Consider the following 144,179-nt stretch of genomic DNA (forward strand, 5'->3'; position numbering starts at 1 on the left):
TGCACTCCTTATTATCTCTTCTTTTTACCATAACTTATATTTACTAAGTTGAATCCCCATTATTTTGTATGAACATCTGTTAAATCTTCATTGATGCACTGGCACAAACAGAAATGTATTTACTAGCGTCTCTTGCAGTAAGCCAGTAACTAAATTTCTAACTTAATTGACTGGAGCTGTGACTTTGTGTCACATCTCTGGTTCACGTGTTGGTTGGTATCTTTGATTTGTGTGCACATCGTTGACAAAGTTTTGGATTTTCCCCGTTCCTTTGATTATTGCTGTTCAAGCTATCAAGGGAAGTGTAAAATTGGGTAGTAGCATACTCCAATGTGTTGGTTGTAATTTTGATTGGGCAATTCTTTAACTTCCGTCGCCGCAAAACTGTCACTTATTTAACATGAGCGAGTCACACGCGATGTTAAGATTTGAAATGATTAGCTTAATAGTCAGACTGACACTATTTGGGGCTGTTACTTACTATAGCGTAAGGTGGATGATCAATCAGATGGATCCAACCAATAATCAGAAGAAGAACGCCAAAAAGCGGGCAAGTACCAAAGCTAGCGTAATTTCTTTTGTAAATATACACGCACGAATTTGGATTGATTGTAATTTCAGAACGAGTTTGTGTGATAAGAGCAGTTTTAATAATTAATGTAGTGTATGTGTGTGTTCGGAAAATAGAGAGGGACAGTATGCATTTTCAGGAGAAAGTAATTTGTTTGGTTGTTACTGTACCACAGCCATTAGCTACTCACATCATGGTAACCAGCATCTGTTTGCTTATAGAATGTAACGAAATTGAAAGATCCTCATGTTTCTGTTGAAGAGACATTAAAATTCGAAAAGCTGCCATATTAAGGTTACTGACAGAAATTTTCTCAGATTTTTCTGCACTTTTTTTTCCCCCCTCAAAAAAAAAAAATACAATTTTGGCTAATTCGCTACTTATTACATATTGATTTAAAGACGAGTGCTGTATAAATTTTTGACACTATTTTATGGTTTATAAAGGTTGACTCTGTGTGGAATGGTTTCAATGGTTGGGAGTAACTACTTCTATTAAACATTGTACGTGGTTTTATATTTCAGTTTATTAAAAGCAGGAACTTCACAATGTTGATTTGATACAAATAATAGTATTGTGTAATTGTGTACAAAAATTTAGCTGAGCATTGATTATGAATTCCTTTTTATCTTCTTGCTGTGAATGGTATGTGATTGCTTCTTTTTGTTACTTCAGTAAATTTACTCCTGACTCATAGTTTGATTTTTTTTTATTTTTTTTAGGCTTTGGAACATCTTCGACGACTTGGAATAACTGGGAATGAGGTGGGTAGAACCTGCAAGTTTGCTGCTATTTCTGGAATAGAATGAAGTGATTGGCAGCTGATCGTGGTAGAGAGAACATTTTCTGTTCAGTTACCTGCAGGTATTGTGCTCTGTTAGCAGCACCCATGCAGTTCCACATTGTATTTATGTCTTCCCAGTTAACGTGAAGTATTGTGGTCACATCACAGTAGTGTCCTCTCACCTTTCTAAGCAATTTTGTGGTTAGGTTCATAGATTCGGTGCAAGGAAAACAAAAAAGGCACATACATTCCTAGAAGAAATCACAGCTGTTAGACTGCAGTAATTGCTGCCTGTAGTGGACTGGTAATTAAAGATGAGGTAGTGAAGTGGGGTGACAATTGTGGACAGAGCAGAAGTTGTGACCAAACTTGTGCTCTGGTTGTTACAGTAGCTGTTCTGTAAACAAGTAGCCGCCACTCACTTGATTCTGATATAGCTGTTGTCACAAACTATTCTGCAGTAATAGTATATCTATAATGTGGTCTCTTTTTAAATGTTTGTTTTGCTTTTTTGTTGTCATAGCTTACAGCAACAGTTTGTTTTTATTGGTATCTGTTGTTTTGGTGGTCTTATTTAGCTCTGTATTTAAGTGCTGCTGAATGTATTAAGTGTGTTGTTCCTATTTGAATTCAGACATTTTTGTACTTGTAAATTGATTTTATCCACACCCTTATTTAAAATTTTGTATTTGTGAGAATCCACAGCCTCCAGATGCTTATTAAATGCAAACATGGTCCGTAGTAGGCTGTAATGTTATATTTAATCATGCAATTAGCTAATTTCAGCTACTTGTCATTGTCAAGAACGTGTAAAACCCACTTTGAAAAGCACTACATTCTATGCATGAATCACATGTATAACACTTTACGTGATTTGTGTGAAGTGTTAAAAGTGTGATGCATGCAGACAATGTAGTGCTTTTCCAAGTTGGTTTTAGAAGTGCTTGACAGTGACAAGCAGTCGAAATTAGTTAATTGCACACTTAAACAAAAATCATGTTACAGCCTACTACAGACCATGTTTACATTTAGTAATTGATGACCCTGCAGTTTCTTGACCTAAAACCATAATCCTGTCAGCTAAACATCGTAAGTCACATGTAATCACATACTGCTCCCAGTTTTATTTGCAATATTTTTTCCCCAGGAGTCACGTATAATGAAACACCCAACAGTACCCTTCTGATCTTTATGAAAGTTGTTGATTGAAATTAATACTGAAGAACGAACTAATTTCAAATTTCTATAGTTTGTGGAATGTAGTAACAGCTTCAACTAGTCTGTAAATTTGTTCCCGAACCCTATTGGAAAGGTGAACAGAGAGAAGAGAGAAAGGGTTCACTGTGGCTAAGGGGATCAGCAGTGTTGTGGAGGTTATTGGCCTCCATCACACTTTAAAATTACTATACTGCTGCTTATATCTCATACAAAGTACTTACCTTTAACTGTGAATAGTGTTTGTTTGAAAGAGTTGTAGATAATGCCGTGATGACCAGGAACTGCGTGATTAGTTATTTTAACCCAAACACAGTGCAGCAATATGACGCATCAATTATGCTGCTGCACACAGTATTGTTTTGTCATTATTGTCTGTGGTAAATTTGGAATGACAATGGTCAACTCCTTCAGTTTCAATCCTAAACTGGGTAATAGTGCTTAAGAAAGTTTCTGAATACCAGAGAAGCTAATATTGTTTAATTCAAATAAGTTGGCCTTTAATAACGACCCCAAAGTATTTGACAGTTGAGTAAGGGAGAGACAGTGATGTCTGTTTTTCTGCTGCTCTGCATCTCAAGAGTCTTGGGTCCTTCAACTATCTCCTTCCATTTATTCTGGTCCCTTGCTAGAATTTTCCAATTCCTTTAACCCATCTTCTAAAGGTGTTCTATGACTCTGTCCTCCAGTCTAGTTTTTGGGTGATCATGTTCTCTCTGTCCACCTGGATTCACTGGAAAAATCTTGTTTGATATTTCCATATCAGTCATGTGTCCAGCCCATTTCAGTCTAGATGACTTCACATTTCTTCTAACGGGCTGATCTTCGTAGATGGCATACAACTTGTGGTTGTATCTTGTCCTCCAACTTTCCCTTTTGCAAATTGGGCTGATGACTCTCCTGAGTATCCCCTCTTGAATGCATCAAGTTATTCAACATCCTTTGCTTGTCAGAGCCTAGGTTTTAGAGGTGTCTGTAACCACTGTGCTGATTAGAGTTTTATAGGTGGTTAGTTTTGTGATTCTAGTCAGGAGAGAGAAGCTTCGTTAAGGTGAAATAAGCTTTATTGGCTGCAATTAGTCCCTGCTTTATTTTATAGGAGATATGACTGGTTACTGTCAAACCCACGTACTCGGAATGACTTTCAAATGGATAACTAACCATTGTCTTTTTTGCATCCGTGTTCTTCCTGTGTGCTTTCCCAGCAGCTATATATTTTCTGCTTGTTTAAATATTTAGTCCTACATTCCTGCTGGCTTGTTAGGGTGAATGTCCCTTTGATTGCCTTCAGAGTTCTTGCTATTACGTCACTGTCGGCTGCATAGGCCAGTATCGGCACAGATGTAAGAAAAATCTTCTCCTATTAAAGATATTTTCTTTTCTTGTCTTTTCCAAGATGGCATTGAATAGTGGGCATGCCAGTGCATCATCTTGCTTTTAATTTCCATGGTACTGACAACATTCATTAATTTTAATGCTACATTGCATTTGTCTTTGTCATTCTTACTATCCTTAGCAGTTTTTTGTACTGCCCAATCGGGTCGACAGAAGCGTCCGATCCCACGCGTCGTCTTTGACCCGTGACGTAAGGGTGTTGTCGTGTGTGACGTCATGACGGCACAGAGTTTGGTTTGAGTGTGGCTGTCTCCAGTTCTGTTTTATCTTATTTTATTTACTTTTCTGATCTGTTCGTTCTATCTCGTGAGATTTTTTAAATTTAAAAACACTTATTACTTATTTTAATTATCTGTTTCCTCGAATTTCTGTTTTAGTTGATTATATTTATCGTTCTGTTCTGTTCGTTCTATCCTGTGAGTTTTTTTTTAAAAGACAAACACTAATCAGCTACTGAAGCATCTTCATCTTCTATGGGTTGCAGGGGTTACGACCCCTGGGGAGGTGGGTGGGTATTCATGCATGGCTGTCTTCACTTACATATTGTAGCTATGCAAGGCGTCTAAATTTGTTTATATTTAGTTTGCCCCCCACCCAAAACACCCCATTTCCTACGCTTGTCCCGTTAGTGTCATTAGGCTTCTTGTGGAAAGTGTGTGTGTGTGTGTGTGTGTGTGTGTGTGTGTGTGTGTGTGTGTGTGTGTGTGTTGTTTCCGCCATATTTGTGACGTCATGGGTCAAAGCAGACGGGTGGGATCGGACGCTTCCGTATTTCCGCCCAATCCACTTAAAGCTTGACAGCTGCCCTCGGTCTTTGCTGTTATATGCTGCTTTAAAATCAATAAAAAGATATGTTGTGATCCCATATTCCTTTTTTCTAGACTTTGCTTTGAAGTAAATATCTGGTTGATGGCAGACTCGACAGGGTTACATCCACATTCGTAAGACTATTCCCCTCTGTACTGTTGGAAGAGGTCAGTTGTGGAATATGTTAGAGAGGATTTTATCTCCCAGATTAAACAGTGTGATCAGTCTGTAATTACTGCATTCCATTGGGTCGTCTTTTGTATATATAGTGCATCTAATTCCCTCTTTCCATGTTTGAGGCATTTCTTCTTCTTCCCATGTTGGATTAACCAGTTTCGTGCTACTCCTTTCCAGTTCAGAGCCAGCCTGCTAGAAATTTCTGCTGAAATGCTACCTGTTGCTGCTGCTATGTTGTTCTTTAATTTCCTAATTGCAGTCTTCTAAGTTAGGTGTGTCCACACTGTTATCTGGGTTCTCTTCCTCCTGCACTTATCAGTGCACACAGTATGAATAGGGTGGAAACAGATGGGAGTTTGCTCTGGATACATTCATATGCTATCTGTTAGCATGCAGTGTTGGGTTGGAAAGTTTGCACACTCCTATGTGCACTTTTGCAACTAGTTTGACAGTCACAAAGTACTATACGGAGAAACAGTGAAATCAAATAGTTGTTAAATTACCAGCTGTAAGTGTTGTCTCCACCTGGCACTTGAAATAGCAGAGCATGCTGACTGCGAAGAGAAGTGACAGCTCATTCTGATGGGTTAAGTAGCTATCAATCAGTTTATTCCCGTTATCTGATCTCCAGGTGTATATATCATTCCTAAGCTGTCATCCAACATTAACATAGTGTCGACAATTGGTTGCTGATGCATTCAGGAAACTGGCAGATGTCCTGTAGAAACAGCAAAATACGCAAAGAGCGCAAAATACAGTACAGTTCATCAGCACAGAGCCACAGTCATAGTCATAGTCAAATCTTCATATCTACCAGTGCCACTTCAGTGCCTTTTTACCTCTTCCAGCTCAATGGAAAACATCTTTATAATCATAAAGACAAATAATTGGTACAGACAGTTCATGTGGCCAGGTTGCAGTGTTGCTGAATGTGGCTTTTGGTACACCATGCCCAGGTGCTACTACTCGCATACTCTAGTGACAAACTGTGACACCATTCAGATTGTAATTGTATGCCTAAATTTACGGTTATTGTTATGTATTACTAGAAAAATTGAAGAGTGTTACAGTGCCTGAGGTGTCAGATCAGAGAGGTGTTCTGAACACAATTTTGACACAAAGCAGCTCAATAGGCTGTGGAGTGGAAGGGGTAGGCTAGCAATAGAACAGTGCATCACCATTGACTAGACACTCATTTATTGAACACACAAGTCAGGTAGTACCCAAAAGGAACAATCAGTACAAATTACAAAATAATATTCTTTTCCTTTAAGTCACTCAAACATTTAAACAGGCAAATAGCAATCATTTAACTGAAAGCCTTTTAAGAAAGCAAGACCAGGAAATTTGAGTGATGAGTTAAAATCATATTTAAATAGGCTCTGACCGAGCACATATTTTAAAACGAAATACTTCCTTTAAGGAACCATAAATTAATTACATAATCCTCAACAACCATATTACACCCAAGACATTTAAGATTAAGCAGTAATATATAACATCAGAGAGCTGCAGTCCCAAGTTTTAAGCAGCACGTTTCAGATGGACTGCACTGCAACATTAGATTAGATTAGATTAATACTAGTTCCATGGATCATGAGTACGATATTTCGTAATGATGTGGAACGAGTCGAATTTTCCAATACATGACATAATTAGGTTAATTTAACAACATACTTAATATAACAACTTTATTATTTTGTATTTTTTGTTTTTCTTTATTTTTTATTTTTATTTTTTTTAATATTTTTGTTTTGGTTTTTTCTTTTTTTCTTAATTTATATCTAAAAATTCCTCTATGGAGTAGAAGGAGTTGTCATTCAGAAATTCCTTTAATTTCTTCTTAAATACTTGTTGGTTATCTGTCAGACTTTTGATACTATTTGGTAAGTGACCAAAGACTTTAGTGCCAGTATAATTCACCCCTTTCTGTGCCAAAGTTAGATTTAATCTTGAATAGTGAAGATCGTCCTTTCTCCTAGTATTGTAGTTATGCACACTGCTATTACTTTTGAATTGGGTTTGGTTGTTAATAACAAATTTCATAAGAGAGTATATATACTGAGAAGCTACTGTGAATATCCCTAGATCCTTAAATAAATGTCTGCAGGATGATCTTGGGTGGACTCCAGCTATTATTCTGATTACACGCTTTTGTGCAATAAATACTTTATTCCTCAGTGATGAATTACCCCAAAATATGATGCCATATGAAAGCAATGAGTGAAAATAGGCGTAGTAAGCTAATTTACTAAGATGTTTATCACCAAAATTTGCAATGACCCTTATTTCATAAGTAGCTGAACTCAAACGTTTCAGCAGATCATCAATGTGTTTCTTCCAATTTAATCTCTCATCAATGGACATACCTAAAAATTTGGAATATTCTACCTTAGCTATATGCTTCTGATTAAGGTCTATATTTATTAATGGCGTCATACCATTCACTGTACGGAACTGTATGTACTGTGTCTTATCAAAATTCAGTGAGAGTCCGTTTACAAGGAACCACTTAGTAATTTTCTGAAAGACAGTATTGACAAATTCATCAGTTAATTCTTGTTTCTCAGGTGTGATTACTATACTTGTATCATCAGCAAAGAGAACTAACTTTGCCTCTTCAAGAATATAGAATGGCAAGTCATTAATATATAATAACAAAGGACCCGAGACTGACCCTTGTGGAACCCCATTCTTGATAGTTCCCCAGTTTGAGGAATGTGCTGATCTTTGCATGTTAAGAGAACTACTTATTTCAACTTTCTGCACTCTTCCAGTTAGGTACGAATTAGACCATTTGTGCACTGTCCCACTCATGCCACAATACTTGAGCTTGTCTAGCAGAATTTCATGATTTACATAATCAAAAGCCTTTGAGAGATCACAAAAAATCCCAATGGGTGGTGTTCGGTTATTCAGATCATTCAAAATTTGACTGGTGAAAGCATATATGGCAGTACAGTACAAGTCCCTCAGAGGATCTCCCCACACAGGAAGTTATTGCCGCAATCGACAAAATATCATCATTCCATGTGCAGACCTAAAACAAACTAAAAGCTGTCCTAAGTTTGGTACAGTTAATTCCCTTTCAACATACCATACATCACAAGTCTAGCCCTAGGACGGCACTGACACCCCGCAATTTAGCACGCGAAAAACTACAGTGATGCACTCATCACGTATCCTTACAAAATCCAAGAACAGAGAGCCAGCTCCCCAATAGCGGAACATTTAACCACACACAGTGTGCGGGTTTGCGGGATGCTGATCTCGCCCTTAACCTCAACACCAGTTCAAATACTAGTCAACCTACAATCTTGAGCCACAATACACATTCCTTCAGTTACTGCATAGAAAGCCAGTGTGGTAGGCAAACAGACCAGCATATGATAAAAGCTTAAGCTATTTCCTTACTAGACAATCCTTATAAATAGTAGCTGTAATTTATTTTTTAAACGTGAGCACACCCACAGTGAAAAGACAATGAATGCCCATCATAAGAACAGTAGCACATAAACAAGTAGCAATGGTAACTTATGCTTAGATTGGCTACAAATCAGAGCGTGATTTAACACACCAGAGAAGTCTTTACAACATAACCATCAATACAATAGCAAATTACTCAACGTCTACTCCCTCACGATTTCAGTTCGCAAAGCCATAGGTCTAGACAAAATGTGGAGAACGTATCACTTAGAACAACATAATGGTGCTCTCTCAGTTACCCCAAACAACTGACTCTCTTAGTTGCACAGCAAAGAACCAGACCTAATTAAACCACCACAGTTTTTGCCTCTAAATTGTCACAGTACAAGTGAGACTCAATCACAAATGTAATTTTACATCACCAGTTCCCATATAATCAATACAAGTGCCTGATTTTCACCCGTTTATAACGTCAGGCAGCAACATCGTATGGAAAAGAGTGTAGACACAAACTCTTACCAATTCTCTTCTCTGAAAGCAGCCACCGCAACTCTCGGGAACCACTGGGACATCAAATGCAAAAATCGTTACTCCTTCACACAAATTACAGGACGCCCGCTGCTTGCTACGGCGTCTTCCGTTCAGAGCCAACTTGTATATCTCCATGCGATAGGTCAGATCCCACACTCGCTGCGTCAACCCGACAACCGTCTTCCACCACGTCCCGGAGCACACCCCCCACTGGACCTCGCCTCGTTACTCCTCGCGTAGGCCCCAGAGGGAACTGCTTACCGCCCTGACCGTGGCAGGAAAGATAAACCACCAGAGTGGCACTATCGATATGAGCCGCCACGGCTCAGTATCTATAGTTGGCCATTTGTAAGAAGATCCCTGATAGTTGCTGTGGACTGAGCATGACAGCTTTCCATGTGTGCTGCAACCAGTCAAGTAATGTGATTTTGGAACTGTGTATGGGAGTTCACCCTAGTGTTTCAGGAGTTCTATTTAGGTGGCTTTTCTGGATGTCAGTATTTCGGTGTGTGCCAATACTATTTACAAGGACTCCCCTTAATAGGTCAGGGGTGCACTACACAAAGAAAGCAGCCACTCAGGTAGCAGAGTACTTGTGGAATGCACATGAGGGTTTTCTAGGCTATGCATTAGTTTGGGATGCTCTGATGAGCACTTTCCAGTCGATAAACATCAAGGGTAGTCAGTGTTCAAATTAAGACACATCAACTGTCAAAATTTGTCAGTAAAGTGTTGGGAATATTTGTAATAAAGTTTCCGAATTTACTGCCCTCCAGGAAAGTTTGTGCATTGAAATTATTCTTGGGACTGAGAGCTGGCTGAAACCCGAAGTATAATGTTCAGTTATTCAGCAAGCCATAGAACATTACATTGGAAGGACGGATTAGAGGACAAAGGAGGGGAGTGTTCATTGCAGTTGACAAAAATATTGAAGTTGAATGTGACAAAGTTCTTTTACCAGCCACCCGATTCCCCTGTGACAATTTTAGTCATTCGTCTAATCAGTAGTGTGTAAATACTTCGATCATTCAGTAGTAATCGGAGGTGGCTTTAACCTACCGAGTATTGACTGGTATGCCTATGGATTCATTGTGGGGGTACAGTCAGTGATGTGAAATATACTGTTGAGCACTTTTTCTCTCAACTGTTGTGAGCAACTAGCTTGGCAGCCCACATGCAGTGTAGGTACAGATAAGCTGGACCTTATCAACAATGTCCGTATATAAATGGGGATTAGTGATCATGTTACTATAGCAACAACAATTATGAAAGCTTATAAATCAGTCAAGAAGGCTGGGAGAGTGTTTCTGCTAGATAGAGCAGATACACAGTTGTTAGCATCTCACCGAGACAGTGAACTGACATCACTTGGTTCCAGTAACATGGATCTACAGGAATTATGTGCAAAGTTTAAATTGTGATCTAGAGAATTATGTGCCTAGTAAGTGGATTAAGGATGGGAAAGACCCACTAAGGTTTAATAACGAGACTTGGAAAATGCTAAGGAAGCAGAGGCTGTTGCATTCTTGGTACAAAAGTGAATGTGCAAATAACACGCAAAAGTCTGTGAAAAGATCTATGCACAAAGCACACAACTACTACCATTGTTGCCCCTTAACAAAAGATCTATCAGAGAGCTCAAGAAAAATCTGGTTATATGTAAAAGTGGGCCCAAGGCTTCCATTAAGTATTATTTTGACTAGTCTGTTATGGCAGTTAAGCTAGCAAAACAAAAGCTGAAGTTTTAAATTTCACATTCAAGAAAACATTCACACAGGGCGATTGCACAAATACCCCATCATCAGATAGACTCCCATATGGACAACATAGTAATAAGCATCTCTTGCTTAGAGTAACAACTGAAAGATTTGAAAGCAAATAACCAGGTCCAGAAGAAATCCCAGTTCGGTTTTACAAAGTGTACTCTACTGCATTGACCCCTAACCTAGCTTATATTTATCATGAATCTCTTGCCCAGCACAAAGTCCCAAGTGACTGGAAAAGGTGCAAGTGACTCCAGTATATAAGAAGGGTTAAAGAGTAGACCTGCAAAATTAGACCAACATCCCTAACTTTGGTTTACTGTAGAATACTTGAAAATATTCTCATTTCAAATATAATAAACGTTCTTGAGACTGCGAAGGTTATGTCCATGAATCAGTGTGGCTTTAGAAGTCATCACAAGTGTGAAACTCAGGTTGCCCTTTCTTCATTTGATATAACACGAACCGTGGGTGAAGGGGACATTTGTCGTTCATATACCTAGATTTACAGAAAGCATCTGCAAATGTTTAGTTACTACTACAAATACACATCTGGAACATGTTTTATTAGATTCATCAGACCAATAACAACAAAATAAATGGAAATTGTGCTTTTTTAAACCTTGTGCAGTTTTATGATGGCTTCATATTAGCGAAGTTAATAAATTTCAGGCAAAATCTTTTATTAGCCATAACTCCGTAACTGAACATTTGTGGACCTATGTTTATATGAACATTTTTCTTCAGATTTACTAGTAGAATAACATATTAACATATTTGCATATCTACATGAGTCACTCTGTATATAAATAAATGATATGGTGGGCAGCAATCTGCGAATGTGTTGCTAAAGGTGCTGTGGTGTAAAGTAAGGTGTAAAGAGTTGTTACTGTAGGAAGATAAAAGATGGTGTGATGAATGGCTCTAAACGCAGGAAAAATGTAAGCTATGCTGATGAGTAGGAAGAACAAACTTGTAATGTATGAATACAGTATTACCAGTGTCCTGCTTGTCAGTCAAGTTGCTTAAATTTCTGTGCATAATGTTGCAAAGCAGTGTGAAATGGAATGAGCATGTGAGAACTGTGGTAGGGAAGGTGAATGGTAAACTTAAGTTTATTGGGAGAATTTTCGGAAAGAGTGGTTCACGTGTAAAGGAGACAACACGTGGCATATATTAAGCATATTACTGTAGAAAACAATACCTTAAATGTAAACACTTATTTGACTGTTGGAAAGTGGTTTATTTACTGGCAGTGCAACAGATCTTTCCATTGCGTTAAGAAAAATTGGCTTAAATTGGAAGACTTTCTCGGGTAGAAAAGTAATGGTGGATCGTGGGGAAATTGTGACAGATGTCATTCCTCTCTGGAAGTGCTACCAGTGAATAGGGAGCATTGATCACGCAAGCAGTGCACATTACCAACATGTTCCAAAAACCTGCACACACAAATGAGATTTTTGGGATCTTATCAAATTATATTGATGACAGATAAGGGATAAAGTATTTTGGATAGCCTGTGGCCTAGCAGCATTTGGATGTATTTCAGAAGAAAGGGCATACTGTAGCTGCCTACAGTACAGGGTCAACATTTAAACATTACACAGTTCCTCCAGCCTAGGAAAATTGAGCAAAGTGATTGGTTCTTCTACATTAAGTGTGGTCTAGGGTAGTCCTTAGACTGCATTCACACTGGCGGCTGGTCCAGCATGACCTGTACTGCCCAGCCTGTGCCTAGCTGCCTCAAGCCACCATCCAGGGTGTTCACACTGCACACCAGGCTGGGCTGGTGAAAAAGGGGAAATCCATTCTCCAATTTTCACATCATAAAAACTCGTGGCAGTATATGTGGCTATACAACATGGTCATTGTGTGAATTTCTTTTCCATAAAAGCTTTAATTTTCATTTGAAAAAGGAAAACGCCTTTTTTCTTTTCCGCGTGGCTCTTTTCTTTTCCGCGTGGCTCTTTTCTTTTCCGCGTGGCTCTTTTCTTTTCCGCGTGGCTCTTTTCTTTTCCGCGTGGCTCTTTTCTTTTCCGCGTGGCTCTTTTCTTTTCCCCCCCAGGAGGTCCACAACTCTTTTGTGGATACGTGCGTGGCGAGCATGGGGCCCCGAGCCATTGCAGCCTTCTTTCTCTCCCGGGCTGCATTTCCTTTCCCTTCCCCTCCTTTCCCCTCCATGCCCCTTTCCCCTCGCCCTCTCCTCTCCCTCTATTGGTGTCCTTGCTTATGTTGGCCCCCACTATCCTCATGGTTCTGTTGGTTTTACACTCCGGCTTTGTTGCGTTATAATCTCCTCCTTTTGGCATTCCTTGGTCCCCCTCTGGGGTTTGACCTCCATTCCAAAATTTCTCTTCCGTAGTGTGAGCCATTTGGGGAAGAGCACCTTACCTAGTGTCTCCGACGTGCGCCCTCCTAGTACATTCCGCCTTTTCTTTTACGTCGTTGTCTGATGCTAGGGTGCATAGCCAGCATGGTAGCCAGCCCGTGTGGTGGGGTCGCTATGTACCCTTTTGGTTGAGCCCCCTGAACACACAGGGATCACACTTCTGATACCTGAGCTGTGACCTCCTCATGCATGCCTTGGAGTGGTTGCTTGTCATCCTGGAGCATCGGAACTCCCGGCAATGGCCGCCGTGCCAGACGGCCCTTGCTGTGGCTGGGTGGCGCCTGTGAGGAGAGCCCCTAATCGGAGTGGGTGGTATCAGGGCGGACGCTATGCAGATGAAACGCATACGGGTCCAAAACTCTGGCCGCTCTTCTGCGGCCGTCTCTCTGCGTGGTACTGATTCCTCAAGTGCTGCTTCTCTTGCCCCTTCGGCCTTCCCTTCCATGGCTACCCCCTGGGAGGGGGGTCAGGCCTGTCGTCTAGGGGCAAAACCTTTCCCCCGTTATCTAGTTTGCACCAGGACTGATGGAGATACTTTCACCAGTGTCAAACCTTTATTCTTTGTGGAACACATTGAAGACAAGTTCGGCGAAGTGGACTCCCTGAGCAAGATGCGGTCGGGTTCGTTGCTGATAAAAACTGCTTCGGCTGCCCAATCTGCGGCCCTTCGTGCCTGTACCCATCTTGGCACAATTCCCGTGTCCATTACCCCTCACCAGTCTCTAAATATGGTACAAGGTGTGATTTTTCACAGGGACCTCATCCTTCAGACTGATGAGGAACTTCGGGACAATCTCGGACGGCGGGGTGTTCACTTTGTTCGGTGTGTTCAGAAGGGTCCTAAAGATAATCGTATTGATACTGGTGCCTTTATCCTGGCCTTTGAAGGGGATACCCTTCCTGAGAAAGTTAAGATTATGGTCTATCGCTGTGATGTGAAGCCGTACATCCCACCTCCTATGCGGTGTTTTAAGTGCTTGCGTTTTGGCCACATGTCTTCTCGCTGTTCCCAGGACCCTCTCTGTGGTGACTGTGGACGTCCACTCCATGAGGGGAGTCCCTGTGTTCCCCCTCCTGTATGTGTAAATTGTCATGGTAGTCATTCTCCACGTTCAGCAGATTGCCCAGTCTATAAGAAAGAAAAAAAGATACAAGAGTCCCTTGATCGTTTAAGCTACAGAGGCCCGTAAGAAATATGCACGATTGCACCCTGTGTCCATGACATCTAGTTACGCCTTGGTTACATCTTCATCCCTTCCTCCCCCTTCCGTACCCCCATCCCGGACCCCTCTCCTTCCCCCCTCCCCTGCGGCTCCCACACCTTCTCCTCTGGGCGCTGCTCCCCCTCCCCAGCCGGAGAAGTGTCCCACTCCTTCTGCGTCTGCCGGTCAAGGGCGCCTCTCCCGGGATGCCCCTTCTCGGCACCTTCCAGGTCAAAGGTCTGCTGCAGCGCAGCGACCGCGAGAGCCGCGGTCTCTCGGCCCCCAGGTCGCCCGGTCTCTTTCTGTTCCTGATCTTGCTGCAGCTGGCTCCTTTATGCCACACAGCCCTCCTCGATCTCAGCCTGAAAAGAAGAAGAAACATAAGTACCGGGACAAAGAGCCTCTGGTGTCACCGGAGGTCTCTTCCCCGACTTCACAACCGGATTCTGACCTGTCGTTTATGGATGTCGCCCCCTCCTTGTCGGTGACGGGTGGGGACCCGGCGGTTTGACTGGATTTAGCGTGTTCAGCCCTCATTTAAACCATCGTTCTGTGGTTCTCCAATGGAATTGTAATGGCTACTATCGTCACCTTACGGAATTGAAATCCCTTCTTTCGTCCTACTCAGCAGCTTGTGTGGTTCTCCAGGAATCTCATTTTACTGATGCTCACTCACCGACCCTCCGTGGGTTACGTGTTTTCTGTCGAAATCGGGTTGGACCCTTGCGGGCTTCTGGTGGCGTTTGTATGTTGGTCCGTACAGACATTGCTAGCACGTGGATTCCTCTCCAAACTACATTGGAAGCGGTTGCTGTTAGGGTCCACTTAGACTCTGCAGTCACAGTTTGCAATCTTTATCTCCCTCCTGACAGGACTCTTATACCTGCCGCCTTAACCACCCTTCTTCAGCAACTTCCTCCTCCCTTCCTCCTCCTTGGGGATTTTAATGCTCATCATCCTTTGTGAGGCAGTGCCTTTCCATCTAGACGAGGTCTTCTTATAGACCAATTTATTGCAGACCACGACCTGTGCCTTCTTAATGATGGCTCCCCTACTCATTTCAGTGCTGGTCATGGTACCTTTTCTGCCATTGATCTTTCTCTTTCTTCTCCCTCTCTCCTCCCTTCATTACACTGGTCGCCACACGACGACCTTTGTGATAGTGACCATTTCCCGTTGATTATCACGCTCCCTTCCCGCTCCCCGATGGACAGGTTACCTCGTTGGTCTTTCCACCACGCCGATTGGCCTCTATACACTGCACAAGTCGCGTTATCTCCCTCTTTGTCGGGTTGTATTGATGACGTTCTACGTGACGTGTCTGACGCGATTGTTCGCGCTGCTAACCTTGCTGTCCCGTGCTTATCTGGACAATTTAGTCGTCAGCAAGTCCCGTGGTGGATTACGGCCATTGCCATTGCCATCCGTGATCGCCGTCGAGCTTTGCAACACTTTAAGAGGCACCCATCCGTAGCCAGCCTTTCTACCTTTAAGCACCTTCGCGCTAAAGCCCGTTATTTAATCAAACAGAGCAAGCGGATATGTTGGGAACGATTCGTTTCTTCCCTTGGTTCCACTGTCCCTCTGTCACGGGTATGGGCTACACTTCGCTCTCTCGAAGGTTGCCATCGGCAGTCCACCCTCCCAGGCCTTCACCTCTCAGATGGCATTTGTACGGACCCATTAGTTCTCGCAGAACATCTTGTGACCCATTTTGCAGTGGCATCAGCGTCGGCCTCCTATCCAGCTGCTTTCCTTCATCAAAAACAGCAGGCTGAAGCTGTCACCTTATGTTTCACCACTTGTGAGTCAGAATCTTACAACGAACCTTTCACTGAATGGGAATTTCTTTCTGCTCTATCTTCTTCTCATGATACGGCCTCTGGCCCAGATTCCATTCATAACCAGCTGCTTCAACATCTCAGTGCTCCACAACGGCACCATCTTCTTCGGGTGTTTAACCGTATCTGGCTCCAGGGTGACTTCCCTCCTCAGTGGAGGGATAGCATTGTGGTTCCTGTCCTTAAGCCTGGTAAGAACCCCCTATCTGTTGACAGCTATCGGCCAATTAGTTTGACCAATGTTGTTTGTAAGTTACTTGAACGGCTGGTAGCCAGTCGGCTCACTTGGGTCCTCGAATCTCGGGATCTATTGTCCCCTTACCAGTGTGGCTTTCGAGAGGGACGATCTCCAATCGATCATTTACTTCGCTTGGAATCCGCAGTTCGGCAGGCTTTTTCCCAGCGCCGCCATTTGGTTGCAGTGTTTTTTGACCTTCGCAAGGCCTATGACACGGCCTGGCGCCATCACATCTTACTAACCCTTCATCAGTGGGGTCTTCGGGGGCCCACTCCCGATTTTTATCTGCCAGTTCCTGATCCATCGGTCATTCAGAGTTCGAGTTGGTACTGCTTTTAGTTCTCCACGGACCCAGGAGACGGGCATCCCACAGGGTTCTGTCTTGTGTCCTTCTTTTCCTCATTGCTATCGATGGACTTGTGGCCTCTGTCGGTCCCTTGGTCGCCCCTGCCCTGTATGTGGATGATTTCTGCATTTGGGTTAGTTCCTCCTCGATGCCATCTGCAGAACGGCAGCTCCAGGTGGCTATACGGCGTGCCTCTGCATGGACCCTCTCACACGGGTTTCAATTCTCTCCTTTAAAATCGCGGGTGGTCCACTTCTGTCGCCGTACTACGGTCCACCCTGATCCAGAGCTCTATCTCGCTGCACAAAGATTGCCTGTGGTTCCACAGTTTCGTTTACTGGGTCTTCTTTTCGACAACAAGCTCACTTGGCTGCCCCATATCAGACTCCTGAAGGTAGGACGTTTCCGTAAACTCAATGTCCTTCGCTTCCTTGCCCACTCCTCTTGGGGTGCGGACCGTTCCCTCCTCCTCCGTCTTTATCGTGCTCTAGTTCTGTCACGTTTGGACTATGGTTGTCAAGTTTATGGTTCAGCTGCTCCTTCCACACTGCACGTGCTGGATCCAGTCCACCATCGTGGTATCCGTTTGGCCACTGGTGCCTTCCCTACTAGCCCTGTTGATAGTCTCCTGGTTGAAGCTGGGATCCCCCCCTTTCTGTTCGGCGGTCCCAGCTTCTGGTGTCTTATGCCCTTACTATCAGTTCTTCTCCCACTCATCCTTCCTATTCTATCCTATTCCCAGACCATGGACGTCGCCCGCCCGACTCCCGCCCTCGGGCGGGTTTACTGGTTGGGCTGCGCCTTGCGTCTCTTAACCGTGATTTTCAGCTTCCTTCTTTGTCCTGTCTTCCTCGCTCCCTCCCCTCCACCCCTCCTTGGTTAGTTCCTCGGCCTCGAATTCGGATGGATCTCCGCCGTGGTCCGAAAGATTCCATCCCCCCGGTGGTGGTCCGTTCCTTTTTCCGCCAAATTTTATGGGAGTTTCGGGATGCTGTTGTTTTTTACACTGATGTCTCTAAATCTGCTGATCATGTTGGGTATGCCTTCACGTCCTTTGTTGGAACAGAAAATCTGCTGCCACCCTCATGTGGGGTGTTTACTGCGGAATTGATGGCAATTTCCCGGGCCCTTACCTTTATTAAACAATCCCAACACAACCGCGTTTTGTTATGTACGGACTCAATGAGTGGCCTTCTTGCTATTGACCGGTGTTTTTCGCGCCATCCCTTGGTCTCTGCCATCCATGACCATCTCGCTGATCTTCACCGTGCTGCTTGTTCCATTGACTTCCTATGGGTCCCGGGCCATGTGGGTGTCCCGGGTAATGAGCTCGCTGATCGTTTGGCTGGGGGAGCAGTTACTTACCCCCCCCCCGTTATCTGTAACCCCTCCTGCAGCGGATTTACGGCTTCACATCAAATCCCACTTTGCACAGTCATGGGCCAATTCTTGGGAGGCTACTCCACTGTCTAATAAACTTCGTGCAATTAAGGTGAATCCAGGCCCATGGCGTTCTTCCTTTCGCCTCTCCCGCAAGGACTCGACCACACTGTCGTCTCCGCATTGGCCATACCAGGCTGACCCATGGTTTCCTTTTGCGTGATGAGCCATCCCCGCTATGTGGTTGTGGAGCCTTCCAGTCAGAGGCCCACATTTTGGTTGAATGCCCCCTTCTTTTGGCTCTGCGTGCTAAGTACAGACTCCCCCACACTTTACCTTTGATGTTGGCTGACGATTCCCGGATGGTCTCCCTGGTTCTAGGTTTCCTCCGGGAGAGTGGTTTTTATTCTAAGTTTTAAAGTTAAAGGGCAGTGAGTGTTTGGGTGTCTCCCACTGTAGGCAGTGTTCAGAGATTCCCGATTCACCTCCCTGACCGGAATCCTCTTTTCTTCCCCTTTTACTCTGTTTTTACTCCTTCTTTTTAAGGCTTGGTTAGTTTTTCTATTCCCATACGTACTTTCTGCATTATAGCAGTTGTACCTTTTAAGACACAGGTGGTCTTGCCTATGCTGCTTCAGCATAGTGTTGGGTTCGTTCTCTTGCCAACTTCCCTCATTTGTTTTTACTAATGACAACGTGACTGCCCTTTTAAGTTTCCCCTTTTTCCGTTTTATTGTTCTGACTTTTCTGAGATGTCTCGTTAGCAGAATGGAGTCTATTTGAAACAAGGGACTGATGACCTTGCTGTTTGGTCCCTTTAAACCTCAAACAACCAACCAACCAATCTCTTCTTTACCGCGTGGCTCTCTTCTTTACCGCGTGGCTCTCTTCTTTACCGCGTGGCTCTCTTCTTTACCGCGTGGCTCTCTTCTTTACCGCGTGGCTCTCTTCTTTACCGCGTGGCTCTCTTCTTTACCGCGTGGCTCTCTTCTTTACCGCGTGGCTCTCTTCTTTACCGCGTGGCTCTCTTCTTTACCGCTAATGTTGGATGTCTTTTGACCAATCATTATTGTAAATGAAATATTGCTAAAAGCACCAAAAGGTTTTTGAAATGGCATAGTGACATCTCCATTCCTAAGTAAATGAGAGTTACTGAGTGGTGCCAGTGCTGCAATTGCAAACCTCCAGAGTTTACGCAGGTTCAGCTTGGTGTGAAACACTGCAGGGTAGAAAAAACAATAACTAGCTGTCACTGCAGTCCTAGTGTCAGTCCGTTGTGTTATTTTAATGATCCACAAGTAGAAAAATACAAATACGTACTAATTTTCTCCCCGACATCAGACTGTACTCTCCTCCAGGGTGAGTTCGTGCTTGGCTACCATGGGGCCCCAGCCTTTGCAGCATGTTTTCTGTGCTGCATGTCTATCCTCCTGCTGTTCTTTTTCACCTCCCTTGAGAACATGTCTGGGATATTTTTTGAATGTGTTCTAAAGTTCCAGTAGCCTGACGTCAGAAAGGTACTTCACTGTTTCTTTGCTCTGTCCTATATCTATTCATCCTCTGCTTGGTGTTCTCTTTTCCTCATCCTCCCTGTTTTCTACTGAAGGCTGGTACACGAGTTTGACGTGTAACAGGTGGTTGGGTAATGTGTTATTTCATGATAATGTGTGATTTTCATTTTTTTCACACGAGCCCAATGGGCCACTTCCACTGAGCTGTGACAGTCTCAAATTGACATTTGATCCCTCTGTCAGAAGTTTGGGAGGTTTGACCTGAGGCATGAACAATCACCTAAGGTATGTGACACTGGCAGTTGTGTGTGGCCCCCAGGGGGTCCACAACTCTTTTGTGGATACGTGCGTAGCGAGCGCGGGACCCCGAGCTAATGTGGCCCTCCTTCCTTTCCGGGCTGCATACCTTCCTTTTCCGCATCCTTCCCTATCCCCCATCTTCGCCCCCCCTCCCCTCACCTCTGGCTCTTTCCTTCCCTTTCTCCCCCTCTGGGAGTATGGTTTGTGCCTACGTCCGGAGACAGACGCTCATAAAATGTCACACATTCTTCGCCTTCTCTGCTTGTATGTCTTCATCCTTCCTTTGTCCTTCTCTTTTCCTTACCTCTTCTCTTTCCCCTTTTCTCCGCTGCGGCGTTTGAGACCTCTCTTCTTTCCTTTCCCTTTCTTTGTTTTTCCCTTTCTCTTTCTTCCTCCTTGTGTGTGTCTGAAGGCCGACCCACACATTTTTGTGCGTAGCCGGTGACAAGGTAACGCGTAATTCCCCGCCCCGGGTAGACAGGTAGGACACGTACGTACCCCCTGGTAACGGCCAGGCCCAGGGAAGAGCGATTACCCGAGCTGATACCTTCCGAAAGTGCTGATTTGTCCCTCTGTCCGTTTGTCAGTAGGTGTGACCTGAGGTGTGAACAATCACCTAAGGCGGGAGTGCCCTCAGAGAGGGCCCCCACAAGGGAGGAGCGCGCCATCGGAGACGCCAGTAATCATGGGGGATTCTTCCGCAATGGTTTCCTCACCTTCCACTGTGTCTGCTCACAAGCATAAGTTCACTGAGTCTCAGCCACTCAGTTCTTCCATCGTTGCCACAGTTCTTGTTGTTTCTCGGTCTGACGAAGGTCAAGACTTCTCCACGGTCAACCCTTTCATTGTTCAGAAAGGTGTCGACACAATTGCAGGTCCTGTAAAGTCTTGTTCCAGATTACGGAATGGCACCTTGTTGTTAGAAACAGTCAGTGCCCTCCAGGCACAAAAATTGCTGCGTACTTCACTGCTCCACACCTTCCCTGTCCGGCTTGAAGCGCACCGCACTTTAAATTCCTCGCGTGGAGTCATTGATACACGCTCCCTCGATGGATTGTCTGACGAAGAAATTCAGCACTACCTGTCTGACCAGGGCGTAATGGCTGTTCATAGAGTTATGAAAAGGGTTGACACGAACATCATTCCAACCCGCACGGTCTTCTTGACATTTGACAAAGTTCAACTCCCATCGAAAATCAAAGCAGGCTATGAGATAATTTCCATTCGCCCTTACGTCCCAAACCCTACGCGTTGCTATCGGTGTCAGCGGTTGAATCACACCAGCCAGTCCTTTTCCAATCCGGCCAAATGTGTTACATGTGGCAAGGATGCCCATGAGGGTGCTTGTCCACCTCCGTCCCCTCGCTGCATCAACTGTATGGGTGACCACGCTGCTTCCTCTCGAGATTGCCCCATTTTTAAAGACGAAAAGTTCATCCAGGAAATCAGAGTGAAGGAAAAGGTGTCGACCTTTGCTGTTCAAAAATTATTCGCCAGTCGACAGCCCACCGTGCCTCAGACAGGAAAATACAGCGCTGTCCTTGCTTCTCCTCGGCCAACAAAGGAGGCGACCACGCAGACTTGCGACCTCACCTTTAGTGCCACGGTCATCAGATTGGCTAGTGCAAAGATCGCCCGTTCAACCTCACCACTTTCGCCTGCCCACGCTATGGCTCACCCTTCATCGGGTTCTGCTAAATCTCGAGCCCAAAAATCAGACACCAAGACTTCGAAAAAAGAGCGTACTCGTGAAGATTTTTTACGTACCCCAACTTCACAACCATCGGTTCCTCCTCCATCTAAACATCATATTTCCAAGAAGGCTACTAAGAAACCCAGTTCATCTCCTTCTCCGCCAAGGCGTGTCCCATCTACAGCACCACCTGGCGGAAATCACAATCGGCCATCTTCTGTGTCGCCGAGGCGCACTGCTGGCGGCTGATCAACCGGCCGATCGCTGGTGGCAGGAGCTGCTTCTGAACAACCTATGGATCAGGATCTTCTGCCTTCGACTGAATGCCATTCCATGCTGTTGGTCGCAAGCTCTGAGCAGTCGTTGAGTTGACGGCAACCTTGGTCACATTCCTCCATTTTCTGTTCACCCTATGTCCATTATCCACTGGAATATCCGCGGCATTCGAGCCAATCTGGATGAATTGTCGATCCTCTTACGATCCTACTCGCCGGTCATCTTCTGTCTTCAGGAAACAAAGCTGCGTCCTCATGACCGCTTTGTTCTCTCCCATTTTCAGTCCGTCTGATTTGATCTTCCCTCTGTTGAAGGCACTCCAGCCCATGGAGGACTCATGATTCTTCTCCATGATACTCTCCATTATCACCCAGTCCACTTAAACACTTCCTTCCAAGCTGTCGCTGTCTGTCTTTCCCTTTCTGGATATACCTTTTCTCTTTGTACTGTATACATTCCATCGTCCACACCAATGGTACGAGCTGATCTCCTTCATCTTCTTGGTCAGCTTCCTCCCCCCTATTTGCTGGTTGGGGACTTCAATGCCCACCACCCGCTTTGGGGATCTCCACATCCTTGTCCACATGGCTCACTATTGCTAGACGTCTACCACCAAGCGGATCTAATTCGCCTCAACACTGGGGTCCCTACATTTTTGTCTGCCTCCACGACAAATTTCTCTCATTTGGACCTTTCGGTTGGTACTATTCCGCTAGCTCAGCGCTTCGAATGGTTCGCCCTTGATGATACACACTTGAGTGACCACTTTCCATGTGTCCTTAGACTGCATCCTCAACTGCCATATATGCGCCCGTGACGCTGGAAGTTTGCCCAAGCTGATTAGACACTTTTTTCGTCTCTAGCGACATTCGATGACCATCACTTTCCCAGCGTCGACGATGAGGTCACACATATTACTGACGTTATTCTTACAGCTGCGGAATGTTCGATACCACACTCCTCCGGATTGCCCCGGCGCCCCCAGTTCCTTGGTGGAACGAGGCGTGCCGTGACGCAATACGTGAGCGGCGACGTGCTCTTCACGTTTTCTGCCACCATCCTACTTTGGCCAACTGTATCCGCTATAAGCAGTTCCGTGCGCGATGCCGTCGCGTCATCCATGATAGCAAGAAGGCATATGGAAATTCTTTATTAGCTCATTTAACACCTTCACTCCCTCCTCGGAAGTTTGGAGTCGGCTTCGACAGTTCTCAGGCGCGTCTAGTTTCTCCCCGGTCTCTGGGCTCACTGTCGTGTATGGTACATTAGTGGACCCCGTCACAATTTCTAACTCATTGGGTCAGCACTTTGCTGAGAGTTTGAGCTCTTCAAATTACCCGCCAGCATTTCTCCCGAAGAAACGTGCAGCGGAAGTGCGACCTCTTGCTTTCTCCTCTCAAAATCGCAAAAGCTACAATACTGTTTTCCCCATGCGGGAACTCCAACATGCCCTGCCCTCTCTTCTTCTCGCTCCTCCGCCCCAGGACCGGATGGTATCCACGTCCAAATGTTGCTGCATTTATCAACCCATAGTCTGCATTACCTCCTTCGCCTTTATAATCGAATTTAGACAGACAGTACTTTTCCCAGATGATGGTGGGAAGCTATCGTTGTTCCTGTTCTGAAACCTGGAAAGGACAAACATCTCCCCTCTAGCTATTGCCCCATTTCTCTCACGAGTAGTGTATGTAAGGTTTTGGAGTGTATGGTGAATTGCCGTTTAGCTTGGTGGCTGGAGTCCCGCAGTCTTTTGACACCTGCCCAATGCGGATTCTGAAAGCATCGTTCTGCAGTTGACCATCTTGTTGCTCTCTCCACTTATATCATGAACAATTTTCTCCGGAGACTCCAAACAGTAGCAATATTTTTTGATCTGGAGAGAGCATACGATACCTGTTGGAGGACAGGCATCCTCCGCACACTGTTCTCTTGGGGCTTTCGAGGTCGGCTGCCCCTTTTTCTTCGCGAATTTATGGCAGAGTGCACATTTAGGGTGCGGGTGAACACTACTCTCTCCCGTACTTTCTCCCAAGAAAACGGGGTACCCCAGGGCTCCGTGCTGAGTGTTGTACTGTTTGCCATTGCCATAAATCCAATTATGGATTGTCTCCTTCCTGATGTCTCGGGCTCCCTCTTTGTGGACGATTTTGCAATCTACTACAGCTTTCAACGGACCAGCCTTCTTGAACGTCTTCAGGGATGTCTCAATCGCCTCCACTCTTGGAGCATCGAAACCGGCTTCTGTTTTTCTCCCAGTAAGACCGTTTGTGTTAATTTTTGGCGACGTGAGGAGTTTCTTCCACCCTCCTTACGTCTAGGACCTGTCAACCTTCCGTTTTCGGACGTCGCTAAATTCTTGGGTCTTATGTTTGACAGAAAACTGTGCTGGTCCTCCCACGTTCCCTATCTTTCGGCTCGCTGTCTGCGATCCCTCAACACCCTCTGTGTCCTGAATGGTACCTCCTGGGGAGCGGACAGAGTGGTCCTTCTCCGCCTCTATTGCGCCTTAGTGCGCTCGAAATTGGACTATGGAAGCATAGTCTACTCCTCTGGTCGGCCGTCTATTCTTCGGCGTCTTGACTCTATCCACCACCATGGATTACGTTTAGTGTCTGGAGCTTTTTAGACCAGCCCTGTGGAAAGCCTTTATGCTGAGACTGCTGAACCTCCGCTGTCCAATCGGCGAGCAGTCCTGAGTCGTTATGCTAGCCATCTGTCTTCCATGCCTGCTAATCCAGCCCATGACATAATTTTCAACGCCTCCTTTGATGTAGGGTATGCAGGCCGCCCCTCCTCCCTACTACCACCGGGAGTCCGCTTCCGTCAACTGCTCCATTCTCTTTCCTTCCGCTTTCCTAAAACCTTCTTGACAACATGGGGTACAGCACCGCCTTGGCTCCGTCCCCGGATCTGCCTGCTCCGTGACCTTTGTCTGTTTCTCAAGGATGGTACCCCTTCACTTGTTTATCGTCGGGCATTTTCTGCTCTATGTGCACAAATGAAGGAAGCCACATTTATTTACACTGATGGCTCAAAAACATCGTTAGGTGTAGGGAGTGCCTATATTGTTGGCGACACCCCAAATCAATTTCGGCTTCCCGACCAGTGTTTGGTTTATACTGCGGAGCTTTACGCTGTTCTCCAGGCTGTCCACTACATCTGCCGCCATCAACGGATACAGTATGTTATCTGCTCAGATTCTCTCAGCTCTCTCCTCAGTCTCCAAGCTCTTTACCCTGTCCACCATCTGGTCCACCGGATTCAGGACTGTCTGTGCTTGCTCCACCTGGGGGGCGTCTCGGTGGCATTCCCCTGGCTCCCGGGACACGTTGGTATCTGTGGAAATGAGGCAGCCAATATAGCGGCCAAGGCTGCACTCTCTCTTCTTCGGGCAGCTATTCAATCAATTCCCTTCGCCGATCTACGGAGCGTTTTATGTCGTCGTGTTGTTCTTTTATGGCACGCACATTGGTCGACACTTCCCCATAATAAATTGCGGGACGTGAAAGCTCTTCCTTGTGCTTGGACCTCTTCCTCCCGAACGCGTCGTCGGGAGGAGGTAATTTTAACTAGACTCCAGATAGGGCACTGTCTTTTTAGCCATCGACATCTTTTAAGCGGTGATCCTACCCCACTCTGTCCCCACTGCTCTCAGCTGTGGACAGTAAGACACCTTTTAATTGAGTGCCCCTATTTTACTCCATTACGCGCCCATCTACAGCTGTCGCCTGATATATCGTCAATTTTAGCAGATGACACGCGCTTGGCTGATCGCGTTCCCGAGTTTATTAGTGCCAGTGAAATGACGTCAGTCATTTGAAGCTTTTTTTTTTTTTTTGGGACAACCAACCCCTTTCTGTAGTGGATTTTTAAGCCTTCCTTCTGCTTTTAGTTTCTCCAATTTTTTGAGTTTCGTTCCCATTGCTGCTGGTTTCCATTTTCTGTTTTTACTGTTTGCTAAGTCACAGACCGGGCGCTAATGACCATAGCAGTTTTGCGCCCTAAAACCAAAACAAAACAAACAAAAAAACTGGCAGTTGTGGATTTTTTGCAGTAAGCCTATCACAACCTCAGGCTGAATGTAACTGGAATTAGGATAAAGATTCCAAGAATCTCAGAACTGCACCTCAGTTCCTTGTGGTACCATGTACTGAAGGCAGTCAGTTCTTGCTGTGGTTAATCCATTTATTATTCAGAAGAGTGTTCATGCAATTGCAGGCCATGTAAAATCCTGCTCTCATTTATGTAATGACACGTTGCTTTTGGAGACCAATTGCGATATTCAAACCCACCAACTGCTTGTAGCTTTACTCCTCTATGGCTATTTTGTTCGTGTCGAGGCCCATCAAATGCTGAATTCTTTGTGGAGTTATTTACAGTAGGCTGCTTGATCTGACTGAGGGAGAAACCCAAACTTACGTCCCTGATCAGGGCATCGCTGCAGTCCATCGGATGACGAAAAAAGTTGATGCAACTTGTGCCCACACACTTTTTTCCTCATGTTTGAGAGTAGTGCTTCCGTCAAAGATAAAAGCAGGCTATGAACATCACAGTCCACCCGTACATTCCGTACCTGATGTGCTATTACCAGAGTCAACTTCATAACCACACTCGAATGTCCTTTCGAAACACAGCCAAGTGTGTTACTTCTGGTAGGGGTGCTCAAGAGGGCAATTGCCCGCCTCCTCCTCTCCACTGTATCATTTGCAATGGCAACCATGCAGCCTCATCCTGAGAATGTCCCCCATTTCCTGATGAGCGAACCATCCAAGAGATCAGGGTGGAAGAAAAAGTTCCTTACCCTGCCACTCAAGTTATTGGCTAGTCGAAAGCCCTGCTTCTTACCATCTGGCACTTACAGTACTGTTTTTTGCTATGCCACGCTCCACGAAGGACATGACCACGAAGGCTTGTGTCCTCAAATTCAACACTGCAATTGTCAAATCGCCCAGTGTTGCAGTAGCATCCCCTCCTCCTCCTCCAGCTGTGAAGCAAGGCACTTAAACTTCATTTCTGACAGTGAAACTGTTTTTATTCTGTGGAATCTGCAGGCTTCCCCCAGTGGGACAACTCACACCTCTGTAGATCATGGAACCTGATCCTCCAGTCTCTGTGCCTTGTAGCAGTGTGTCTTTGAAGGCAGGCAATCAGCAGCTGCTGAGGTGACAATCTTTCATATTTTTCCCTCCTCCCCTTTGGCCAACATCATGACTCGCCTCCAATGGAATGTACACAGCATTCAATCCAACAAGGCAGCATTACAGCTGTTCTAAGAATTGCAGTGGCCCCTTGTTTTCTGCCCCCAGAAAAAACATTGCATCCTCGCAACCACTTTGATATCTCGCATTTCTTTCTGGTCTGCTTTGACCCCCTACCATGAGGATGGCTTCCCATATCATGCTGCTCATCTTGGATGACGTTTAGAGTCAAACCATCCCACTGAACACCAGCTACGAGTGGTTTAATTTCACATTTTCCTTCCTTTCTTCAACTTTTCTCTTTGCAAATTTGGTGTCACTGGGGCAGACTTCCTCCAACTCAGTGGTCAACTCCCTCACCCCTTTTTACTGCTTGGTGACTTTAATGCATGCAATCACCTTTCAGGACTCTTCCATAGCCTGCCTGAAAGGTTCCCTCTTGGCTGACCTTAATCAGCTCAACCTCATCTGCCTTAACACTGGAGCACCTACTTTTCTTTCAGACTCCAGACACCTATTCCCATTCAGACCTCTGTTCACCCCAGGGGACTCACCACTCCTTGGCGAGTTCGTGCTTGGCTATGGCCCCAGCCTTTGCAGCACTTTTTCCCTTCTGTGCTGTATGTCTATCCTCTTGCTATCTTTTTCCCCTCCATTGGGAACATGTCTGAGGTATTACTGGGAATGTTCTGTCACTGATCTGCGAACAGTCTTAACTTTCTTTTTGGCTCCCTTTTCCTTTCTTTGTTTCCCTTCTCCTCTCATCCCTCCACTTCGGTGTTTGAGGATCCTCTTTTTTTCCTTCTTCCTCCCTTGTGTGCTCATGTGCTCGTGAAGGCCGGCTCATGCATCTGATGAATAAAAGGTAGCTGGGTTACATAATTTCCAGCCCTTGTGTAGACAGGTAGGGTTCGCACATATCCCCTGGTACAGGCCAGGTCCAGGGAGGGATGATTGCCTGAGCTGTGATCTTCTGACGTTGCTGATTGGTCCCTCTGTCAGTGGTTCGGGAGATGTGACCTGAGAAGCTGGCAATCATGGGGATTTCCTTGCGATGTATCAATCATCCTCTCCATCGACGCCGACGAAACGTAAATGTAATGAGGCTACTGATTCAAAGACCCTTCCCACTGCGCTGCGGTTTCTTGTGGTATCACGTCAATCCATTTATTATTCAGAAAGGTGTTGCCCTGTGAAATCCTGCTCTCGTTTACGGAATGGCACTTTGCTTTTGGAGACGGCTTCTGATTCTCAAGCACAACTACTTGCTGTCTCACTTCTCCATGGCTACTCTGTTTGTGTAGAGGCACATAGAACTTTGAATTCCTTCCGTGATGTAATTTACACCAGGCTGCTTGACGGTCTAACCGAGGCTGAAATACTACGCTACTGGGCATTAAAATTGCTACACCAAGAAGAAATGCAGATGATAAATGGGTATTCATTGGACAAATATATTATACTAGAACTGACATGTGATTACATTTTCACGCAATTTGGGTGCATAGATCCTGAGAAATCAGTATCCAGAACAACCACCTCTGGCCGTAATAACGGCCTTGATACGCCTGGGCATTGAGTGAAACAGAGCTTGGATGGCGTGTACTGTTGACCATGCAGCTTCAACATAATACCACAGTTCATCAATAGTAGTAACTGGCGTATTGTGACGAGCCAGTTGCTCATGCAACTGTATCCAGAATGGCCCATACAGGACCTGCAACATTCAGTCATGCATTATCCTCCTGAAATGTAGGGTTTCGCAGGGATCGAATGAAGGGTAGAGCCACGTGTCGTAGCAATCTGAAATGCAACATCCACGTCAATGCAAACAAGAGGTGACTGAGACGTGTAACCAGTGGCACCCCATACCATCACACTGAGTGATACGGCAGTAGGGCGATGATGAATACACACTTCCAATGTGCGTGCATTGCAATGCCTCCAAACATGGATGCGACCATCACGATCCTGTAAACAGAACCTGGATTCATCTGAAAAAAGTGACGTTTTGCCATTCATGCACCCAGGTTCGTCGTTGACTACACCATCGCAGGCGCTCCTGTATGTGATGCAGCATCAAGGGTAACCACAGCCATGGTCTCAGAGCTGATTGTCCATGCTGCTGCAAACTTGGTCGAACTGTTCATGCAGATGTTGTTGTCTTGCAGACGTCCCCATCTGTTGACTCAGGGATCGAGACGTGGATGCATGATCAGTTACAGCCATGCGGATAAGATGCCTGTCATCTCGACTGCTAGTGATACGAGGCTGTTGGGATCCAGCGCAGCATTCTGTATTACCCTCCTGAACCCACTGATTCCATATTCTGCTAACAGTCATTGGATCTCGACCAACACGAGTAGCAATGTCACGATACGATAAAACACAATCGCGATAGGCTACAATCCGACTTTGATAAAAGTCTGAAATGTGATGGTACGCATTTCTCTTCCTTACTGGAGGCATAACAACGTTTCACCAGGCAACGCCGGTCAACTGCTGTTTGTGTATGAGAAATCAGTTGGAAACTTTCCTCATGTCAGCACGTTGTAGGTGTCACCACCGGCGCCAACCTTGTGTGAATGCTGTAAAAAGCTAATCATTTGCATATCACAGCATCTTCTTCCTGTTGCGTCTGTAGCACGTCATCTTCGTGGTGTAGCAATTTTAATGGCCAGTAGTGTGTCTTACCTCTCTGATCAGGGTTTTATTGCCATCCATTGTGTAATGGAAAAGGTAAATTCCTCCATGGTGCCCACCCGCACCCTTTTCCTCACCTTTGATAGTGTGGTGCTGCTGTCAAAGATTAAAGCAGGCTTCGAAATCATCACAGTCTGGCCGCTCATTCCGAATCTGATGCGCTGCTACCAGTGTCATTCTCAACCACACTGGAACATCTAGTCAACACCCAGCTAAATGTGTAACCTGTGGCAGTGATGCACACAAGGGCAAATGTCCGCCTCCTACTTCCTGCTACATCAACTGCAATGGTGGCCATGCCGCCGCCTCTTGGGATTGTCCCATGTGTCTAGATGAGTGGGCTGTTAGTCGGGTAAAGGAAAAAGTGCCTTACCCAGTAGGTCGCAAGTTACTGGCTAGTCGCAAAACCTGTGTTCTCCCATAGGGCACATATAGTTCTGTTGTTACCCCTCACTCCATGGACATAGCCACGCAGACATATGACCTCAAATTTGGCTCTGAAGTTGTGAAGTCACCCAGTGTCAAGCTAGCATTGCCGTCCCCCCCCCCCCCCCCCCAAATCCTGCTGCGCAACAAACTGTCAAACCCTCTGCTAAAGGGGCAAAGCTACCCACTATACAACCAGCAGGCAGGAAAGGACAGGAGTACTCCCGAGAAGACTTCCTCTGTCCCTCCAGCTAAACACCAAAGTCTTCTTCTAATCAGAAGGGCTCGAAGAAGTCCGCTAAAGATTAATGGTCTTCTCCTTCAACTTGAAGATCCTGCTCGACATTGTCGCCACGTGATCACTTGGCCCAGCCGGCCTCTGTCTTGCCGGTGCGCGCCACCAGCCATTTTTCAGTGTTGGACTCCACAGACAAATTGCACAAGCATGCTGATGCTTGTGTGGACCCCATGGAGCAGGATACTCCTGGTTCTGTGCCCTGTAGTAGTGACTCTACTCTGGCTGTCCCTTGGCGACCGCCGAGTTGATACCCCTACATCTCTTCCTCCTCGTGACTGTCCTCCAATGTAACGTTCGCAGCTTACGGTCCCACAAAGAGGATTTATGGCTGCTTCTAGCATTGCGGAATCCCCTTGTACTCTGGCTTCAGGAAATGAAATTGTGCCTTCAAGACCACTTTGAGCTTTCACATTACTTACTGATTTGTTTTGACCTTCCCCCTGAGGTCGGCATCCCATCTCATGGGGCGTCAGGCTGCTCATATGCGATGACATTCATAGTCAACCCATCTCCCTGGCTACCCATCTTCAAGCTGTTGCCATTCACCTTTTCCTTCCCCACCTGACTTCTCCCTCTGTACCATTTATGTACCTCCATCTTTAAATGTCACCAGGGCAGACTTCTTTCAGCTCATTGGGCAGCTACCTCGCCCATTTTTGCTACTCGGCGACTTAAATGCATCTTCCCCTTTGGGGTTCTCCCAGGACCTGCCAGAGAGGTGCCCTCTTGCCTGACCTTCTTAACCAACTCAAGCTCTTCTACCTTAACACAGGAGCACCCACTTTCCTTTCTTCCTCGCTCACCTATTCCCATTTGGACCTATCCTTTTGCACTGCACAGCTTGCCCATTGTCTTGAGTGGTCCATTCTTTCTGAAACGTATTTGAATCACCCTTTCCCCCGTGTGCTCCATCTGCTGACTCCTACCCCATCCACATGCATGCCCAAAGGGCAGCTTATTAAGGCTGACTTGCAGCTTTACTCCTCCCTGGCGACTTTCGCAGAACAAGATATTCCCAGTTCTGATGACCTGGTGGACTACCTCACCATTATCCTTACTGCTGCAGAACGTTCCATTCCTCGCACTTCCTCTTTGCCACATCGTATCACAGTTCCTTGATGGACTGAGGCATGCCGCGATGCAATTCACACACGGAGATGTGCTCGCCACATTTTTAACTACCACTCTATGCTGAAAAACTGCATTTATTATAAACAGATGCATGCAAAGTGTCATAGTTCTTTGGGATAGCAAAAGAACTAGTTGGCTTTCATTCACTAGCTCTTTCAACAGTTCCACACCTTCCTCTGTTGTGTGGGCCAACCTCAGACAGCTCTCTGGAACCAAGATCCATTCTCCCATTTCTGGCCTGACAGTAGGTTTCAATGTCACTGTGGATCCCATTCCTATCTCCAACACCTTGGGCAGCCATTTTGTGGAAGTTTCGAGCTTTTCCCACTATCACCCTGCCTTCGTCCATCGGAAACGAGTGGTGGCGGCTTGGGCGATACCGTTGTCTCCCCATAATCGTGATTGCTACATTGAGACTTCACTATGAGAGAGCTAAATCATGCTCTGTTCATCCCGGTCCTCCACCCCAGGGCCAGATGCTGTCAACATGATGTTGCAGCACATTTCTTGGATGCTGGTGTGAAGCCAGTCATACCCATACCTAAGCCTGGTAAGGACAAAAAGCTTCCTTCTAGCTACCACCCCATCTCTTGTTCCAGGTGCATAAGCAAGGTGTGGAACATAAGATTCGTGCCCAGTTGGTGTGGTGGCTCGAGTCTCACCATTTACTCACAAATGCATAGTGTGGTTCCAGAGTGTGGCATTCTGCAGTTGACCATCTCGTTACTTTGCCCACACATCATGAATGGTTTTCTGCAGAAATCCCAGACTGTGGCCATGTTTTTTGATTTGGAGAAGGCCTAAGACACCTGCTGGAGTTCTGGTATCCTCCGTACTCTTTGCACCTGGGTCTTCTGTGGGCGCGTGCCCTGTTTTCTTCAGGCATTTTTACAAGACCGAGTTTTCAAGGTGTGTGTGTGTGTGTGTGTGTGTGTGTGTGTGTGTGTGTGTGTGTGTGTGTGTGTGTGTTCTCCCTTGTCGAACACCTTTATTCAGGAAAATGGTGTGCCTCAGGGTTCTGTCCTGAGAGTCATTCTCTTTGCTATTGCCTGTAACCCTATAATGGCCTGTCTCCTACCAGGTGCCTCCAGTTCCCTTTGTTGATGATTTTGCCATCTATTGCAGTTCTACACATACCTGTCTCACTGAGCGGCATGTTCAGCGCTGTCGTGATTGTCTTCACTCCTGGAGCATTGCCAATGGCTTTTGCTTTTCCACTGACAAAACCGTGTTCATGAATTTCTGGCGGTGCAAATGGTTTCTCCCACCATCTCTACATCTTGGGCCTGTTGCCCTTCCGTTCGTTGACACTACGAAATTCCTGGAGCTCATGCTCGATAGGAAGTGCTTGATCCTTCCATGTCTCTTACCTTGGAGCCCACTGTTCGCAGTCCCTCAATGTCCTGTGTGTCCTCAATGGTACTTATTGGGGTGCTGATCGAAGCACCCTCCTCTTTGTACCTGTCCCTTGTCTGTTCGAAATTAGACTGTGGGTGCTTTGTTTATGCATCTGCACGCCCATCCCTTTTACGCTGTCTCAATGCTATCTGCCATCGTGGCATCTGTTTGGCCAAGGGTGCCTTTTACACTAGCATGATTGCTTCTGTATGCTGAAGCTCCTGAACTACCACTATCCTACCACTGTATCTTTCTCCTCAGCAGGTATGTATGCTGTTTGTCTGCCATATGTGGCCACCACTCTTATGCCTCCTCCTTTGATCTTCAGTATGGGGCTTGTCCCTCTTCTGTTACCTCCTGAAGTCCATTTTTGCCACTTGCTAACGCACCTTTTCACGCTACCTGCAACTTTCCAAGTGGTTGTGAACCCTTCACCACCTTGTCTTCGTGTGGCGGAATGCATTCACCTTGGCCTTCATTTGCTTGTTAAGGACACTACTCCAGCCTTGCTCTATCATGTTCAGTTTCACGACCTTCTCATGGAATTACACGATAGTACCTTAGTGTACACTGATGGCTCTTGGACTATGGTGTCAGATGTACCTTCATCATTGGCACAGATGTTTCTAGGTATTGACATCCAGAACACTGCTCAGTATTTACAGCAGAGCTCTTCGCTCTGTGTCAGGCACACAGCACATCCACAGACTTTTCAGCTGTCATTTGGTCAGACGCTCTCAGCACCCTTCAAAGTTTGTGTTCTGCACACCATCCCTTAGTGCAATAGGTCAAAGCAAGCTGTCAATCTCGATGGAGCCATTGTGATGTCTATATGGGTTCCTGGTCACATCAGTCTGCCAGGAAATGAGTCTACTGCCGAGGCTGCAGTCCTTCTACCTCAGCCAGCTAGTTCTTACATACACTCCGATCTCTGTGTAATCGTCTGTCAGCATATGTGTTGTCACTTTGGCATCACCTCTGGTCCTCCCTTTATGGAAACAAGCTTAGAGTTATTAAGCCTCTCGCTGTGGCTTGGATGACCACCTCCTTGACCCTCTCACTGTGAGATTATTTTAACTAGTTTGTGTATTTGGCACTGTGTTTTTAGCCATTGCCATTTAAGTGCACATTGTGCCCAACTTTTAACAGTCTGGCATTTCCTGATGGAATACACATTTTTAACCAATTACGTTCCCATTTGCCATTGATTTATCGTGTGTTTTAGTGAACAACACGTCAGTTGTCGACCGCCATTTTACTTTTTATCTATCTTAGCAATATGGCGAAGGCCATTTAATTTTTAGTTCTGGATCTGTTTCTCTATGGCATATTTTATAGATGTCCCTGTTCTTAGCTGTTTTATCTTCTGTCATTTGGGGTTGACTTGTCATTTTCAACTCATTTCTTTGTCTGTGGTCTACAGTTTTGTCATGGGTGAGTATGTATGACTCTAGTTATTGCACCTTAAACAATAGACAATGGCTTTTGTTTTTCTGCTGACAAAACCATTTTATGAATTTCTGGTGGTGCAGTATGTTCTTCCACTGTCTTTACATCTTGGACCTGTTACTCTTCAGTTTGCTGAAACTGTGAAATTCCTGGGGCTTGTGCTTGGTAGAAAACTTTCTTGGTCCTCCCATGTGTCCTAACTGGCCCTGCGCTGCACCCAGTCCCTCAGTGTCCTATGTGTACTAATTGGTACTTCCTGGGGAGCAGATCAGACCACCCTTCATTTGTAGTGCTCCCTTGTCTGGTCAAAACTAGACTAATAGTATTTTGTTTATGCATCTGCTTGTCCATCCATGTTGGGCCGTTTAAGGAGGGATGTTGATGAAAAACACACACTATTACAAAAATGCACCAAATCCACAGTTTTGGAGATATGGCAATGAATTTTGTACCATGCTTTACATGAAAGTAACACATTTACATATAAAATCCTTTGATTATACATCTTTTTTAATGAAATTTGAAGTTTTATTTTCAAAAAATAATGTTCCTCTTTCTCAGAAAGTATTCCAGAGATTTCTACAAAAAATTCAGTTTCATCTCTTAATATGTTGTAAGCTTCTCTCATGAGGTTTAGGGAATGTCAAATAAAATTTTCATAATTTTTTAATTATAATTCCACAAGTACAATTTTAAATTCATTCAAAAGTCGAAGCACTTTGCCCCATATCTCAACTTGCAATCCAAATTTCAAAATTTGGTCTTGAGACAATGTTTATTAGGTTTGCAGGTATGTGTACAGAATTTCATAATTCTAGCATTCATAGAATCTGAGAAAAAGGTACATAAATTTTAAAAAACAAACTTTTCAGGAAATGCAATTTAAAGTTCAACATACGGAAAAAGTTATGTCCCTTCTTCAGAGGGGACAACGTTTGTACTCTGGGTAGTCTTTGCCTTCAAGGCTTCTATTCTGGTTTCTTGTTGTCTGTCTCCTTTTTTCCTTTACCAGGTCTTCAACTGACTTTTCAGCTGCAGAGACGCACTGTAAATCTATTTTTCTCAGGATGTCTTCAGTAAAATTTCCTATCTTGAAGCCCATTCTTTCTAATACCTTCATCCTCCTGACATTCCCCTCATTAAATACAATAACTGCATCATAAGTTGCAATTCTGACAACTGGAGAAAAGATGCAAATGTGTTTTTAGGGCATAATTTCTATATGAGTGAATTGACTCTGGGTTTTGCCTCGAACACACTTTTTGAAAAGTGCAGGATCGGCCAAAGATGATCTATAAAACCAGAGTGTATGTATCACTGCCTGTCCCACATGTTTGGTTGAAAGTAATACACAAATTGTTGTTCACTGAGCTGGTATTAGAGGTGCTTCAAAATGTGGGTGTAGCGGGAGGCTGCTTCACACTTTTAATTATTTTCAGGCACTTCGGGTGCGATTTCAACATTGAATCTTTGGGAACTTTTTGTCTATGAGTTGCACTAACAAATAAAAAATAAATCGAAAATTTACATTTTTGGTCAATTTAATCAATGTCCCCCTTACATATAATCCGCCATCATGGAATTAGTTTGGCCAGTGACACCTTTTACATCAGCCTGGCTTACAGTCTCTTATGCAGAGGTTGCCAATTTACTGTGCTAGTGTGGGGCACATCCCTCTTCCGTGCTACCTCCTATAGTGTGCTTTTGGTTATTGCTCCAGCAGCCTAACTTCACACTACATGCTGCTTTCCCAATGGGTGTGAACCCTGCACCACCTTGGCTTAGCAGCAACACCGATCACCTTAAATGGCAACCCACCTTGGCCTTGTGCAGTGGCCCGTTTTCAGCTTCGACCTGTGCATGGAACTTAGTGATAGTACCTTTTGTGTACACTGACAGCTCTTGGACTGACTGTGGTGTTGGGTGTGCCTTAGTCATTGGCACTGACAATTTTTGGTGTCTCCTTCCGGAAGACTGTTCAGTATATGCATCAGCTCTTCACCCTGTATCAGGCCACGCAGTACATCCAGTGACATATGCTTTTCAATTGTCATGTGCTCAGATTCTCTCTGTGGCCTTCAGAGCCTCTGTGTGCTGTACACAGCCCATCCCTTACTGCAACAGATCCAAGAAAGCTTCTGCTTGCGCACCCTGGGGGAGCCACTGTGATCTTTATGTGGGTTCGTGGTCACATCAGTCTGCTGGGAAACGAGGCTGCTGATGCTGCCAGGGTAATTTCATGTGAAATCACCCAGTGGCAGTTGCTCTTATGTAACATATTTTTCTGAAAATTTGGTGTAAGAATATACAAAATGATTATAATAGAGGGAAACATTCCACGTAGGAAATATATATCTAAAAGCAAAGATGATTTGGCTTACCAAATGAAAGTGCTGGCAGGTCGACAGACACACAAACATACACACAAAATTCAAGCTTTGGCAACAAACTGTTGCATCATCAGGAAAGAGGGAAGGAGAGGGAAAGACGAAAGGAAGTGGGTTTTAAGGGAGAGGGTAAGGAGTCATTCCAATCCCGGGAGCGGAAAGACTTACCTTAGGGGGAAAAAAGGACGGGTATAAACTCGCGCACACACACACATATCAATCCACACACATATACAGACACAAGCAGACATATTTAAATATGTCTGCTTGTGTCTGTATATGTGTGGATGGATATGTGTGTGTGTGCGAGTGTATACCCGTCCTTTTTTCCCCCTAAGGTAAGTCTTTCCGCTCCCGGGATTGGAATGACTCCTTACCCTCTCCCTTAAAACCCACTTCCTTTCGTCTTTCCCTCTCCTTCCCTCTTTCCTGATGAGGCAACAGTTTGTTGCGAAAGCTTGAATTTTGTGTGTGTGTTTGTGGTTGTTTGTGTGTCTGTCGACCTGCCAGCACTTTCATATGGTAAGTCAAATCATCTTTGTTTTTAGAAATATACAAAATGAGTTAGGGTTAAAATATTTTTCTGGAATTTTTTGATAAAAATTGTAATTAGGAGACCATTTTGAAATGTTGGTCCCTTCTAACAACTGGCATTGAGAAACGAAGTGCCTTGTAAGTTTGTAACCTCTATAACTTTTTATTTAATAATCAATTTTATTCAATTTGGTGTCATTGGAAAGTAAAAGAATAGAGCTATAATATAAAAATTATTAAAGTGCTGTGTCTGAGCAACAAATGTTTGAAAATTTGTAATTAATGTAATTTCTCACTTTTCAAATTTCAGGAATTTTTTTCAGCACAATCAAAAGTTTCACAATCTGAATTTTTGTTTCAAATAATTCCTATTGCCATACTTTTCAACATAAAAAAATCAGAAGGGCGTTTGTCCTCTATTGTTAGATCTTATAATTTTTCAGTAATGCTGCAATAATTAATTGCTTCAAATGGCTAATCAACATTACATGAAACAACAATGAAACATTCAGTCTATCAGCAACTCGCATGCAACACAGGCTGTGGGTGTTAATTTTTGTGTGTGTGTGTATGCACTTTATATATCTGAAGGACTTTTTTGTCTTGATTTTTGTGCTTCTTACATAAACAGCCATTCTGTCTGGTAGGTTATTTGAAAGTACAGTCGAACCCCTCAATATGATAACGTTCGGGAAATAATTGCGCAGTAACCAGGAAGACTAAATTTAACTTCCATAAGCGCAATGGGTTGCATTTTTCAACGTATTACAGTGCCCTCTGACGTATAATTTTTATGAAGTGACGCTAGACCACCCAATCATTATAACCTACAAACAGTTGTTGCAGTATATGCTTTGTTTAGTTGTGGCTTATCAGATGTTTTAGCGAATTTTATAAAATATTATAATGAGTGAAATAGATCACGTATTTTATTTAATGTTGTTTTTTCACGTGTTTGATTCAATCATTAGAAATTGATATATTCATATAAATATTATTATTTATTAATAATTTGTTTCACACAGAATTATATTATGATAAATGATAATTCATTTAAAAATAATTTAAAATTTAGTCATATTTATAACTCTATTTTGAAGGTTTTTATAATTACTTATTACTCTTTAAATTATTATTCACTATATATCAATTTAATTATAAATTAAAAATTAGAGATTTGTATATTTATTTATTAAACTTAATTTATATGCTTGAAATATATATTACCTTCAAACCAGTCATTAATCCACTCAATTTTAACAATACATAACAAAGTAATAAATAAATAATAATTTTTGTCATTGATTTTGTTATTGACAGTTGACATATTAATTTTTGTGTATTTCATTTTAAAGGCTGTTAAGACATTATTAATACTACATTTTTAAGGTTATAAGTGTTTTACATATTTTCACAAAATTTAAACAAAAATATTTTCTTTATGTAAAATTTATTACTTACATACAATAATTCAAATCAAATAAATAAAACAAATTATAATAAACATAATTCAATTCCACAATTGGAAGTTTTATGTATTATGAATCTTACTATGCTCATATAGTAGCATCTGATTGACTGTCATAAAATAAGTCACACTATAAAGTTGAGGGGTTTTACCTATCAAGGGGTTCCATATTGAGGGGTCCAGCTGTAATACAAAATTGTTCCATAATGTGAATATTAGAGATCACTTAATGAAGTGAACATTAACTCTTTCTCATTCCCCCTTACAGGTACTTCATAGTACATTCTTGACTAATTAGAGAACAAGAAAGTTTCAAACCATCCAGTTCTTTTCTGCAACATACACAGTTGATTAAAAATCGCAATGGAAAACAAATGTTCTGTAGGTTTTGTCAGCAGTTGTGTGTCAGAAGAAAAGTAGTAGCAGTGAAGAGCTTGATTTAATAGGTATGTCAAGCCTGAATAAAGCTGATATTTAATTATTGAAGCTAAGAAGCACCTGTGAAAATATTGAGTGTTTGTTCTTCTAACAAAAAGCTCTTTGAGAACATTTGGCGACAAAGAATTTGCTGTGACCCTTTTAAGAAGCATGTTAAAAAGACTGCTAAGAAATCTTTGAAACATATTTCTTTAACCATGGCAAGGAAATATAAAATCCTTGGACTTATCCCAGGTACCAAGCTGTGCATAACATGCTGCAAGGACATTTTCTCATATGGGGGATAACCTTCCAGGGATGGATAAATGTGAAGTTGAAGATAAAGAATATACGCCAGATCCATCTACAGCTCTTCAAAAACATAATGGAAGTTGTGAATTACTTGAAATTTCACCATTTAAGGTTATCAAGGGAGCACAAGACAGGCGTCCAGAATACGTTCGATCCAAGTCTCGTTGCTTGGCTTTAAAATTCCAGCAAACAGCATCAGAAGTGCTATATGTTCCAGTGAAAATTGTCTGAAGAAACTGACTTTGCTGAATGTACAGACTAATATTTTAATGCTAAAACTTAAAGAGAAATTCAGCAGAACTTCTGTTAAAGCAAAACTACAAATACTTACCTTACCTTAGTATCAGCTTCATGGAGTAAAGAAAAAATCCAAATGTTTTTAACACTACCGAATACATGGTAAGGAAATAAAGGGTATTGCTAAAAGATGGTATTTTGTCAAAAGGGAGTTATAAAGTGGGAAACAGAATAGGCAAGGATATGTAAAAACGTGTCAAGAATTTTTACTGTGAAGATATGTCGCATTTCTGCTAATGACTGTCTGTCCCTTCAGAAAATGGCAAGAGTGTATAAGACAAAGACTAACTTTACATAATCTGAAAGATGTATACTTAGCTTTCAGAGAAAAATACCCTGAAGATAAAATTGGTTTTGCTAAATTTTGTGAACTTAGGCCAAAAGAATGTGTTACTGTAAACAGTCGTGGAATGCATAACGTATGTGTGTGCATGTATCACCAAAACGTAAAACTGTTAATGCGTGCTGCACATGTGAAAGAACCATATACTGAACTTCTGCAGAAACTTGGGTGCAATCTGGAAAATGAGTGCATGCTACATTGCTGTTCTTGGTGTCCTGACGAATATGAACTGCGCAGTTTTTAATGGAGCTGGAGTCCTTACAAGATTGTGAAAATGTTGTATCCAAACAATGGATGCAAACTGATCGACCTACACTGGAGACATTAATGAAGATGACTGATGAAGTTTTTGAGTATCTCATGCAAAAACTTCAAAACACACAATTATGTATCCAAATCTGTCACTACTTCAAATCAAGCAAAGAAACCTTCCCTGATACATGTCGTCATAGTGGATTTTGCAGAGAACTATACCTGTTTGCTGCAGGATGCTGCACAAGGATTTCACTGGCAGAACATTAGTCACCCTTCCTTTTGTGGTGTACTTTAAAACAGATGGTTGAATTAAGCTAATGTCATTGTGTTGTATAAGTGGCTGTTTGGAGAATGATACAAACACATTCTATGTCTTCCAGAAAACTGTTCTCACTTAAGTGTTGGAACAATTACCACACATCCATCATGTTTGTACTTCAGTGATGGCAGTTCTGTACAATATAAAAACTTTAAGAACTTTTTAAATTTGTCATCACAAGCAAGATCATGGAGTAACTGCAGAATGAAATTTTTGCCACTAGTCATGGCTAAAATGCATGTGATGGAGTAGATTAGATTAGTACGTGTTCCATAGATCATGAATACAACACTTCGTAATTATGTGGAATGTGTCAGGTTAATAAAAGGTGTCCATACAAGATACTACATTACACAACATATTACATGACACTTAATATTTTTTTGTGGAAGTTAATTTCCCACTTACTATATCCAAAAATTCATCTAACGAGTAGGAGTTGCCATTCAGAAATTCTTCTAATTTCCTTTTAAATGCTATATGGCTATCTGTCAGACTTTTGATGCTATTAAGTGACCAAAGACTTTTGTGGCAGCATAATTTACCCCCTTCTGAGCCAAATTAGATTTAACCTTGAGTAGTGAAGATCCTTTCTCCTAGTGTTGTAGCCATGTACACTGCTATTACTTGCAAATTCGTTCGGATTGTTAATAACAAATTTCGTAAGTGAATATATATAATTGTGAGGCTACAGTGAAGATCCCTAGCTCTTTAAATAATTGCGTGCAGGATGAGCTTGGATGAGCTCCAGAAATTATTCTGATTACACGCTTTAGTGCAATGAACACTCTTTTACTCAGTGATGAGTTATTCCAGAATATGACTCCATACAGAAGCAGAGAATGAAAATAGGTGTGGTAAGCTAATTTACTGAGATGTATATTGACAAAATTTGCAATGACCCTAATAGCATAAGTAGCTAAACTCAAACGTTTCAGCAGATCTTCAGTGTTTTTTTTTTTTTTTTTTTCAGTTCAAGCCCTCATCAGTGCATACACTTAGAAATTTTGAATATTCTACCTTAGCTACAGAGCTGGTGGTACTATTAAACATTTAGCAACAAGAGCAGGTTTACAGCATCCATATGACAGTCACATTTTAAGTCCAAAAGATCTGTTTACATTTGCCAAAACTCATGTTCCAGGAATAGAAACCTTTTGTTAAAACAGAGGAGATAAGAAAGTTCAGACATGTTACAAAAATGATTTGAGACTGGTTCTACCATTCCTGGGACAAGAGTGAATCATTTTTTCAAACCACTGAAGGAAAAGTTGCTGATAGCGTGTTTCATCAGCTACTAAATTCATTAAAGTTACTCTTGGAATTTGAAACACCGCCTCTAACACAATTAAAGAAGAAACATTTGTCGCAGCTATCTACGATAAACAGCGGTGGTTTCGAAAAATTAGAGATAAGTGAAGAACACAGATGCACTAGTCCAAGTGGCTCTTCCTCAAGTTATTTTTGGCCACTTAACACTGATGTTCGCTGGATACCTTATGAAAACATTTTAATGACTTTGCCTGCTCCTACACAAGTATTGGTCGTTCATATACTTTTGAATCAGACATAATACTGGCCATCGAAAACTTGTTTGAAAGAATGAATGCTTTTTAGAATTTTATGGATGTGTTTTATGAGAACAGATCATTCGTGACCACTAGGTAAGTCACAAAATGAAATCTGTATATTATTGTTCTTTCCGTTTTAAATGATTAAACAGAACGAACATCCTTCTGATTTTTCGTTATGTTGAAATGTATGACAATAGGAATTCTTTGAGACAAAATTTGAAATGGTGAAACTTGTGATTTTGGTGAAAAAATTCATGAAGTTTGTAAAAAAAATTGAAAAATGACTAAGCACAGATTTGCACATATTTAAATGCACAGTTGCAGCATTTTTATAGTTTAGTGATATAGTTGGTCCTTTTGTCTTCCTAATGACACCAAATTGATTAAAATTGACTTGTAAATCAGGGAGTTAGAGTAGTTAAAAACTTTCAACCTACCCTTTATACTGACGCCAGATGGAGAAAATGCTAGACATTTCAAAATGCCCCCTGACTACAGTTTTGATCTAAAAATCTGAAAAAAATTATCTCTTTCTATTTATGTACTTTGAATATAATAAAAAGAAACATTCCACATGGGAAAAATATATTAAAAAATGCTGTGACTTCCCCAACAAAAGTGCTGGTAGATACACACACACACACACACACACACACACACACACACACACACACACACACACACAGCAGACATATGTAAAGGCAAAGAGTTTCAAGCTTGAATTTGTATTTGTGTGTTTTTTATTGTGTCTATCTACCAGTGCTTTCTCGTTTGGTAAGTCACAGCATTTTTTAAAATATATTTATGTACTTCCTTGCACCAAATTTTCACAAATATCTGTAACATGATAGCAACGAGATTTATTTTGGGTGACTTGAAATGAAATGAGCCGCCAAGGCTGCTGTCCTACCTCGGCCCGCTAGTTCTTTTATTCCTTCAGATGATCTGTGTTGCTGTCTCTCAGCAGGTAATGTTCCTTTGGGATCACTGCTGGTCTTCTTTCCATAGGTACAAGCTCCGGGGAATTAAACCTCTCCCAGTGGCTTGGTCAACTCCTCTCGGCCCTCTTACCGTGTGATCACTTTGTCTAGGTTGCGTATTGGGTGCTTTTGTTTTAGCCATCACCATTTAAGTGGTAATCCCCCACCACTTTGTGCTCTTTGTCAACATCATTTGATGGTTCAGTTGCCTGACAGAATGCCCTTTTTTTAAAAACTTGCTTTCTAATGTATATTTTTCGAGTTCTTGGTCGTTTTAGCGAACGACATGTGGGGTGTCGACTGTGTTCTACTTTTTATCTGTCTTAATAACACAGTGAAGGATATTTAATCTTTAATTCAGGACTTCTGTTGTCTCTTTGGTGTATTTTGTGGACTTCTCTCAGAGAGGAAGTCCTTGTTCTTAGCTCTCATATCCTTCAAGTGGGCTTAATATGTAGTTGCTGTTAACTCCTTTTGTATTAGTGTTCTAAGGTTCTGATGTGGAGGTGCATGAACTTAGTTGTTTTTGCACTGTAAAACAAAACAATAAGATTGTACTGGACAGTAGTTTGCTGTGGTCTTACAATGAGCCACACTGTGTGTTGTAAAAAACAAACAATTGTCTGTATCATATAATTATTAGAATGTACATTTAATGTTTGGAAGTAGAAGAATAAAGTAATGAGGTGGCCTCCCTGTGCTGGACTGTAATAGTTTACATTCTACATAATTCCTTTCTAATTGGGGATGAAAATGGCGTATGTTAAAAAATGTAATCACTTTTATTGATGTTTCTGTGTCTACGTTGAATAATATGAAAGTTGCTTATTTTTGTTATTTTTACTTTTGTAGTTCTGGGAAAGTATAGTTCCGCAAGGTGTAAATATATGCTTTCGATTGACCCTAAGTCCACTTTAAGATCAGTGTTAGCTCTCACGAATAGTTTACGTCAGGAAATTAATGGAGTGGCACACTGGCAGGGAGGAATGGCATTTCAAAGCAGGTTTTACTGGATCATTTGATAACACAGTTGTTCTTTGCCTATAGTAGGATCCTTCCATTTTGATTATTCTACTTTAGCTGAAGGGAAAACTTTCAGATTCAGTGTAGCCCCAAACACTGCAGGAGAGGTAAACTGACTAGATAGATGTTGGATTGACATGCAATTAAAACCAGTTTAAAGGTTGCAATGTGTCACACTGTATCTGTGTAGTTCCTCCCTCCTGTCTTCCTCCATTTGGTGGGCTTGTACCCAGTGGCAATGAATCTTCACTCTGTAGCAGCTGAAAGTCAAAGACAACACAGGTGCAGATGGAAGTGTTTCAATGCTATCTGATTAAAGCTCTACATAAAAAAGATTTTATTTTCTGTTTGTTTCATTTTCACATTGACATCAAAAAGGGTAACTTCCCCTCCTTTTCAATCTCCATTATGAATTTGATATTAGGATGAAGACAGTTAAAATGGTTCAATAACCAGTACAAAGAGTCTACTTCATGTGGCAAAGCAAGAAACATATCACAAGTAGGCTTCCGAAAGTATGTTTTCAGGGCCATATGCTCAGTCCTCCATGGAAAGATTAGTGACTGGGGGATAATAGACTTGCTATACCACCACCCTCAGTCTGTTCATAATATTTGTCATTGAAAAAAAAATAGATGGATGTCAGTACATGATGGCAGAGTTTTGTCGTTGATTTTAATTAATCAAAAAGTAGGTATGGAAATAACATACATTTGAGTTTGGACCACTACATAAACCAGCTGAAGACTTTAGTTCTGTGGCTTTCCTTCCATATGCAGAAAATATGCCGTGATTGGTAGGGTTTTGAAGAAACATGATATCAGATGTGTATTCCTTCTGTCTGCTAAGACTAAAGCACATCGTGGCTCTGTTAAGGATGATGTAGGTTTTGAGGAAGCCTGGCATTTACAAAATACCATGTGAGTGTGATAAAATATACCATACATTGGCCAGACCATTTGTACTGTCAGTGTCAGGTGTGTTGAACATCGTCATATGTGATTATTACAACCTGACAAATCTTCATTGGTTGAGCACTGTCTTGCAGAGGGATGTCAGATGCTATACAGCGGACACAAGTGATTGCAAACTCCTTGCGTTATTGGGATTGTGTTTTAAAAGAATTTCAGTACAGACTAAAAGGTAATATCATTAACCATGATAATGGATACCTGCTAAATAAAACTTGGAATCATGTTTCATCGGATACGAAGGAACAAGGGCATGTGAATCAGCTGGCTGTGAGTATTAATTTTTAACGGTATATCGTTTTTGTCATCACTAGTGGTGGTGCAGTTTTTCTTGCACAAGGGGCAGCAGCAACATTTGACTGCTTGCGTATTGCCTCCACGCATGTGCAGACAGCAGTTTGATTTGACTGTAGGCCTGAGAAGAATTTGATCTGTAAATACTTGGGGAAAGTCTAGTTACATCTCAGACATCTCATTGTCTTGTGGTCCAGAGAGATTGAAAGGTGAAAATTCTTGAGGCTCACTGGTTTCATTTCTGCTAACAATGAACTGTGAGTAGCTCATGGAATTAATATATAATTTAAGCATTGCATGTGATTTAACCAAGGCATAGTGGAATTGCATTCCTTTGGGCTTTTTCCTCTGATCTCACTTTTCCAAGTTTAAGTTCTTCTCTGTTACTGTCTAAGGTGTATCCATTTGGATTTTGCCATTTTAACTGCACGAATAATAAAATTATGTAAGGAAATAGGCTCCTTAATTCCTCACTGCTACAAAAGTATGAAAATAGACTGGCTAAATTAATATCCATTGAGCAGTATTGTCTTAAGACTTTAAAGGTTTTCCCGACCACCCTGCGACTCTAAGGCAGAAAGGCATAATGGATATAACTTAGTTCAGTCAGGTTGCAGCAATTTTCAGAATTTACATTGTCTTTTTTATAAATATTGTTTTTACTACAGGAAACTCCCTTTAATTTCAAACTAAACATTGCTGTTATAATACCTGTGAGAATGCAGTGAAAAGAAATTTCTTGTTAATATTCAGCATCCTCTGTTGTCATCACATGGTACTGTGTGGTGTTACATCTTTTTAGAGAGCATTTGTAAATTTCAGTAGAATGGTCTCTGTGGTATGTAGGTGAGTTTGTTCAGTAATTTCTGCTGCTGACTGTGTAACCACTCCATGATTAAATGTTGCAGTTTAAACTATTTTTATTGAAACCCGAGGAATTAAGGCACCAGTAAAAGTATGAAAATTGTTATGGAGCAAAATTGTTGTGAACAGAATACACTACAAAACAAATCTCTCAATAGTATGCAGAAAAAATTGTCATTATCTGCAATTGCCATTGGTTCTGATGTAGGTGACTAATTTCCTATAAAAGTATCAGATACTGACAGTTTTCACTTGCATTAGTTTATACATGACTACGTTTCTCCCCAGGTTTATACTAGTTCCATATCTTCCTCACCCCCACACCAAAGCAAACTATCTTTGTTGATTAATCTTATTTTATAAAACTTTTTGTGTGGAAGTTATTTTGTCATTATGATTTGGTTTTTCCAGAAACTCAGCTTAACAGAATATGAAATGGTTATTGCTGCACATCTAGTTGATCCTACAGAGATAAATGTATCGTGGGATGACATCGCTGGACTCGATGATGTTATTCAAGAATTGAAAGAGACTGTAATACTACCAATTCAGCGAAAGGAACTTTTTGCAGATTCCCAGCTAACACAGCCACCGAAAGGTATTGGCTTTCTTGTAACTTTGGTTATTCGCTTGATGTTTCCTGTCTAAATAACTAATCATGTTTTATAAAAGTTCTTTCATAAGTCATTTGTTTGTGTCTTAGCACTAAAGTGTTCTTTTGATGCTATTTTTAGGCACAGTCAGTTTTCTCTTGACTCATCTCAAATATTGTTCCTGAATGTGAACATTTCATGCCGTCAGTTATGAGCATATGATTTTAATGTGCAGTGAAACTTTGTTACCAACACGTAGGTTAACCCTTATGCTGCTGTGGACGTGTATACATGTACTGCTCTGTTGCTTCCCAGGTGCTGTGGACACTTATACAAACACGGCTTAGCTTTCCTACAGTGCTCTTGTCTGTCTGCATCCTGAGCTTCCAACCTCTCACCCCCCACCCCCACCTCAACAAGTTTGCTTATATCTTGGTGAATAAAGTAGGTTTAGTGTGTTTATCATACAACGTATTTGCTGCTTTGCATGCTACAAATTCTTGATCTGCAGGAACAGAAATGGATATTTCACATGCAACTGTCAGTAGGTTATAAAAATCAGTACCTAGAGAATGAAATATCATTCTGTTCTCGATTTTAAACAAAATATTGATATCTTACCAACATTTCAGATACTACAATTTAAAAGCTAAAGTCAACCACGTGCAGTCTACACAATGCACTTTTACCATTGCAGACTCTTCTCAAAATTTCATGCAATGTTATACGTAATGTGATGCAGTGCAGTAACTTTGATGAATAGGGGAAAGAAATTCAGTTCTTTATCGAGCAAAGGTATCGTACTTAAAGATTTGCAAAAATAAATTTTTTCAGTAAATAATTTTCTTAGATTAAAAAAAATTTTTTTTTTGTGGAAGAATGCCATCTCTCAGCACAGATAGCAGCATTTGACAAGCATTATAGCCACAAATAAGCCACTCTAAGCACAGGAAGCAGAGAACGTGTGTAGTAGTGAAAGGGTTAATGGGTGCAGTCGTGAAACATAATCTGCAGGTAAAGCAAACTAACACGTAATATACTAACATTTATTATCAGCAAATGTTGTCATTACAATTAATATGCAGGAAGACTGTTCTATAGTAAGGATCTGACATGGTCAGTGATTAAATGTGGATTAGATTACATATGCTGATAATTCAAAAGACCATGCCATATTCATGCCTTTTCTTTTGTACGAGAAAGTAATTTGCCTGCCCTTGCTGTTGTGTGCACTGCTGAGGCTATGGCCCAGCTCTCTGATAGCCTGCACGTCAGTTGTTTGCCCACCTTTGTCTGTGGGCACTTGACTGCACTTGGGTTGGAACACACTGCTGTAGATCCATATGAGATCATTTTGCTCTGAAAAGAAATGAATACAGAAGAAATGATGGTAATAAAGTCTAATACACTGAAGGAACATTGTTGTAGGCAATAGGCAGTTGCTTATCATGTTATTGGGTGTTAAACATCCTTTGCACAGTTAAAAAATTGCTAGGATAAAAATGCATTTTTAAATGAAATGTGTTCAGTCAGCAGTCTACTTTCTTCCTTAATTTTAGGCTGCTTAGCTGGCTTCACCCAGTATGCTTCAAAATATAATAGCATTGAATGATTTGTGGTAGTCAAAATAATACGGGCAACACATAGTTTAACACTCATTTATTATGTTACAAATAATGTGTTTCTAAATTTCAATTTCACAAGAGTGCTCTTCCTCTTAAAATTTATTTCCATTCTTGGTCAATGGCAAGTGGAAAATATCTCAGCAGCTGACATTTTACTCAAGTGTGCAGCTAATTGATTAAAAAAGATGAAAAATAAAAAAGTAATAATGTATAACATACTTCAAAACATTGAAAATGCACCTTGTCATTTAGCAGGGGGTGAGTTGTGATATGACAACTACCTAACACCTGTTTAATTCCTATTTTAGCCAGACACTAAACCAAGTTCAGAAATGCACTTTGTGAGGTCACAAGTGATCTGCTCTAGTAAGCTCTCAGTATTGAATTATTTATCGATCAAAAGTATGACTGGAAATGGCAGAGGAATGTTTCATCCATACCAGAATCGCCGGCCTGACAGCTACTGATGTGTGTTTGAGGTACACAAGTGTACAGGGTACTTTACAATATAACTACCGGAAACATTGCAACACAAGAACTACTGTAGACACTTATGCATTACATATGACATATCTCCAGTCTAATAATGCCATTTGTGATAATGACCTTATGAGCTGTTTGTAAGTATCTGTAAGAGTGATGAAACCCTGATGTGACCTATACAATCAAGGGTCATATGTAGAAAATGATTTAGTGACTGGTTTGTGGTTGTTCCTGTGTTTTGATTCTTGTTAACAATGTTCTAACGCTTTATGTATCTTCAGAGAATGATTAAAATACATTCAGACAGTATTTATGAAAGATTGACTTGTCACATGGAGATAAACGTGCAAGAACTGAATTATTCGGAAAATTTTATTGTAGTGTGTTGTTGCATTTGTCTTATTACTGGTTACATTCAAGTTTTTGACAGTCTTCAAATCCATTGTAGTTCACAGAAGCCTGTCAGTTTTATGTACTGTGTGTGGTCTCCATTTTAGTGAGTTACAGAGGCTGCTCACAGAACATAAAACTGATAAATTTCTCTGCAAGCAAGAGTTTGTGCTGGACTACTTCATCTAATGATTTCAAAAACTGGATAGTTAAAATATTCAATCTGTGTGTACTGGGAGTTTATAATATTTGTCATTGTCAGTGAGTTTTAATGACTTCTTCAAGAACTATACATGATTATCTGGGATAGCCATTTGATTCAAATTTAATACCAATTTTTAAGATTTTGTAGCTTTAGTGTCATTAAATCTCAATAAGTGAACTAGTGTCAGATAAACCCAGAGCTCCAATAGCCAATAGAGAGCTCTGATACTAAAACTGTTATGGGTGGTGAAAGCTGGCTAAAGCTGGAGTTCAGTTCAACCAGAAGTTTTACAAAGGACCTAAACTGGATTAAGGAGGAGTGATAGAACAGCTATTATCCCTTCTACACCAGAATATCAGTCCCATTCAGCCTTGCCACCTATGGACAGTGTATCTGCAGTGATTACCCCCTTTCCCAGTATGCAAAATGTCTCAAGAGGCTCTTAATGGACAGGCTGTATCCTTCAGACCTAGTCACCAAATAAATTTCCCATGACATGTACTCAAACAACCCTAGTGCTCCCATTCCCCCTTTGAATTGACTAAAAAGGAGCACCCTCCTTGTCATCCTTTAGACTGAAACAATTAAACCAGATCCTTCACCATTCTATCACAGTGTCATAAAATGAGGGACATTATACCCAGGATCCTTCTCACTACTCCTAAAGTGGTATTGTGTTGCCTGCCCAACCTACACATCTTAGTCCACTCCTATGTCACTCCCACTCCCAACCCCTTGCCATAGTGATCTAATTTCTATGGAAGAATCAGGTGGAAGACCTGCCCAGTCCACCCATCCAGTACTCCTTATTCCAGTCCAGTCACAGGTTTATCCTACCCTATTACAGGCAGGGCCACCATCTGTGAAAGCAGTCACATTGTATACAAACCTGCTACAATCACTGCAAAGTTTGTTATGGCAACCAACTTATGACCAACTAATGACCAGCATGAATGGCCAACAGCAGACTGTGGGCAAAAGCAAAGTTGACTGCCCAATGGTGCAACATACAGCTGAGCAAAACATGCTAGATTGCAGTGGCTGCTTTGTAACCTGAGCCATCTGGATCCTTCCCTGCACCACCAGCTCTTCTGAACTATGCAGGTGGGGGTTACATAGGTGTCCAGGTTAAACACACAATAATATAAAATGAAATAACTTGAAACATAATTGAGATATTTATTGGTGGTTTGCTTCTAAAAGTATGGTAACTCAATTTTTCCTGTGTTAGCTTGTTGCAGTTCTTACCATGTGAGTATGCATGTAACTGCTGTGTTGAGATACACACATGTCAGTGGCCATGAGGTCTCCACAGCAAATGATCTTCTGTATGCTCTCTCTCATGGAGGTACTGACCTTCACACTGTTACAACATTGTTTTCGGTGTGAGTATGGACTATGACTGACGATGTTCCCTCTTACATAACAATCAAGAAATGGGACAAGTGGCTTTGGGAAACTGGGAGTTTGCTCTTCATGTTGAGCCACAACGCCAAGCCCACAGTTTGAGACTAGAGTTCTTTTCTTATGTACTTCCAGCGTAGTCCTCGTAAGTCAGTCTGACAAGCAATTAGGCAGTTATAGTTAATTTGTTTGACAATAGTCATCCACAAAAGGTTGCGCCTGTGAGCATAAAAACTGTAGCTTCTCATAAAATCAAATCCTGAGGACAAGCTGTGACAGAAAGCATTTGCAGAATCAAGTCTGGCAAAAATGGATGAAAATGTAGCAGTCCTCAATTTTGAGGCTCCATTCCACACTTCTGGCTTGATAAGCATGCACAGTTGCCACATATAGGGAACTGAACCACAAACCACATAGCGTGAATGTGATGCTATGAAACTGAATGTGTGGAGGATTATAGGCCCAGCCATCTTCACACAGAATACATTTAATGCAGCAACTTACATAAACATGAGTTGCATGCTGTGCCACAACTTACCCGTAAAGTGATCTTCCAACAAAGTGGTGCACTGTGCCACTTTGAAAAAAAATTTTCTTGGATAATTATTTCCCAGATTGCTGGCTTGGGAGAGGTAGTCCATTGATTACTTGGCCCCTGAGGAGCCCATACATAATGCCACTCAAATTTGTGTGTGTGTGTGTGTGTGTGTGTGTGTGTGTGTGTGTGTGTGTGTGTGTGTGTGTGTGTGTGTGTGTGTGTGTTTGTTTGATTCTTGGAGACTCCCGAACTCCCCCCCCCCCCCCCCCCCGCACCCCCCCTCCCGGGAGACGCCTTTTCGTCACCTCTTAAGACAGGCAGGAATACCTCAGGCCTATGCTAACCCCTGGATGCGCAGGGGGAGCACTGGTGGAGATAAAGTAGATCACAAACCAGTGTCTGGTCCATTTGATTCTTGGCAACTCCCGAACTCTCCCCCACCCCTCCAGGGTGGGGGCATTACTCGCTTGTGGCAAGTTGAGGGATGTTTCTGATACCACTGCTCCCCGTAAGAGCTTAAGTATGGTCCAGGGTATTGTATTCCACAGGGACCTTCTTTTGCAGTCTGGCGATGAGCTGAGTGCCAATTTTAGTGCCAAGAGGTTCATTTTGTCTGGCACGTCCATCAGGATTTGAGGGATAATCAGATTGCCACCAGTGCCTTCATCTTGGCCTTTGGGGGTGACACATTGTCCAAGAAAGTCAATGTGATGGTCTACCACTGTGACGTCAAGCCATATATACCTCCCCAATGCGGTGCTTTAAGTGCTGAAAGTTTGGCCATATGTCTTCCCACTGTACTTCCAGCGTCACACGTCGAGATTGTGGATGTCCATCACATCCCAATACTCCATGTGCCTTGCCTCCCATCTGTGGAGAGCATCATTCCCCTTGCTCATCAGACTGCGCGATTTTACAGTGCGAAAGGGAAATAATGGATTAAAAGTCCCTCGGCTGACTAACCTACACTGAGGCTAAGAGGAAATTTGAGCGTCTACATCGTGTGGCTATGAGCACCTGTTATGCCACCGCTACAAGAAAAGTTGTATCCCCATCCGTTCCGCGAATTCCGGTCGGCTCTCAGAGCCGGAATACTACACCTGCCCCTTTGATGGTGGAGGGCAGTTCCCTCCCTGTTGCTCCCATACCACCTACCTCGGGAGCACTGCCCCCTAACCATCACGGACACCAGTCCCCACTTCTCAGCTGGAGAAGTGAAAGTCTTCTTTGGCACCTCTCACTAGGAAGGGATCCCTTGGGTCACTCCCTTCCCAGGTTTCTGCTAGTGGGAAAGATGGCACCCACCAGTGGCTGAAGAGTACAAAAGCATTCGGTCGTAGGGCTTCACGATCATCCTCAGTCCCAGAGACTGAATCAGTCAAGCCCTCCCAGCCAGAGAAACCCAAGGAGCAGTGAGAGAAATCCAAAAAGAAGACCCCCAAGACCAATGGACTTGGGGTGGCACCCACACCACCGCTACCTACGAGCTTTGCTTCTGAGGATGAGGTGTCTGCTGAGGACCTAGATCTCGCAGGACCCTCAGACGCCATGGATACACACTGCTCAGGAAATAAATTGGTGGCGGCAAGTGACCCTGAGGTGTAAACTGCCTCATTAAATGTTCCGTGTCTTCCCAGCCTCACGATCAAGTCATCCTCCATGCGGTTTTTTCCAACGCCTGGCTGAGTTATGGCAACTGTTAAGCTTTACACCTGCTTTCTACACTGCCCTCCATGAAACCCGGTTCTGGCAATGCAGAACCCTGCCCTCTGCGGCTATAAGGGATATTACAGGAACTGTAGCGACTATAATTGTCGGGTGGAGTTTGCATCTGTCCTGAACTCGGTATGCAGTGAACCTGTGCCCCTTCAAACTCCTCTTGAAGCTGTGGCTGTCAGGATAAGGACGACCCTGGAAATAACTGTCTGCAACGTATATCTTCCTCCAGATGGTGGAATCACCCTGAATACATTGGCTGCACTGATTGATCAATTCCCTAGACCTTTCCTAGATTTTAACGCTCATAATCTGTTGTGGGGTGGCAATGTGCTAACTGGCCAAGGCAAAGATGTCGAAAATTTACTGTCACAACTCGACCTCTGCCTCTTAAATACATGTACCTCCCCCCACATATTCGGCCATTGATCTCTCGGTTTGCAGTCCTGGCGTTCTCCCATCTATCCACTGGAGAGCACATGACCTGTGTGGTAGTGACCACTTCCCCATCTCCCTGTTGCTGCCCCTGCGTCAGGCCCACAGACACCTGCCCGGATGGGCTTGAAATAAATCATACTGGGAAACATGCACCTCTGCTGTCACTGTTGAATCTCCCCTGCATGGTAACATCGATGTGATGGTTGAGCAGGTGACTGCAACTGTTGTTTCTGTGGCAGAAAACGTGATCCCTCGCTCTTTAGGATGCCCGCGGTGAAAGGCAGTTCCTTGGTGGTCGCTAGAAGTCGATGAAGCAATTAAGAAGTTTCTGCGAGCTCTACACTGGCACCCTTCCCTGGAGCACCTCATAACCTTTAAACGGCTCCGTGCCAGCATTCGCCATCTTATCAAACAATGGAAGCAGGAGTGTTGGAAGAGATAAGTCTCGACCATTGGGTGCCGTGTCACATTCCCAAATCTGGGCAAAGATCAAACGTGTTTTCGGGTATCAGACCCCCAACAGGTGTCACCCTGAATAAATTGGCTGCACTAATTGATCAACTCCCTAAACCTTTCCTACTTTTGGAGTGGAGGAATGCATACACAGTGGAGGAATAGATACACAAAATTGATAAGACAGAACTGTGATCCTCCATGGTACACAAAACAGGTCAGAAAACTGTTACAGAAGCAACAAAAAAGCATATCAAATTTAAAAGAAAGCAAAATCTCAGATTGGCAATATTTTACAGTAGCTCGAAGTTGAGTATGAGCTTAAATGTGAGATGCTTTTGACAATTTCCAAAACAAAGCTGTCTTGAAATCTGGCAGAAATACCAGAGATTGTATTTTTATGTAAAGTGCACCAGCAACAAGACAGTCACTATACTGTGTGGCATAATCCCTATCAGTTCAGGGAAGCAGTTTACCTTCATAGTCTCTGATGTTACTGAATTAAGCATATGTTAAAATTCACAAGTAAGAAACATGTATTTTTTAGCTTTCTCCAAACAATTTCTGCTCCAAGATACAGCCCTCCAAAGATGACATTGCGCATACCATTTTGAAGATGCGAATTTTGGAAAAATTTCAAAATTCTGTGTCTGGAACAGTTCTAGATATTTTGTTGGGTTTTTTATTTAAAAGATAATTGTTTTATGATTACAAAGAAATCCTCCATTTGGGCTAATCTTGTCAATTCTTTTACTATAGTGTTCAGAACTTTAATAATTTACGTTTTTTTTTTTTTTCAAAAATGCCAGTCCATAAAATATGGATTTTTTGTTAGTACCATATAGTTCTATATTCCCTGAAAAGGAGAGCCTCCACTTTTAGGTTGAACAAGTTTTTGTTTAAAAAACATTAAACTTTCAAATCATATGTCTTCACTGAAGTTGTTTCTTACTAATTTCTTTGTTACAATGTTTATTTCCTGTGTCTTTGTTGCAATTAGTTCTTATCACTTTCTTTGTTGCAGATATTTCTTACACTTCGTTGTAGTTTCTTGTCAGTTTCTTGTCGTGGTTGTTCATTGCAGGTTTCTGTATTGTAGTTGTTAGTGCTAATTTGTTTACTGAAGAGGCTACTAAGAAATCTGAGACCATCCAGCAAGTGCTGTGTTTTCATGAGGAATTTGCCAGTTGACACAGTTGCAGTGTGTTTTGTGAAAAGGACTGTTTGAAATATCTTCTGGCTGGGGCCACAGAAGAGTGAAGTGTGCTGACTATTTGCATATCCATAAAACGGTGACATATAAGACAAACAAAAACACTTTATTCAGGTTGGGAGTTAGTATTCTCATTTGAAGACTCTTTCAAAGTGAAGATATTTCCAGTGACGACTTTTTGATTTATAAATGTTTTGACAGAACAACAACAATGATGGTATCTGAACAAGGTGAAGCCTCCCATGGTGCAGATTTTGCATCAGTAGAGAAAGAATTACTCTGAATCAGTCAACTACAGAGGTGGGTGTTAGTCCTGTTAAGAAACCGTGGTCAATGAAGTAGAGTTGTAAGCTCTACACATCAAGAAAATGCAGAGTTGTTCCTAAAGCTGTGGATGACCACACTCTTCAATGTAGAAATTCCATCTTCAGAAGAAGAAACTGAAGAACTCTTGCGCCTCTTGCCAGGAATTTTTCACTAATATCAGTTCAGCTGTTGAATATTGAGCATCCCACAGTGAAAAGGTGTAAGTTTTTACTATTATTCCACAGAAATTTTCAAAGAAAAAATTTTGAGTCACAAAGTACATGGTAGACAAATCAAGAAATGTAAGGTCTTTAATCAGATTCTTTGGAAGACCAGGCCCCTATTATGGTCTTCCTGTAGAAGCAGCTCAGTTCAAATAGTGCTGTTATTTCATCTGGAAGATAAATGGGACTGTTCTCACCAGAGTGCCAAGAGAGACACTAACTGTAACAGTTAAAGGTCAAAAAGTTGTGATCCGAAATGTGAAAATTTGGATGTCTCTATAGGCCCCATGGCTCAGCAGCTGTTGTGGCTGAGCACCTGAAGGATAATTTGGAAAATATTTCGAGTAGATTTCCCCACCATGTTATAGTTCTGGGTGGAGATTTTAATTTGCCGGATATAGACTGGGAGACTCAAAAGTTCATAACGGGTGGCAGGGACAAAGAATCCAGTGAAATTTTTTTAAGTGCTTTATCTGAAAACTACCTTGAGCAGTTAAACAGAGAACGCTCGGGTTAGTCCGAACGCTCAAAATATCAAAGTATGGAAGACTGTATGGTACATAAGACTATTTTAATTTACACAGTACAGTAAACACGTGTTAGAAAAATTGGTGAGGAAAGATTAGGTTTAAACAATGCATAACAATGAAAGAAAAGCTGTCACTTTCTAAAATACAGTTGACATTTATCCCTACTTTTAGATGACAAAACTCATTGTTTTTTGGCCTAATGAAGACAGTCTGTTATGAAGCATAGTTGCACCATCGTCTCGTAAACATCAAATCAGCAGGTATAGCAGTGGGTTGTTTCTCCAGATAACGTAGCGCGAGGTCAAGGGCTTCTGCTGTGTCACTGTGCGGCACCAATTCTCCTTTGTCGTTTTCAGGCTCATTGTCACTTCCGTCACAGCAGTCCACTTCTTCCTGGTCTTGTCACAGCAGCATCTAAATCTGCATCAGTAAGGTTCTCCACACATGCCTCATCTGCTGCCATCCACTCATCTACGTCTTTCACTGGCTTCTTCACATCTGGGGATTGTCTGTATCATTTGTAGTAGATTTTCCTCTTCATTTTCAACTAGGTTGTCCTGAAATTCAAGAAATGTCCAGTTTTCTCCACAATTTTCTCAGAGTATTTTCTGAAATATTCTGCCATGCCTCAGCAGCCCAATAAACATCCTTCACATTGGTCTTTTTATTTTGTCCACTAAAGGATTGCTATCATCTTGAATCAGCATTCTTAAAAATTGTTTTCTGTAAATCAGTTTTAATATTTGCAGCACGCCCTGGTCCACTGGCTGTAGAAGTGGTGTAACATTCTGCGGCAAAAACGTCGCCACACTTTATCCATCACACAATTCCTCAGTGCTGCGGTGAAATGGCGCATTATCAATCAAAATGATTGCACAGGTAGACAAATGATTTTTCCTTAGAAAACCGTAGAACAGAGGGAACCAACTGGCTGTGAAACCGTGCTTTTTTTCTGGTTGCAATAATATATGGGCAGAGACATCATGTTGCAGTTTTTAAAAGCTCTGGGCCTAGCAGATTTGCCGATCAGCGTTAAAAGGCAGTTTGTGATTACCAGCGGTGTTACTGCACGCTAATAGTCACACAATAAAACCAGTAACATGGTCTTCTGCTTTTGATGTCAGGCTTTTTGTTGGCAATGCCCTAAAATTAAGGCCAGTCTTGTCAGCATTATAAATTTTTTGGTGACAATACTTTCCCTCTCTTATTATTTTTTCAAACTCACCCAAGTATTCCTTCGGTCCATCACGGTCAGAAGAAAGCTTCTCTCCAGTAATTGTTAGTTGACGGATTCCATGATGTTTTTGAATCTGTCCAACCAACCTGTATTCACACTAATACTCATCACCATTCATTAACTTTGTCAGGTAAACAGCCTTCTCCTGAACCAGTGCTCCACTTGTAGAAGTTCCCCTTTCTCTTTCCTGTGTAAACCAAAGGACAAGAGCTTCATCCACTTTATCGTACTGGGACTGTTTAAAAGTCTGCCGAATTTAGTGTTTTCCCGAAGACATTGCGCAGGACTGTTCAAGCTTCTCAGTTTTTCTTCCAATCACAAATGGTTGCTTTACCAACACCCAGTTCCGTTGCTAGTTTAGATAGATTCTCACCACTCTCTATCCATTTCAAAGCATTCAGTTTTTGCTTGACATTTAACGTTGTATGTTTCCATTTGCTCATGACGAAAATACATACACTACATCTGATTGAATACAATAAAACTGTTACGTGTGCCAGCGATCGATAACTAACATAACAAAGTGCTTTGCAAACCAGCTGGCGTTGCAATGACTAGACACTACAAAAGTCTCAACAATGCACAACAACAAGGGCAGGGAGTGAGAGTGAGCCATTGTTCCCACACTTGTTCCCATTTGTTACTGTGGTGTACCTACTTATCTGCTTGGTATACTTCATTCTAGAAACTCATCTCCATAGTTCCAGCTAATCCGAACAAGGTCCGGTCCCAGTTAGTTAGAATTAACGGGACTCTACTGTATTAGTACGAGTTCAGTACTGTATTACTACATTACTATAGTACTGTATTAGTTATTTTCAAATGCTTGAACTATTTCTAGGGTGTAAGACCGAATTAAGACCCGCTTTTTCATTCTTTTTGACTGAAAGTATTAGGCATACTGTATTAACTGAGATATTGTTTTTATTTAATGAACCCTGAGCCTTATTCAGAGTAAGCTTAAATTAGCTGTTTCTAAGTGCTATTACTGTGCAACAGCAATATTTTGTTTTATTCTTTTAATGATAGTTTAGCATTTATTTAAATATAATTTGTCTTCTCAGATCTATATATTCACTGCTTTGTAATAGTCTATAAGCATGATCATTACTGTAAATTAAATTAGCTTTTTCTGAAAATCCTTTGTGTTTATTCTGTTTCTTTTTTCAAAAGCCAAAAAATGTCAGGCTTGTCGAGTTTCCAGGAGTGTCGAGTTATCAAGAGTCCAGTTTTCGGGATTTTAATGTTGATCTTATGACTCTAAAATGCTTTTAAAAAACTTTAAAACTCAGTATTTTTCATCTAAAATTTAGAAAATTTCCTGGGGCGAGACCCCCAGTATGGATCTGCCCAATATTTTTTATAAGTCGGTGCCTCTCAAGACATAGCAGATAACTCTGTAGAAATTACATATGTGACATGAGAGGAAAATTAACTAATTAAGAAAATTGTTGCATCTGACAGTTTTATGTGCAAACTGCAAACAAGGGCAGAGTAGATCATTATTTCTGAAGGTGCTACTAGTCATTTTAAAAATAGTACAATGGAGGGGTATCTGTTGAGAGGCCAGACAAATGTGTGGTTCCTGAAGAGGGCAGCAGCCTTTTCAGTAGGTGCAGGGGCAACAGTCTGGATGATTGACTGATCTGGCCTTGTAACACTAACCAAAATGGCCTTGCTGTTCTGGTACTGCAAACGGCTGAAAGCAAGGGGAGACTATAGCCATAATTTTTCCCGAGGGCATGCAGCTTTACTGTATGATTAAATGATGATGTCCTCTTGGGTAAAATATTCTGGAGGTAAAATAGTCCCCCATTCGGATCTCGGGCGGGTACTACTCAAGAGAACGTCGTTATCAGGAGAAAGAAAACTGGCATTCTACGGATCGGAGCGTGGAATGTCAGATCCCTTAATTGGGCAGGTAGGCTAGAAAATTCAAAAAGGGAAATGGATAGGTTAAAGTTAGATATAGTGGGAATTAATGAAGTTTGGTGGCAGGAGGAACAAGACTTCTGGTCAGGTGAATATGGGGTTATAAATACAAAATCAAATAGGGGTAATGCAGGAGTAGGTTTAATCATGAATAAAAAAATAGGTGCACGGGTAAGCTACTACAAACAGCATAGTGAAGGCATTATTGTGGCCAAGATAGACACGAAGCCCACGCCCACTACAGTAGGAAAGTTTATATGCCAACTAGCTCTGCAGATGAAGAAATTGATGAAATGTATGATGAGACAAAAGAAATTTTCGGGTAGTGAAGGGAGACAAAAATTTAATAGTCATGGGTGACTGGAATTCGAGAGTAGGAAAAGGGAGAGAAGGAAACATAGTAGGTGAATATGGATTGGGAGTAAGAAATGAAAGAGGAAGCTGCCTGGTAGAATTTTGCACAGAGCATAACTTAATCAAAGCTAACACTTGGTTCAAGAATCATGAAAGAAGGTTGTATACGTGGAAGAACCCTGGAGATACTAAAGATATCAGATAGATTATATAATGGTAAGAAAGAGATTTAGGAACCAGGTTTTAAATTGTAAGACATTTCCAGGTGCAGATATGGACTCTGACCACAATCTATTGGTTATGAACTGTAGATTAAAACTGAAGAAACTGCAAAAAGGTGGGAATTTAAGGAGATTGGACCTGGATAAATTGAAAGAACCAGAGGTTGTGCAGAGTTTCAGGGAGACCATAAGGGAACAATTGACAGGAATGGGGGAAAGAAATGAAGTAGAAGAATGGGTAGCTTTGAGGGATGAAATAGTGAAGGCAGCAGAGGCTCAAATAGGTAAAAAGGCTAGGGCTAGTAGAGACCCTTGGGTAACAGAAGAAATATTGAATTTAATTGATGAAAGGAGAAAATATAAAAATGCAATAAATGAAGCAGGCAAAAAGGAATACAAACGTCTCAAAAATGAGATTGACAGGAAGTGCCAAATAGCTAAGTGTGGATGGCTAGAGGATATATGTAAGGATGTAGAGGCTAATCTCACTAGGCATAAGATAGATACTGCCTCCAGGAAAATTAAAGAGGCCTTTGGAGAAAAGAGAACCACTTGTATGAATATAAAGAGCTCAGATGGGAACCCACTTCCAAGCAAAGAAGGGAAAGCAGGTGGTGGAAGGAGTATAAGAAGGTCTATACAAGGGCGATGTACTTGAGGACAATATTATGGAAATGGAAGAAGATGTAGATCAAGATGAAAAGGGAGATATGACACTGCGTGAAGAGTTTGACAGAGCACTGAAAGACCTGAGTCAAAACAAGGCCCCCAGAGTAGACAACATTCCATTAGAACTACTGACAGACTTGGGAGAGCCAGTCCTGACAAAACTCTACCATCTGGTGAGCAAGATGTATGAGACAGGCGAAACACCCCCAGACTTCAAGAAGAATATAATTATTCCAATCCCAAAGAAAGCAGGTGCTGACAGATGTGAAAATTACCGAACTATCAGTTTAATAAGTCACAGCTGCAAAATACTAATGCGAATTCTTTACAAACAAATGGAAATACTGGTAGAAGCCGAGCTCTGGGAAGATCAGTTTGGATTCCGTAGAAATGTTGGAACATGTGAGGCAATACTGACCCTACGACTTATCTTAGGAGAAAGATTAAGGAAAGGCAAACCTACGTTACTAGCATTTGTAGACTTAGAGTAGGCTTTTGACAATGTTGACTGGAATACTCTTTCAATTCTGAAGGTGGCAGGGGTACAATACAGGGAGCAAAAGGCTATTTACAATTTGTACAGAAAGCAGATGGCAGTTGCAAGAGTCGAGGGGCATGAAAGGGAAGCAGTAGTTGGGAAGGGAGTGAGACAGGGTTGTAGCTTATCACCGATGTTATTCAATCTGTATATTGAGCAAGCAATAAAGGAAACAAAAGAAAAGTTCGGAGTAGGTATTAAAATCCATGGAGAAGAAATAAAAACTTTGAGGTTCGCTGATGACATTGTAATTCCGTCAGACAGCAAGGGACTTGGAAGAGCAGTTGAACAGAATGGACAGTGTCTTGAAAGGAGGATATAAGATGAACAACAACAAAAGCAAAACGACGATAATGGAATGTAGTCGAATTAAGTTGGATAATGCTGAGGGAATTAGATTAGGAAATGAGACACTTAAAATAATAAGAGTTTTGCTATGTGGGGAGCAAAATAACTGATGATGGTCGAAGTAGAGAGGATATAAAATGTAGACTGGCAATGGCAAGGAAAGTGTTTCTGAAGAAGAGGAATTTAACATCGAGTATAGATTTGTCAGGAAGTAGTTTCTGAAAGTATTTGTATGGAGTGTAGCCATGTATGGAAGTGAAACATGGACGATAATTAGTTTGGACAAGAAGAGAATAGAAGCTTTCGAAATGTGGTGCTACAGAAGAATGCTGAAGATTAGATGGGTAGATCACATAACTAATGAGGAGGTATTGAATAGAATTGGGAGAAGAGGAGCTTGTGGCACAACTTGACTACAAGAAGGGATCGGTTGGTAGGACATGTTTTGAGACATCGAGGGATCACCAATTTAGTGTTGGAGGGCAGTGTGGAGGGTAAAAATCGTAGAGGGAGACAGAGATGAATACACTAAACAGATTCAGAAGGATGTAGGCTGCAGTAGGTTCTGGGAGATGAAGAGGCTTGCACAGGATAGAGTAGCATGGAGAGCTGCATCAAACCAGTCTCAGGAGTGAAGACCACAACAACAACAACGTGCCAACTGACTGGGTATACAGTGCTGCTGGTCACAGGAAGGGGCCTTGTGATGGTGTAGGCAGCCTGCTGAAGCACCATGCTTCAAAACATAATGTTTCCATACCAAATGCAGCTGCGATTCAGAATGCTGAGGATTTTACAAGAGTCATGAAATCTTACACATCCAAAGCCCTCATTCTTTTGCCCAAAGAGTAAATCGAAGAATTCCATTAATAGAAAAAAGAATGGTCCAAACAAACTACTCCTGTGAAAAGAATTAAGAGGACACATTTTTGGGCTCGAAATGATGGGCGAACTCATACTGCACCCACTTTAAAGAGCAAGAAAGAAGAAATTTGTTCATTCAGCGAACACCTCAGAAACAGCAGGATGATGATCAAATTCACAAGCTGAGAAGGGGGATGTTTGTGCCGTGTGTGTATGAGTGTGACTGCTGAATTGTAGAGATTATAGATACTAGTTAGAGTTAAACAAAATTATAGTAAACTTTGCTACCACATGGACTAGCTGTTGGATATAGGTTTCCAGCTGAAGGACAGCAACAATGCCATCCGTGCTCACTTCCTGTTAACAATGTTTTTAAGATTGTAAGTGCTCCAGTTCCTATTGGTTCAACAGGAAGGCATCACTTTATATCAAAGGAAGATACTGAATAAGTGGAACACATTTTCAGTTCATTGATTGGCTAATTTCAGTACAAAACAGAGTACACAGAAGTTGGATAAATTGAAACCTTTAAGTCTTCATACCTTTCACGTACATTTTGGAACCATTTAAAATGCTTGAAAAAAGGAGTCTCTTCTTCATCTTTCAAAACTATGTTAAATAAGGCTAGGTTTTGATTTTTATGAGCCTGTTACGTGATAATGTGGTAATAAAATAGTTTTTATGTGAGGCAAAAATTTAAACTGTTTATTAATCATGTGCAACCTGAAAGTGGAAGCTTTCCTTTTCAAGGAATGTAGAACTATATGGTACTAATAAACAGCAAAAATAAATTTATGTATTAGCATTTTTGAAAAAAAAATTTTCATGAATTATTAAAAGTTCAGAATGATATAGTAAAAGTACTCTGACAGGTAAGTCCAAATGGAGGATTTCTTTGTAATCATAAAGAAATTATCTTTCAAATAAAAAACCCAACAAAATAGCTAGAACTGTTTCAAAGATACAGCATTTTAAAAAATTTTCCAAAATCAGCATCTTCGAAATGGTATGCACAGTGTCTTCTTTGGAGGGCTGTATCTCAGAGCAGAAACTTTTTTGTAGAAAACAAAAAATGTGTGTTCCTTACATTTTAACATATGCCAAATTCAGTAGCATCAGAGACTATGAAGTAAGATTTTTCCTAGCCTGCCTGAATTGATATGGACTATGCCGTATTTGTCATAAGAAAAAACTGATGTAAACATTACACCATGTATTCTTCAGTGTTTGTGTGAATCTCACTGGGTTATTTTCATTTGGGGTGGCTTTGTCCATTACTGCCAACTACAATCATAAGGGCGCATTTTATACTGTTACACTAACAGACTGAACAATAATGCGATAAAACAGCTTTACCAGCACATTTAACTGGTAGAGCACTGGCCGGCCAACTGGTCAAAGTAACCTGCAACAGTGTGAGCAATTGTAGGTCAGATGTAAAGAGGCAAATAGGGAAACAATATAGCTTCGAATGTCATTTAATTTCCAAGGAGAATGAAATAATATTCAGCAAAACTCCAGCACTACTGCACATTTTTTATGTGGCCAGACAGAAAGCATAAAATGCTCTCATTCTCATCTTACACAGTATTCTAATTACAAACAAGAGTGATGAAAACTCCTGACTTACACATGGTAATTTTTCTGAGTGAGCTATGTGTGATGCAAAAACATACTGCAGGGATTTCACTGTGTTGTCGAATACTGACACTACTAGAAGTATTAAGTAGTCAGTTGTTCCATCTTCAGGTGAAGATGGCCAGAAGACTCTGCACCGAAATATTGTGGCAGGGTGTTACTTATATCCGGCAGTTCTCCCGTGTTTTTATGGAACAATCAGTACGCCGGGAAAGCTTTAAACATCACAATTAGTCAGTTGTCTGGTGATCTCTTAGCTCCTTCCTTATCCAAATTCAAGGAATAATTTCATTTCTGGAACTGTCATCTGCTACTTTGATAATGCGTCAAACAACAGAATCCATAAAGGCATCCAGGCACCGTATTTTCTCTTTTATGATGTGACATTCTGTATCCCACCACTGTTAAACAGTGACGTGAAAAAGCTACGTACATTAGTTCTGGTACAGCTGGCAGCTTAACAGCCTTGTTATTTCCTGTGGCAGATTCCTTAACTTGGCTCCAGGTCAGTCCTATTGGATACATATTGTAATGGTACAGTGGCAAATGTAAAAATGCAGCATTTGTATGCTGTGCTCAGTGCTGTGAAAATGAATGTTTGTTTCTATGACACTTACCACTCTGGTTCGTGAGACTAAATCTGTGGTACTAAACAATGGACAAAGTCCAAACGAAGAGTATTTGGTTTTTCATTTTTGACCAAAAAAAATTGTTTTCTTAATTTAAGCAGACTTATTAATATCTTTGATATAAGATTGATAATTAAGAAATTATATTCGAAATGCAAACAGGAATTTTGCATGCAACATGTAATTAGGAACAAGAAGGCATGCACTATTTATAAAAAATGATGATTTTTGCAATTACAAGATATAGGTATTTCAAATTGAATGAAAAATAAGCAAGATGAGATTTGAACCAGTAATCTGTGAACTGCACATGATTATTAATCTACTGTGCTACCAATCGCTGCTATACGTCCAGTGTGTGTTCTCTCAGCTGTATCAAATACAGCCTCTCAGAAAACTTAAAAGCCGATATTTTTTAATTTATGAAAAACATGGAGAATGACCTATTTCTCGGTAATTTTTAACTGTGTTCCACACGTCTGTTCTACAATGGAGCAGGAAGCAGCCTCAGACATATTCGTACTGCATATTAACAGCACAATAATTGGAGCACAACAGTACAGAGACTGTGACTGACAAGATTTTTGAAATAAGAACTACATAGCTGAAGTGTGATTAAGGAAAACATTGATGGCTGTTTATGTATTACAATATCTTAGTTTCAATATAATGGAAGGAAACATTCCACGTGGGAAAAATTATATATAAAAAAAAGATGAGGTGACTTACCGAACAAAAGCGCTGGCAGGTCGACCTGCCAGCGCTTTTGTTCGGTAAGTCACCTCATCTTTTTTTATATATAATATCTTAGTTTCATTTAATGTAGCTTAGTAATAAGATATCTAATACATAAGTAGGACCTACTTCCAAGAGTGTAATGCCAAAAGTGTAAAAGTGCTACAGCTTCTGACCAATCATTGCATTTTGTGTTCGTTCATATCAGGTTTATTCTCATGATGAACAGAGTATATCTTCACCATGTGATAACAATAGTAATGTTACATATGACAGCACCACTAAAGTACTTGCTAAACACTTTCCCCAAAATTTCCTTCACCAAAGAAGACGCAGACAATATCACAGAATTCAAATAAAGAACAGCTGCAAGCACAAGAAACATAGAAATGGTTCGCCTCAGTGTAGTGAAGCAAATCATAGTGTGGTGGTATGGTTCTACATGTGGAACTATTGTATCAATACATTCTGAAAGGAACATAATTGGTGTAAAACTGCAAGACTTTGATTTAGTAAGTGATTTGAGTAGCTTCACTACACCAAGGATATCTGCTTGTAAGCTGTTTGTGATTTGAATTATGGAATGTTTACTTTGTTTTAGTGACAGTTTCAGAAAACTGTATATTTAGTAACTCAAACTTTGTTGTGCATATGACAAAATCCACTAAGTGCCATATTTGACAGTGTTATTGAATGAGGCGTTGTGAATAGGCAGGTTTCTAGTGATATGGAAAGCAGCTGAAGCAGTAGTACTAAAAAGGGAAAGGACAAACACCCACCATCATTGAAAAGCTATAGACCTGTTTTCTTATTAAACATGTTGTCCAGAGTTCAGGAGTGTGTGCTTTGTGACTGGTTCCCGGTGCACTTGGAGCTCTTGTGTCCAAACCAATGTCAGTATGGATTCACAGAAGGAAAGTGTCTAGATGATGCAGTTAATAGTGCTCTTCAGATTGTAGAAAATTTTACAATGAATTATTCAATTGTACTCGTGATTGATATTGCAGGCAGATTCGATAATCTCTGGTGGCCCACGATGTTTGCATGCCTCAGATCTGTTCCCCAAGATGTTTAATAGCTTTATAGATTACTGTAGTGGACATTGTGCCCATTGGCTTGTGGGGCAGAGCAAGGTAATCAAAAAGATTACCAAGGATTGACCTCATGGCTCCATAAGTGGGATCTTAGTATTGGACCACTGCCAGTCTGTTAGATGGGGCAGATGTCATTGGTGGTCATGGTGTTGCATATCCAGGTGACATCCTGCTAGTTGTCTGCAGGGTGAGACTTAAGAAAAAACTGATGTGCTTGCTCAGATGCGGCATGGGTGCAAGGGCAACAGACTGACTGCAGCTGTTCATAAAACTACATACATACTTCTGAACAGAAGACCCTCTCTTGCCAGAAATCCTTCCATGAGGCTTGACAGAATCCCTGTGAAACGCAGCACTATTAGAAGGTATTTAGGCTTTCCTGTAGATGGTTACTTTGTGACCACTTGAAAAATATCATAATCTAGTCTGATGCTTCAAAAAAATATTGTTTTTAATGATTTTATTATATTAGATTCCATAACCACTTTAATTTTTTAATAAAATGTAACCTAAAATTTGTCTTAGTGGTGAAAGTGACTTTTTGCAACAAATGTCATAGCCATATTTACAGGTTCAGGACTGTTTATACCTATCTGTACAACTATATATATACACACACACACACACACACACACACACACACACACACACACACACACACACACAAAGATGATGTGACTTACCAAACGAAAGCACTGGCATGTTGATAGACACACAAACTCACATCTAGAATTACAATAATAATTTCCTTTTTAGTCGTTTTGGTGGTGGACACAAAGTACCCCTGTGCACTTGGTATTATATGTTATGGAAAATGTGTTCGTATTGCTATAGCTAGATCACATCCACTCTTGATCATACACACCAGTGTGTCTATGCTATGGGGGAGAGCTAGTAACATAATCAAATCCTGTAAAGGATTATGACCTAGGAATATAAGTTCCTGTTTTTGTTGTACATAAAAACTGTTTTCCATGTGGAAACATCAACACACAGACTCCCTTAAAACCCACTTCCTTTCGTCTTTCCCTTTTTCCTGATGAGGCAACAGTTTGTTGCGAAAGCTTGAATTTTGTGTGTATGTTTGTGTTTGTTTGTGTGTCTATTGACGTGCCAGCGCTTTAGTTTGGTAAGTCACATCATCTTTGTTATGATTAATGAAATTTGTATTTTATGTTAACAGAAATTACATATTTTACAAATTTCCTTTTTAGTCTTTTTGGTGGTGGGCACAAAGTACCCCTGTGCACTTGGTATTATACGTTATGGAAAATGTGTTGGTATTGCTATAGCTACAACCTCTGACAGTTGTAAGTTTTGAACCGATTTTAATTATCACAGATGTATTTTTGATTAACTATAATTTATTGTAAATTATCTACTGTTCTTGAAATTACATTCCAGAGTGGTCTTGCTGATTAAAGTGCTTTTTGGTTCAGTATTGATGTTGGCATCATTACTCCAGGAACTATTTTACCATTCTTATCTGTTAAATTGTGGTGGCTATCATTATTCATACAAACCACTCTTAGCTTCAAAATACACATCATAAGTGCATTCTCCTCAGACTTGTCCCAGTTACATCACTTGCATTTATACGGTGGAACCATGTGTTCTGACAGCTGTCAATTTCATCACAATACCCATCTGCACTAGTTTATTGACTACTGAAATGATAATTAAATGGACACCCTAGCTGCAAACAGTCATTGATGTACTTCATTGGGAGCATGTTGAAAATGTGTGCCCCGACTGGGAGTCGAACCCGGGATCTCCTGCTTACATGGCAGACGCTCTATCCATCCGAGCCACCGCGGGCGCAGAGGATAGTGCGTCTGCAGGGACTTATCCCTTGCACGCTCCCCGTCAGATCCACATTCCCAACATGCCCACACCACTATATTCGTAGTGCGCCTAATAGATGTGGACATGTTGGGAATGTGGATCTGACGGGGAGCGTGCAAGGGATAAGTCCCTGCAAACGCACTATCCTCTGTGCCCGCGGTGGCTCAGATGGATAGAGCATCTGCCATGTAAGCAGGAGATCCCGGGTTCGACTCCCGGTCGGGGCACACATTTTCAACATGTCCCCAATGAAGTACATAAACGCCTGTTTGCAGCTAGGGTGTCCATTTAATTATCATTTCATTTCTAGCAAAGCTGCATGGTCATCCATGGTAACTGTTCTTTCGGGAACAGATACTACTGTCACATATAGTTATTGACTACTGCCAGATCTCACCACATCCACTATTGATCATACACACCAGTGTGTGTATGCTATGGGGGAGAGCTAGTAAAATCATAAATCCTGTAAAGGATTATGACTTAGGAATATAAGTTCCTGTTTTTGTTGTACATAAAAACTGTTTTCCATGTGGAAACATCATTTACATACGAATAACATTGAAGAAGCAGCAGCAGGGTTTATCAAAGTAAATTTTCTTCTGCAATGCTCTTTCACAGCCAGTTTTAGCATGCATCATATATATGTAATTTATACTACAGTGGAATCTCATTCACGTGCTTTTGAAAGGACTGCAGATTTTGAATGTCAAGTGGGAAAATACACTACCAAAAATACCTAATTTGGTAATTAGATTTTTTCGTAGGTGAAAATGTGGAATTGCAGGTACCCGTACTTGGGGTAATAAAGGATCTCATAATGCCACACTTTGACCTGTGATGGCTATGAAGTATAATTCAAGATGCACATTTTTGAGATCACATTCAGACTATCAACCACAGAAACTCTACAAATTGTTTATATACAAGAAGCAAAAATGTGTTAAATATGGAGACATTGACTAATTTTAGCATGTTGGATGTATTCACTTTTGCCATCAGTCAATTGGAATGCAGGAAAGTCACTTGATATGAGAATGCAACCTCAACTGTCCAAAATATATACCTGGCATGTGATGAAGAAAAATAAAAATGCACAAAATTGCAATTATTACTTCCCAAAGCAAACGTCATTCATTTAGCATCTCTTAATTAATCACTATTGCTAGCTGACTAGTGGTTATTTCAACAAACTATTGACTTATATATCTTGTTAGCGTAATTACACTATAGCATGATAACATAAGGTGCATAGTCCTGTCTTAAGAAAGGTTTGAAAAACATGTCAGTAGTTGACTGTTTGCCCTAATTTTAATATTGCATTGTCCATCTTGGTTAGAGTTCATGACTTCTTAGTCAATTTTAAAACTCAGGTAGAAACATTAAACTGTGTCCATTGCTTCAATAGCTTTTGACACAGTGGGAAACTTATTTTTTGGCTATCTGTTCCTGCAACAGATCATTAGTAATCATGTACTGACAGGTGGCAACACCTTCAGTCAACATACTCATCAAAGCTAAGACTGTATTTTCTTCTTGTCCCATCATTTGGTGCCCTTGATCTGTAGCAATTATTTCCTTTCCTGGAGTGATGTCTTCTGTATCAGTATCCGATGAAAACAGCTGTGTGGAAGCAGTTTGAGATTGTGCTGTCTTGCTTGGAATCCGAGGCACTTAAAAAATTTATAGCGTCAGAGATCATAACCTTTCTCATGGTAGAATGAAGGTCAAGTCAGCCTCTGCTGTATAAGAATCTTCTTGTATTTTTGTTTCAGGCATTTTATAGTGCTTTTGTCAAGAGGCTGGATATGGCCTGTACAGTTAGTGAGAAAAACACTGCCATAAATTTATATTATGTAGATACAATATGTCTTGAGGTTGAGCTGCTCACTAGTCAATAAACTAGTTGTTTCCTGTTGTTTCTAATGCCCAATTTTACATTCCAGGCGCAGAAAAATTGTTCAAAAGATTGTAGTTACCCACGCACTTCGATTAGGTATATATGGACATGGATATGCTCACAGTTTTGAAGCATTGTGGTCTCTTTGCTTTTCTAATTTGAGCAGTATCACTTTTTCTGTTCCCCTTTTGTTACTACATAATAAAACATTTAGCCTCTCCTTACTACATTTTCCACTGTGGCATTTTTCTCTTCTGAACGGAAGAGTTTTGTCAGGCAGAAGTTAAACAAAATAAGCAAGTTTCAACTGCATTAAAAACATTGTTGGGACTGTACTTTTCTATGATTGATGGGTGTTTCTCCATGAGTGAACAGTGTCAGTGTTCACGCTTCCAGCCTCACCTTGATCAAATTGATACACTGAATTTTGTTCTTGAACCTTTCAATCCAACCATTGAATACCTCGAAATCTAAGAGCCCCAACTTTCGTGCCACATACATTGCTGTAGCACAAACCACTGTACTACCAGTTGGAATGTTGAGTCAAAAGTTTGTATTATCCCCTTAAATAGCACATTTTTTTCCATTTCTAGAAGCTGACAAATGTGTGTTAAATTTTTTGCCATTTCCTACTTCCAAACATGCTGCTTCAATTATTTTTCATTTGCTCCTATTGGATTTAATATGGATGGAGGTATATTCAGTCTTCATGTTATATCATCACACTTTGTGTGAATTTTTGTCCATTTCCAGAATGATGATCCACTTTTTTCATTTGTAAACTGTCTAAATGTCTCTTTGCCCATGACAAACTGGTACAGTTTAACACAAAATTCCCTGCCTAAAAATCATGAAAAATCACTGAGTCAGTCAAATACTAAACATGAACAAAGGAGACCAGTGACTAAATTCATGCTTACCAATGTATGGAAATTACTTCCATGCCTCATTTCTATCATAGCAAATGATCCATAACAGTTGCTGAGTTGCCAGCACTGAATAGCATGTTCTCCATGCATATTTCCACACCATGCAGCAGTGAAAGTCCTACACCCCCCACTCTAGCAACTCTCAGCAACAAAAATTTAACTGGGCAAACAGTACAGATACTGCCAAATTTGAACATGCAAACTGGGGAGGGAGAGCACACAAACTAATCAGTTTAACGTGTGTTTAATGGATTTGAACTGGAACTTAAAAAAATCGATGTACTGTGTGAGAAAGTGTGGTAACAAGATGTACTAAAGAGATTCCACTGTATGTAAAGACATGTGTTTAGCTTTATTACCAGACATCTGAGTTCCTGACTAGTTCACCTCAAATTTTCACAAAATACTCTAATAAACATTCAGATGGATGTAGCTAATTCTTTCTTTTAAACAACAATGTACAGGTTTTCTGTTAAAACCAACTGCTGGAAAGGAACTGCTATGCTGTGATGTGGAAAAGTGACCTTTTTTTTTTTTTTTTTTTTTTTTTTTTTTTTTTTTTTTTTTTTTTCCTTGCAGTCAGTTTAAACTGTGATAACAGGGCATTTAAATCCTTCCTTACACAGTACAGTATTCTAAACAAAAATTGTATACAAAGCTGTTTGCTGTTTTATTCTGCAGTGGTTAGTGGTTTTAACAGAAAACAGGAAAGTTATATTCCTGGTGTATCAATTTGTGGTTAGAATACTACTATGGAATCTGAATTGTATGAAATTGTGCTTCTCCCCAATTGCAGATTAAAACTACAAAATATTGTTATTGAAACTATTATCCTCACAGGTCCGGCAGCAGGAGAGCTTTCACATCATATACCAATGATCAGAACCGATTAATCCATTTATTTTAAGCATTCAAATTCCCAATCAAGGTTTTGTAGGTAATAACAATAAACTATGGTTAAAGGTCAGAGAAAAGGGGAGGAAGGGCGGACAGTGACTGGAGGAGATGGAGGGAGGAGGAGATGTATTGGGAGAGGGGGGTGAGGAAAGAGGAGACGGAGAGATAGGGATGTATATCTTGTGCCCATACATATTGTAATTTTAAAAAAAACTGCAAAGTATCGGCGGTTTCACTAATATTTTATATTGGCTATGAGTTTACAATTGGGATTCATGTTAGTACAACATGCAGATGCAGTTTATAATGGCTGCTTCTTTCTGCTATTCTACTTCACGACTGTATACATAAAGATGCTTCAAAACATGGATCAGTGTTACCCCTAAATATTGGTGAGTTAAGTATTCATGTGGTCTCTCTTTGACGGGGTCCTAGGTTAGATTACCAGCTGCGTTTGGGATTTTCTCTGACCGGGGACTGTGTGTGTGTGTGTGTGTGTGTGTGTGTGTGTTCTCATCATTTCATCATTATTCGTAACAGTGGATAGATTGGATTGTGAAAAAATTGGATATTTGTACCGGCATGGATAACCATGCAGTTGAGTGTCCCACAAACCAATCATCCATCATAATCTCATTATCGATAAATTTTCTTGCAGGGACCTAATTACATTGAAGACTCATTTATCAACTATGAGCAGAAATAGAGTTGTATTCAGACAGATTGAGTGTCACAGTAGTCTTTTACCGTGGTATTTGTGTGTCATATGGCCCATGATAGAGGAGAACCCATAGCAGCAGCAGTAGTATTATAGCAGAGTTTGGGACACTTGTTGTTGACTGTTCTTACTGCAGTAACTAATAAGAACTGTTAATGGTAGATTGCTAGTGTTATGAAGCACATTTGCACTACTCAATTTGTCAGTGGGACAATCAATTCATATACTGAAGCCAATAATCAAAATAACTTATGAAAATGCTACTAACAAAAGCAAAAGCAGCAATGCATTTATACATTTAAGCTGCTCATCTGCCCCTTAGATTTACTGTGCTTTTATAGATCTTATTGGTTGTGATGGAATATGTAATGAGCAGATCTGCAGCTGAATTATAAAATTAACCACAGGTATGGTATCTTTAGAAATGAAATAAAAATCATTCTGCTTCCCCAATCCAAGCTTCGAAAATGTCATTGCATTTACATGAAAATTTTGTTTGTGTTAGAAGCATCCTGATAAGTCATACTTCAACTTCAATTTGTTTCAATTGTAGGTGTGTTGTTACATGGCCCTCCTGGCTGTGGGAAGACATTGATTGCTAAAGCCACTGCCCGTGAAGCTGGCACTCGCTTCATAAATCTGGATGTTTCAATACTCACTGACAAATGGTATGGAGAAAGTCAGAAACTTGCAGCTGCTGTGTTTACACTTGCTGTAAAGTTACAACCATGTATCATATTTATTGATGAAATTGGTAGGTTTCGAACTAAGTTAGAATTTAATGAGTTAATAATTAAATTTATTGTGTAAAAAGTTACCTTGAACAATTCTTATATGGATATTTTGAACAGATTGAGTTTTCTTTCCCAGATTCATTTCTGAGAAGTCGTAACACCAGTGACCATGAAGCTACAGCCATGATGAAAGCGCAGTTTATGTCTTTATGGGATGGCCTCATAACAAATCCAGACTGCACAGTTATTGTAATGGGAGCCACAAATAGGCCTGAAGATTTAGATAGAGCTATTCTGCGTAGAATGCCAGCAACGTTTCATATTGGGCAGCCTGTAAGTGAATGAAATTTTTTACATTTTATAAATTATGTTACCAGGTAGTTACTGTGATATTGTTGGATCAGAATTGCTTAGTGTGTTGATCAGCAGTCTTCAGGCAGTACAGTTTTTTTTTGTGGTGGTGGTGGTGGTGGTATTCAGCCAAGAGACTGGTTTGGTGCTGCTCTCCATGCTACTCTAATCTGTGCAAGTGTCTTTATCTCCAAGTAACTACTGCAGCATATGTCCTAGTGTATTCATCTCTTGGTCTCCCTGTAAATTTTTATCCTGCACACTTCCCTCCAGTACTAAATTAGAATCCCTTGATGCCTCAGAATGTGTCCTACCAACCAATCCCTTCTTCTAGTCAAGTTCTGCCACAAATTCCTCTTCTCCCCAATTCTGTTAAGTACCTCCTCATTAGTTGTATGATCTACCCATCTAATCTTCATCCTTCTGTAGCACCACATATCGAAAGCTTCTATTCTCTTCTTGTCTAAGCTATTTATCATCCATGTCGAAATTCCATACATGGCTACACTCCATACGAGTACTTTCAGAAAAGGCTTCCTGACACTCAATCTCTACTCAATGTTAACAAATCTCTTCAGAAATGCCTTCCTTGCCATTGCCAGTCTACATTTTATATCCTCTCTACTTCGACCATCATCAGTTATTTTGCTCCCCAAATAGCAAAACTCATCTACTACTGTAAAGTGCCTCATTTCCTAATCTAATTCTGTGAGTGTCACTTGATTTAATTCAGCTACATTCCATTATCCTGATTCTGCCTTTGATGATCATCTGAACAATGTCATCAGCAAACCTCAAAGGCTTTCTTCTCTGTGGATTTTAATTTCTACTCCAAATTTTTTTCTTTGTTTCCTTTAGTGCTTGCTCAATATACAGACTGAAAAACATCAAGGACAGGCTACAACCCTGTCTCACTCCCTTCTCAACCACTGCTTCTCTTGTATGCCCCTCAACTCTTTATTACTGCCGTCTAGTTTCTGTACAAATTGTAAATAGCCTTTTGCTCACTGTATTTTACTGCTGCAGGCTTCTACCAGTTTTTCCATTTGTCTGTAAATAATTCATGTTAACATTTTGCAAATCTGTCTTATTGAACTGATAGATCATTTTTTTCACAGCTTTTGGTTATCATTTTCTGAGATAGTCACTGTTTGTTATCCGGTGCTCACCTTAGAAATTCTTTCATTATATTTTTTTAGTAACCATGCCTGTTCATGAGAGTAATGCTAAAATTGAATTTAAGATGCCCGCAAGATGATGTCAAATGGATTCTGTACAAAGGTTTTATGTGGTATCAACATGTCATTTCTTTGTAAACTCTAATGTTAATTATATTCTGCCACATAATAATATGGCACAGACATTCTGTATTGCATAGTAGTAACAGAATTTTGAAATAACTATCAGGCGACAAATATTCTTTCAGATGATGACTCTTGTGTGCTCTGCGTTTTTTGGGAGAAGGCACAAAATGGTTATTACATAAAATTCAAGCTTAGATTCTTAACTGCAAAAAATTTCTGTTAATTATAAAGGCAGTTAATGGCTTGTCATAGATAATGTGGCACTGACAATTTGTATCTGATAACACGTTAAACTGTAAATGGAAGGGGATCACTGCTGTCAGCTGCAGTGGGATGTTAAGTGGAATCAGCGGCGACGAGTGAAAATGTGTACTGGACTGGAATCTTGGCCCAGTACATGTTTTTGCTCATCACCACCGATTCCGCTTAATGTCCCACTGCAGCGGGCAGCAGTGATCCCCCTTCCATTTACGTATAGTGTTTCACAATGGTGGAATCCATGTATTGTCTGTTCTTTCAAGGGAACAGACACTACGCACTTCTATAAAACTTTAAATTATGTTTCTGCGATCAAGGAAAGCAGTAGTAATTATTTGTTAATCAGTACCTTCTTAGACTGTTTTATATTGTTGCATTTGGCACTGAGATTCACTTTATCTGTACGCAACTTTAAGTGGGCTTGCTTGTGTTCGTCTATCCAGGGACCAGGTGTCATGTTTTTAGACTGATTCGTGCATTACATGGAATGAAATGATTGGTTTCTGTTGTTATTGGTGGAAGGATATTAAATGTAACTCCATGAGTATTATTTCAAACAAAACACATCTGTGCTCTTGGTGTTAATAAAGATGCTTCTCTTTTTTCCATAATTCTCTTTAATTTTTTTGTGGGAATAATGTTCCTTATTCTTGTTACTTCTGTACATGCAGGTTATCCTCCAATTGTAGATCATAGCCCTTTTGCAAATATATGTCTCATTTTTTAAGTGTTTGTATCCTTTCTGTGTACTTAATTTTTCTACATTTTTATATTTTCTTCTTTCATCAATCAAATTTAATACCTTATCCAAGGATTTTTACTGGGACTTGTCTTTTGGCCTATTTGATCCTTTGCTGTCTTCACTATTTCATTGTTCAAATCTCTGCTGCATTTGTCTTGCGCTTTATTCCTGTTCCCTTTTTGTCACCTAACGGTCCCTTTGAAAATCTTGGCATCCTTTGTTTCTGGTTCTTTGTATTGATCAACATCTAGATCAATACTCCACAATCCACCTTACGATGCATGGTGGAGGTACCCCATAATGCTACTAGTCATTTCCTTTCCTGTTCCACTCGCAAATCCCCCCAGGGGGCTCAACACTTTTTTGTGAGTTTTTGTTTGGTTACCATGAGACCCCAGCCCTTGCAGCATCTTTCCCTTCTGTGCTACATGGCCATCCTGTTGATATTATTTTTCTCTTCCTTTGGGGAATATGTCTGGAAGGTTGTTGGAAATGTGTTCTACATATTCAGTCACAGATATCACAGCAGTCTCTCCACTGTTTTTCGTTCCTTTATTTCTTCTTTCGTTCTTTCTCCTGCCCTTCCTCCACTTTGGCATTTAAGGTTCCTCCTCCTCCTCCTCTTCTTCTTCTTCCTCCTCCTCCTCTTCTTCTTCCTCCTCCTCCTCCTCTTCTTCTTCCTCCTCCTCCTCTTCTTCTTCCTCCTCCTCCTCTTCTTCTTCCTCCTCCTCCTCTTCTTCTTCTTCCTCCTCCTCCTCCTCTTCTTCTTCTTCCTCCTCCTCCTCCTCCTCTTCTTCTTCTTCTTCCTCCTCCTCCTCCTCCTCCTCCTCCTCCTCTTCTTCTTCCTCCTCCTCCTCCTCCTCCTCCTCTTCTTCCTCCTCCTCCTCCTCCTCCTCCTCCTCCTTGTGTGCTCCTGAAGGCCAGCTCATGGCATCTTGACACTTGGCAGGTGACTGGGTAATGCGTAATTCGCAGCCCTGGGTTGACAGGTAAGGTTTGCACGTACCCCCTGGTAAAGGCCATGCCCAGGGAGGTGTTGTTGCCTGAGCTGTTACCTTCATAAATTCTTGATTGGTCCCTCTGTCAGGTGTTTGAAAGGTGTGACCTGACGTGTGAACAGTCACTCAAAGTGAGCCCCCGTCTGAGAGGGCCCCAGATGGAAGGAGTGTGACATCAGACACACTGGCAATCATTGGGGTTTTCTCACGATGAGTCAATATAAATGTCTACCAAACATAAATGGAATGAGGCAAAAGATTCAAAGACCCTTATGTGAAACCCTGCTCTCGTTTACAAAATGGCACTTTGCTTTTGGAGAACACTTCTTCCACCGCCTCTAGAGATTGTCCTGTGTATCTCGATGAGTGGGCTGTCCAGGAGGTACGGGTGAAGGACAAAGTGCCTTACCCAGTCACTCGCATGTTCTTAGTTTGAAGCTCACTCTGCATTCTACCATCCGGCACTTACAGTACTACTGAGAGAGGTGGCACAGTGGTTAGACCCTGGACTCGCATTCGGGAGGACGACGGTTCAATCCTGCGTCTGGCCATCCTGATTTAGGTTTTCCGTGATTTCCCTACCTCACTCCAGGCAAATGCTGGGATGGTTCCTCTGAAAGGGCACGGCCGACTTCTTTCTCCATCCTTCCCTAATCAGATAAGACCGATGACCTCGCTGTCTGGTCTTCCCCAAACTTACAGTACTCCCGTCAGGGGCCCAGCATTTGTTTCTGAGTATGGTCTTGGTGACCCTGGGGTTCCTGAGCTGAGGACTGGGAAGTGCTGCCAGGCCTGTCACCATAAGCTCTGGGCATGCTTCAGTGACCATCGTGCAGCACAGCAGTGGAATATTGTGTGTTTTGGAGACTGGGGGTCTTGGCTTCACTGCCTGGACTACAAGGAAGGTACAAATCTCTAGAAAAAATCTCAACCTCAAAGTGTGCTATGTGCTTATCAGGTGAATGCTGTTGAGGTAGAACAGTCTCTAGTGGGCAACCTCTGGGGCACCTGCCACTCCCCAGTTGTATAAGGCTTGCTCGGGAATACAGGGCTCTGTCTGGGTTGATAGTTGTTTCATCAGCATCTCGAGCTCAGTTGGTCAGTCATCCTGAAAAGAAGTCTCAGAATCATAGTAATAGGGCATTAGTGCACCATAACGCTTTTGGACTCAATCGAACACGGGAACCTTTGAGAAGGTATCCCCTTTCTATATTCACAAGGTATTGCTGAGTCTCTAAAAAGTGTCAGATGAGTTCATAATGAACACTTCTAGTAGAAACCACTAATTCAAGCCAAATATCTATGGAAAATATGGGTGTCATGGAAGTGCAGACCTATATGAAGAGTGTCAATGGCAAATTGGAAAAATCAGCAACATTTATTCTAATGTTTAGTTCTACAGAATTACCTGAACATATCCTGGCAGGCTGTATCCATCTTAGGGTTCACCCGTATGTTTCTAATCGAATGGTATGCTACAAATGTCAGATTTGGTCATACCACTATGGGATGTAATGGGAGGGCTACGTGTGGCAATTATGGAGGCTCAGCTCATAAGGCAGTTCCTTGTACACACTCTTCGAAATGTGTAAACTGCTCTTGCGATCACCCAGTGTGGAGCAGAGTGTATGAGGTTCACAACGAGAAAAGGAAAATTAGAGTTGCAAGTCAAGAGGTGCCTACCCTATGAAGCTAAAAAGCTTTAAACGGCATGCAGCTGCCGGTTTTTGCCACTTCTTTTGCATCAGCTCTTAAGACGCCAATCACTAAGTGTGATGCCTCCACACACTCAGGCCACAGATTAAAGTACAAGCACATACACTTCTCAGTGTACCTGCGAAGGAAGCACTCCACTTGAAACTGAAGTCATACGGAAGCTGTCAGCAATGGGCTTACCACCTAAGCCACATACCATTACCCAACATCAGAAGCCAACTACACTGTCTCTGCAACACAAGCAACCATCTCCTATCATCAGTAAAGGAAAAAATCCTTCGAAAATGAGTTCAAAGTCCAAGAAAGCAGTAGTTAAACCTTCGGATCTGCGAGACACTCCCTCTCTGAAGGGACGATGGTCTTAAGGATATGGACTTCCAATCGGAGGAACCAGAGAATGGGAACTGGCTAGTGTTCCCCCTGCCCTCCATGGTAAACCACTACTGCCAAGGGAGAAAGAAAATAATAAAGGCTGCTAAACGATGGCTTCTGCAGTAGAAACTGTTCCGCATCTGCTTACAAAAAATGCATCTTAGTCACTGACACCTGCACTCTGTGGTTACCATCCATACAGGAAGGTCAGTACTACTGGAGACAGGGGTCAAGGTGGAATGGCTGGTTTCATCAATGACTGATTCATTCATCTCCTCTCCCTCTTACCACGACCACGCAAGCAATTGCCATGAAAGTTCTCGCACCCTTTAATATAACAGTATGTTCTTTGTACCTTCCCCCTAATGATGCTCCGAATGCAATCCACTGGCAGAACTCTTCCGGGCACTCCCATGCCCATTCCTCCTTGTGGGGGACTTAAGTGCACACAATGTGCTGTGGGGCTCGGCTACCACTTGCTCCATGGGTCGGGTGATCGAGCGACTCGTTCGTTTTGAGAATATTTGCCTTCTGAATATGGATCAAATGACACTTCTGCACATTTACAGGGTCTTTCTCAGCTATTGACATGTATTTGTTTCCCAGCTATTGCAGACTCAGTTCAGTGGGAAGTAGCTACAGGTTTGCATTCTAGTGATCACTTCCCAGTGTGGATCAGTCAGCTGAGTAGGACGGTGGCTGGCAGGAAACCACGCAGATGGATGATACCAAAAAGCACATTGGTTGCAGTACAGTCAACAGGCTGTTTTTGAACAAAATGATGATATACAGTAGGTGGTGGCCTGTGTCAGTTGTGAGATCAAACGGGCTGCCGCAGAGTCCATCCCCCAATCTCAGATGATGGCCTGTTCCTTGGTGGAATGAAGAGTGTCGATTGGCAATCAGGGCCAGATGAACAGCTCTGTGGAACTTCAAACACTATCCAGCTGCAGAAAATCTTCATGCCTTCAGATCTGTGAGAGTGCATGCAAGCAGAGTGATAAAAGAATGAAAGAGGGAATTCAAGACTTCCATTAATTAGTCCACTTCCACTGGGCAAGTTTGGGAATCAGTGAGATGGATTTCAGGCAAGGGTAGTACACATCCCCTTACAGCCTTGTCAAGTAATGGGCTCTTTGTGGAAGTGTCGGAAGACATGGCTCAGTTCTTTACTGTTACATCATCCAGACAAGCTCCTGCTTTTCAGGTGTTCTGTAGGACTGCAGAGATTAGGAAGCTCAATGTCTCCTCACATAATGAAGTGGTCTGCAAACTTCCGTTCTCCATGTGGGAACTGGAATTGGCTTTTTCTGCAGCCGGAGACATTGGTTCAGGACCTGATGAGATCCATTATGCTATGCGTTGTCACCCGTGCCCTGAGGAAAAAGGACAGCTCCTTTCTTGTTTCAGTTAAATCTGGTTTGATGTACAGTACGCCCACGACTTGGAAGGAAGCAATATCAATTCCATTCTGGAAACTATGCAAGGACTGTAGCAGCCCTAACAGTTACTGGAGTGTAGCCCTTACCAGTTGAATGGGTAAGACTCTTGACCGTATGGTCAACAGCCGCTTCATGTGGCTGCTTGAATCCCAAGGTCACCTCAGCCGCTCCCACTGTGGTTTCAGGCATTACCATTCCACCCTTCACAGCAGTCCTTCTTACACCATAACCATTTGGTTCGTGGATTTTTGATCTCGAAACAGCACATAACACTACTTGGAGGTACAACACCCATCACCAACTTCATGAATGGGGACTATGTGGATGACTGCCGCTTCTTATCCAATCCTTGCTTGAGGACCGGCTTTTTCGATACTGCATTGGTGATGCCAAGTCTGACTGCTATATTCAAGAGAATGGGATCCCCCAAGGCATTGTCCTCAGTGTCACATTGTTTGCCATCACTGTCAATGGCATTTCCTCTGTAGTCAGGAGCCCTGTCAAACGCTCTTTCTTTCTAGATAACTTTGCAAACTTCTACTCTCCCTCCGATCCTGTGATGATAAGGCAGCTACAGCTGACCATTACGAGGCTGTAAACCTGGGCCAGGACAACTGGTTTTCTGTTCTCACCCAAGACTCCTACATGTCAATTTTAACTGTGCTTGTTGAAGTTTTAACCAATCAGTGCTCACAATGGGTGACAATATTTTAGTTTTCAAGACCTGTGCTTTTTGGGTTTATTATTTAACTCTAAATTAACTTGGCTTGCATACCTGAAAGACTTCGGAACAAAGGGCTTCCAGTCATTGAATATTTTGAAATGCCGTAGTGGAAAGGGGGGAGCTGACAGGTCCTGCCTCCTGCAGTTTTATAGGGCATTTGTTTGATCAAGTTTAAATTATGGCAGTATAGTCTACATCCTTTGGCTCGACAGGTGCTGAAAATCTCATTGTCACCTTGGTCATTGACATTCAGTTCAGTGGTCCAACCCATCTTTGAACGGCTGTTCAGGAATCAGCCCCATGCGACCAAGCCATTTGGGATAAATTCTATAAATTTTCTCAAGGACGTAGATCTATTGGGAATCGAAATACACTGCCAGGGATGGAACGCAGTGCACCTTGATGTCTTCAGAGGCTCCCTGACAGGGTTTTTAAGGTGGGTGTTCTGGAGCAATTTACAAATTACAATGTAGAACTATATGGCATTCTGATTGCACTGGAGAGGGTTCACAGACATCACCATACAAGGTTTCTTCTATGTTCTGACTCACTTAGTGCACTGCAACCACTTCACCAAATGTATCTAGTAGACCTGCTGATTCAGCTCATCCATGACTCCTTACAGTGGCTCCAACATTGTGGCAATGTAGTGATCTTTTGCTGGGTATCTGGCCACATTGGGATACAGGACAATGACATGGCCGACAAAACTGTCAAGGAAGCATGTTGGGTGGTACTCTTATGAATGTCCCATCCCGTTGCATGCCATCATCTCATTTTCTGACAGGCGCATCCTGCGTTAGTGGGAGACTGAATGGTTGCAGGTGACAGACAAAAAACTGAATTCGTTCAAATCGACCACAAAGGCGTGGCAGACTTCACGTCAGCTTCACCGCTGGGAGGAGGTTCTGCTTAAGATACTGTGCATCGGGCATAGCCCTTAAAACACGTGGCTTCAACCTCCGGCAGGAGGATCCACCACTCTGTGCAGTTTGTGCCATGCCATTTCCAGTTCCACATATTGTGACTATGTGCCTCCTATATACTGGTATTAAGGCAGCCCTCTGTGTCAATGGAGATTTGCCCACTGTCCTCGCAGATACAGTTTCCACTTTTCCAAGGGTAGTGAAATTTTGTGAACTGTTAGGCCTCATTCCTAAATTGGTGAGGGAGGGAGGGAGGGAGGCAGACTTTAATACAATATAAACTGCTCTGCAAGTCGGGACAGCCTTTGTCCCCATCCATGAGATTAGCATGCTGACTTTCCATCAGGATGCTGGTGACCATGATGTCAAGTGCCCCTCACCTCAATCATCATTGTCACACTTACAGTACTGTTCTTGTTAAATCTTGCTCGATGGAGGGCTTGGCCATGCAGACACGCAACCTCAAATTCAGCACTGCGGTTGTAAAATTGCTGAGTGTCACGGCAGCAGCCCCATCTCCCCATCCAGCTGTACCAGAAGCCACCAGACGTTTGCCTCATGGGATGAAGCCACGTGCTACACAACCAGCAGGGTGGAAAAGATAGAAAGAATACTCCCACAAAGACCTCCTACATTCCTCCAGCCAACAAACATCAGAGTCTTCTTCTGTCAACTGGAAAGGCTCCAAGAAGTGTTTTACAAAGGTCTTCTCCATCACCGACTCGGAGATCCTCTTAGTGTCACCACATGAGACCCTTGCCCGGCCAAACTCGGTGCCACCGGTGCACACTGCCAACTGTGTTTCTGCTGTGGACTCTGCAGGCAGAAGAATGCTGACGCTTCTGTAGATCTCATGGAGGAGGATCCTCCAGCCTCTGCCCTGTAGCAGTGAGTCTTCAAAGGCTGGCACTTGGCAGCCACTGAGCTGACACCCCTGCATTTTTTCCATCTTCCTCTTTCCTTGTCATGACTCCCTCCAATGGAACATTCATGGCCTTTGACCTAAGAGAGGGCTTATGGCTACTCGTAGAATAGCAGTGTCTGGTTGTTTTCTGCCTCCAGGAAACAAAATTGCATACTCATGACCGCTTTCAGTGCTCACATTTCTTCCTGGTCCACTGTGACACACACACACACACACACACACACACACACACACACACACACACACACACACTCACACTCACACTGACTACCTGGCTTCAAGTTGTTGCAGTCCACAATTTTGTTCCTACCATGACCTTTTCCCATTGTACTGTTTACATCCCTCCGTCATTCGCTGTCACCAGGGCAGACTTCCTGCAGCTTATTGAACAACTCTCCCTCACTTGTCTATTGCTTGGTGACTTCAATGCACACTATTCCCTTTGTCGTTCTCACTGAACGTGTCAGAGTGGTTCCCTCTTGGCTGACTTCAATCAACTTAACCTAATCTGCCTTAATAGAGGACCACCCGCATTGGTTTCACTCTATGCACACCTATTTCCATAAGGCTGTCTGGGACCAAGGTCCTTTCCCCAATTTCTGGTCTGATCATAACAGATGTCATAGTGGACCCTGTTCCTATCTCCATAGACTTGGGCTGCCGTTTTGTAGAGATCTTGAGCTCCACCCACTATCGCACTAACTCCTCCATTGGAGATGAGTGGAAGCAGCTAGAGTGATACCCTCTTCTTCACAGAATCATGAGTGCTACAATGCCGCTTTTACTATGGAGCAGCTAGATCGTGCTCTCACTTCATCATGATCCTTTGCCTCTGGGCCGAATAATGTTCACATTCAGATGTTGCAGCACCTTTCTACGAAGGGCAAGCACTTCCTTCTTCATACATACAATCACATCTGCGCAGAGGGCACGTTTTCCAGATGCTGGCATTAAGCCGCTGTCATACCCCTATCTAAGCCTGGTAAGGACAAATGTCTTCATTCCAACTACCGCCCCATTTCTCTAACCAGCTGTGTTTGCAAGGTTACGGAGTGTAGGATTTATGCCCGGTTGGTGTAGTGGCTCGAGTCTCACAACTAACTACTGCTCAGTGTGGATTTAGTGTGTGCTAGTCTGCAGTTCTTGTCGTTTTGTCCATCCATGCCATGGGTGGTTTTCCGGATAAATACCAGATTGCGGCCATTTTTTCAATTTTGAGAAAGCATAAGACACCTGCTGGAGGACTGGTGTCCTCTGTACTATACACGTGGGGCTTCTGTGGCCGCATGCCCCGTTTCCTTCAGGAGTCTTGAAGAGACAGAGTTTTCAAGGTACGTGTGGGTCCTCCCTTATCGGATACCTTTACCCAGGAAAATGGTGTGCCTCAGCGCTCCGCTCTGAGTGTCTTCCTCTTTGCTATCTCCATTAATCGCATAATAGCCTGTCTCCTGCCAGGCTTCTCCGGCTCCATTTTTGTTGACAATTTTGCGATCTATTGCAGTTCTCTACAGACTCAGCTCCTCGAGCGGTGTCTTAAATGATGTCTTGATCGTCTTTACTCATGGAGCATCCACAATGGCTTTCGTTTTTCCACTGAAAAACCCGTTTCTATGACTTTCTGCTGAACGCAATTGGGTTCTTCCACCATCTCTAAATCTTGGGTCTGTTGGTCTTCTGTTCATTGGAACTATGAAAGTCCTGGGGCTCATGCTCTATAGGAAACTTTCCTGGTCCACCCACATGTCCTATCTGGCCGTGTGCTGTATGCAGTCAATCAGTTTCCTGTGTGTCCTCAGTGGTACTTACTGAGGAACAGATCAGGTCACTTCCCTCTGTTTTTATTGGTCCCTTGTCAGTTCGAAACCAGACCACCATCGTTTAGCCACTGGCACCTTTTACACTAACCTGATTGAGTGTCTGTATGTAGAAGCTGCCACCATAACTTTCTCCTCAGCAGATATGCATGCTGTTTGTCTGCCATGCCTGGCCGTCCATGTCAGTATGGGGCAGGTCCCCCTTCTGTTACCTCCTGGAGTTTGCTTTTGGCTCTTTCTCCAGCAGCTTAACTTCACTGCGTTCCACTTTCCCAATGGGTGTAATCCTTCACCACTTTGGCTTCATGCAGTGGCCTGTATTCACCTAGGTGTTCATTTGCTTCCTAAGAACACTACTCCAACCTTGATCTATTGCCATCAGTTTCACGGCCTTCGCACGGAACTTCGCGACAGTACCTTCGTGTACACTGATAGCTCTCGGACTGACCATGGTGTCTGGTGGGCCTTAGTCATTGCTGCCGACATTTTTCAGTATCGGCTTCCAGATCACTGCTCAGAGCAGAGCTCTTCGCTTTATATTGGACCATTAAGTACATCCAGTGACACAGGCCTTTCAGTTGTGTCATCTGCTCAAACTCTAAAGCCTCTTTGCTGTACACCGTCCATCCTGCAGTACAACGGGTCCAGGAAAGCTGTCATGTGCTCACTCTTGTTGGGGACACTTTTGATGTTTGTGGGTTCCTGGTCACATTGGTCTGACAGGAAACGAGGCCACTGACACTTCTTTCAAGGCTGCAGTGCGCATACTTTGGCCAGCTAGCTCTTCCATTCCCTCTGATCTTTGTTACTGTGTCAACATGTGGTGTCATCTTCGCATCACCTTGTCTTTCGCTTCGTGGGAACAAGCTCTGGGGACTTCAGCCTCTCCCAGTGGCTTGTACAACCTCTTCTCGCTGTGAGGGGATCATTTTTAGCTAGGTTGCACATTGGGCACTGTCTTTTTAGCTATGACAATTTGTTAAAGGGTGCTCCCCATCCCTTTGTGCTCATTGCTTTCAATCTGTGACAGTCCCCCACTTCCTGACGGAATGCCCTTCTTTATCCAATTACGTTCTCATTTGTGTTTGCCATATTAGTTATCGCCCGTTTTAGTGAATGAAATGTGGGCTGTCGACTGCGTTTTACTTTTTATTCATTGTAGCAGTGTGGCGAAGGACACTTAATCTTTAGTTCAGCACCTCCATTTCTCTATAGCTTATTTTATAGACCTTTCTCTGTCCCATATATAACTGCCTTCCCTTCCATCGATTCAGCTTAACAGGTTGTCGTTTCGAACTCCTTTTTTTTCTTCAGTTCTACAGTTCTGATATGGTGTTTATGGTCTTTCTTGTGCCACAAAACAAAACTGCTCATTAGTAGAGCAAAGGAAAAATGGGTGTCAATATGCCTCCATATGAGCCTAAATTTCTCTTATCTTACCTTTGTGGTCCTTATGTGCAGTGTATGTTGGAGGCAGCAGAATCACTTTGCAGTCAGCTTCAACTGCCAGTTCTGTAAATTTTATCCAGCTCACATCCCCTTAATTTTCTACCTTTCTGCAATTTCTTCAGCTTTAGTCTTCATTACAGGACTAACAAATTATGGGAACTCCATATCTGCACCTGGAAATGTTTCATTGTTAGAAATTTCGTTTTGCAATCTGTCTTGCAATATGTAACCAGTTTGAAAGTTTCCAGTGTTTCCATGTCTTTCCCATGTTACAACCTGCTGTCATGATTCTTATACAGAATGGTGTGCTCTGTCCAGAATTCTACCAAACTGTTTCCCCTTCCATTCCTTACTCCCAGTTCATGTCATCCTATTTTTTTCCTTTTTCTGTTTCTGTTGTCAAATGCCAATCCTCATCACAACTAAATTTTTGCTTCACTGAATGATCTGAATAATTTACTTCGTCTAATTTCCTTAAATATCATCTGCAGAACTAGTAGGTATGTAAACTTGTACCACTGTGGTGGATGTCGACTTTGTATCTCTCCTAGATACAATAATGCATTTGTGTACTGTTTCTAGTACTTGGCCTGTATTCTCATTTTCTTATTAAGTGTTAGACCTTACATTAAGCCTATTTCATTGTGTGTTTATGACCCTGTACTCACCACACCAGAAGTCCTGTTCTTTGCCACCACTGCAGTGAAGTTCCCAAGATATCTAATTCAAAATATCCATTTCGCTTTTTAAATTGTATAACCTACCTTCCCAGCTCAAAATGTTTTCCCCAAGAGAACGCCATCATTAAACACATAGCTGTGCTGCAATAAAAATATAACTATACTAAATTAGTGCATTTGACACTTTTAAAATTGTTAGCTATGATTTTGTGATGTTTGTACAATAGGCTCCTCAATTACTTCTGAATGCAAAGGTTTTTTTATGTACAGTATAAGCCAGATTGGTGAAAAAACTTCTTCAGGCTAATTGCAAGGTTTTGTAACCACCACACTCCAGAACCCCCGTAACTGAGCTGTAGAAGAGACTTGTTTTCATGTCCAAACTGCTGTAAGAAAGATAACTCTATTATTCAATGGTTTCATTTACACAAGTTGACACCCGACAGCTTGTATGCTGGACTGCTGCTTCCACCATACATCATGGGAACCTGCCATAGCTTCCACTTCATTGCTTCCTACACTGAGCCACTTTCCAGTTAGCTATTGCTGCAATAAATGAATGTAATATTTAGTTATACATGCTGTATAATAAGTGGTTAAAGTAGTAAAGAGGTTCATTAAGTGACGCTGTATAGATACGTACTGCCCATGCATTTCAGAATTTTACTGTGACTTTAACAGTAGGTAACCTTAAAACTTCATAACTATTAAGATTTATTAAACAGTAATACAATTTTTTTAAAAGATTTTTCAGAATCTTATACATAACAAACTAGATGCCATATGCAGCTTTGGAAAGATCTGTTACTGAGTGAAGTAGTTTGGTAAAGAGTGCAAAAAGTATAAATGTCTTGTAGCTCTCAGATAATGAAGGAAAGACACTTTAACACCAAAGCTGCTGTTTATTAACTGGCGGATTATTTTCGGGCTTTGCCCATTTTTACAACCATTTGCATTTTGGATTAGGTTGATGTGGCCAGCTCTATTTGTCATCACACTTAGACATTTCTGAGGTCTGTGTTAAAAGATGTCGCAAATGTAGTTACACTTTGTAGTATTATGTTAATTTATGTGAATAATATATATTTTTCTTAATTGTGGTACCTTCATTATCCAGCGTGGTGTGATCCATGTGAAACATTATTGTATACACAATGGAGAATTTTTTCTTTCATTGGATTACACTGTCACACTGGATTATTTGTCATAGGTGTTACTATAATTTTGCCATACTGACAAATTTTCTACTATGTATACGATCACATGGACCAAATCATGCTGGCCAGTGAATATACCACATTTAAGAAAAACATATATTATGCAAATAAACTAACATAATACTGTAAAGTGTAACTAAACTACCTGTATGACAACTTGTAAAACAGAAATGAGATACATCTAGATGTGATGACATAAATAGAATTTAAAACACCAATGCCACCTTAAATACGAATGTGGTTTGTGGAAATGGGCACAGCCCGAAACTACTCGGCCAGTAAATAAACAGTAACTTTGCTGTTAAAATGTCTTCCCTTCAGTGAAAAAAGTATTTTAATGAGGCCATGGTTGAATAGTAGAAATTCTTTCTCCTGACGTTTCGTTGCCAGTTGTGGGCGACATCTTCCAGGGTGAGTCAACTACTGGCTGCTGGGCTGTCGAGGTCCCATTTATAGTGTGTGCATAGAGGATGCTGCTACTACTCGTAACATGCTGTCGACAGTAAAACTGTCATTACTCTCAATCAAAGGTGGTAGTCACATTGTTGGTACAAAGTCTACCACCATATCTTACGTAACTTTAAGCCTCCTTCTTTACTGTTAAAATTATTGTGGTGTATATAAATCTCTATGGCTTCTCTGTATATACACTCCTGGAAATGGAAAAAAGAACACATTGATACCGGTGTGTCAGACCCACCATACTTGCTCCGGACACTGCAAGAGGGCTGTACAAGCAATGATCACACACACGGCACAGCGGACACACCAGGAACCGCAGTGGTGGCCGTCGAATGGCGCTAGCTGCGCAGCATTTGTGCACCGCCGCCGTCAGTGTCAGCCAGTTTGCCGTGGCATACGGAGCTCCATCGCAGTCTTTAACACTGGTAGCATGCCGCGACAGCGTGGACGTGAACCGTATGTGCAGTTGACGGACTTTGAGCGAGGGCGTATAGTTGGCATGCGGGAGGTCGGGTGGACGTACCGCCGAATTGCTCAACACGTGGGGCGTGAGGTTTCCACAGTACATCGATGTTGTCGCCAGTGGTCGGCGGAAGGTGCACGTGCCCGTAGACCTGGGACCGGACCGCAGCGACGCACGGATGCACGCCAAGACCGTAGGATCCTACGCAGTGCCGTAGGGGACCGCACCGCCACTTCCCAGCAAATTAGGGACACTGTTGCTCCTGGGGTATCGGCGAGGACCATTCGCAACAGTCTCCATGAAGCTGGGCTACGGTCCCGCACACCGTTAGGCCGTCTTCCGCTCACGCCCCAACATCGTGCAGCCCGCCTCCAGTGGTGTCGCGACAGGCGTGAATGGAGGGACGAATGGAGACGTGTCGTCTTCAGCGATGAGAGTCGCATCTGCCTTGGTGCCAATGATGGTCGTATGCGTGTTTGGCGCCGTGCAGGTGAGCGCCACAATCGGGACTGCATTCGACCGAGGCACACAGGGCCAACACCCGGCATCATGGTGTGGGGAGCGATCTCGTACACTGGCCGTACACCACTGGTGATCGTCGAGGGGACACTGAATAGTGCACGGTACATCCAAACCGTCATCGAACCCATCGTTCTACCATTCCTAGACCGGCAAGGGAACTTGCTGTTCCAACAGGACAATGCACGTCCGCATGTATCCTTGCCACCCAACGTGCTCTAGAAGGTGAAAGTCAACTACTCTGGCCAGCAAGATCTCCGGATCTGTCCCCCATTGAGCATGTTTGGGACTGGATGAAGTGTCGTCTCACGCGGTCTGCACGTCCAGCACGAACGCTGGTCCAACTGAGGCGCCAGGTGGAAATGGCATGGCAAGCCGTTCCACAGGACTACATCCAGCATCTCTACGATCGTCTCCATGGGAGAATAGCAGCCTGCATTGCTGCGAAAGGTGGATATACACTGTACTAGTGCCGACATTGTGCATGCTCTGTTGCCTGTGTCTATGTGCCTGTGGTTCTGTCAGTGTGATCATGTGATGTATCTGACCCCAGGAATGTGTCAATAAAGTTTCCCCTTTCTGGGACAATGAATTCACGGTGTTCTTATTTCAATTTCCAGGAGTGTACATACATAATAATGCGATGTCTTTGCACACTTGTCTCCCTAAATTTTATTTCAGTCTTCAAAAACATGTTGGGCTATAGCCGATATGTCAGTGTGTCCCCGATGACAGTTCCTTGCGTGTTTGGTTAAGTGGGTATTATCACTGCTTTTCATTGTCCCAATGTGAACCTTAACATTACTGCGTGGAATTTTATACACCCCAGGGGCTGCTAAAGGGTGTCTTGCATCTTTCTCCGATCTTAAACATTCACTGATCATCTTGCTGGGTCTAAAGATTGCTGCTGCTGCTGCTGCATGTTCTTGGATACTTTTCTTCTGGGATGAAGTGCTCTATCTCATTATCAGCATATCCATTTTTTGTAAAAGCTGTTCACAAATGATTTAGTTCCTCTTGCAAATAAACTGGCTCACAAATTTTACTAGCCCTGTCCACCAATGTTCTAATGACTCCTCTCTTCTGTTTGGGATGATTGGAATCCTTACGAAGGTAACGATTGGTATGTGTATCTTCATGACGTAAAGTCCCATCTTTATGTTTGATTACTGAAAATCCAAAAAATTTAGCCAACCTTTAATCTGTCTCCATAGCAAATTGTATCTTTGGATTAATAATATTTAAACACATCAAGAAACCATTCAGTTCCTCTTCACCATGATCCCATATCACAAAAGTGTCATCCACATATTGATACCGCCCCCAAGGGACTCACCACCATTTGGTGGGTTCATGTGTGGCTACCAAGGGGGCCCCTGCCTTTGCAGCCTCTTTTCCATTCCACACTGCATCTGTATCCTCTTGCTATTCTTTTTCCCCCTCCCTTGGGAACATGTCTGGGGTGTTTTTGGGAAAGTTCCACATTGTCACTGATATAAGAATTGTCTCACCACTATTTTTCGTTCCCCTTTACTTTCTTTGTTTCCCTTCTTCCATGTTCCTCCACTTCGGTTTTTGAGTTTCCTCTTTTTCTTTTTCCTCCCTATGTGCTCCTGATGCCTTCCCACGTGTCTGACGCACAACAGGTGACTGGGTAACGCCCAGCCCCGGATCGACAGGTAGGGTTCACTTGTACCACCTGGTACAGGCCACACCCAGGGAGGGATGATTGCCAGAGCTGCTACCTTCCCAAATTGCTGAGTGGTCCCTCTGTCAGGTGTTTGGGAGATGTGACATGAGGTGTGAACCATCACCTAAGGCAGGTGTGCCTCCTTGTGAAGGGGCCCCCAGTTGGAAGGAGCGCACCATTGGAGATGCTGGCGGTCATGGGGAATTTTCTCTCAATCAGCAACTCATCTTCACAATCAGCGTCTATGAAATGTAAACAGAATGAGGTTAACGATTCAAAGACCCTCCTAGCTGCAGCCGGTTCCTCATGGTTTCAAGTAATGAGGACGGTCAGTCCTTCACAACGGTAAATCTGTTTATTATTCAGAAAGGTGTTGATGCCATTGCCAGCCGTCTGAAATCCTGCTCTCATTTACAGAATGGTACTTTGCTTCTGGAGACTACTTCTAATTATCAAGCACTACTGCGTGCCACCTCGCTTCTCTACCGCTATCCTCTTTGTGCCAAGGCCCATAGAACTCTGAATTCTTCCTGTGATATTATTTACACTAGGCTGCTCAACGGTCTGATTAAGGCCAAAATCCAATCTTACCTCTCTGATCAGGGTGTCATTGCTGTCCATCGAGTGATGAAAAATGTAGATTCTTTCTTAGTGCTCACCTGCACTCATTTTTCTCACCTTTGATAGAAGGTGCTTCTGTCAAAGATCAAAGCGGGCCATGAAATTACCACTGTCAGACTGTACATTCCAAACTTGATGCTCTGCTCCCAGTGTCATTGCTTCAACTACACTAGAACATCTTGTCGACACCCAGCCAAATGTGTAACTTGTGGTAAGGATACGCATGAGGGTGATTGCCTGTCCCTTTTCCCTGCTGTATCAACTGCAGTGGCAGCCATGCCGCCTCTCGGGATTGTTCCAGGAAATTTGGGTAAAGGAAAAAGTGCCTTACCCAGCCGCTTGCAAGTTATTGGCTAATCACAAACCCTGTGTTCTCCCATCTGGCACTTAGTTCTGTTCTTGTTACCTCTCGCTCCATGAAGGACATGACTATGCAGACGTGCGACCTCAAATTCAGCTCTGAAGTCATGAAATCTCGCCTCAAGGGGCGAAGCCACCAGCTACACAACTGGTAGGGTGGAGAGGATGGAATAACACACCTGTAAAGACTTCCTATGTCCCTCCAGCCAATCACCACTTGAATCTTCCTCTGCTAACCGGAAAGGCCTGAAGAAGTCTTAATAAGGCAAACGGTCTTCTCCCTCACTGATTCGAAGATCCTCTTAGACGGTGTAGCCACGTTGTACCTTAGCCTGACCAGCCTCAGTGTTGCTAGTGCGCACCACCCACCATTTTTCTGTGTTGGACCCCACAGAGCAACAGCCCAAGCAAGCAGATGCTTGTGTGGACCTCATGGACCAGGATCTTCATCCTTCTGTGGCCTGTAGCAGCAAGTCTTCACATGCTGTCACTGGGCAGCTGCTGAGGTGACACCCCTTCATTTCATCATCATGACTCCTCTCTAATAGAACATTCACGGCCTTCGGTCCCACAAAGAGGATTTACAGCTGCTTTCAGCATCGCAGCATCGCCTTGCATTCTGCCTTCTGGAAACAAAATTGCGACCTCACGACCGCTTTGAGCTTCCACATTTCTTCCTGGTTCATTTTGACCTCCCCCCGGAAGTCCACATTCCATCTCATGGGGGCATCATGCTGCTCATATGGGATGATGATCATAGTTAACCCATCTTCAAGCTGTTGCAGTTTGCTTTTTCCTGACTCTTCCCTATGTACCATTAATGTCCCTCCGTCATTCAGTGACACTAGGGCAGACTTCCTTCAGCTTATTGGGCAGCTACCTCCCCATTTTTGGTACTCTTTGACTTAAATGCACATCATCCCCTTTGGGGTTCTCCCAGAACCTGAGAAAGAGGTGCCCTCTTGGCTGATCTTAATCAACTCGTCCTCCTCTGCTTTAACACTGGAGCACCCTCATTCCTTTCAGACTCCTCACACATTATTCCCATTTGGACCTATCCTTCTGCACTGTCCAGCTTGCTCATCATCTTCAGTGGTCCATCTTTGACACCTAATTGAGTGACCATTTCCCATGTGCTATTCATTTGATGACTCCTACCCCATCCACGTGCACACCCAAATCACAGCTTACTAAGGCTGACTGGCATTTTTACACCTCCCTTGCGACCTTTGAAGAAAAAGGTTTCCCCAATTATGATGACCAGGTAGAATATCTCACAAACGTTATCCTTACTGCTGCAGAATGTTGCATTCCTCGCACTCCCTCTTTACCACTCCATGTCTCAGTCCCTAAGTGGACTGAAGCACGCTGTGGTGCAATTTGCACACAGACATGCTCTCCACATTTTTAACTGTTGTCCTACGATGGCAAATTGCTTTCATTATAAATAGATGCATGCAAAGTGTCGTTGCGTTCTTCAGGATAGCAAACATGCTAGCTGGATTTCATTCACTAGCTCTTTTAACAGTTCAATCCCTTCGTCTGTTGTGTGGGCAAACGTCCAGTGGCACTCTGGGACCAAAATCCATTTGCTAATTTCTGCCTGATGGTAGCAGACAATGTCATTGTGAACCCTATTGCTATCTCCAACACCGTGGGCTGCCATTTTACGGAAATTTCGAGCTCTTCCCACTAGCATCCCGACTTCCTCCATTGGAAATGAGTGGAGGTGGCCTGGGTGATACTTTCTCTTCTCAGAATCGTGAGTGCTACAGTGCCGCCTTTGCTATGAAGGAGCTAGATCGTTCTGTTCATCCTGATCCTCTACCCCAAGGCCAGACGCTGTCCACATTCAGATCGTGCAGCACCGTTCTCTTGTGGGCAAGCATGTTCTACTTAACACCTACAACCGCATCTGGGCAGAGGACACATTTCCCGGATGTTAGCATGAAGCCACCCTCATACCCATACCTAAGCCTGGTAAGGACAAAAACCCTCCTTGTAGCTACCACCCCATCTCTCACCAGCTGTGTTTGTAAATTGATTGGACATAAGATTGTGCCTGGCTGGTATGGTGACTAGTCTCGCAATTTACTAATGACTGCACAGTGTGGATTTAGACTGCACTGTTCCACAGTTCACCATCTAGTTAGTTTGTCCACCCATGTCGTGAATGGTTTTGTGCAGAAATCCCAGACTGTGGCTGTGTTTTTAGATTTGGAGAAGGCCTAGGACACCTGCTGGAAAACTTGTATCCTCCATACTCTTTCTTGTAGGGCTTCTGTGGTCACCTGCCCTGTTCCCTTCAGGATTTTTTAAAAGACTGTTTCCAAGGTGTGTGTGTGTGTGTGTGTGTGTGTGTGTGTGTGTGTGTGTGTGTGTGTGTGTGTTTTTCCACCTGGTTGGAAGACACCTTTGTACAGGAAACTGGTGTGCCTCAGGTTTCCATCCTGAATGTCGTCCTCTTTGATATTGCCTTTAACCCTATATTGGCCTGTCTCCCGCCGGGAATCTCCGGCTCCCTCTTCATTGATGATTTTGCCATCTATTGCTGTTCTCCAAGCACTCGTCTCATTGAGCAGCATCTTCAGCAATGTCCCGATTCTCTCTGCTCCTGGAGAATCGAAAATGGCTTTCATTTTTCCACTGACAAAACCATCTGTATGAATTTTTTGCAGTGCAATCTGTTTCTCCCACCATTTTTACATCTTGGGCCTGTTGCTCTTCCATTCGTTGAAACTATGAAATTCCTGGGACTCGTGCTCGATAGGAAACTCTTGGTCCTCCGATGTCTTACCTGGCAGCCTGCTGAATGTGGTCCCTCAGTGTCCTACTTGTCTTCAATGGTGCTTCCTGGGGTACAAATCGAACCACCCTCCTCCTTTTGTACCAGTCCTTAGTCTGTTCGAAACTGGAGTATGAGTGCTTTGTTTATACAGCTGCTCATCCATCCCTCTTAGGCCATCCCAACACTATCCACCATTGTAGCATCCATTTGGCCCCTTTCGCCTTTTGCACTAGCCCGGTTGAGTGTGTCTAATGAAGCTGCTGAACTACCACTGTGACTTCCTCCTCAGTAGATATGCGTGCCATTTTTCTGCCGTGAGTGGTCACCCATCCTATGCCTCTTATCCTATCGAAGGATGATTCCTTCGATCACCAGTATGGGAGCTTCCCTCTTCTGTGTTACCTCCTAGAGTCCGCTTTCGGCACTTGCTCTGGTGGCTTAACTTCACACTACCTGCCACTTTTCCAATGAGTGTGAACCCTTCACTGCCTTTGCTTTGCGCAGTGCTCTGTGTTAACCTTGGCCTTCATTTGCTTCCTAAGGACACTGCTCCAGCCTTGCTCTATCGCCTTCAGTTTCATGACATTTGCTTGGAACTTGCCCACTCGTGCCTATATTTACTCCAATGATCTCTGTTGCCGTCTGTCAGGAGGTAGTGTCCCTTTGGCATCACCATTGGTCCTGTCTTCATTGGAATAAGCTCCAGGTTATTAAGCCCCTCACAGCAGCTTGGATGACCACCTCTGCCCTCCTGCAGGGAGGAGGTCATTTTAACTAGTGCCAAAGTTTTAACCGTCCACCACTTCCTGATGGAATTCCCATTTTTTGACTGTTCACGTTCCCACGTGGGTTTGCCATCTGTTATCAGCCATTTTAGCAAATGACGCACGGACTGTCTACCGTATTTTACTTTCATCCATCAAAATAATATGGCAAAGGCCATGTAATTTTTAGTTTTTGACCTCTGTTTCTATATGGCGTCTTTTGTAGCCCTCTCTCCATGTCCCTATTTTTAGCTGTCTTCTCTTATATCAATTGTGATTTATGTATAGTCATTTAACTCGTCTGTCTTTGTGTTCTTTAGTTTTGACTTGGGTGTGTGTGACCCCAGTTATTTTTGTGCCACAAAACAAAACATATCAATACTTAGAGGACATTTATTGGCTGACTGCAGTGCCTGCTGTTCAAACCATTGTGTAAAAAGATTAGTAGCAGCTGGACTTAGTTTGTTCATAGAACTCATTATTGTACTGAAAATAAGTTGTGGATGGGCAATGTCGAAAGAAAGCTACAATATCAGCTGTATAAGATAGAGCTTCACTAATCAGAACCATAGTGGACAAGGATACCACATTAACTGATATCACTTTGGCTAACAGTAAGCCTCATCAATTTTTCGATAAAGTACATAGAAGTTTCAATATGATGATCAGTTTTTCCGATACACGGTTGTAACAAGGAGGCTAGGTAGATATCTAGCCAACTCCTGAGTAAGGGATCCAGTAGCACTATCGGTCCAGTAGGACATTAGGTTTATGAACCTTAGATAGCCCATATAAACTAGGAGAGTAAACTTCCATTTTGCAGAGATATATTTTATCCTCTGTAGGAGTGGAAGACTTTCTTATTAAACGATTGGTAGCTGTTAACATTTTTGTTGCAGGATCCTTTGCAACTTTTTGTAAGTGATAGTATCAAAGTGGTCACTGATCTTCCTGTAGTAGTCTTCACTCTTTAAAAGAGTGGTAGCATTACCCTTATCAGCAGTAAATATGATAATATTCTTGTCCATCTGGGACGCAGACAAATCGGCTATAGTAGAACGTGTTTTTGAAGACAGTGATCATGAAATAAAATTTGAGACAAGCGTGCTAGGTAAGACATTGAAATATTGAAATATTGTGCACGGGATGTAGGTTGCAGTAGGTACTGGGAGATGAAAAAGCTTGCACAGGATAGAGTAGCATGGAGAGCTGCATCAAACCAGTCTCAGGACTGAAGACCACAACAACAACATGTACAAAAAACCATATAGATTTATAAACACCATAATAATCTTTACAGAAAAGGTGGTTTAAAATGAGATGAGATATGGTGATTGACTTCGTACCAATGATGTGACAATAGATTGCCTTCGATTGAGAGTATTGATATTAGTCAAATAGTTTTACTGTTGACAGAATGTGACGAGTGGTGGCACCTTGTATGCAATCCATATAAATGCGACTTCTATGGCCCAGCAGCCAGTCATTGACACACCTAGGAAGATATTGCCCGCAGTTGGCAAAGAAGTGTCAGGAGGAAGAATTTCTACTGCTCGACCATGGAATTTTAGTCCGAAAGTTTTCATGAAGACACCAGCTGTGAAAGCCTACATGTTAAGAGTATAAAGAGTTTATTGGTTGCCCATGGACTGGAAAATTTCAAACATTTCACAAAAATTAACATGTGTTTGGCTCTAATTAAAATCAAGAATCAGTCTGACACTTAAAAGTGGTTTATTCTGTGTTCGGATTTCACATTTTCACATTTGTATGATACTATAGAGACAAACTATAAAGCAGTTTTCTATCAGAATGGAGTGCTGTGGCATCTGTAAGCAGGCATTACTGGATACTGCACTGTTGGGCCCTTGGACTTCTCAGAAGCCAATGAAAATAAATCACATTATGAATTAAGTCAGTTCCATGAAATGTGTATAGTGCTCACTTCACTTAGTCATTTCATCTGGATGTACAGAAATAATTTGTACACTTCAGAAATTAAATAAATGGAAACTTTGATTGTATGTCCTGTAGTAAAAGCTAGGTTTTCTGTGCATATTAGGCCAGGTAAATACATGGGTGGTTATTTCTCCACATGGTACCAATGGTCTAGGTTACAGACTAATTAAATGAGAATAGTTGAGTGTTGAGTCTTTGCACTAATTATTTTGGTTTTCTGCAACTACCAATCAGTTTTTGATAACTTGTATGAGCTGCATTCAAAATACCAAACTGAATAATTAAAGGAAGCATTTTTAGTACATGATTGCACATAACAAATTATTTGGACAATTACATTATAAATCATTTCTCCTCTCCTGTTCTTCTCTTGAACCTCTGTAAGTGACATACATCTAGCACTGTTTTAAGGTAAAGCTCTAGAAGTGAGAAAGAAGTTCCTAGTTGCTTGAAATCTCACTTGCCCAGACTTTCCTGAATAAGTATTGTAGAAAATAGGCAAATGAAAGCTAGTGCGTGTAATGTAGTTAGAAAAGAAAAGTTTAGTGTATTGCACAAATAAAACATTCTAACTAGAAAATAACAGGATTTTTTCTTCTGGATATAATCCTAACTGTGATTACCAGAACGTGTTAGAAGATATTTTTGTTTTACTACCTGTGCTTGCATATATAGAAGCTATTTTAGAAAGAGGTTATTTTGGATGATTTTAGAATGTTTGTGATAATGTATAACTGTCAGTTGTAGTGAAAATGTTCTCTGCAATGTTTATAAAAAAATTGCTTGTCAGTGAAGAAATATTTTTTAGAGTATGTGATGCTTGTTCAGGATTTATGAAAAAGACAGCTTGTAGTGTAATAAGGTGTTGTACTAAGGATTGATTGGAACAGTACATTCATCTGTTTTGTCAGTTTTCTTATGGTGTGAAAAATTTGGTTTCTTGGTGGTGGTCATGTATCTTTATTCAGAAGTAGCTTGCTACTAGTTGATTGTTGTTAACTGAGAACAGCCTAAAAAGGTTGGGTTTCTCTGATCAGATTGAAAATATTTTCTTGAAATCCTGTCATGCACTCACTTCATTATAGCACCTTGACACCGAAAAGTTCATTGTCATTTCTTGGAAAGTGCCTTGGGACATTGGTCTCCTGACAAAATTGCGTTTGCACCGATTGATGAGAATGTACCTAAAGCATATGTTTCTGCATACTTGCATTTGTATCTGGTGAATGAGGTAATCATTCAATTGATCATTTAATTGCAGTCAAGGCAAATTCATTTTTACTCCCAACATGATAGTTCCTTGCCACAGGTGTATTACAGTCTGTTCAAAAAATTCTGGAACTTTGACAAAAAAAATTCTAAGCTTACCGTCTACTTACTTTGCTTGTTACCCTTAGAAATACTCTTCTCCACAATTGATACCACTCCCAATGCAGTTTCCACTTCCAGAAGTAGTCTTGGTACGCCTCTTGCTGGATCGCATGACGTACTGTCTATGAATTTTTCTCGTCTGTCATTGCAAATCTTTGTCTTTTCAATGGTGTTTTCAACTTTGGAAATAAAAAGTCCACAGGCACCAGGTTCCTGGAGTATGGATGATAAGGCAGCACAGTGAGTTCATTTTTTTTGTGCAATTGTTACGCATCAGCGGTGTGTGTGTGTGTGTGTGTGTGTGTGTGTGTGTGTGTGTGTGTGTGTGTGTGTGTGTGTGTTACCATGATGCAGGAGCTATGAATTGTCTGGCCACGTTTTAGGCCATTTCCTTCTCACTTTTTTTGCAGGCGGCACAACACATCACTATAGTACCATCGATTAACAATTTGACCCTGAGGCATGGATTCATGATGAACTAATACTTCAAAGTCAAAGAAAACTATCAGCATGGCTTTGACATTTGGCTTGGCTTGATGAGCTCATTTTTGGTCTTGGAGAACCTTTCCTGACCCATTGTGATGATTGAATTTTGGTCTCAGCGTCATAACATTAGACCCATGTCTCATAAACAGTTATAATTCTCCTAAGGAACATCTTGTTCTCATTTGAGCAATCTAAAGCTGTTCACAGATTGTGAGGCTTAGTTGTTTCTGGCCTTGACCCGTGAGCTATAGGACGAAGTTGGTGGCAACATGAGGCATTCCAAGATGTTGTTTCAGGATTTCCTGACATGATCTAACAGAATTATTATGTTCTTCCACAATCTCTAAGACAGTCAGTCTTAGATTGGACACACACAATTTTGTTGTTTCCGACAAGTGTCATTTGTAGATGTCAAAGGGCATCCTGAATGAGCGTCACCTTTAACTCCCACCCAGCCATTTTGAAACCATGTGAACCATTTGTAACATTGATTACAAGTTAAGCACTCATCACTGTAGGCTTCCTGCATCATTTGGCATGTCTCTGTAAAGTTGCCGTGAGTTTCGCGCAGATGTGGTACTCCTCTTAACTCCACTATCTGGAAATTCGCAAAATGTTTGACCCAATGCTAAACTCTGTACAGCACTGAGCAATAACTAACAGACATAAAACAATGAAACTTCTGGCCATTACACATTAAACACAGGGTTGTGCGAGGATGCTAATAGCATTTCGCTGCATCACACCATTGGTGCGAAATTGCAAATGTTCTGGAATTTTTAGAACAGATCTCATATTTCCAGCCCCCTTTAACCTCCACCATTTTTTGATTGACCATATGCATAAGTGGTCTCTGTCATATTCTTGCTGCTATGCTGTTAAATTGATAGATAAGTTCCTTTTAAACTAGGCAAACATTCTTAATTATTTGTGGGTTTACGTAAGTGACTTCACATAAATGTATATTGTAAATGTCTCTGCAATCCATACCATCAAGCATAAACATAAACACTCCTATTCCACACACACACACACTGTAGGTAAAATTAATTGCGTCCTACTATTGACATTGTGTGTTAAGTTAAACTTTCACAAAAGTACAATGGGAGTATGTTCATGGATAGTATGTAGGTCATGTATGTTCTGCTATATAGCCCACTGATGTACACCAGTAAACAAGTATACCAAAGCCTCCTGTGGTACTGTTGGACCACCTAAACTGCACAAAGCACAAATGATCTGAAACTTGAAATGTTCTATCATTTTTCTTCCTCTCCATATCTTTTTGACACTATTGATTCCAAAAAGACAACAGTTTAATTATTTGGGAAATTATTTTTTGAGCTGCATGATATTGTGTGTGTTGGCACATGCTCTTTCTTGTGCGCATTGTATACATTGAAAGTGAGAATTTAACGTAGCGCTAAACATCTTAGTTTTTCTGTATTTTGAATTAATGTTTGCTTTTTCCCAGACGCCCACGCAAAGGAGAGAGATACTGAGGCTTATATTGAGTAATGAACCCACAGCAGATGATGTAAATTACAATCTGCTTGCCAAATTAACAGAAAATTTCTCTGGTTCAGACCTTAGAGAAATGTGTCGCAATGCCTCTGTATATCGAGTAAGGGATTATGTTAGAACTGGAAACCACAAAATGTAAGTAGTAAAATAAATAGCAGAGAACAATTTTAGATTAAAGATTGAAAGTATTACTGTTTTGATGTATAATTTTTTCCTCGTGCAAGCAGGTCCCCAACATTAACTAATGCACAACATGATGCAGAAGAAGAATTTCATGATGCATTGAGGCCGATAACAATGGATGATCTTACGAAATCGTTGGAGAAAATGAAATTATCAAAGTACCATTGTGGCATAATTCCTCCACCTCTCTCTATCAGACATGACTAAGCAACTCTGCACTTGTAGTCACACTGAAAGACAGGCTGTAATTGCTGCTGTGTTGCCTGGACATATTCAGTGTGCTTGTGTGCTTTTTGTAGTATTGATGTGTGGCCTTCCCAGGATATGAGACACAAGTGTATAAAGTCATGAATTAGTGGGATATTTAAATTCTGACTCATAATGAGTGCCTATATCAATTGTAAATAAGTCACCATTTGTTTTCTATATTTATAGATGGTACATGCTTTGTTTAAGACAGATTTATATTGATATGTTTTACCTCAGACTTTTTTCTTCTCTTTTATTTGTCTTCAATGTGATTGTCATTACAGTAAGCTTGTATGTGATAAATGAAATTTTGATATTTGTGATTTACTTTTATGTGTGATACACAATCTTAAATTTAACATTTTAATAATTGTTTCATGTGGGTCAAGACAGAAAGACAGGATCCAAAGCAGTTAAGTCTGTCATGATTAAATGCTTCCATTTCCAAATTGTTACCAAAGACTGGAAATAATTTTGTACTGCTGCCATCTTTGTACAATGTAGTGAAACACTGACAGTGTCATTAAATGTTCTGGTCTGCAGATTGTGTATACTCTTTAATGTTTTTGTAGCTACATTTCAACATTATGAATAAGAATGCATCTTTTTTTAAGTGATATTGTTATCCAGTGTCAGAAACACCTTTCCTACATTCCCAAGTTTAGTGCTGTCAGCCTTTCTCCCCCTCCCCAAAATGCAAGTGCTCGAATATGTTGCGTGCATACACACTAGGGGTGTCAACTGTTTAACCCCACAGCGGTCACAAGAGTCTGACAGAGCCGACAATTCTAGACATACACTACAGGAAATAGCCGGTGTGACGGTAGTGACCTGACGTCCGGTGGGGCCCACCCTCCCCCCACTCGTCCTGTGCAAGCGGAAAACCTCAGCATGACTGCAGTTCTCACACTGTTGTCTAAGTGTACTTATCTTTGTTGAGTTTTCATCTGCTGGTCTCCCAGACCTTTCTTGTTGCAGTAAGTTTTACTTATTTTTCCTTCTGAGTATAATATTTTTATCATATCAACAGCTATACCTGGCGAACTTTGTTCCGTCCCTGAAAATCTTTATATGTTATAGCTGACCCAGCAAACATTGTTTTGCCATATAAATTACCTCTAGGGAATATTTTGGTAAAAAAAAAAACTTATTATAAGTATGTGATGATGTGGTATATGAGTGGAAGAGGCAGGGCGTGCTGTGAATGATAAAAGAATATATAAATAACACCAAACATTTATTTTTTAATTTATTGTAATTTATTCTTTGAGATTATATATAATCACTAATTATGACAATGTTACTTAAAAACATCAATCCCTTAATACAATAGTATACAATATTTTTTGTTATTCCATCTTTAGCTAACACAAACTGGATAGTTTGCCCACTCCAGAGCATGCCACATATAATTGTCTGTGTGAAAAACATGGTGTTTACAAATCTAAGCCAAAAATACATCATTTGGTCTTGACTTATTGATAGTCATTGCAAATGCCGATCTAATTGGAAATTGAAAATGTTTAAATTGAATTGGCACATCTGTGGGTGTAATAGGGATTTGTGGTAGTAATATATTTTCACCTTGGAATTTGGCATTTAAAATGATTGCTTCAACAATTTTTTTCATTAATTTTTAATGACTAATCTCGTGCCGTTACAAGGCGTTGGTGGGTTCAAATTTCGAAGCAAAATAACCAGAGATCCAACCTTCAGTTATAAATTATGCGGTGGCATGCCCAGTAAATCCAGAGTGTTCAAAAACTCTATTGTATAATTCACAGCTTCGGTGGCATCACAAACTGTATCAATAGATTTGTATGACACCAAGTCCCCAGGCAACAACTGTTGTATTTTGAGATTCAATTTTTTGACATCCACATTTTTTGCTGCTAAAATCGGTTGGTAATTTTATGCATCCAGTTTCATCTATAGTAACTTTTCCATCACCGATATCTAACAATTGTTTTGAGAATGTTTCGGCGCATGGATCTTGAAGCATTTGAACACACATATTTACTTTCGGTTGTACTTTTTCAACATTATGCCACAGTGGCGATAATTGTAAGCAACTGTTGATCTCATCAGCATACGTTGAACGTAGAATGACGGGAAGTATATGTCTGAAATTACCTGAAAGGAGTAACAGTGCCGCCAAATAGTTCGTCGTTTATGTATTTCAATGTCCTGTTCAAGGGAATGTTAATGTGCCATAGTGCATTCATCCCAGATGATAATTTTACAGTTTCAGCACTGTAGCCAAGGACAATTGTTTTTTATGTTGCACACTGCATCCGTCTTATTTTGAATATTTAGTGGCAGCTTAAATACCGAATGCGCTGTCCTGCCTCCGTCCAATAAAGTTGACGCAGTGCCAGATGATGCAACAGCCAATGTGATGCCATTATTTGATCGTATTTCGGCGAGAATTAGCGAAACAAGGAATGTTTTGCCAGTTCCACCTGGTGCAGCCAAATAAAAAGAATCCACCTTATCCTGCTGAAACTGTGAGCATAATGTGGTTGTGAATGGTTCTTTGTTCCTTATTCATCAGTGGGATATTGCGAGTAACAATCGCTGCCATTTCTACAGTATTGTATTGCAGTTCACAATTCATTTCAGTGTTCATTAAATCAGATGCACTCTGATTTGGTGAATGCATACCGAAATGACTTAGTGGTAAGTTGGCAATGATATTGCAAAGATCCTCAGTAGCATTCAATACTTCCTTGTACATAGCGTCACTGAATGCCATCGTTAGATCGTTGCACCGTGTACGATGGTGATAAAATATATCATCGGTCATTGAATCTTTGCGATTATCCCACAATGTCTCTGCTTGAGTTGGGACACATGTAGACAACACTATAGCGAATAGTAGATGAATTTGGTGTACAGTTCAATGCTGCTTCATCAACCACACATTGCCACTGGTTGCAGTCTCCCAACAAGCCGAGTACAAGTCATGCATCTTTATATGTTGGATGCTGTTGTCCATTCACTTTACGTATATCTTGAAATGACAATGGGCCAGTGACATTAACCAACAACAGAGATAAAAGCACTGTTTGCCTTGGATTGACTGTAAATACTCGCCCCATGTTTGAGCCCATGTGAAATAGCGTGGTATTTCTGAATATAGTAATGTCCATGCAAAGGCATCAAAAGCATCTGCAGGATTACACAATTCAAAAAATTCGGTGAGTGTAGTTTTTGGTTGATTCATAGCACGATCAATCGCTGTCTCGTTCGTGTTATATACACGCTGACTCTTCTCAAGATTGATGGCTAAATGACTAACTGCTCGATCCTGTTGATTAATTGGGAAACCAAAGATACACCAAACAGCTTCATTGGAGCTTAAGTACTGGCCAACTTGGTAGAGCATTATTTCATCATTCTTATTCATTGGAGGAGCATTCACATTGGTATTTCAAACTCGAAATATGGCTATATCATTGCCCTTATTCATATACTTGCAAATGTATTTGATGCTCTTCACTGAACTGCAGAACCAGACATTAATATGAGCATCGTATGTTTTGCTTAGCAGAGGCAAGCGAATATGGTACCACCCAACGATTGTCAATGTGTGTTTTTTATATTTTTAATAAATGATTGTCCGCCATTATCGGGATTCCTTCTATATATTTGATATCCATCAACATTTGTGGTAGTGTCATTAGTGAAATTTTTAGGAAAACTTGTGGTACATTTTTCCATCTGCCATGCAAGGTGATGAAAGATTCAAATTACCGCATGGGCCATGAATCATGTTTGCTATATGAATATCAAACAGCAATGGATCAGTGGACAGATCTGGAATTTCCTTAGAAATTATACTATAAATTTCTTCAGGACGGATTTTGCCGATTAACCAAACCAAAATGTGTGCATGAGGTAATCCCTGATTTTGCCATTCAACCAAATACATCCAGCAACGTGTGGGACTGAAGACATGTAATTTTGTAATAAAACTTATTAAAGACTTTAATTTTTGTCTGAACATGTGCTGTAATGTTATGACGATGTATTGCATTTTGGCCAGGCAATAGCGAAGATATAATGTCCGGCCATTTTGGATTACATGTGAACGTGAAAAACAAACACGGTCGTCCATATTCGCGCACGAAAGTCAGAGCATCCTGTATATATTCTTGCATATGATGTGGACTGCCTATGTATGATGACGGTAGAATGACAGTTACTGATTTCGGCGGCGTTGTTGAAAAGTGTGTCGTAAGTGAATGTATTCTTCCGCACGAAGCTTTTGTTGATTAAATCACAAGTATTATAGTAATTTGCTCTCTGTCTTCACATACATGTCAACCATGAATTGTTGACAGAGCTCATGACATCGTAGAATGACATTGTCCTGACTGTGTGTGTCCATCAACCGATACGCATAATAGTCCTTCAAACTAACATTCTTATTTGTTTCGGCTCCTATAATATATATTAATGGATATTAATTAACATTAGTTAAGTTCAATAATAAATTAAGATTAATAAATAGTTTTTTGTTAAATGAGTAATGATAAAGTTTATAACGAATAAAGTACCTGTTGTGGAATCTCATTGTTTAATATTTATACAATATCCATCTTGTCCCTTCCAGAACATTAGCGGATTTTGGAGTGTGTCATATGAATGGTGTGTACCAGTAATGAACCGGAGATTATTATTTCTTCTACGAATCACAATTTCTTGTGTAGCTGTACGATCGCCAACCATAATTCCAGCAACGCTGTCAGCAACAGGTGCATTGAATCTACAAATGTGCTCCCCAGCAGGTGTTTTATCAGGATTGATGACAATGGCATGATTATCGCTTTGTAATTTGTGCATGTGTGATTTGAATATTTTCAATAATTCATTGTGCTCATTCAATAGAGCGTCCAGCTCGCCAGTTGCATCTGGCAAGAAGTGAATTGAAGTTATTGTAGCCACAACATGCATCCATGCGTGCATCCTCACTGCCCATAAAGTAGATTTGTAAAAATTTATGTGGTTTGTTTGGCATTGGCAGCAATGAGCCCACTTGTGATAAATTTTGCCTTTTATTTTGAATGTTGAATTGTTCACCATTTACAGTATTATTCTTAACTATTTCTGTTGCTCCGAACGATGCCATTTGGAAACGTGAATTGAATGTTAGAATTGACTTCAGGAACAAGTTACAATGTGGATCCATGCCGATAAGTAAACCGTTCAGTGGTTCAGGTTGTGTATCAATTGCAGGTAGTTGCACCTTTGCTGGTGCGCGACACATCCCAGCCGGTTCATTTTTAAATTTAAGAGCATTGCAGTGCGGGCATTCCTTGTCCACAGCACCAATTTCATGAGCATAATATTGAATATCGGGCTCATAATCAAATGCTAGATGCTGTAATGAATCAGATGTAAATGATCGCTGTACCTGTTGGCGTTGTTGTTCATTTGCTCTGCATTAGTTAACTGTGAAACAACGTGCTTGTCTTTGTTCTAATCTTCTGTGTTCATTCTGTTCAACTCGTGCAGTCTTCTGATTCTGCTCGACACAACTGCACCATGCCCACGCGCATTAGTATTAACTTGCTGGATTTATTCTTCTGTCCTTTGGGCTATTGTATTTCGCATGCCTGCAGCTTTACATGTTTGATGGCCCAAAGAAAAGCCCCCTTTGCATGTTTTTGACATTGTTCATTGTACAAATCACACATAAAATAGAAAAAAATTGAATAAATCAATGATGAAAAACAGTAGAGTAATGATGTATGTATTGTTTGATTGACATTATGTAATGCATTTATGGCATAGTAGGATTCCTAAATAGGCCTTTGAGGGGAGTGGGGGCGGGGGGGGGGGGAGGTGATAAACTAGCTCTAATTAGAGAACTTTTCAAATAAATAGCTGGTAATTTCCAAAAGTGCTATATTATTGGGAATATGCTACAATTGACGAAAACCTTGAAGGCTTTTAGAGGAAGATGCCCTTTCAAGCAATATACTCCTTCAAAACCCACAAGGTAAGTTGTAAAGATGTTTGCTCTTACCGGTGCATGGACCTTTTATACCCTCAATTTGGAAATTTATCCTGGAAAACAGCCGCCTGAACCCTTCACGACTGGCATGTCCCCATACGAAATGTCTGACGAAGCCTAGACACGATACCAGCAGAAATATTACTATGGACAACTGGTTCAGTAGCTTTTCAGTGGCTGAAGAATTGTTGAACGAAAGGTTGACAATGGTTGGGGTGGTAAAAAAAATAAAAAGATTTATCACCTGAAATTGCAAATAAACAAAATTAGTATTGCACACAATTCCCTTTTTGATGACACAAACTCTTTGTCCATCAAGCCAAAAAAAAGTTATCCTCTTACCTAGTATGCATTAGGACGCTGTGATTGAAACAGTTGCCAAAAGGCCGGAAATAATTTCTTTCTACAACGCCACCAAAACTGGTGTTGACACAGTGGATAGGATATGCAGTTCTGGGATGTGGCCAGAAATACTCGACGTTGGCCAATGAGCGTTTTCTATTCATTGCTGAATGTTAGTGGAATTAATGCAGTGATAGTGGTCTTGTTGCTGACCAGGTGAAACGGAGGAAATACATGCAAAATCTTCCCAGGCAATTGAGATCATTGACAACTTATTTGCAATATTGTATCCACAACCATAGTGGAACCAGTTCTAAGACATCAAACCAACGAAGGTAAAGATAAACTTCCTGGCAGATTAAAACTGTGTGCTGGACCGAGACTTGAACTTGGGAGCTTTGCCTTTCGTGGGCAAGCTGGCAGAATTAAAGCTGTGAGGACGGGGCATGAGTCATGCTTGGATAGCTCAGTTGGTAGAGCACTTGCCCACGGAAGGCAAAGGTCCCGAGTCTCGGTCTGGCACACAGTTTTAATCTGCCAGGAAGTTTCATATCAGCGCACACTCCACTGTAGAGTGAAAATTTCATTCTAGAAGGAAAAGATGTTAAGATTGTTAGGAAAACAAACTACCAATGTATGAAATGCCAAAAGTACATTTGCTTAAAGGACCATTCAATCTTTGTTTGTAAATGTTATGATTACTATTTAGAAGTAAACAAGTAAAGATTTTTCAAACATAAGCATACTATTAAAATTTCTCATTTATAAACATTGTTTATTAGTATGTATTTCCTATAACATTTCTTTATAAATATAATTTGTAAATACATGTATTATACATATTATTATATTGAGTTTCATTTTATTGTATTCCATAACGATGATAAACATATGACATGACTTACGAGAACTAAATATACAACATTAAACAGCTAAAATCACTCTCGGCTCTGTGAGGTCCAGTGCAACCGCTCCCATTACCATGAGGAGTGCAGGAGCATGACCTCCACTGGCTGAAAGTGGAAATAAGGGATAAATGCAAAATAAGGGATAACGCATACGGAACAACAAATGGTAGATAATCATATTCTCTATAAAAATAAAATTGCTGCATTAACAACCCAAATTATTTACATTTCTGTAAATACAAAAATGAATGAAAAAAGCATACCAGTATAGAGGCTGAACACTTCAGACTACACTCCGTGATTTAAAACTGTATCTTTCAATTATTGATGGCTTTCTGGTATTTGACAACAGATGGTCTCTTTTTGTAAAAGTGTTTTTTTGGTTTTTTATTCAAGAGAAATTCCTTAAATGGTTTTTTATTCAAGAGAAATTCCTTAAAACTGTATTCAAAATTTACACTACCCTGAAGTTTGCTTTTATTAGGTCTAGATTACTCTTCTTTTGTGTGTCACTTCATTTATTATTAATCTGTCAAAATTCTGTGTGTCCCTACATTTGATCCAGGAACCCTGAAAACAAATCCAACTACATTTAAAAGATTAGGCAAAGTCCCTTACACTTCTATTTAAAAAAAAATTGAAAACATTAACTCATTTTTACAAACATTTTCATCATGAGTGATGAAGCAACTTCATAAACTCAGTCCAAAGAAATTTCGGAAGTTTCTGAATGTGCTTAAATTTAAGTCCAGATACTGAAGTAAAAGGTATCAAAGAATCTAATGAAAAAGTTTCATCAGATTTGAAGTGCTGGTTTAGATATTCAAGCAAAGTGGAACAGAAATCTAGCAAGTCTCTCTAAATAACTGAATAGAACAAGTCATTCCTTTATCATTTTGATTTTAGCACTACAAAAGTATGAACTATTTGAATTTACTAGTTTGTTTTTATTATTTCAAAGAACTCCACACTTACAGCACATTCTAGTTTCTTTGAGTATTCCATTATTATGTTACCAATATGAGAAAAACAGTATAAATATGACTGTAATATTGATTCCTTTTTCTTGGTCATTAGTCACTGAAATATTTGTCCAATACTTCAGGACAATCATTATTAACAGGGGTCAAGGAAGTAAGGATGAATTTGAATTTTGCACCATATTGGCATATGACTTGCAGCCCATGGTTTTTTCATGTTTGTCTGTGAACCATCCCATTAGTAGTCTGGTAGCTTTTATGTGGTGAACATGGTTGTTTGGTGTTTACTTTCGTCATGGAGCAGATAACTGATCAGTGTATCCAAGTGATAAGAAGTTATTACAAAACAGTGAAAGACCTTGCATGTGACACTCAAATGTAAGCAGGTTGGAAGTTGGAGACCAAGGGTTCTGTTTCTAGCATTAAGGAAATGGGACGACCACATTTATGTTTGAACACACGAAAACATTGCTGTTGTGCATGACAGTGTGACAGTAAGCCCCCAGAAAATCAGTTCGCTGATGATCTCAGCAGTTGAATTGCACTAAGTTCACTGCATGAAATCTTTTCAAAAGATCTGAAAATGAATGCGTACGAGATTCAACTGACGCGCGAGCTGAAGTCTGCAGATCATGGAAAGACACACTGATTTGCTCAGTGGTTCTTGGCTCGACGAGCGGAGAGTGAGAACTTCGCAAAAAAGAATATTTTTCTCAGGTGAGGCGCACTTCCACCTCAGTGGGTACTTCAATAAGCAGAACTGCAGAATTTGGGGTAATAAAAATCTGCAAGTGGCTGTGGAAGATATGCATCCACAAATGCACTACTGTGATGTGGGTTCTGGGCAGTAGTAGTGATTGGCCCGTACTTGTTTTTGAAAATGAGGGTTGATTGGTTTTTCCTGTTATTGACGAAAAGATGATTTTTGGTTTCAAGATGGTGCGAGTTGTTAAACATCTGGTGAAACAACTGCTCTGCTGAATGGAAAGTTTCTTCAAAAAAAAATGATCTCTTTGCATGGCAATGAGGAACAGCCTGCCAGGTCATGTGATCTTATGTCTTATGACCCCCCTTTTTTTTTTACGCGAATAAACCAGACAATACACCAATTGAACGATGAAATTGAAAAGGTTATTAATGGTATCCCACCAGGTGTTGTGAAAATGTCGAGAATGTCAGTGAACACTTTGCTCGATGCTGTGTGGCCTTGCATTGTGATGTGGAGGATATAATTTTTCGTAAATAAATGGGAGAAGTTACTTAATGTGTTCTATACCACTTTAATATTTGACCCTACTTCCCAGACACACTCTACTTTTAAAATTACTTCTTATGGGTTCCTAGTTTTAATTAAACTTTCAACAGCAGGGATTAGTGTTAACCACATGATAGGAGTGTGCTTGTGAGTTTCACTCCATTCCATTTCTACATATTCAGAAAATGGGTTAAGATAATTCCTATTTTTGCAGAAATGAAAAAATGCCCATACAATTTTAAAACTAGATTTTCAATATCAGCATTTAAAGTATCACTTACACATTTGACAGCATTATGTAAAACATGATTCCAACAGTGAGCCTTTAAAATATTTATCATTTAGCAGTTTCATAACTGAGCTGTGCTTTCCAAAGTTTACATTTGGATTATCCACACTGTACAGTTGGAAACTTCTAAACTGTGTGGGACACGAGGGAAGTTTTTCAGCAAGTTGTTAATGCCTATGGCTGTGTCATCACCTTGTAGAAAAACGTCCAAAAGTTTGTGTTACATTCCATCATATGGATCAAAATATCATAAAGACTACTGGGAACATTTTCCTGTTTTTATGGTTAGGCAATCAGTGCAAATAGAGAAAAACTAGCGTGACCTCTGGGTCTTTCAAAATTTGAGTAAAATCACATGCTTCTGGGGGCCCAAAATATTGGTCAAGAGACTTCCAGTTTTTGTGTGACCACACTGCATGGTTTTTTAAAATATATGAATCACCAAACACTTCCTCAGCTAGTTTCAAATTGTAGTCCATCCTACTATAACTGAGGTTATGTTTAACATTGTGATACACAAATGCCAGTTCTCCCTCAGTGGCTCAGCATACTTCCTTTTGTGATGTGCTGTTGAAGCTGCATGTCTTGTTTGCCTGCTTGACTTTCCCTCTTTTTGTGATGTACCAAAACATAAAAAACTTAGTCACTATTGTATTTCCTAGATTACGAAATGAATTACACAAAATGACTAAGCCTATAATTCATACCACTTATCAAATGTTGAAGACAGTCTGTGTTGCCATCCTGTGCAAAACTAAAATCCTTCTTGTAGAAAGAACTGTGTATTATGATGATTATTCTTTACATGTGCAGTCCATGACTGTCTTCTCCCAACTTTTTTTTTCTCCCTTGGTGAAATTTCTTATCCACTATTCTCACCAGCATCGCTCATCTTTAACTCTTCATAAAATATATATTGCCTAAGTAGTAAAAATTGTCCTCTCAGAACACAGTACGACGATTGAGCGATAATGGAAGAGGAACACCTAGGCGCACATAGTGATGTGTTGGGCCAACACAGCATCGAATGGAAGTTGTATTGGTGAGCATAAATTCATCAGGAAGGTGTAGGAAAACAAAAGAAAGGAAGCGAGAATGGGTGTGAAAGCAATTGTCTAATTTAAAATAAGGGATGATGGGAATTCTGAAAATATGGAATTACATGTAGAAAAGAGACCAGAGATTTTCGTCCAAATTAAGTGAAAATATGGGATGTATGGGATAATTGATAACCTTACACACATGCACAAAACCACAACCATAAACTAAATTAGAGGGATTGAAGTAGGCACAAATGATCTGTGTGAGATATGGTTGACATACAAGAGCGTGGATCTAATTATGCTACAGCAACAATGCATACTTGAAATATGTTGTTGGAAAGTTTTTTGGTGATAGTCAGTGCTGCCTTTTTCCCTTGTTATGGTGTAACAAATGCTTGCAAATTTCTGCTATGGAGTTGCTCATATTGTACTACTTAGATTTTCCTTTTAGTTATTTCTAAATTTTGATTAATAGAAAATTTACAAAAACAATGAAATTTTTAGTATTTCTGAAAGTATCTGCATTTGTGTTTTAGTGATAGCATTAGTGTAACAGTTTGTCTGTGCACTAATTGTTAGAAGGCTCTTGTAGCTATATACATCTGAGTAACTAATGTGACTATTTGCCATTTGTCCCCTGTAGTTGAACTTTGCTCCTTAGAATCATGACATCACTTTATTTTCTTGGTTTGCAGAATTTTCTGTTGTATTTCTCTATGCTTGTCTTTGACCCACCAAAGTTTCTGACATGTGTAGGATCATAAATCTTTTATTCTCCTTCCATTGCCTCAGTTGTACTTATGCTAGAAATATGAATGAAGAGAAATATATTGCACCAATTACACATCGTCAGTATGTGATGTTCTTGACTTTGAGCAATAGAAAGTCTAAAAATGAGCACACATATTTTTATGAAATGGATTGCAATATAAAATAAGTATTAAATTTCATATTATTCGATTAAACAAGCCCTTATTTTTGTAGTTAATGTTCTTATAAAGTTAGGCTTTTGATGATCTATTTTGAAACTGTTCACTACCAGATTCAAATGATTTCTTTGCAGTTAATTTTTGTGTGTGCACCTCTAGTTTCACAATTTTAATCCATTGATTCCCTGTTACACTATCCAGGTTTTACTTAAAGGTTCATTTGGTTTGGACATCCCATAACTTTGTCTATTTCTTTCATCAGTCATAGAGATCAAACATTTAGATTACAGCTATTAACTGAGTTCATGGTTCACAGTACGCATAACAAAGAAAGCCATCAGTGCTAAGTAATAATTCACATACTGCACAATAAAGTACAAAACAATGACAATAGTGAAATGTAGTTGAATGGATTCTTACTCTCATTCAAAATCTGATGTAAAGCACAGTCAGCCACTGTTTTATGTAGTTCAGGGACCCACAAGGAGAAAAATGATTTTTGTTGTATTGTTTTATAGAAAATAGAATATTAACACACCGAATATTTAATCATCGTAGTAGAGTATTTTGCAGCTTATTAAACTATTGTATACATTTTAACCTGCATTCAGAAGGTAGAAATACATAGCAGTCATATAAGTGCTTAGGCCAAAGTCAGGTATTCTGTTACTACAGGTGTTAATTGGGTGTCTGGTTATACTTGCTCTGTTTTAAATTATGATTTCGAATCTTGTGAAATTTTATATAACTCGATAGCAGGCATATCTGACAAATGTTATACTTGTTCTCTCCTTAATATAATTTTTTAAAACCATTCAAATATGTATTAATTCAAAATTGACTGCATACACAGGACTAATTTCCAGCAATGATATTCAGTTTATTTACTTATTGTAACTTTTAGTATTTGATTCAGTTCTAACTTTAGACTTTGCTTGTGTAGAGAAACTAAATTGTCGTACATGATTTTTGACACAAATTGTTTAATTTCTTGTTGTTGATTCCTGTTTGTTACTGCAGACTAAAAATATTAATAATACATATCTTATGATTAACACTTTTTAAAGCATTACTGGCGCAAATGTAACTGATGTAACTAAAACTGGGCCAAGCTTCAAGATTTATTTTTCATGTTTGCTTTAGTTTTTTGATAGATTACAAATTTTAAAATAATAATATAATTATCTCCTGAAGAAAGAAGTGTGAGGTGGGTTACTGTCAATTTCTTCCTCTTCAATTTCCAAAATTTCTTGTTCACTCAAGAAAGGTGAGGTTTTTGTAACAGAATTACAGCAAACTGTCAACCTAACAAGTACACACACGAAATTACATCAGTGAAGTCGTGCTGGTTCAGCCATTCGTGATAGCAGCTGTAATATTTGCAAATGTTTCTTTCTAAATAATTCTAGAAATTGACAACAGAAGGCACTACCAGTCAAGGGGGCAGGTAGTGAGATGTCATCACATTGTTTTCACATGAAATGAGTACAGTTTTCGAGCAATAGGTGGCTCACACAGGGAAATTGACCTATACTTGTACACAGTCTTTTTTTAACACATCGTTGCTATCTGAGCTGTGCTCGGGCTTGGTCTCCAAAGTATTAATATTGCCTTTTGGTTGGCATTGTTATGCATCTTGATACTACAGTACTATAGAATGCTTCCATATTTCACTCCCACACATAAAACTGAAATATATGAAAACAGCATAGCAAACATTTTCTTCGTTCCTCTAAATATACAATATCAATCGACGAACAACTGTCATCCATTATACATAGTCTGCATATCCCCATTCATTTTACAATGTACTTTACATTGATTAGTTTTCAGCAAACAAATTTTGTAGATTGTCATGAAAAAGGTGCTTAATTCTTGCAGAAACTCTAAATCTGTTAAATGGAAAGAATATAAGTGTATTTATTTCATGATACTGTACTGGTAAACGTCACTTACAGAGTTTTAAATTTTGTCTTAAATGCTATCATCATTGGACTGAGTGTCTTACCTGTCATGGCTAAGGCAGGAGATTGTAGGGCACATTTTTGTGACACTTTATAAAAACTTTTAAAATACCAAGAATTGCATAAAATGTTCACAATATCAATGAAGAAATGACAATGTTTAATTTTTTTCAAAAAACTGTGCATCAGAATTAAAGGATCAATTTTTCAAAACCCTGTAATTCCCACCCATTGTGATGCCGAAGTTTGAAACTGAACTCAGAGGTGTGTATAATCTTAATCTGTAACTGTGCAAAAGCATGGCGACCTGCAATATCACCATTGGTCTTGTGATGGTTTAGACACATGCAATGAAAAGGCTACTGCTCCGAAGTTCTTATGACCTGTAAGGTGGGTTAATGATGCCACATTAGCATCAAATTTCACCACAGTCCTGCGCAATGCTGTTGTGGACGTGTCCTTTCAGTGTGAAGTGTTAGTTCTTGTTGACAACCCTGTTCCTGAATGAGATTTCCACTCTGCAGCGAAGTGTGCGCTGATATGAAACTTCCTGGCAGATTAAAACTGTGTGCCCGACCGAGACTCGAATTCGGGACCTTTGCCTTTGACATGGCTGTGGCTAAGCCATGTCTCCGCTATATCCTTTCTTTCAGGAGTGCTAGTTCTGCAGGTTCGCAGGAGAGCTTCTGTAAAGTTTGGAAGGTAGGAGACGAGGTACCGGCAGAAGTAAAGCTGTGGGTACCGGGCGTGAGTCGTGCTTCGGAAGCTCAGATGGTAGAGCACTTGCCCGCGAAAGGCAAAGGTCCCAAGTTCGAGTCTCGGTCGGGCACACAGTTTTAATCTGCCAGGAAGTTTCAACCCTGTTCCTGTGCCTGGTACTTGGTTCCTGGTTCTACACAATAGTTTAGTGGAGATGCCAGGTACCTTGGACATTATCGTTGTGGTTCCAGTGAGGCTCAACAAAACAACTGACTTCATGATGAGAAATCCAAATACAAGCAGTACATCCCCTAGAAAAAGGTACCAGTGGATACAAAAATATTGGTTAGTGAGGTGCACATCAAGCATTTAGCAGTGTTTCTGGGAGCTGCTGGCCAGGATCTGACTAAATGGCTATAATGGTTTGTCAGTAATTATAACAGTGGATGATGTAATGTCTTTGTTAATCTCCATATTTAGATTCTACGGTATGGCAAAGGTTCAAGGAAGAGGAAGACTCAAGAGCAGGCACAAATTTCAGGCTGAAATTGAAGACATTTGGTGATAACCGGCAGCATATCTGTGTATTCATAGTTAACAAAAGAACCGAGCCCAAAACTATGAGGTGACAACTCTGTGAATGTGAATCTGAATATGATGGAAGCAATGTGGTAGATGACATCTGTAAAGTGATCCTTTTGTAGAACTCACATGATGCTAGCACATGGAGACAATGCACCAGGAAATAAACACTGTTAGTCTACAGGCTTCTGTGATATGAATGGCAGTCATGAAATACTATCAGTTACACAGAAAATACTCGGAAGAGATGTGACTGTTTACTACTGGTTTGAAAAGTTCTCGGGACGGAATAGAAAAACAGTACTTACAACAGTGAAACTTTTTATATTTTTCAGTTTAGTCTTCTTGTAGATTAATGCACTTGGTCCAATGATGTTCCAGTGCCTTGATACCATCTTGTAAATGAGTTGCCTCCAAGCCTGCAAAATAGTTGTCAACTCCGTCTATCAATTCTTCATTTGAAGTGAATCTTCATCCACCAAGAAAAATTTTCAGTTTAGGGAAGGGATGGAAGTCTGATGGAGCCATATCAGGTGAATAAGGCAGGTGTGGCAACAATTGACACCTTAGTTCGTGTAATTTTGCCATGGTGATGGCACATGTGTGCGGGTGGGCATCAAGAGTTGTTGCACCCATCTTGCAGATAATTTTTTCATTTCCAATTCTTCACTTAAAATGTGATACACCCTGTCAGATCACATCTGGCACGCGTGAGCAACTTAATGCACTTGCAGTCGGCGATCCTCCATGACCATTTTGTGCACTTTTGCAATGATTTCTGGAGTAGTGACACATCTTGGCTGACCACTTCGTGGATCATCGTCTTAAGCTTTCCCGAACAAATTTAAATTCATTTGTCCACTTTGCAACAGTTGAATACGAAGGAAGAGAGTCACCCCGTGGATTCTGGAAATCGGCATGAATGACTTTTGCTTTCATACCTTTTTTCATGAGGTATTTAATCACTGCTCGAATGTCGTTTCTCCCCCCCCCCCCCCCCCCCCCCCCACCCCCCCTGCCAATCCTCGCAAAACACTACATGGTAACAACAACAGAGCTCTCTTCCAAGAGCACTGACGTGGCACGTGTTTACAGGCAACTGTCCAATGAATATCTCGTGAACTCTCTTGGTGATTCTGAGATCTTTCCAAAGCACCGTTGTAAATCTGTTAATGTTGTACCCATATAAACTGAAGTAGGCAGCATTGAATACTGAACACAACATGGAGGAGGTAGTGTCACTAACCCAAGAAGATAGTTTTTAAACACCAGCACCAATTTATATAAGATATGACCAAATTAATGAGTCAGATACTGTGAGTATAGGCTGACACATTCACATAACGTGAAAGAATCTTGATTTCACAGACACATCTGCCTATCTTGCCAGTTTATTCACCCTGCAGGAAAAGCAACATTTGGAGAACAGAGAGCAAGTGATTTCTTGTCAATCTCTGCCAAGAGATATCATAGGTGTCAGCTGTAACTTAGATTCAAGTGCTTAAAATCTCTGAGTGACTAATTGTGATTTGTTCTTTGGACATGGCGACGAATAGTGCATCAATATTACATCATGAGCAGGTAAGTCAGGTGCAGAAATTTGATCAACACGAATTACTCTGTTTGGAGACTGGGTCACAAAAATATCGATAGTGATATGATTGTATGCAGCAAGACGAGTTCACGCAAGTGAAAGCAGTGTAAATGAGCGGGAAAGTATACGCTTGAATTTTGAGACTGCAGGACTGCCATTTAGAAAACTTATGTTCACATCTCAGGCTACACTTATGTGTTCGTACAAGGATTCAAGACCTGAGAGTGAGGATTGAAACCTAGAGAGCTGCCCAGCTTTGGGTAGATTGTATACTACACGGAGAGGCTCTTTCTGTTGAGAGTCTTAATTTCAGTGAACATATATTCTGTCTGTTTGTCCTCGTTTTTGGACGTACGACATTGAGAAGTAAGCACACACGTGTATATGCAACCACATCGCCACCTCTGCTATTATACCTGTCATGTCTCAGATAGCCACTGAAGCGATAATCGGCTTATCTCTTCAATAGTAGTAGTACGTGAAATCTGAGGTCCTGAAATATACCTCCGAACTCAGTCAAATGGGTTGGTAACGACTGGCCATTTGTATGTGTTACCTGTAGCACTTAGCCGTCGCAAATTGTTTCCGCTAAAATGCCCAAGTAGGGACAGTGGCTGTCCTGGACTTGCATTGGGCGGGGGGGGGGGGGGGGGGGGGGGAGACAGGAAGGAGTTCAAGGCAAGTTACACTTCCCTAGAACAAAGGGCAGAGGTCAGCATGAACACGGATAAGCGGGAACCAGAGAGTATTCAATGTGAGGGAATATGACAGAATAGTGGACTGTTAAGCAGCAAAAAAAAAGAGAAAAACAACAACATGTGCCCTCTGTATTAAAGGATGAAAAGTAGTTAAGTACACTGTACAGTTCAGGGTGAGGGAGAGAAGCAGATGACTTACAGGGGCGATGCTGACAGCAGTGAAAAATGGGTTTAATAACTAAAAAATTAATCCAGAAAGCTAACAATTAAATTAGAAACTACCAAAGTAACACTGACTGCGATTTTGTTCCTGGCAAGTTGATCAAAAAAGGTGAGTGAGCAATGTAACCAGGAAAAGAGTATTAATTACAGTACTACTATTACATACAAGATAGAGAATTCTCATGCAAATAGTGTTAACAGTAAATAAAACTAATATTACAGTTAAGGGTAATATAGAAGTAATAAGTGAAGGCACTAGTACAAAGATAATTACAGAGTTGTGACTACGCAACAGAGTTAGCGAGTTGGTGAGAAGTGCATGTCCACTCATTAACTGAGGGCGTTCACAGGCTCTCCATCTTGTGGAAAAATCTATGAGGACTAGGAACAGGCAGAACTCAAACTGTAGCTGACCCCCACTCTTTCCTGTTGATGACCTAATTGTGTATTGTGCCTACTCCACATCTCTACTGGACCACTGCATAAGGACACAAGCCATCGAATCGCATGAAGTATCTGCAGTGTGTATAAACGAAAAACTTGTCTGTAGCCGGTAAGCCTTAACACAGGGTAAGCCTTAACACAGTCAGGACATCAATTCATTCTGGAGCTGCAGGACATGACAGTATTACAATATAAATGATCAGTTTCCTCATAGGTCCATTACAGTGGATAATAATGTATATTTTTAACCATTCTCTGACATCCAGCATCTTTTCAATGACCTTGGGAAAGGGACTCGTGAACCTCTACCCAAAATAGAATCTGCTCTAGAACATTATGACTACAGACCCATTTGCATTCTACCAGCATTACCTAAGACTTTAGAATATATAGATCACTATCAGCTTCCCAGTTACTTAACGTCAAATAGCCTTCTGGATGAGTATCAATGTGGTTTCCAGAAAAATTTCAGCATGACAACTGCTGTTAGAAAAGTGACGAACTGAAACAAGCTATGGACAAAAAAAGGCGCTTTTTGGATTTTAGCGAAGTTTTAACTGTGTCGACTTTGATATTCTACTTGCTAAACTCAAAACTTTTCTTCAAATGCCCTACAATGGTTCCACTCATACCTTACATACCCCCAACAGTGTGTAATGATTGGAACAAAGAGGGCACACTGGCAGAATGTAGTATCAGACGTCCCACAAGGACCAGTATTGGACCCATTACTTTTCTCATTATATGTTAATGATGTGTCGACTATTATTTCTCGTTGTAAATATTGTTTACACACTGATCATTATTTATACACTGATGACGTTTAGTTATACCTAAGTGTAAGCCCAACAGCCATTCAGAATGGGCACAGAACATAGATTTGAAACTTAACCCATGTAAAATCAAGCAGTCTTAGTCACTCACATAAGACTTATTACTCCTCAGTTCAGAGAATCTCTTCCACCTTTAATCTAACACAGAACAGGGATAATTCTGGACCATCACCTAGAGTAGATTGAACACACTGTAAGTACATGTCAGCACCATTTCATTCATTACAGACATATTGAAAAGTATTTCCTCTCAAGCTTAAAAAGAAACTCATAGAGTCACTAATATTCCCCATCATTGAATATGGTGGTCCTGTTTTACAAGGACTTTTGTATGAGAGCTCATGTTGTTCGAAACTGGAGATGAATGATTGTGTGTGGTGAGTTTGTGATGTATGCTGTTTCGGCCATATCATTCCTGCCTGTTAACAATTATCATGCCTATGTGCCAATAAGCAAAGAGATTATAATACCTTGTGTTTGCTCTATTGTCTTTGCAATCATTACACTACTTCCTATTTATCTTCAACCCTTACGCTACTATCTGAACAACACAGTAGAAATACTCATTCTCAACAAAGTAAAATCCTCTCTGCACCATTACACAACTCTGCCATGTTCTCTAAATCTTTTGCTGTATCTGGAACCTGACAATAGAACAATATTCCTCAAAATATTAGAGAAATTAAAATCCTTTCAAACTTCAAAAGGCAGTTAACGACCCACCTTCTATCACAATAGCTCTCTCTTCTTGCAGCTCTCTCTCTCATTACTCCTCTCCTCTCCTGTCCTTTCCTGGCAGTCATTTTTGTCCCTTTTATTTAATACTCTCCTCTTTCATTATTCCTACCACTTCCTCTGGTACCAAACAAGGCTTCAAAAGGCCTAAAATAATTAATATCCTTCTTAATGTCTCCATTATTTGTAATAATAATTACTTTTATTACTATTATTATTGCACATTATTACTTTTTGTCAATAAATCAGGTAGTTATTATTGACTGTGGTATGTAAAAACTAATTAATATCATTCTTAATTCCTACAATATTTCGTCTTATTGTTGCCAGTTATTACTTTAATTAATAATATAAACCATTATTATTGTGACTGTTATGTAATGTTCTATTTTAAGTGTAGTTTCAGGTCTGGTGTAAGAGATAACCCTAAAGCTCTAAAAAGGTCAGATTAAATTAGCAATAAATAAATAAATAAACTCTTCTTTGAAAGATTCTGACAGTAAAATGGGGACCAGCTACCTCAACCCTCATTCCGCCTTCCTCATCAAAATCTTCAGCATGGGAACATATTTGCGCTCATTTAATGTGGAACATTCTAAATCCTTTTGCCCGGTCACTCTTCATAATGAAGCCTTCATACCCAGCGTCTCCCTGTCACTCCCATTGTCTCCTTTTTCTCCTATTGGCACTTTCTCCTATTGGCACTCCTTTGTGCCTCCCCCACTGACACTGTCTTCATACTGTTCTCTTACTCTTTTTTACCACTGTCTCCCTCTCTGCAACATTCATTGTCTCTCTGTCCCACTGCAATTATCTTTGTCCCATTCTTCTTCTCTTCCATTGCCACTCACTGTCTCTTTGTTTCTCACCTATCATCTGCTGTCTTTTTCTTCAATAACCAATGTCTGCTCTTCACACATTCCATTGCAGATGTTTTGCTCAGGGTTTGGCACCTAGGCAGGGAAACATTAACTCATAGGTATTGGAAATGGGGAAAGGGTGCAAATGTTTTTGTGTTAGCACCTTGACTGGGCTGTTCCTTGCACTGCTATCTGGTGCTACCCATGTAGTTATTCCTGTGTTTCGCAGTACTTTCTTGCAGTGCAGCCTACTGTGACGCATTTTGATGCATTTTCTCAAATTGAGTGATTGTTGTGATTGTAAGTTGTTAACAATTCGAAGCTTTTGGCAAAGGTTTGTATATTACGAAAATAAGCACATTACAATTGATTTATTTGGCCAACTGTCTCATGAAGCCTTTTTCTGGAGGAGCAAATGCACGCACAATACATTTCGGAAAATAGATGTTTCAAGAGTTTCTTTCCTTGAATAATACATTTCAAAATCAGGTTTCTGAACTATGCCTTGTAGGGATAACATTGCCAACAGAGAATAGAATTGCTGGTTGCTATCCATCTGTGCACATGTGTTCATTGTTTCAGTGCACTCATCTTGAACTTACAAACTGTGCAGCATATTTGTTTGTCCCATTAATTGTTACTGCTAACAACCCGTCATCAGAAACAAATGTGAAAATTTCAAGTGGACCGTTGTGGCTGATCTGAAACTCTAGATACACTTTGTAAGGCATCCTGAATGTTGCCAACTGCAGGCTGAAGCTCTGTTCATTGAACATGCAGTGCAGCGTTGCCAGCAGGCATCCCAAACTCTGTTGCGCACAGTCGAGGGGTTAAACTTCACCCATATGGGGCATCCAGACCCTCAAAGCCCAGCTATGGTTTCCAGTCGTCTATCCTTCACCTCTCTTTGCTCCTACTTCTGCTATCTTCATCCATCTCTCTTTCTCTTTCACTTCTACTTTCTCCTGCCAGCAGTGCCTCCTCTCTCTTCCACCCTCACTGTTTCTCTGCTAGTCTATTTCAGTACAAAAAAGTGCGAATATGTTCACATAGCCAAATTTATGGTGAGGAAGGTGGAATAAGGATTTAGGCAGCTAGTTCACCATTTTCCTGTCAGAGTCGTTTAAAGAGGAGCATATTCACCTTTTTGTGATCTGACAGGAGCATTTTTTAGCTGGATCACTTCTTTTCCCTGTTACAGCAGGGTGTGCTGCCTAGATGAAACGGATTCTGTTGGTCAGTAACTTTTCAACACTTTGTTTATACACTTCGACATATTTTCATATTTTGACACATAAAAAACAAAAAGTACACATAATATAAGGGTAACAGGAAATCTCTTCCCATCCAATGCGGTTCACTTTACACTGTTTTACAAAAAAAGTACAACATTTTTTAGGCTAAACCTACAGGTTATCAGTGCCAGTCCAAGATATAGTGGGCATTGCTGATAAGATAAAGACTTTTGATGCCAGGTTACACACTTGGGAGACTTACATTTAAGGTCACTGCCAATCAGTTTCGTCTGGGAAACTACAGTCAAGTGATCAAGGTTATCCAGGGTAACTCTAAGCACCTTATGCAGCTGTATCAGTTATATTCAGAGTCATCTAGGGGAACCTCTGCCCTAACCAAGCACCTTAGGCAAGTGGACTAAGTCATGATGTAACTCAACACTTGTCAGGTGATATAAAATTGTTTGGAAACCCCTAGATCCAAGGGAGCACATGAAAATGGTGGGAAACTCCATGCACCAATAATATTCGAAAACTCCCTCTTCCCCTTTAGTATTCGTTATAACTAGCCCAGCTGTGTATTCCTCTTCATTTGAGGTCTGTACAACACAGTGGCGGGGCCGCCCGCATTGCCACCCGTGCCGCCCCCGTCAGTCCGACCCCGCACGCTATTCGTTCATTTCTTCGTCAGTCGAGTCAACTGAATCGAGTAGTTGTACTTTCCTAAGCAGCATGCGTGTCCGCGTCATTGTATTTTATACGTTTGCCTGGCATATAGATAGCTAACACGTACTTGTGCGAAAAGTCGTGACCTTTCTAATGATATCTATTTGTTATTCTGTCTGGAATTTGTGGGAGAAAAGTCGAGAATATTCTACTGTTTTCTTGTACAGAGAACCTTCAATAAGTAGTGTTATAAATACGGACTATTCGCTGAATAGGAAGCTAGTTTACATTCAGAAGCAGAAATATTAAGACTGAAGAATGAATAAGTAAAAAGTCCTAGTTGTAGGAAGCGCAAGTTTGAAGATTAGTCAAGAGTGAGAATGATCAGTTGGTTGTGGAGTATTAATAATAGTAATTCGTAGTAATTTTTCAGTAAAAATATTGTTACGAGACTCTGTTGAACACTCACCCTGACACTGATTGTCCTATTGACGATGTAATTAACCAATTTGCCAGGAAGAATAGACGCACAGAATTCATCATTTAAGAAAGAGAACCACAATTGTAATTTTTTTATGTCCTAAGATGGTATGATGCTACAGCCTCCCTGAAGATAATTATGAGGTGTCTGATACAACCTTTTTGATATGCATATTAAATATCAAATCGAGAAATTGAAGTAATAAGTGATTAGCAATAAATAACTAGAGACTTCAGAAATGTTATCATGAAAAATCAGTGCTTCTAATTAACAAAATGGTAATCTAAACCTCACTATCTTGAGAAGCAGCTTAAAAGTTATTACCAAACAATGTATTTTCATTTGTTATCTATTATTATGTCCTCCTCTGTAACTAATATTCTTTATATTTACATTTCTAATTAACTCTTCAATTGTTTACATCACACAGCTTTCCGATTTCCAGAATTTGAGGCATTATTTGTGAATTTTACATGTGTAATGGGATAAAACACAAGCTCTGTACTGTCACTGAACGTTAGTAACCAAATCCAAACTGCAATTAAGTATGTAACTAAAATAATACAAGACACATTATTGTAATTAAAGTTTAGAATGATTTTCATATTTAAAACTACAGATGAAACCACAAAAATTATGTCATTTGATATTGTATTTTATACCTATTTCGCCTGTAACATCAGTTCCTTTACATTTGGTAAATTTTAATTGTTACATCTAAATTGTACAAAATTAATAATGGATTATTTTGAAATTCATTGTTAAAATTATATATAAAGGAAAGCAGCACTGCTGATGGGGCTCAGCCTTTTGTCTCAGTTTCAGTGTTTCACCTCAGTGTGTTTTGCCTTGATGTGCTCTGGACGGTCGGTCTTTAAGAATTCTGTTTATATCATGTGGAGGACAAATAAATGATGGTAAAATTGAAAATGCACCTGAATCTTTTATTCACATAGATTCCACATGCAAATCCAGATCCAGGCAAATTTCAAAAGAAGAATTCGACAAGGTGCAAGCAGCAACAAAAACAACAGGTTATGTATTATTTTAGTGTAACTTCCACTCATCCCCTGTATTAATGACTTTTGGACATTTATTATTGATGTTAGGGTGGCAGAGTTGCAATGGTATTGCCTTGTATACGTGTATAATGGGGTTTGGAAATAATAACAATGATGTAACGGATTAACTAATAGTTTTTTATGAAGTAGTTTTTTTTAATACATTATTTACAATACTGTGCAGTTTTTCTTTTTTTCTCTTTACAGTGCTATTTGTTATACAAATAGTGTATTTTTTATGAACAATTGTTTATTTGCAAGTTTATTTGTTAATTACACTGTGTTTTTTTATGAATGTCTTTCCTTATATACAATAATTTTCAGTTTTTTGTTGGTGTATTTATACATACACACGCACACACACACACACACACACACACACACACACACACACACACATATATATATAGGGCTTATTGACAAAGTATTTTTTTCTTAAGATTTATGATTATCAGGTACAAGAAGTCAGTCCATATAGACACAAATTAATAATTTTCTTTCATCATCATTTTATATATATGGTATTTACATTTCAATCATTTCTTTCAATATGTACAATGTTTACATTTAATCAATGCCTTTTTCCTCTATGTGCAATATATACATGAGAAATGTGGCCTAGCAGCATGTAAAGGAACTTAATAGTTTGTTCTTATTGATAAATAGATAGTTATTTGACTCTCATACCAAAGATTAATGTGAAAAGTTTTTGACACTGATGGACAAAAGAAGCTTTTACACTCATCGTTTATTAATTTCAGTATAAGATACCTTTCGTTGTTCTCCTGTCCTGGTGATAAGACGTGTTGTGTAATTTTAAAATGAAATGGTGTTATGCAATGAAAGCTATTCACGCTCAATATGATTTTCTGATTTACGATACCATGGATCCCAGCTCCTGTAACTCTTGGAGATTATTATTATTTTAATTTTATATGGAGAATTTAGATGGAGGCGACAATATTCACGACGGCGCTGTTCAACAATAGAGGTATGTGAATGTGTTCATCTCTTTCCCTTCATGGCCACCAATGTCGATTTCGATGTATTTGCCGCGACTTTTAGAATCTGCAATCTTTCTTTTCATTTAATTTGGAAGTCTGATAATTTTCCTTCTTAGATGACTAAATGCAATTTAATCACAATTCTTTTTATCTAGGCCAGGGGGAATGATAGTACTTAGAACGTACGTGCCTCTATACTGATCGTACGTTCGCATACAACTGAGTGTGTACCGACTATATTTATGTCCCATTTCCTGTACGGCATATATTCTTATTCTGAACCACTCACTCACAAATGTACGTGCCTTCTTATTTTGTGGAGTCTATAATAACATTACTTGTGGCTTAGTTTCCACAATTGACCTTTACCTGTGTCGCAACAGTGCTTCACGTGAAATACTTATTACGCGACCACCATAAAAACTCTCATTTTAAAATTACGACACCAGCTGACTGAGCTTCCAAGAATTTAACAGGGCAGTTACAAGCATCAGGTGAAGAAAAGCAACATATACACACACATACATACACTTAACCATGACAAATGGTTCATTGAACTATTCTACACGTATTAGCACATATGCATCAACTATTTACAACCACACTCTCAATTAGTTCAATGAATAGTGTGAATATGGTAGGGTTCCAACCTCATACCCACTGATGAACCATTTGCCACCTTGATGGGACAGCCCTACTTCAAGCTGCAGTGCAGTATGGGCATGGCCTCTTGATAGAAATATTACCTGGTACACCATATGTGTTGCTGCGCCAGTGCCCTCAAGGAGGCACCTCTTATAACCTCCAGTCATGAGTGCCTTAAGAGGCCACACGATGCACACCCATAGCCCAACTCTCTGTGGCATCTGTATCTATATGGTATACGTACATCGTTGATCTGAGCCTCACAAAGTCCACAGTCTGTGATCCTTTCACCTCGTCTTTCGTCAGAAAAATAACCACCTTGTTTTGAGGTGTTATACCAAAAGGATTATCAGCCGCATATCCAGGCATGTTGATTGTACCTAATAACGTCATATAAATTGCAGCCTTTCACCCACTAGATGAAACTTTCTGTATCCATATAAAGTGAAATGAGATCATTAAAATTTGGTTTAGCAAACTCATAGTAAAAGAATTACATATGGAGCTTGGAGATGATCAGAACACACATATCTATAGAAAGGCTCTATGAACTGCGCTGAAACCTTGAATGTCTCTACAGTGACTAGTCTCTCTGTGAAGATAGTGACCCATTTGAAATTTAATCTGGCAATGTGATCTCTTGCAGCATAACGCCCATCCCACCAGTAAAAAATTAAATTTCGCGGTACTCTCAAAAATTTTCCACAATTTTTCCACAAACTCTATTATTCATTAACTTAAAATAATCTTCTTCAAAGCCACATATCGCGAGAGCCCTCTGTTTGGTGTTTGTATCAAAGTACTCCTTTAACCAGCAGTGCTGCTTGAATGAGATTCTGCAGGCGATACTAAAATGTTCCATCCCTAATCTGAGAGGGATGTTTCTGTAGTGCAGATTATAACGATGTTTGTTCCCCAGTATTGTCAACAGCTCTGGGATGTATACACACATTTTGATGGCCTTAAACAGTAATTTTCATAAAAACTGTAGTTAGGTTAATTAAAATATTTAATTATTAGTTGTAAATAAGGAATGCAATATAGCCTAAGGAGAGTAAAGGAGTCAGAATACTTTAGATTAGATTTTGTTTGTTTGTATTAATTATAAGTAGTAGAGACAATAGCATCTCACTCTCATTATATTCTGATCTGTTCTGTAAGAACCTTCTCCATTAGCACTAATCACTTCGATGTGATGTGTAATTGTGAACTGGAAGTTGAAATGATGTATCAGTATCATTACAATTTTGTTTTACTCGATTTTTTCCAAAAAAGTGAATTCGCCTCGTGGCCGATATTGGTTCCAAAAATCAGGTGTTTTTCCCCAAGTGCGATAAATCAGTTAAAGAAATAGAAAGGATTGTTTTCGGAGATAGTTAAAGAGACTGAAATCATTAACAGGTAAAGACTATGGAAGTGAACAGCACTGAACTGTTAATACTTTATATTTCTTTTCTGAAATTTGAAAGTAGTGAACATTATACTAAGCAATAGTCAATTTTCAGTAATCAGCCAATATTAACTATCACCCTAGCATCCCTGGTTGGTGTAGAAAGCAAGCATTGAAATCACTGCTAGAAGAAGTAGTTTTAAAAATAACCAAAGTACATTCCAGTTTGCTTGGCCCTAAAGTATAAAACCAGATAAGTTCTGTCTTTTTCCACGTCCCTGAGATAAATCGACGTGTGCTTCATAATAAAATCTACTGCTAGAACTTAACAAGAGAGAAGCCACATAAGCACATCGAACTTGTAATACAACTATCAATAAAAAGAGCCAAGAGAAGACCATACTAAATTCACCGGCACATGCCTCTGTGGGACTAGACATCAAGAATATTTGGAGTCCTGCTTGAAACTACAGAAAAGATTTTGAAAATCCTGTAGCACGGTGGAGAATACATTGGTCCTAATCTTAACAAGCAGTAGAAACGGAATTCGACCCACTGCAGAGAAAAGGACAAATTCAACACGACGACAGAGAAGAATTCGGAGTTCAGCCTGCACTACGAGATGACTGGAATATACAATTAACATAAAACAGCTAGGACTAAAACAATAAACACCTAATTGGTAATTATTGTTTATTTGAAGTCACTATTATATGTAGAAGCAAGAACAATCAGTGAAGTGTAATTATTTAATTGTGTGTATTGTAAATTTTATTGTAACTAATCTGTGATTCTGTTTTGTTCCCCACTCCTCTCTTGTATTAATTTATGACTTCAACATAACTTCACTCAGAGAATAATCAGTGAAGGTTTATCTGAATACTGAAGTACTGGTGGTGAAATATCTCACAAATACGATATTACCTATTTGAAAATTTTCTTTTTGCATAGTATTTTCATCTTGATTATTAGTAGAGCACTAATTTAGACTAGTAATTAATTCAAGGCAAGATATTTTGTAGTTTGTGCTAAGTATGTCAGAAAAATGTGAATTTCCTCAGTTAGGTGTGTGTTAACAACGATAGGGAATAGATTTGTTGAGAGAATTTCTTGGGATTTTTGGTGATAGAACATTATAATTACCAGGAAGGTATCTAAGGCTATCATGTTCATATGGCAATGGTCAGGACCAGAAGAGAAAGGATGGATGCCGACAGACTTATAAATCTCCGATCACGAGAAAATTTAGGACCAGAAGAGGAAGGATGGATGCCGACAGACTTATAAATCCCCGATAACGAGAAAATTTAGCAGATTTTGACGATAATAAAACAGAAAGAATACATATACCAGCAGCTAACAGGGTGATCATCGAACGCAGGTCCCTTTGCCTCGATTATTAAACATTGTGAATTTAATTCGGAAACAGTTTTACCCGATAAGGTTGAGGAACACACAGAATCAGTTCCAAAATCAGGCGAAGTACCTTTCTGGCAGATGATTTCTCATACTTTTACGACTCTTCTAACGAGTTTAGACGAAAAACAGGAAGAAAGGGATAAGTGGTACCCGCTAAGTTAGCGGAGAAAGATAAAGAAAGGGATATTGAGACAGGAAGAAAAGGGCAGAGGAAGGGAAGCAGGACGAGTTAGAAACTGGCGAAAGGGGATAAAAAGATCTTTGACGACTTACATCAGGAACGTAACGGGTTGGACGTACGAAAGTTTACCAGATTTAGTTGCTTAGTTAAAATTAGACGTAGAACGTGTCCAAGACACACAAATTAGATTGAAAAAACTGTCGAGTCAATGGCTAATAAGCTGTCGCACCTTGAAATAGAAACCATGAAGAACGTAGATGAATATCTCGTGAAACCAAGTCGAAAGCAGGAAGATGAGATGTCAAAATGGATCGAGAAAAAAACTGTTGAAATTAATACTAAAGTAAATTCCGAAATTCCTTCTGCTATACAGTCAGCTAATAAAGATTCAGACAAGGATTCACAAGCCATGAACGAAGATTTCAAAGCCGATTTTCGGCAAATTAAAGACAAAGTAGTGCTTGAACTTCGTAAATGGCCGGACGAAATTCGAAACATTGAATCACGCGAAAGCGACGTCTCAGTAACACCAACCAGCAGGGGATTTTTCCAACTAAGACGAAACTGAGCGAAAATTAATCTCGTCATTACAGATACAGCATTGAACATATTACGCTGATACCGTATTGGGAAAGCATAGATGAGTCAAAAGGCTGCTGTTCGTCTCTGTCATTATTATAACCTGAATAGAGCTTTATTAAAAATCGAAATTCCAGACTTATTCTTCAGGAAAGAATACCCCCACATCCGACTGTATTCATAAAAAAATTTTGTCAATAGCTGATTCCCTTGATTTCATTCAAGAGGACCTCAAACAAATGAATGGAAATCAGAATACGGCAATCAAAATTTTGGTGGGAATTCTAGGGAAAATAACCACAACAATAACAATGGACATAACCCGATTAGGAACAATAATAATTATAACCGAAATAGAAATGTCCATGGAAATGGAAGTGGGAACGGAAATGGTAACTTTGCTTATCTGCCATCTCCACCCATTAATTTTAATGAGACCTTCCAGTCCATTCAGCAGCGATATTAACATTTTCTATCCCCAACTTACGACAATGCTGGAGATTTCTATAGTGCTGAATGTAACGCTGTTTGTTCTCCAGTATTATCAATAACTCTGGGATGGAACAATTTCGTGGGATAAGGCACTCCGGACACAGAAACATGTCACTGTTCAAAGCATGCAAACAGGTGGAATATTCCAGTTCTATTTCCATGAAACACCGCTCACAAGCATCCCGAGACACATCACGGATCTTTTCCTTCAAACTGAGATTTCCTCCTCAGGTAGGCATCGGAAAACTCCAAATGGTAGTCTTTGTTGTATGGTGTACCTACAGAGGTTGTTTACATTCAGGTAAAGAATGTAAATTAAATCGTCAGATGGCCTGTACTCGTCCTTGTTCACTCGTGGCTTAATCGCCTCGGTATACCTGTGCACACACTGACCAAATCACTCACGAATCTCGTGCTAGAAGAAGGCTAGAGTGTCACCATCCATCAACAGTTCGTAGCTGACAAATCTCTCCCTTAACACCACATCTATGAAAGCCCTTGGATGGTGAAGCAGAAGGCAGGATCCAAAACCACACATCAAAAAAAGTTTTCCACCACCTCAGTTCCGAAAGTTACGGACCCTGTACAGAAAATTGGAATAGAGATCAACATAAACATCATTTCTGCCCTTTTTATTGCTCATGAAAACCACACGTTGCATGTTGTACCACCATGCAGTGAGACCTTCAGAGATGATAGTCAGATTGCTGTACACGCTAGTACCTCTAATACCCAGTATCACGTCCTCTTGCATTGATGCATGCCTGTATTCGTCGTGACATACTGTCACAATTGGTCCAGATTGCCCACTCCTCAGCAGCGATTCGGCGTAGATCCCTCAGAGTGGTTGGTGCGTCACATCGTCCATAAACAGTCATTTTCAATCTATCCCAGGCATGTTCGAAGGGTTCATGTCTGGAGAACATGCTGGCCACTCTAGTTGAGCAATTTCGTTATCCTGAAGGAAGTCATTCACAAGATGTGCACGATGGGGGCGCGAATTGTCGTCCATGAAGACAAACACCTTGTCAATACACTGCCGATACGGTTGCAGTGGAGGATGGCATTCACGTATTGTACAGCCGTTATGGCGCATTCCATGACCACCTGCAATGTACGTCCGCCCCACATAATGCCTCCCCAAAACAGCAGGGAACCTCCACCTTGATGCAATCGCTGGACAGTGTGTCTAAGGCGTTCAGCCTGAACGGGTTGCCTCCAGTCACGTCTCCGACGGTTATCTGGTTGAAGGCATATGTGACACTCATTGGTGAAGAGAACGTGATGCCAATCCTGAGCGGTCCACTTCCCAAGTTTTTGGGCTCATCTGTAGGCGCTGCATGGTGTCGTGGTTGCAAAGATGGACCTCGCCATGGACGTCGGGAGTGAATCTGGTCATCATGCAGCCTGTTGCACACAGTTCGAATCGTAATAAAACGTCCTGTGGCTGTACGAAAAGCATTATTCAACGTGGTAGCGTTACTGTCAGGGATCCTCTGAGCCATAATCCGTAGGTAGCTGTCATCCACTGTAGTAGTAACCCTTGGGCGGCCTAAATGAGGCATGTCATCGACAGTTCCTGTCTCTCTGTATCTTCTCCACGTCCGAATAACATCGCTTTTGTTCACTTCAAGATGCCTGGACACTTGCCTTGTTGAGAGCCCTTCCTGGCACAAAGTAATAATGCGGACGAGATCAAACCGCGGTATTGACCGTCTAGGCATGTTTGAACAACAGACAACACGAGCCATGTACCTCCTTCCTGGTAGAATTCAGTTGTTTCCCAGTCAGTGAATATCGTAATATGCTGGTAATGGAAGAATTTGCCCCTGTCACAGCTCGGGATATATTTAAAAAAGGAAGAGGAAGACAAGGAGTAAGTTAAGGTGCCACCCTATTGCTAACACCAGACTGGAATTAGGTGTATTTGTTTGTCTACTCCATGCAAACAAGACATTCCAAAGCAAACATTTGTCTTCACTGCAGGTCAGCAGGAAGCAACTCTTGAACATGGATTATTTTGTATGGACAGCAATGCAGGATGTTTAGTAGGATTTAAATCTCCGTCTCACAGGCATGTCCAAAGTTCAGGCACTTCTCCATGCACTGAATGCTTGCACACCACCACTCGACCCCTCTTGCAATGCTGTGGCCACATCCTCAGTAGACTTTGGATCAACTGCTACTTTCTTCCCTCTCTCACATTGCTTTTCAAAAGAACCTGTATTTTCACATTTTGTAATCATTTTCCCCAGACCCTTAGGGCCTTTTTAGAGGGGAGACTGCGAGAACGCTGTAGCGAATCAGTCATGACAACTCTGGGGTAGCTCACTGTAGCAAATCCAGCAGTTCATGCGACCCTCACCTCACGCTGCAGTTGTTTCCCAGCCAGTAATTCTCGTAACATGCTGGAAACGGAAGAATTTGCCGCTGTCACAGCTCTGGATATATCAAAAAAAGGAAAAGGAGGACAAGGAGAAAGTTATGGTGGCATCCTATTGCTAACACCAGACTGGAATTAGGTGTGTTTGTTTGTCTACCCCATGGAAACAAGACATTCCAAAGCAAACATTTGTCTTCAAGGCAGGTCAGCAGGAAGCAACTCTTGAACATGGGTGATTTTGTATTGACAGCAATGCAGGATGTTCAGTAGGATTTAATTCTCTGTCTCATAGACATGTCAAACATTCAGGCACTTCTCTATGCACTGAATGCTTGCACACCACCATTCGACCCCTCCTGCAATGCTGTGGCCACATCCTTAGTAGACATTGAATCAACTGCTACTTTCTTTCCTCTGCCACACTGCACTTCAAAAGAACCTGTATTTTCGCATTTGGTAATCATTTTCCCCAGACCCTTACGGCCTTTTTAGATGGGAGACTGCGAGAACGCTGTAGCGAATCAGTCATGACAACTCTGGGGCAGCTCACTGTAGCAAATCCAGCAGTTCATGCGACCCTTACCTGACGTTGCAGTTGTTTCCCAGTCAATGATTCTCCTACATATGGAAGAATTTGCCGCAGTCACAGCTCTGGATGTTTTAAAAACGTGAAGAGGAGGACAAGGAGAAAGTTATGGTGCCGCCCTATTGCTAACGCCAGACTGGAATTAGGTGTATTTGTTTGTCTACACCATGCAAACAAGACATTCCAAAGCAAACATTTGTCTTCAAGGCAGGTCAGAAGGAAGCAACTATTCAACATGGGTGATTTTGTATGGACAGCAATGCAGAATGTTTAGTAGGATTTTATACTCCGTCTCACAGGCATGTCCAACATTCAGGCACTTCTCCATGCACTGAATGCTTGCACACCACCATTCGACCCCTCCTGTAATGCTGTGGCCACGTCTTCAATAGACATAGGATTAACTGCTAATTTCTTCCCTCTGTCACGTTGCACTTCAAAAGAACCTGTATTTTCGCATTTTGTAATCATTTTCTGCAGACCCTTACGGCCTTTTTAGATGGGAGACTGCGAAACGCTGTAGCGAATCAGTCATGACAACTCTGGGGCAGCTCACGGTAGCAAATCCAGCAGTTCATGCGACCCTCACCTCACGCTGCAGTTCTTTCCCAGCCAGTGATTCTCGTAACATGCTGGAAATGGAAGAATTTGCCGCTGTCACAGCTCTGGATATATCAAAAAAAGGAAGAGGAGGACAAGGAGAAAGTTATGGTGCCACCCTATTGCTAACACCAGACTTGAATTAGATGTATTTGTTTGTCTATGCCATGCAAACAAGACATTCCAAAGCAAACATTTGTCTTCAAGGCAGGTCAGAAGGAAGCAACTATTCAACATGGGTGATTTTGTATGGAAGCAATGCAGAATGTTTAGTAGGATTTTATACTCCGTCTCATAGGCATGTCCAACATTCAGGCACTTCTCCACGCACTGAATGCTAGCACACCATCACTCGACCCCTCCTGCAATGCTGTGGCCACATCTTCAATAGACATTGGATCAACTGCTACTTACTTCACTCTCTCACATTGCTGTTCAAAAGAACCTGTATTTTCCCATTTTGTAATCATTTTCCCCAGACCCTTAGGGCCTTTTTAGATGGGAGACTGCGAGAACGCTGTAGTGAGTCAGTTTTGGCAACTCTGGGGCAGCTCACTGTAGCTAATCCAGCAGTTCATGCGCCCCCCACCTCATCCCCGCAGTTGTTTCCCAGTCAGTGATGCTCGTAACATGCTGGAAATGGAAGAATTTGCCGCTGTCACAGCTCTGGATACATTAAAAGATGGAAGAGGAGGACAGGGAGAAAGTTATGGTGCCACGCTATTGCTAACACCAGATTGGAATTAGGTGTATTTGTTTGTATACATGACACTCTTCATAAAGATCCACAATTTCTTTTTAGTTTCTGTTGCATGTTAGTATGATCCTTTGACCAACTATTTGCTATTTTGAAACAGATTTCAATGTGCAAGACACCAGCATGAGAAAATGCACTTCTCTTGAGGAGAGTGTTGACTCTAAAGTAAGAAGAAAATAAAATAATGCACTGAAGTGTAAAAATGTTTATTGTTACTTCTTTTCTCCACATTGAGACAAAATACAACCTTATTTATTGTATGTAATCTGCAATGTGCTGAAAAATCTATTCATACCAGTGATGTGACACAGCTGGTCTATGAGACAGAAGGACAAACAGATTGACTGTCCCATGATGTTTGTTTCTAGGACTGTGTTAACTGAGGAATGTGATGATAGTGGTTTTGTAGTTCCTCAGTCTAGTGTTCTGATTGTGGCTAATGTGCCTTTTAGTGTGGTACTTCTGGAACAAACACAATTTGATATGGATGAAACAGCTGAGTTGCGTATTGTGGAGTTTTTTGTGAAACTTGATTGGGAAGAAATGGTGTTGGTGAGTGGTGTGGATGTTTCTACTTAGCAATTACGCTTGTTCTCATTTGGCTTGCAATTTCATAGCTGTAGGGATTTGTCTTAAGTCATTCAGTTAAAATAGTAAAAACAGTCTGTCCTCATCTGAAGAATGCTCGTCTGAACGCTCTCATCGCTCAGTACTATTGTGTAGAACACACTGAGCTCGCAGGTAGAACATCAAAATGCTTATCGATACCAGACTGCTTTCCATTTGTACTGCTAGGATTCCATTTCTGCCGTGGTCCCTGTTCATTGGCAGCTTTGTCGTTCATGTCACTGATCCTCTTCACATTCCCCTGCATCTTGTGACAAATCTTCACCATCAGAAATGTTTGATGCTGTTCTGGAACGAAAAGCATTAGTTCATATTGCACAACTAAATACACAATCAAAAAAATTTTGCATCACCACAGTTCCCAGAAATCCTGAGGACATTGTATCACAGACACAGTCCCTTCGACTGTTCAGAGATGTCACTAAACCCACCCAAAGATGTAAACAACCATGCATGAGCAATGCCTATTAGACGGAGGGGGTCCAACAGCCGATCAGTTCCAGTCATTCCACCAGGAAGGAGGTACATGGCTTGTGTTGTCTGTAGTTCAACCATGCCTAGACAGTCAGTACTGTGGTTCGATCGCGTCCGCATTGTTACATTGTGCCAGGAAGGGCTCTCAACAAGGGAAGTGTCTGGCGTCTCGGAGTGAACCAAAACACTGGACTCGCATTCGGGAGGACGACGGTTCAATCCCGCGTCCGGCCATCCTGATTTAGGTTTTCCGTGATTTCCCTAAATCACTCCAGGCAAATGCCGGGATGGTTCCTTTGAAAGGGCACGGCCGACTTCCTTCTCCGTCCTTCCCTAACCTGATGAGACCGATGACCTCGCTGTTTGGTCTCTTCCCCCAAACCAACCAACCAACCTTCCCTTATCCAATGAGACCGATGACCTCACTGTCTGGTCTCCTTCCCCAAACAACCCAACTCCAACCCAACAGGTGCAACAGGTGCAGTGAACCAAAGCGATGATGTTCAGACATGGAGAAGATACAGAGAAACAGGAACCGTCGATGACACGCCTCGTTCAGGCCGCCCAAGGGCTACTACTACAGTGGATGACAGCTACCTACGGACTATGACTCGGAGGAACCCTGCCAGTAACGCTACCATGTTGAATAATGCTTTTCGTGCAGCCACAGGACGTTTTGTTATGACTCAAACTGTGCGCAGTAGGCTGCATGATGCGCAACTTCACTCCCAACGTCCATGGCGAGGTCTATCTTTGCAACCATGACACCACGCCGCACGGTACAGATGGGCCCAACAACATGCCAAATGGACCGCCCAGGATTGGCATCATATTCTCTTCACCAGTGGGTGTCGCATATGCCTTCAACCAGACAATCGTCGGAGACGTGTTTGGAGGCAACCCAGTCAGGCTGAACGCCTTAGACACACTGTCCAACGAGTGCAATAAGGTGGAGGTTCCCTGCTGTTTTGGGGTGGCATTATGTGGTGTCGATGTACGCTGCTGATGGTCATGGAAGGCGCCGTAACGTCTGTACGATATATGAGTGCCATCCTTCGACTAATAGTACAACCATATCGGCAGCATATTGGCGAGGCATTTGTCTTCATGGACGACAATTCGCGCCCCCATCGTGCACATCTTGTGAATGACTTCCTTCAGAATAACGACATTGCTCGACTAGAGTGGCTAGCATTTTCTCCAAACATGATCTCTATCGAACATGCCTGGGATAGATTGAAAAGGGCTGTTTACGGACATGACCACCAACCACTCTGATGGATCTACGCCGAATCGCCGTTAAGGAGTGGGACAGTCTGGACTAACAGTGCCTTAATGAACTTGTGGATAGTACGTCACGACGGATACAGGCATGCATCAATGCAAGAGGACGTGCTACTGGGTATTAGAGGTACCAGTCTGTACAGCAATCTGGACCACCATCTCTGAAGGTCTCGCTGTATGGTGGTACAACATGCAATGTGTAGTTTTCATGAGCAATAACAAGGGCAGAAATGATGTTTATGTTGATCCGTACATGTTTCGGAACTCTTGGAACCGTGTTGATGCATAACTTCTTTTGATATGTATATTTGCTCAAATTATTTGTCTGTTATTTCCACAACGCTGTTGCACATTACTAACACGAATTTTACATAAGGAAAAAAACTTCCACACTTGCAAAGAAAAAAAGCAGCAACATTACTTCCTGTTTGTTTTAAAAATTGATAGGATATCAGCATACATATATTTCGCTCTTCCATCTCCAACAGAATTTGATTTCGAATTTCAGGTATTATGAAAAATCTCTCACCAAAATATGTCTCACATTTTTTCATTTCTTTTGTAGCTCATTTTCTGAAATTCAGTATAGTTAAAATATTAACAGAACAAAATCCTTAAATGTATTTCAATTTTAAAATTAGTATTTATATCTTTACAGGTACCTTGGATCATAATGTACCACAAAAAAATTATGCTACAGCTTCAGATTTGGAATTACAACAATATCTGAAATAATAAACTACGTGTGCACCAAGATTTGGGGTCACTTGAGAGACTTCATAATGCTGACACCAAGTAACGAAATATGGAAAGAAATTGCAAATGGGTTTTTTTCCAGCACCTGATTTTCCAAGCTGTATTGGAGCAACAGACGGGAAACAGGTGGAAGTCATTCAACTCAAAGAGAGTGGCTTTTACAATTATAAAGGCTACTTTTCTATTGTTTTCCTCGCCGTCTGTGATTCTAATGATAGTTTTTTGGCCGCAGACATTGGCGGATATGGAAAAAGCTCTGATGCTTTTCTATTCAAAAATTCAGTTTTTGGTAGAAAACTTGAGAAAGCGACACTGATTCTGCCAAGTCCATGCATGCTGCCTGGGAGCTGAACCAAAAATGCCGTTCGTACTTATTGTAGATGGGCATTTGCCCTGTTGTAAGCGTATTGTCATATCGCTGGCTTAGTTGCGGAGTACCTTAGCGGGCAGCCGCGTCTGTAGTGAGTCGAGCACGGGACGCGAAACTGTCATGTTGTGTGGTGTGTAGCTCTGCATGTAAGAAGCATTGTTAGTATTCAGGTTGAAGTGTTGCTACAAGTTCTCCTCGGTAAAGTGACCAAATATGGAAGTAATACAGAGGAAAGTGCGTAAGATGTAATTAAAAATGAGCAGTGGTGCTGATAACGTATTTGTGTATCCTCTCGTTGAGTGTCGCACAGTATCAATCATCCGCGCCGTGTTCGGTTTCCCAGAATGAACTGATGTGAATCAGTAGAAATTAGTTACCATAAAAGAGTGCAGTCAAGTGCCAGTGCCTTGTAGCGAGCGTGAGGACGTGCGTTCGATCATCGCGTTTCCGCATTATCAACAATCAGCCGCGCCGCGACGATTACGCGCACGCTCGTACAAGTGAGAACTGTGAACTGAAAAATTAGCTTTACGAGCAGTGTTATATCATTACTAGTGACAAGGAGGACTATTACCAGATATCTGCATGTGTGACGAGCGGAAGAACTTTCGTTCGATCATTCGGCTTCCGCATCATCAACAATCACCCGCGTCGTGTCGGTTACGCGTACGCTCGTCCGAAAGATCTTTTTGGACTGTTAATCATCAAGATTGTTAACTGGGATAAACATTTACGATTTAGAGTGTAAACAGTGCAACCTGTGGTTTCCATATCGTTCAAAATGGCTCTGAGCACTATGGGACTTAACATCTCAGGTCATCAGTCCCCTTCCATATCGTCTCAGAATATAGATGTTCATACCACACATAGGACAATGTTGTGTTTTAACGTTGAGTGGCTCCCCTAAACCCGCTTGCATATTTCGATAGATAATTTCAGGCAAGCCAACAGCAGTGTGGAGCAGAACAGTATGACCGCCGCGGCATTATCAGGTACGTGGTGTGGATAGGGCGCACGGTCACGACAACCGAGAAGTCAGTATAAGGTGCCTCCACCCATTCGTACTCCCGGGTGTGTTACACTGTCATGTAATGTAATGCGTCCGTTTGCAGATAGAGCTTTATCATGGGAAAAGAGAGTGTTCAGTTATTGGTTGGCTAGAGCAAGACGATTTACAGAGTGTACTTTCGGATATCATGTAACAAACGACGGATTTTCCACCGGCCTTTGAACTTTTCATTTGATGTTGCAGAAAACATTGTGGAAGCCAGTGTCGTACTTTGCAACTTCGTTATAGTTCGTGACGGTTATCAATTGAAAGATATTCTGTTGTGACGTAACAAGACTGTTACGCCACACTGAAGTAGCCGAAAGAAAGGCACGCGTACACACACGCCGACTGGCGTCAAGTCTGGAACAAGATACGTTATGACTGCTATCAAGAAAATACGTAGCTTTGGAATATACTTAACTTTATTTATTCCTTGTGGTACATCTCTCTTGGCTATACAAATGAGACTCGTAAGATACATGCACTGTTACAATTGGCACCTTGCTAGGTCGTAGCCATGGACTTAGCAGAAGGCTATTCTAACTGACTCTCGGCAAATGAGAGGAAAGCTTTGTCCGTATTGTCGCTAGCAATGTCGTCGTACTACTGGGGCGAGTGCTCTATCGTATCTCGAGACCTGCCTTGTGGTGGCGCTAGGTCTGCGATCACACAGTGGCGACACGCGGGTCCGACACGTACTAAATGGACCGCGGCCGATTTAAGCTACCACCTAGCAAGTGTGGTGTCTGGCGGTGACACCACATATTCTACAGTCAGAAGGTTTCAATGATTTCAACTGTGAAATGATTATGAACTACAGATCAAGCAAGTCTGTTGAATATTTCAACAGTGACAGTAGGGAACGTGCATGGCAGCACTTGTGTGTAAAACTTAAGGTGTACCTTATGTACTGCTGAATAATCATCTAGCACACCAGACTTGAAATTAGTACTGAAATTTTGTCACAATTTACAGAAACAAATACAACCATTTAAACTTTCGATACTTTTTTTTAATCCAGTAGAACAAAATAAAGCCTCATATCGTGGAAAGAATACTCATAGTCGTTATATAGTTAAAAATTTAAAATGCAACTTATACATAGCACTATTTTAGCTATTATGAAATAAAAGTCATATGAAACCGTCCTACCAAGAACCGATGGAAGCAAGGAATCAAACTAATTTAAGTAACTGCATGTTCCAAGGCTTCTTAGCAAACTATTTTATGAATTGTAAATAAAAACACACCGAGTTTAAATAAAAATGCCCAAAGTGTTTTTACTTATAAAAGCACTAATTAATCTGCACAGAAGGAATGAAATTGTACCATATGAGGAATATCACAAATGAGTTCTGTTGGGAAAAAAATGTTGTAAGCTATGCAAATGGAATTCTTATCTATCATTTTATATTCTTTCCGGGCAGCGTGTCATAGTTGGCTTTATAAACTCTGCGTACTTCCTTCCATACCTTAGCTTTCTTCTTTTTATTAGAATAAGCTGCTTTGCAGGAACCCCAAATTGCCGCTCTTGCCGGAATTTCGTATATAAATTATTCAACATCAAACACAGAAACTGGTTTCTCCATTTCTTTTTGGCGACAACAGCGTGCCAGCTGAAGAACACAGAGTAACAATGGATGTCACGAGCCACCTGTTCGGCTCACACACACGCTCTCGTCTGTGTGCTCGTATTAGACTCTGTGTAATGTGAGTATCAGGTGATTCGCTTTACAGCCGGCGTGTCAGCTGCAGAGAGCTGAAGCACCAATTATGCACGCTAGTCTGAATGCTCTCACTTGACTCTGTGTTAAGTAAACTGCGTCAGCTCACTGCAGCCAGCTCTTGGTTAAAAAATGTACATCTAGAAACAAACGTGAACACGTAAGGTTAGCAATTCATGCAAGCAATTTTCTTGGTTTTTTTGTTGTAGAAGAAATAGAATGGAAAGAGCTACTGCTCAGGCCTTCGCTCGTCGATGGCTGGCATCATCCCCTGCTAACTAAAACTTGTGAAGGGTTCACAGAATGCCGCTACGTTAAAACTTTCGCCTGGAGTCCGTCATCGGTTTCATAGAGCACACCTACCAACAGACAAGAACACATATTACTGCAAGCATGCAATTTTGAGACGTATTATTAATACTGTAGAAGAAGAACAGACAGAACTGGTACTCATGTATGTGCCTCTTGACGACTGGTGTTATATCCCATTTCCTCATAGTGGAGAAAGATGTTGGCTCTAATATGGGGATCCCCAACACATCGCCACCATCATCATCCTCAAGTACTATGGGTGATCATGGTGACACTAAGTCAATAGTTATAGGACTCGGCTGTGGCATGGGAGCCATCCCTATAGCTGTGAACTTGTGGAAGAATTCTGTAACAAGCAGAAACAAGAAGTGTGCTGTTAGATAACTGAATTATTTGTACAGAGTGAGGAGGAGGGAGAAAGACCGAAATGGGTACTCATGTTCACATGAATCAGGATTTATCCATCCACCATCCTCTACAACCCCAAGTTGCCTCACAAGAGCACTGTCCCTCAATAAGTGTGACGGTATTGTCCCAGACCAGCCCTGTGGGCTACTGATTGAGAATGGCATCATAGACTGTAGCATCAAATCTTCATCTACGTGAGGTGGCTGCCTCATTGTCCTCATCATGAAGGACATGGCTAGCCCTTACCCCCTGTTACATAGCTCCAGCCTCGTAATGTTTGGCGTGATATATCTAAAAAAAAAAGTAGAGAGAGATGGTTATGTTACTTATGCAAATCATAATCATCTGCATCTGGCATGCGCAGCTAGTCGACAAGGCATAGTCATGATATTTTGATGTACATCAATCTGGCTGAAATTTTGAATGATTTCAGCCTGATTGATGTACATCAAAATATTATGACTGTGCCTAGTCCACTAGCTGTGCATACCAGCTGCAGATGGTTATGATTTGTGTAAGTAACATAGCCATCACTCCTTTCATTTTTTAAAGTGATATCAAGCCAAACATCACAAGAGTGGAGGTTTGTGACAGGTGAGGGTCAGCCATGTCCTTGACAATAAGGGCAATGAGACAGCAATCTGAAATCATTCAAAGTTCTGGGGAAAAACAAGACAATACACTGTATGCAATCATAAATTATATCATCAACACACACACCACACACTCCCACAGACTCAACCCCCCCACCCTCCCCCTCCCCCACACATGTGCGCACACACACACACACACACACACACACACACACACACACACACTAACACACACATACACACACACACACACACACACACATATATATATATATATATATATATATATATATATATATATATATATATATATCTAGATGTATATATATTTATATAGTTCCCAAACCACCCACCATCCTCAGGAGCACCAATAATGTCCATCAGGGGGTTAACATATCATTACTCATCACTAGTGATGGTATGCTGTCATCTGTAACATAAAAAATTCAACTTGTGTGG

The 144,179-nt window shown here is 41.2% G+C and overlaps 1 protein-coding gene and 1 non-coding gene across 2 annotated transcripts; both read left to right on the top strand.

The window, feature by feature from the left end:
* Positions 1–219: 219 nt before the first annotated feature.
* On the top strand, positions 220–102,785 carry LOC124776242 (outer mitochondrial transmembrane helix translocase). The gene is made up of 7 exons (XM_047251107.1): positions 220–550; positions 1,294–1,335; positions 46,898–47,084; positions 73,706–73,906; positions 74,023–74,219; positions 101,762–101,946; positions 102,039–102,785. The coding sequence occupies exons 1-7, from the start codon at positions 401–403 to the stop codon at positions 102,199–102,201; spliced, it is 1,125 nt and encodes a 374-aa protein (XP_047107063.1). The 5' UTR covers positions 220–400; the 3' UTR covers positions 102,202–102,785.
* Positions 68,861–68,935, top strand: Trnat-ugu. The gene has a single exon. It is a non-coding gene; the product is annotated as a tRNA-Thr (tRNA).
* Positions 102,786–144,179: the final 41,394 nt, after the last annotated feature.

The sequence above is a fragment of the Schistocerca piceifrons genome, chromosome 2 (assembly GCF_021461385.2).
Source record: "Schistocerca piceifrons isolate TAMUIC-IGC-003096 chromosome 2, iqSchPice1.1, whole genome shotgun sequence".
NCBI classification, from domain to species: Eukaryota; Metazoa; Arthropoda; class Insecta; order Orthoptera; family Acrididae; genus Schistocerca; species Schistocerca piceifrons.

Excerpts from the sequence above, each read along its gene's own strand:
- LOC124776242 (XM_047251107.1), top strand. The coding sequence starts at position 401 with ATGAGCGAGTCACACGCGATGTTAAGATTTGAAATGATTAGCTTAATA. Across the intron at positions 47,085-73,705 it reads GCTAACACAGCCACCGAAAG|GTGTGTTGTTACATGGCCCT; the intron begins GTATTGGCTTTC and ends TTTCAATTGTAG. Across the intron at positions 74,220-101,761 it reads CGTTTCATATTGGGCAGCCT|ACGCCCACGCAAAGGAGAGA; the intron begins GTAAGTGAATGA and ends GCTTTTTCCCAG.